At 32.1% G+C, this 144,179-nt stretch overlaps 4 protein-coding genes across 4 annotated transcripts; 1 reads left to right on the top strand and 3 right to left on the bottom strand.

Moving 5' to 3' along the window:
- The first annotated feature begins 26,447 nt into the window (after positions 1 to 26,447).
- Positions 26,448 to 27,596, top strand: LOC132714468 (complement C1q-like protein 4). The gene is made up of 2 exons (XM_060697366.1): positions 26,448 to 26,550; positions 27,002 to 27,596. Exons 1-2 carry the CDS (start codon positions 26,448 to 26,450, stop codon positions 27,412 to 27,414), a joined length of 516 nt encoding a protein of 171 aa, XP_060553349.1. The 3' UTR covers positions 27,415 to 27,596.
- A 24,132-nt stretch (positions 27,597 to 51,728) lies between these two features.
- Positions 51,729 to 93,527, bottom strand: LOC132714467 (uncharacterized). Its single transcript, XM_060697365.1, has 4 exons — positions 93,363 to 93,527; positions 79,886 to 80,047; positions 53,428 to 53,672; positions 51,729 to 52,191 (listed from the first exon to the last, which is right to left on the bottom strand). The coding sequence occupies exons 1-4, from the start codon at positions 93,525 to 93,527 to the stop codon at positions 52,047 to 52,049; spliced, it is 717 nt and encodes a 238-aa protein (XP_060553348.1). The 3' UTR covers positions 51,729 to 52,046.
- LOC132714456 (metabotropic glutamate receptor-like) lies at positions 93,303 to 105,996 on the bottom strand. Its single transcript, XM_060697346.1, has 3 exons — positions 105,792 to 105,996; positions 96,016 to 98,163; positions 93,303 to 93,998 (listed from the first exon to the last, which is right to left on the bottom strand). Exons 2-3 carry the CDS (start codon positions 98,155 to 98,157, stop codon positions 93,843 to 93,845), a joined length of 2,298 nt encoding a protein of 765 aa, XP_060553329.1. The 5' UTR covers positions 98,158 to 98,163; positions 105,792 to 105,996; the 3' UTR covers positions 93,303 to 93,842.
- Positions 105,997 to 130,878: 24,882 nt separating this feature from the next.
- Positions 130,879 to 132,132, bottom strand: LOC132714466 (uncharacterized). Its single transcript, XM_060697364.1, has one exon. It carries the CDS (start codon positions 132,130 to 132,132, stop codon positions 130,879 to 130,881), a length of 1,254 nt encoding a protein of 417 aa, XP_060553347.1.
- Between the last annotated feature and the right edge of the window lie 12,047 nt (positions 132,133 to 144,179).

Below are 144,179 nucleotides of genomic sequence, written 5' to 3'. Positions count from 1 at the left end.
ACAATATGTGATTATAGAAAATGTTGGATTGATACATGTTGATCAAAAGCATAGTAAATAAACAAAATCACGATACCCTGTCGTGTGAGCATATACATTGCAATGCGTACCAAGTCTTTTACAAGCAATTACAAGCAGTCAAGTGTATGTTACTTCTAATTGGAAGTCTATATAATGCATTTTAACTGGTACCTTTATTACGATATTAGGAAATAGAATTGTTTATAAAGAGTATTTCAAATAATCGGATTTTGTGTCGATGGAGGCTGCTGTTACTTTTTCTTCACTCATTCAAGTAAAGTCATGACTCAATTTAGGTATGTATTTAATATAGTGTTTTTGTAAAGTCTCTCTCTGTTTCATTCTTATGTAAACACAAACATTAAACCAATTTAAAAGAATAATTTATTCGATAACACATTTATTTGCTCAGGAACGCGTTTGATATATCAATGAAAACATAATTGGCTGATACTCTCGTGTCAGTCTATGGTAAGTGGAATATAAACATTCAAGATAAAATGGATGTGATTGTTGCTTACTATATGAGTAGTGATTCTAAAAAAATTTTACACTAAGCAAACTGATCTCGATAAATTTCATTCATCCCACAAACAAAGGAATGGTATAATAGAGGAGAAAAATATTCATTAATTTTTCATGTATGGCTTTCATATCTGATTTTGTTACTTCCTGATTTAGTACTTTTATGTTTTTTATATTGTTTGTCCAAAAATAGAAGAGGGTTTATTATTGTATTGAATGTGATGGAATTATACACATCGTTGAGCTTCATATGTTATGGAAACATGCGAATTCGACAATTATCTTTTGACACGAAAAAAGTTTCAAAAAGCATCAAGTCCGTTAATAGGTTAAAGCAAGTGTTACAAACATACACGTCCTTAGACCGAAAATAAAGGCTCCATAAAGATTTCTTCTATCATGTGTAGCAACGCTGATGTAAACCATGACTGTTTGGGGAATAACTTTTGTTGAAACACTTCTATAACTTCGACCATTTTCATTTATCAATATGGTTTACTTAATAGTATTTATCACAATCAGATCAATATTAAATGGTCATAGTTTGTGTTAACGAGCAATTTAACTTTTAAATTATTGTATACCATTTTTCTTAAGTCTTGCCTAAATGGTGCGTAGAGCTATGTTGGCTTTTATCTGGCATTAGTATTTGTACATTTTTGAAGCTTTGATAGGAGTACGATATTATATTGTTTATGATTAAGAGATGTTCAGAATATTTTGATTGATGATGAAGACAAAAATGTAAACATGTATTTGAGGCAGCCATGTATATAAAATATATCAACGTTGAGAAATTTGTTTCAGATCAGAGAGCCGGTTTTATATTTAAGTCTCAATAACGATGTTATACAATTGACGCATTTTTATGTCTTGACAAATACATTTAATCGCTTTTCAAAAAAAGAGTAACTCAAAGCATAATGGTAAGGCACATGTAACAAAACGAGGACATAACTTAATGGCTAGGGAACCGTTATCATTATAAATGGCTCTGGTTGTTTTATATCTTTCAATATAAAGATTGTATGATGTCTGGCAGTTAACACATGGTATTGATATAAAATAAGTAGAATTGGTAATAAAGCAATTCAGACAAAATAAATAAAGTATTCGCAAGTTTAAAAAGTGGGTTGCAGGTTCTTGCTTTATCAAGTAAAATCAAATAGTCACAGATTTTTCTTGCATTATTTACTTTTGCATCTTTTATTGCATGGTTATGAGATTATGCAAATCAGTCATTGATGAACATTGTTATTGTGGAAAATTGCGCTGAATAAGGACGGACTACCTTCCTTTGATAAACATTTTGAAAATAGAAAAATAACAAAGATGCCTGGAAAAGATGGACATTATGCTAACGGCAAATCTTCTCGATATTAATTTAAGTCAATATCAGAACATATTAAAATCCAACGTGAAAAGATCATTCTATTTACAAAATGTACTGTATTCCTTTTGTCCATATTATGATAAACTGATTATGCGATAATAAACTGGCATCGATGCATGTGTACTAACTCTGTCAATGTTCGTATTTCAAGGAAGATAATCGAAAACACACTCTCATAAAATATTATGGGCAATATTCTGATAGATGACGGGATAATCTTATAATACGAGAACAAAATTGCTATCATATACAAAACAGTTATATATACAAGTCATTCTAACGATAGCTGAATGGCTCCAATAATTCTTCTTTAAGTAGGAAGTTTGATGTAATCCATAAGTGTCAAGGGAATAAAGTTTGTCATTGCGCTTCTTTCACTTTCAGAAATATCACCTTAGGGACGCATTACGCATATTTAGTAAGAAAACAAGTAATGGCACTCAGTTGTCAAGCAATTTTTCAAGAGTGAACGCAATGCTCCTTGTAGCTTTGTATTTATGTGTATTTGGCATTTTTAAAACTTTAAAGGCATAATTGAGTTTTTCTCTCACTTGTATTACATTTTAGGTCTAAGTGTGTGGTGGATGTATAGAAACATAATATGGAGTCTAGACCGAAATATTGTAACGATGTTAAAATAATTCCTGTTCTGGTGTCAATTTATACAGAATATATTTTAGCACGATTCTGTAGGTAGCAATACTTTCGAATCCGTTCGAAGAACCAACAAGTACTTAGTAATTAGAGTTTAGTTTTTCCCCTTGAAAATAATGGCTAAACTCTGACGGGGTTTGAACCCACACGGCTAATAATCTAAAGATTACTAGCTCGGCGTGTTGACGTCACACTGTTCATGTACTATGAGAGGATAATCAAAAAAATAACTGGAATCAAAATGAGTGAGAAATGCAACAGAAACTGCTAAAATTTGCTGCCGGTAATTTGTTATCAACCTTTCAATAATTTGTGTTCTTTCAATATTCAGTTTACGGTACGATCTATGTTCGCACTAGTTGATGTCTTTTCAACTCGATTTAACCCACTACTTCATGAGCATTTTGTGAAAAATGACTGTTTTCATTGAAAAGTCTCCCGTTACAAGTTCAAATTGCTATAAAACTATAAAAACTGCTCCAATACTAATCAAACTCGGCACAAATATTGACTGGACAATTGCCTTTGTAATAACATGCTCAGGCGTAAATTTCCTGTTGCCATGGCAACGAGGGGACATCTCAAAATTGCCTAAATTCGCCATTTTGCGTTGATATTTTCCATCAAAATTGATTTCAATGTGATGCAACTTCTCAATGTATTGAGATAGAGTCAAATGCTTTTAAGCGTTGGTTACAGATATTACCTTATGATTAATCTGGGGTCATTTTTAGCCTCTCACAAGTCCAAAACCTTTTTGGAGATGAAAAAGGGGCCGAAAAAGTGGTCACTTTTTTACACAACATTTTTCAAACAAACACAAGTGTTAGGGGCCTAAATAAGGCTTTTTTACCATTTGAGACAACAAAAAAGGGGGATGACAAAGGCGTTAAAAGGCATGTATATCGCGTAATGGGTTAATAATATGTTTAGTTTTATTACGGATTGTTTTGTAAGTACACTTAAAACTCAAATGCGCCTCAGTTACCTTTTTAAATGATTTAACAGAAAATGTCATTTTTTCTCTCTCATGCAAGTCATATCGGAATGACTTAATTATAAATACGTAATACATTATACCCAGCAGAATTCTAAATAATTGTTAAAAGACGTCATAAAAGAGATAAAATACGTTTTAAAGAATTATGATGTGAACAAGCAATTGAGTTAGCCCAATAAAATAGTATACAGAAAAGTTCAATTGGCTTCGTATCACTAGGGAATCAAATTGTAAAACGTGTTATCTATAATGATTAATTTCCGTGACAGAAATACTTTGCTTGGTGTTATGTTTACCCAAGTAAGTGCACATGGGACCTGCTGTAAAAATGGCATACAGCGTCAATTTACAAACATAAACAACAAAAATACTTAGTGTTAAAAGTGAGCAACAGAGTTTGGTAAATAATGGGACCACTTTATAGATACAATTTAGGCTACCTTTGAAGAGGTTTCACAAAGTTCTTTTCTACATAGGGTTATGTATTTCTAGATTAATTCTTAAGCATTGTGTTTCATTACCATATGTTAGTCAATATGCCTGCTGTGTATTTAAATGATAATATAACATCACATCATAACAACAGTTTACGCCTTATACGTTCAAAATTACCCTATAGAAAGTTTATAAAGAACGAATAACTTTAGAAAATACCAACCACTTAAATGTATTATTGACATATATTAAGTTTTTGATTATTGAACCTGAAAAATCATGAGTAAAGTGTTACTAATACTAATTTTCTAACAGAAATATCATTAAAAAAATAATAAAACATGTGAAATGTTTGAACTATTCATAATCTAATTCAGCTGGATATCAGCAATCAAACAAAATGAGTTGCACTTTCGAGTACTGACTGAGGAAACTGCAACATTTTCAATTTTGCCGTTTTATTTGGACGTTCTTTAGGTATTCCGTTTTTCTCTTGTTTATTATGTCGAAGCAATTATTTTAAGCACGAACGCATAGGCTTGCATTTACCACTACCGTCCATGAAGAGTCTCAAGTAAACTGAGCCTGAAACATTTTCAATTTTACCGTGTAGGGCTTACTTTGGGGATTCTGTTTTTCTCCTTCTTTTCTATTATAAGTATACATTTTGCCACAAGGTTCCATAAATAAACCTTAATAAGTTCAAAGTCTACTCACTTTTCAGGTACATAATCATTTTTACAATATATCTCTTTATCCACACATAGACGGATATATGAAATGGCTATATAAGGACTAGAACTAAAGGTGTAAATCATATTTCAATATAACAGTGCCGATACATGTTTATGAACTATTTATATATTGAAATTTTGAGAGAAAACACGCATACAAGTAAGTACATTACAAGATAATATGGTAATTAAAATGTGTAAAACATAAGCTATTACTAGTATATTTTACATTTGCATGCGTAGGAATATAAATGTAGTCGTAATTAGGCATTTCGTGGTAAATGAATTACAAGAAAAGAACATATTACTATATTAGGAAACACTACGGAATGAAAATCTGGAGAGTAATTAAAGAAAGTAGTTCAACACTAACAATATATGTACATTGAACTAGATTGTTACATATATCTCTTATACGTTGAAAATACAACACTTTAAGAAATAATGTATCATAAACGACATGTCGACGTCTCCAAGATGATATTATATTTTTTTCTGACTTTATCAACAGATACGACTGCTACATGTCATTTTGCACTCCGAACTTTGCTACTGTGAATAGTCACTATTAAAACATGCTTTAAATGTAAGATCGAATTTTATGTTTAAATTGATGTATTTCTTTTAATGTCGTGTGGTGACTCCCAAGCTTAATTAATCAAGCAAGTATTCAATTAATCTAATGTACCCGATTCCAGACGATAATGCGTGTGTACAAAACAACAACAACAACAACAATAATAATAATAGTATAAAAGTGGAAATCTAAAAGGTATAAAATTGTAAAAAATGTAAAGTATATTAAACGATATTGTCAAACGCATGATACACTCTGTAAGGTCTACTAAATGTTAAAACAAATATTGATATTAATATGATTTAAAAAAGAAACGTTTCGATAACAGAAGATAACAAATAAAAAATCAAAAGGAATATCAAAAGAAATAGTGTCAGCCTATTTAAAATATTTTTATTCTTTATTTAGAAACATGTTCTTTAAGTCAGTTTGAAACATATTGAGCTATTGTCGTCTTGTTATATCAGTATATAAACCATTATATCTCAATGAAATATAGTGTACAAAAGACAATTTATTTGTTGTTGTTGTTGTGAAGTTTGGTTTTGATGCCGATTTTGACGCTATATCACTTCAGTCGGGAAATCTAACCGGCCTTCCTGGAAAATGAATGAGTAACTACAGATGACTTACTACTGATTTCTGAATCAGCAGTGAGAGACAAATAACTATAAGACACAATTCTCAAAATAAATTGCCACAGTCAAAATACTTCTCGCCCGAAGATCGAAGCAGTGACCACTGTTTTTTTCCAAAGCAAATGATTATCCTATTAAGCTAATGATCGCCCTGATATCCAGTAAACGACCACTGGTTTTTAAACTTCAAAGCCAGTGATTTTGGTATTGGGCCAAGCGGGTGGACTTAATTCTCTCGTGTATTTAAAGTTGTATTATGCCATGTTCAAGTGCTTAGTAACAATTGTGATGTATACAAACTGTATTGTATTTTATTCATCTTCGACATCATAAAACCAGAAAATAGCATAACACAGACATGTTTATGCCGAAGTAATATTTCACAAGCTCATGTATATAGTGTTAAAATGTTTTACAATTTATCATGTGTTCATATTTGTATAGAAAAACAATTCATCTAAATATGTCATAATGTGTGCATAACATGGCCATGTTTTATTTTTCTCTTATTCCTTACGTATCCTATTGAAAATCAAATCCTGTTTTGTATGTTTCTGTCAAATTATGTTTCACAAATGCCTCACGGCAGAAAAGTTGAGATAAATACAGCTTATTATAATTGTATATATTCCCTTTAGAGAATTCATTGCAATGTAAAAATAGCGAAAAAGTATTGTGGATACTATTGAACACATTTGGTCTTATTGCTCTTAAGCGTTGTTGTGTTATTTATTTCTGAAGCGATATCGTTAAGCGCTTCAAGTGTATGAACAGTTGTCAAAATATAGAGAATCCGTAAAATAAGTTTATATACTATGTCAATATAATCCGAACTAATATCAGACAAATATTTTAGAAAAGTAATCTTTCCTTAAGTAATGAAAACTTTTTTCATTATATATTTTTCCAAGTTCATTGGAAATAGAATTGTTTATATATGTATACTGCAAAAGAAGTATTTCAGGTCATCGGATGTTGTGTCGAGGGAGGCTGCAGTTGCTTTTTTCACTCATTCAAGTAAAGTCATGACTTAATTTAGGTATGTATTTAATAAAGTGTTTTTGTAAAGTCTCTCTCATTTTTATGTAAACACAACCATTAAACCAATTTAAAAGAATAATTGATTCGATAACACATTTATTTGCTCAGGAACGTGTTTGATATATCAATGAAAACATAATTGGCTGATACTCTCGTGTCAGTCTATGGTAAGTGGAATATAAACATTCAAGATAAAATGGATGTGATTGTTGCTTACTATATGAGTAGTGATTTTTAAAAAATGTTACACTAAGCAAACTGATCTCGATTCATTTAATCATCCTACAAACAAAGGAATGTTATAATAAAAGTAAAGAGAAGTACTCAAAATTTTTTCATGTATGGCTTTCATCTCTAATTTTGTTATTTCTTGATTTGGTACTTTTATAGTTTTTTATATTGTTGGTCCAAAATTAGAAGAGGATTTATTATTGTTTTGAATGTGATGGAATTATACACATCGCTGTTTTAATACAGAGCTGCATTTGTTATGGAAACATGCGAATTTGACAATTATCTTTTGACGCGAAAAAAAGTTTCAGAAAGCATCAATTCCGTTAATAGGTCAAAGCAAGTGTTACAAATATACACGTCCTTAGATCGAAAATAAAGGCTCCATAAAGATTTCTTCTATCATATGTAGCAACGTTGATGTAAACCATGACTGTTTTGGGAATAACTTTTGTTGAAACACTTCTATAACTTTCACTATTTTTATTTAGCAATCTATTTGGTATACTTTATAGTAATTAGGACAATCAAATCATTATAAAATTGTCATAGTTTGTGTTTACTAGCAATTTAACTTTATTGTATACTATTTTTCTTGCGTCTTGCCTGAATGGTGCATAAAGTTATGTTCGCTTTATCTGGCATTACTATTTGTACATTTTTGAAGCTATCATAGGAGGGGGATATTTTATTGTAAGAGATGTTCATAATATTTTTATTGATGATGAAGACATAAATGTAAACATGTATTTGAGGCAGCCATGTATATAAAATATATAAACGTTGAGAAATTTGTTTCAGATCAGAGAGCCGGTTCTTATATTTTAGTCTCAATAACGATGTTATACAATTAACGCATTTTTATGTCTTGACAAATACATTTAATCGCTTTTCAATAAATGAGTTACTCAAAGTATATTTTTAAGGCAAATGTAACAAAACGAGGACATAACTTAATGGCTAGGGAACCGTTATCATTATAAATGGCTCTGGTAGTTTTATATCTTTCAATATAAAGATTGTATAATGTCTGGCAGTAAACACATGTTATTGATATAAAATAAGTAGAATTGGTAATGAAGCCATTCAGACAAAATAAATAAAGTATTCGCAAGTTTAAAAATTGGGTTGCGGGTTCTTGCATAATCAAGTTAAATCAAATAGTCACAGATTTTGCTTGCATTTTTTACTTTTACATCTTTCATTGCATGGTTATGAGATAACATTCTTTTACAATGCAAATCAGTCATGTATGCATATTGTTATTGTGGAAAATTGCGCTGAATTAGGACCGATTACCTTCCCTTTTATAAAATCATTTTGAAAATAGAAAAATATAAAAGATGCCCGGAAAAGATGGACATTATGCTAACGGAAGATCTTCTCGATATTTCTTTATTTAAGTCAATATCAGAACATATAAAAATTCAACGTGAAAAGATTATTCTCTTTACTAAATGTACTGTATTTCTTTAGTCCATATTATGATAAACTGATTATGCTTAGCGATACTTTAACTGGCATCGATGCATGCATGCTAACTCTGTCAATGTTCGTATTTCAAAGAAGATAATCGCAAACACACTTTTATAATAAAATATAATTGGCAATAAACTGATAGATGACGGGATAATCTTATAATACGAGAAAAGAGAGAAAAATGCTATCATATACAAAACAGTTATAAATACAAGTCATTCTAACGATAGCTGAATGGCTCCAGTAACTCCTCTTTAAGTAGAAAGTTTGATGTAAACCATAAGTGTCAAGGGAGTGAAGTTTGTCATTGCGCTTCTTTTACTTCCAGAAATATCACCTTAGGGACGCATTACGCATATTTAGTAAGAAAACATAGGATAAAAAGTAATGGCACTCAGTTGTCAAGCAATTTTTCAAGAGGAAAGGCAACGCTCCTTATAGCTTTGTATTTATGTGTATTTGGCATTTTTATAACTTTAAATGCATTATTGAGTTATTTCTCTAACTTGTATTACATTTCAGGTTAAAGTATGTGGTGGATGTATAGAAACATAATATGGAGTCAAGACCGAAATATTGTAACGATGTGAAAATAATTCCTGTTCTGGTGTCAATTTATACAGAATATATTTTAGCACGATTGTGTTTGTAGCAATACTTTAAATCCGTTCGAAGAACCAACAAGTACTAAGTAGTTAGAGTAAAGTTTCTTCCCCTTGAAAATAATTGCTTAACTCTGACGGGGATTGAACCCACACGGCTAACAATCTAAAGCTTACTAGGCAGGCGTGTTACCGTCACACTGTTCATGAAATATGAGATGGTAATTAAAATATAACTGGAATCAAAATGAGTGAGAATTTCAACAGAAATTCAACAGAAACTGCTAAAGTTTCACTGCCGATAATTTGTAATCAACCTTTCAATAAGTTGTGTTATATCAATATTCAATTTACGGTACGATCTATGTACGCACTGGTTGATGTCTTTTAAATTTCAACTCGATTTAGATAATATGTTAAGTTTTATTACGGATGGTATGTAAGTACACCTAAAACTCACTAAATGCGCTTCGGTTACATTTTTTAATGATTTAACAGAAACAGTATTTTTTTCTCTCGTGCAAGGCATATCGAAATGACTTAATTATAAATACATAATACAAATTTACATTGTATCCAGTAGAACTTTAAACATTTGTGAATAAACCTCATGAGAGAGATAAAATACGTTTTAAATGTTAATTAAACACGAATGATGTGAACGAACATATGTTTGGCAATTGAGTAAGCCCAATAAAATAGTGTACAGAAAAGTTCAATTGGTTTCGTAACACTTGGGAATAAAAGTGTAAAACGTGTTATCTATAATGATTAATTTACGTGACAGAAATACTTTGCTTGGTGTTATGTTTACCCAAGTAAGTGCACATGGGAGCTGTAAAAAAGGCACACAACGTCAATTTACAAACACAAACAACAAAAAATACTTAGTGTTAATGGTGAGCAACAGAATATGGTAAATAATGGGGCCACTTTATAGATACAATTTAGGCTACCTTTGAAGAGGTTTCACAAAGTTGTCCGTCTGTTAGTCAATATGCTGCTATGTATTTAAATGATAATATAAGGTCACATCATGGCAATAGTCTTCGTCTTACGTTTAAAATTACTTTGAAGAAAGTTTATAAAGGAAGAATAACTTAAGAAATACCCACAACTTAAAAGCACTATAGACATATGTTACGTTTTGTTCGTTCAACCTAAAAAAAACATGAGTAAAGTGTTACAAGTACTGCTTTTCTAACAGAAATGTAATAAAAAAAATTAATTACAGCCTGCAGCAATTTCAATTTTGTCGTTTTCGTTTTGTTTGGACGTTCTTTAGGCATTCCGTTTTTCTCTAACTTATTATGTTTTTAGTTTATGTTTTTTTTTTACAATATATATTTCTCTACACATAGACATTTTAAAAGATATATGAAATAAACTATTCTTTGTTCTGATAAAAGGGACACAAATAATACAATATTTTTCTAATTTCTATACATTGTTGTCTCTCTTGCACGGTTATATGTATAGGTAAACGTATGCGACACTTTATCATAAAATATGATGTAACGAAAATCCTAGTGTTCGGGTATGCCTCTGTAAATGAAAATAAACAATTTTATATTAAATCAAAATTAAAAACAAATGTACATTTAGAGTCAAGTCTAGTGATTTCTTATTACCAGCACTCCCAAACATATTTTCGGTGCTTTATAATAGATTGCAGGTACATCTATATGTAAGTATAGGTTAGAGTGCATATTGGGTGTTCTTCGTAAATAAGAAAGCTAAAAAGGAGCGGAGCTTGCGAAGCGACTGTAGCTTTCTTATTTACGAAGAACATCCAATATGCACTCTAACCGGCTTAGTGCTCCGCCCATTTTTTCCGCCCAACACACTGCGTGATAGCCTAAATGTGTATAACCATATTTGGAAGAGGTAGCGGTACACATTTTCGGGTCACGTGTTTTGCATAGCTTATTCCCGTATTCTCAGACAATATCACGGTGCATATCCATATCGGTACCCTCTTTGCGAAATATTCTCAAACGGTACCCTCTTTGAACATACACAGGTCATTCTCTGCTAAAAACAAAACAATGCAGTAAAAATTCATTGTAATAAGGAAAGGAGGTATGACACGTAGAAAAGATGTATACCACGGAACACTAGAATGTTTTATTTATGTGCTGATTTGTCATGTGCCCGATTTTCATGTACTGCAACTTCACAATTAGCTACAAAAAGTCGACATATCTTGCCTCGCCCGTCACCTCGACATATCTTTCGGGCTGAAATGAACCTGTAGCTTGATTATATATGCATCATACATCTTTATTATGTTCATATACATATCATCTTCGGACAAATGGCAGTATATTGTCAAAAATAAATGTAAAATTAATAAAAGCACCCTACTTTCGGTTTTGCAGCGGCACGGGCTGTAACATTTACATAAAAAAGTAAGAAATATTACATACATACTTTGTTGGAATAAGTGAACTTTTTATTTGGAAATTATAAAATGATACTGGTTCCGTAAGTAATAAAACATTTTTAATGTTATTTTGCCTGTTTTCATTTCAATGAACCTCTTTTTTTAATTTTATGCCGTAGTGACGATATACATGTGCGTGTACGGAAAAAACATGATGCATAAATATTGATTAGTAGGAGTAAACTTCAAGATCTCTGCACATGCGTATAATTCACTTTAGCGCTCTTCGAAACTTAGCTCCGCCCACTTGCGTTTTATAATATAAAACGTCCAGTTTATATAAAATCTGTTCTATTAAGATTTGAAACCTGAAAATTTGAATAATCCTCGTCGGTGATTGGCTTAAAAAAATTGGCGAGAACTAAATATCATTTAGGTATATATTTATCTATGGATTGCAAAGATAAATTCCCGGTTAAACATATGCGTTATTTGTTTTAATAGTTGTTCTGCACACAGTATGTTTATTGGTCAAATATCTGGGAAAAAAAATAAGATCACTTCGAAGCATTAAAAACAGCAAATAACATTGAAAATTGCAAACACGGTTTGATTGAGTCTGTACATGAGGGATAATAAAAAAGAGCAACATCCCTCACACCCCTAGCACTGGTTAGAGCCGTAATCTATTCTCAACACTTGCTTCAGACGTGTTTTTCTCTCTCACACAGTTTTCATAAAATGTTAACTATGTTACAGAAATACTGGGGCATTTTATAACAAATAAAAGCTTCTGGATTTATTTATATGAAAAAATATAGTGTGTTTGGAATACTTTACGAAAAAGAATGCTTTAAACGACATCCATTTGGATATTACTTTGATATTTAGATAAATATGCAATATCATTTCGTGGACTTACCTGTAATGAGCACTTCTCTAAGATATAACAAGTGACTTAATCCCGTTATATCCCATATCATTGATTATTGATGATTATAACAAACACAATGATGGATATTAGGTAGGTACACATGTATAATATATAATATCGCCATTACCAAAAGCAAAAACACACACAAAAGACTTATCATTCCCAGGGGACAATAGGGAACAACCAGATTAAGTACACAAGTTGACTGACCATCGTCAATACGAGGGATCACTTTGTTTCCAGATATTTATACTTCCCAACAGCAGGTGGCAGCTGTAAAAAGTTGCCCCGTACTTTACTTCAGTGTTGTTATATTTTTCTGTTCCTTCGGGATCAGTGATACCAGCACTATTAAGTCTACTAGTGGGTCTTAAATATCCACACATCTACAGTTCCTTACCCCGCATCATACTTCCTCATACATGTATACATTTAAGAAAACGTCTGAATTTTTAGATATTTGTAAATAATTAAACTAGTTTCTTAGAACTTGATTTTCTTAATACAGGTAACCAATTATTAATGAATATGTATACAGAGTTTTAAGGCCTGAGGGCACTGTATTAATTGCGTTTCATTTGATTCTTAATGTAATTCAAAGTCAATTTTATATTTGTACATATTATCTTTTTACGTATGTTTTTATTGAAGTCTTATGGATACGTCTTATTTGAAAAACAATTGCAAACAAACAGGTCGAAGTTTCTAAATAGTACTATACTTCTTGTTATTGCAATAAAATTTCGATTATTACCTTTAATTGTAGTAAATTTGAAAAGATTTATTATTCATTTTTAGTTGACACAATTAAACTGAAAAACTAAAACTCTTCAACAATGCTGGTAAGATAAATTGGTAACCTTAGAGAACACCCAAAACTGAAAAAATAAAATATTCTGACCTTTCATTTCGGACATTTATATGATTTATAACGCACTTAATAGCAATTGTATTGCATCGTACTGTGAAGATTTATTATATCTAAATCTCCAAAATGACATGCAAAACGACAATTTGTTTGATTTATGGTATGGAAAGGTTCCATATTGGAAAAGAAAAAGTCGTTACGAAACGTTTATTTCCGACATTACTTTTCAACCTTATTATTTTCATATGAATAATTATATTTTCTTACACACCTCACGTAATTTATCTTATAAACAGACAAGACAATCGAACGCGTTCATATGGCATTAGAAAGGAATGCTTTAATGTGCGTTTAAAGTGTTTTTGTGATATTTTATAAAGAACTCGGGTGAGATGGATTTTTTTCTCCATTTTCAATTTGATTAAGTTTTCTTTAGAAAAGGACATCTGATCACACGACAAATACATTCTCGTTGATTAATTTCTAATATATCAAAGTTTAACATACTTTCAGGTTTGTTTTAATTGTACAACATTTTGGCTTAAAAATGAATACTAAAATGTTCGAAGCTATTTGAATTTAACAAATATATACTAGTTAAAATGATAAGAACCAAGATATATTGTTTGGTTATTAAGATGCAGAACTGCTGGCGTTTGTTGTTACAAAATGACTCGGCCTGATATGTTAAATTACAAATAAGTGGAACACACCTGAGAGACAGATGTTATAGTAACCACTATGTTAAGGTGGTGCTTGTATGTTTAATATAACTACAAGAGATATAAATGTAGGAAGATGTGACAGGTATAACTTTGTTTATATATATGAAACATTCGTAATGATATGTATTTTGAATGTCGCACGATTAAAATTATTTTATTACATGCTTTTCGGTAGTTTATAGAAATATATCAGTGATATAAAACTGATAATTTCACTGTTTTAACAGTGAAATTATCAATTTGATAATTTCACTGTTTTGAATTTTAGCCCCCTACGTTGTTTTAGTGAAATACCAGCGTGCACAGAACTGGGAACCAATTTAATGACATGACGTCGTAAATGATGTCACGTTGTATTATTATTTGGCGCGCTTTTCATTCAGTATTAGGTTTAATGTCTTTTTAAAACGTTTCTTTGCATATAATAAATCCCTTGTGAACACCAAAAGTTCATATTTCACTCGTGGCTGCGCCACTCGTGAAATATACCTTTTGGTGCTCACTCGGTGAAATATATTCCGATCTTACACTGAACTAAACAAATATCCTCTATATATCATTGTGAAAATAAAATGTCTAAATCTGTTTTAATTTGGATTTCTGGCATTATCAACATATAGAAAAAATAATTTGTTTAATTTTCCTTTCGTCTTCATAAGTTTTTATTATCCATACATTTGCAAAAAATGAAAAATTATAAAGATTATAAAGGGAAGGTGGTGGGTCTTAAATTCTTAAATCATGCAAAAGAATCATGGTTATTTGAAAGTGAAGTTTTTCTTTAATGATATTTATCAATGTGTTATGTTTCAAGTTGTTATGTTTTACACTTCTTCAGGTGTGATCCGAGAAAAATTAATGTGAAAAAAGAAGAATAACCCCAAAGTCATATAAAAAGAGTTACGGTTCTAAAACAGTGTGTTGTTGATTGGGATAAATACAACTCTGATATTCAAAGCGGATGTCTCCAATCATTTATGACGTTATAAAATATACCCTGGACTAAAATTAAGGATAAAAAAGATAGAAAGGACAATAAGTCCAAAATTATAAAAGAGAGTTCTAATTCTAAAGCACACCAATATGATATTTAACCACATATGAACAATTCTGTATAGAACAATTTGACAGTCGCCGGACGGACGGTAGGATGAAAAGACGGACGGACACACTGTCCGACGGACAACGCCAAAGTTTTATCCCTCCGTCAAAAATGTAATAAATACAGCTTTGAAATTTTAAACTGATCTACTTTGTAAGTTACACTTGGTTAAAATGAAGTATGTAAAATAGAAAGGGCAATAACTACATAATATTGCAAGAGAGAGTAATCCACTGCTTTTTGTCTAGTATAAAAATTTCCGAGTATATTACTATTTTACCTTTAGTTATGCCCAATACTCGTACAAATATAAAGTATGAACAATTGCAAAGGGCAATTACTACAATATTTTGCAAACCAATGTTTGCTCTCATTAAATGATCATATTCATAACTAAATGTTTTGACTATGACACAGTACTTTTTAAACAAATATTTTTCAACAATAAATTTTCTTTGCTTTTTTACCAAACATGAAGCCTTTAAAAGTAACAGATAATAATAATGATCATTTAAAGTAATTATTATTCACTTCAGATTTAAAGTTTATTTTTCAATGTCATCTAAATTACATGAATTTAATTCAATATATTCTTACTTTCGAGCAGTGAAGCTTATTCTGTCAATTGAATTTGCACAATAATCAGTAAAAGAAAATATCTCGTTTTAGATATATTATACTTGCATTATTTGTCTTGATGCTTGCTCGGTGTTTTTTCTCTATTATTTTCCATTAGTAACAGCTTATTATCTTGACACTTAGAAGGCATGAATTTACTACAGATGTCTGTTCAATTGAAGTTTCAACCAGTCATAGGGACATAAACAGATAATTATTTTAATTGAAACCTTGGCCCTTTATTTTTTTTTAGTTTCGGATTCAGAACTGTACAAATAGATGATAATTTAATTATTCGTTCGATTATATAAGCAAATTTCTTTCAAACTGTCAAATAATGTAGGGTGTAAGTGTCGCCCCTTCAAATTAATCCTACAAATCATCACCTCACAAAATATTTTACTCTTACAATAAATAATTATTTAGTTCAAAACTAAACATTAAGGACAATAAATAAGGAATGTCTAAATGTTTCACTGCTTAAGTAGTAAATGTCCATTACTAGTGGTGTGATTCAAAGAAGCATATTTTGTATTTGGCAAACAGTATTCATCCATAAAAGCGCTGGCTAACATTAATCATTTATAATATATAGTTTGAGGTTATTCACTTTCTTTGGCTATTTCATAACTAATATATTTTCTACAAAATAAGTTAATAACGTATGTTGCATTTCGCCAGGATGTCTTCTCGGTATTGTGTATTGTGATGAAATCTTCAATACTACTATGTTATACCATTTCTTTCATAAGTTAACTTTGGAAACGCATTTATTAACAATTATTTTGGTTATGTGTATCAGGACATCATACAAAACGTACTTTACTTTTATTTTGATTAGTTCATCGAATAGATATAAACCAGCATAGTTAAATTGAGACACTGACAGCATTATTTTGTTTGTACTTACTTTGTGTATTTTTTTTCTGTTACGGATGTGTTCAAATTAAAAGTTGTAACTTTTTTTTATTTCACTCATATTCAATAAATCGCAGAAAGAACAAATGTGTTAAAATGTTTATTTATGGAAATGAAAGTTAACGCCTCATAATACACGTCTGATAGAGGTTTCGTCTATATGCAAATGAGTATTGCTATTGATGGTATTTTTGAAAACTTCAGTAAAATTGTGATATTACTATCAACATTATTCATTTCAGGGTAATCGATTATATCTTATATTGACATTTAAAAAAAGGAAATTTTAGTTGTGGAAGAACATACATGAGTGTCATGAAGCATCATGCTTATACTAAAAGGATAATATCATCAAGTCAGAACACAAGTTCTATCAGAAGCATATGGACCAACATAACTTAAGGAGCATTGTTTAATTTTCTGATATTGATTTATTTTGCAAATTTGGCATGAAGAATAGCATTCATAGTTATAGATAATTCTTTCAGTTTCATTATAACAATGCAGAAAATGTTGAAGTATTTAAATTGTTTCTTGAAACTGTACTGGAGGCGTATTTCTCCATTTCTTATATATATGTCTTGGCTTAAGCAATCAGAGAAAAATGCTTATCCCGTTTTTAGGCCTATATCAGGCCATGAGTCTATCAACTTTTCTTAAAATTATCTCAAGCACTATAGCCATTCTATGGATTCTTTGGTGCGCTTCATTATAGCTTGATACTATATATTTATATAGTTTATAACAACGTCTTATAATGGTGAAAACACAAAATAATGTCGAGTATAATATATGTTTGCAGTGACAAGATATTTAAATAATTTTTATGAAGGATTCGTGAATGCTATTCAGCATAAAGAATAACAGACGCTTTTTCAGTAAACCATATTCAGATTTGATGGATTTTATTTTGCTTAGATTTTTTAAAGAAATTTTAAAATTATGTCTTTCAAGTGATGAGGACTAACAAAGTCATATTTTATAATATTTCACCCTTTGTTACTTTTGTTTGTGGCAAAATATCATGGGTCTTATGACTTATCTCTCTGACCTTTATAAACGATAACAAGTTTAACATTTAATTTTGTCCAATTATGTATAATTTATGCTATTTACATATTCTGTGTTCTTCGTATGACGACATTTAATATTGTTTTACATGCTCAAAAGTTCAGGTTCTGAGTTAAATAGAAAATAGTCCCTTCAAATGTATTATTGTTATAATCACATTTACCTTCAAAATAGCTTGAAGGTGTGTCGGATGTTAGAGTTTCTAGGAAAATCAGAAAAGCGTGAGCTATGTGATAGCGTCGATCTGGTAGCCCTAGGGATGCTTTGATCCCAACATGCTCAGAAATTTCCATATGGAATATAGTTTTAATAATCTGTTTTGGAAACATTGCAACAGATACAAATATAAACAGTCTCTGAGAAAATCACTGATAAAACACGAACAAATACATTGAATGCATTAGAATATATATTTTTTTACATTTGTACATGTATTGAATATAAATATGGATCGATGGGTGTATCCATTAGTCTTATAGCTACACAACTGTACAGACAGTGCAGTTACTCAAAGTCGCCAATTTTGTCTTATTCCTTCAATATTTTCATTAAGAACTCGTTTGCCAAATTTTGCTCAGAATAATCATAATATCATGTCACTCTTACTTTTATTGCCTTCATGCATACTTTCACAACATAGAATATATTTCTTGTAAATTGTTGCCATCGGTTTGAACAAATCTTAAGCATTCAGCTTAGAAAAGATTATTTTTTTAATTTGGTAGATAATCGTATATGTTATAATGAATAGCTTTGTCGAGCTGACCTATGTAATTGAGAGTTTATGGAATAGATTAGCAGAGTTGTTTGCCAAGAATCATATGATCTTAAGCATTCATGAATTTATATTATGGTAAGAATTAATATGCATGCAAAGCGTTTTTAAGATCAATCTATTGATTAATAGGAGATACGTATAATTTGAAAGATATACGCAAAACTTATAAGTTACCGTTAAATATGTAATTGATTAAATCATAGGCCAGGGTGATTTGTTTAAATTGTTTACACCCATGCCATTATCTTTTTCAATTAATCTAAATTCTGAGATAAACAGAAATTTGATTTATTTTCTCTGCAAAAAGAGTTTTTATAGCTTGTTGATTAATAGAAAATAAATGCTTGTACATTGCTTTTGTAATTATTGTCTGTTTAGACAAAAACACACAACATTTAATGCGTTATAGAATAATAAAAAAAAGGAAATTCCAGATATCCTTTATCCGGGGGTCGACCTAAAGGAACTTTTTCAGCAACGAATTTACTTGCAAAGAGAGATAGTAGAGAGAAGGGGAATAATTCCCCTATCTTTTAAAACTCAGACGAAACGCATTCAACCTGTCCGTTTTGCGGATAATATTCCTCTATCTTTTTGTATGGGTTTATTTTCTAAGGATAATGTTGGTAATCGTTGTTCGGAGATATATGATGAATATACATAGAAGAATATGTCTCTTACTTCATTGTTCGCAAACGGGCTAATACTGTTTAATAAAATGAATATACAAGATACTTTTTTTGTATTTTCTGATCGAAGATCAGGAAATACAAAGCTGACATTCAATCTCTGACACAGCGCTTCACGACAAACCTAACAACAAGTAGTTCTCAAAACAACTCAAAAAGAAAGAAATATTTTTATTTTGTTACGAGTATCCAACAAATTACAACGCATTCAAAGTTTAAAAGTAGCGTTGGTTTATAAAATTGTCAATAAATGCACAATCACAAATTACGCGGATGAATATGATCTTAATCAATGAAAATGCTATCTTAGCGATGTCGAATACCGAATTCTTTAGAGCGTATAATTACACAAATAAATCTGACTGTCGAGTAGTGAAATACATATCTCTCTGACTGTTTGGCGAGAAGATTTTCATCAATGTTAAACAACAGGTTTATCGTGAACAAAATATCTCGAAATCAATAAGGATTACAAACCCGAAATGCAATGGAAATTCTAAATTTAAAATTACTTGATTTTGTTCAGGCTTTGCGTATGACTTTCCCGTGGTACAGAGGTAACGCATTTGTTTAGTGTATGTATGAGAGGTCTGGGGTTCAAATCCCACTCGAGGCAACTATTTTTTTTTTTTAAGTGTCTTTGTTAAGGAAGTAGCCACGATATGCAAGGATAAAGTGTGACTGTCATAAAAAATGAACATAAATGATTTTTTGATGCAACTCTAGTCATGCAAAATTCCGTATGTATCAAACTCTGGTGCCCCGCAAGATGAATTATAGTACATAACAATAAACTTATACAGGAAAATACATACAGATATACAGTACGATTTAGATTGAAAAGATCAGAAAAGACCACAGAACTTGCAGCCCTTTGATTTCTCAAGATATCTTATGCGTTTGTATGATCATTGCTTATAGTTGTTATTTATGTAGAAAACAATGTTTTCACGATATATGATTTACCCCCGTCTTAAAAAAGATGATATGCTCAATAACAAAATGGAGGGGGATAAAATAACACAAAAATTATTTTGTTTTGGTGACAATTCGTTAGTTTATTTAACATAATTATTCCATCATACTTCATATTATTTTAATGATTATATGTAAAATATGAACAACAAAAAGGAAATAAAAATATTTTATTAAAAGTCTATTTATAACTGATACATAAGCTAGTACTAACTTTTTTCAATTTTATTTACAATAACACTCAGTTTGTATAGTTTACAAAAAAATAACATAATTATCATTGGTTTATACAAATTAATCCATTTAACGAAAATGTAATCATTATTTTGTTTACATTAATTTCACAGTTCATATCTATATAATAAACGCACAAATAATTTGTAATGATTTTTAAGATGAGTGTTTTTTCTTCTTCATGAAATATAAACAATGACACATTTAGAAGGAAAAAAACTAGGGGTAACATTTCTTAAACAGTCTAAGATCTGAAACAAACCAGTCATATTAAGATAATAAATAAAATAAAAGTTTGTAATATATTACCACAAAGGTTATCGCAGTAGTTCTAACCACTTTACAAAAAATAAGAAATTTCAAAAATAGATACCTGAGGAAAAATATTTTAAGAGGAGATATCTTTAAATATAGTAATATGATATTAATAACCAGTTTCAAGATATTTAATGAAATATTATGAATACTTCAGCTTTAATGCAATGAAAGATTGAATCTTACGACGTAATATCTATTTTCAGTGTTTTCTGCTTATTGATATACAATACATTGCTGAAACTATCCTAACAAATATAACTTTTATAGAAAGTTTGCGCAATAAAGAGCAAATTAGAGAAGCGAATGACGTCAGAAATTTAATTCAGCTTAATATTTCATCTTTGTTTCCAAGCTACCTACACAAAACATGCCTCAGAAATTTCGTTACATTTGCTTACTAGCTTTAAAATAAGATTTAGCTTTTAATAACAATCTGGAAATAAAGTGATCCCTCTGAAGCATTCATCACAACAAAATTATTAAGAGAAATGCAGACTCGGTTTGATTGAGTCTGTACATGAGGGATAATGAATAAGTGCAACATCCCTCACGCCCCCTAGCACCGTCTTGAGTGGTACTCAATTCTCAACACTTAATAGTGCTGGCATCAATGATCACGAAGGACCAGAAAAATATAACAACACTGAAGTGAAGTACGGGGCAACTTTTTACAGCTGCCACACAGCACTTGACACCTGCTGTTGTGAAGTATAAAAATCTGGAAATAAAGTGATCCCTCGGAAGCATTCATCACAACAAAATTATTAAGAGAATTGCAGACTCTGTTTGATTGAGTCTGTACATGAGGGATAATGAATAAGTGCAACATCCCTCAAGCCCCCTAGCACCGGCTTGAGCGGAACTCAATCCTCAACTTTTTACAGCTGCCACACAGCACTTGACACCTGCTGTTGTGAAGTATAAAAATCTGGAAATAAAGTGATCCCTCGGAAGCATTCATCACAACAAAATTATTAAGAGAATTGCAGACTCGGTTTGATTGAGTCTGTACATGAGGGATAATGAATAAGTGCAACATCCCTCACGCCCCCTAGCACCGTCTTGAGTGGTACTCAATTCTCAACACTTAATAGTGCTGGCATCAATGATCACGAAGGACCAGAAAAATATAACAACACTGAAGTGAAGTACGGGGCAACTTTTTACAGCTGCCACACAGCACTTGACACCTGCTGTTGTGAAGTATAAAAATCTGGAAATAAAGTGATCCCTCGGAAGCATTCATCACAACAAAATTATTAAGAGAATTGCAGACTCTGTTTGATTGAGTCTGTACATGAGGGATAATGAATAAGTGCAACATCCCTCAAGCCCCCTAGCACCGGCTTGAGCGGAACTCAATCCTCAACACTTTATAGTGTTGGCATCAATGATCCCGAAGGACCAGAAAAATATAACAACACTGAAGTGAAGTACGGGGCAACTTTTTACGGCTGCCACACGGCACTTGACACCTGCTGTTGTGAAGTACAAAATTCTGGAAACAAAGTGATCCCTCGGAAGCATTAATCACACAACAAAATAACATAAGAATTGCAGACTCGGGGTTTGATTGAGTCTGTACATGAGGGATAATGATTAATTGCAACATCCCTCACAGCCCCCTAGCACCGGCTTGAGCGGTACTCAATCTCTCAACACTTTATAGTGTTGGCATCAATGATCCCGAAGGACCAGAAAATATAACAACACTGAAGTGAAGTACGGGGCAACTTTTTACGGCTGCCACACGGCACTTGACACCTGCTGTTGTGAAGTACAAAATTCTGGAAACAAAGTGATCCCTCGGAAGCATTAATCACAACAAAATAACATAAGAAGTATATATTACTTTATATAAAGCATAGGTTGGCTTATGTAAAGCTTGGACTGGTTTTTGTTAAGCACATGTTGGCTTATGTAAAGCATACGTTGGCTTATGTGAAGCATACTATTACGTTGGCTTTTGTAAAATCAAAACGAGTATGCAAGTCTCATATAATATTATTGTCTTCATCTCTTCCAAGGGATCACCCTTTTTCCATATTTTTTTAAAGTTTTATTACTTGCAATTAAAATTAATAAAATTGATCTTTGTTATCATGTTATGAATGTTGGTAAAATATTAAACTTCTTGGTACAATCTACAATACATACATCTTCAAATTCAAAATTTTACTATTTCACGTTTAAATGTTGAATTCTGCTTAAGCCGGTGCTAGGGGGCGTGGACGGTAATTTGCACTTTCCAGTACCGTCCATGAACAGGCTCAATCAAACCGAGCCTGCAACATTTTCAATTTTGCCGTGTTGGGCTTTCTTTAGGGATTCTATATTTATCTATTTTATGATCACATCCGTGTTATTTGTGCCGTGTGGCGGCTGTAAAAAGTCTCCCCGTACATTTAATCAATGATGTTATATTTTCGATCCTTGAAGATCGTTCAGCACGACATTATTGTTGTGCTTGTGGTATTTTTAGTTTCAACTTTTCGGCATTTTCTATATGGGTGGTTCCAATATTCCTACTTGAATAATGTTGAATCACCCTAAGGATATGTTGCCTGCTTTTTAAATTTGTCTTTTGACGTCTTATCTGTGATACGCAGGCTTCATAACCTCTGATCCCCTTTCAAAATTCCATTTTATTTAGTTCCGCCCATTGTTTTCTCGTTTAGGGCACACGCTTTTTATTACTTGGGGACCATACGCCGCTTTTCATGGAACGGCACAGAAGTGTCACATTGAAGGTTCCATGATTACCGCCGTATGAACACATCTGCGGATGTTTCTAAATTCAAAATTTTACTATTTCACGTTTAAATGTTGAATTCTGCTTAAGCCGGTGCTAGGGGGCGTGGACGGTAATTTGCACTTTCCAGTACCGTCCATGAACAGGCTCAATCAAACCGAGCCTGCAACATTTTCAATTTTGCCGTGTTGGGCTTTCTTTAGGGATTCTATATTTATCTATTTTTTGACATTACGCCGCCTGTCAATCAAGCTGGCAGGAGTCTTACAGATAAGCCAATCGGCGATCGTTATCAGTTTCATGCTAAGATGTCTGAGAAGTCCGCCATTTTCCTTAGACAAGCTATGTGTATAAGACAATGGTGCAGCAGTATTTATATTGAAATTTTGATTTTTTTTGTCAATTTAAAGCTATTAAAACGGTATATCTAAGTTACAAAATATCCTCATATATTGACAGAGGGAGTCAGTTAGTTCATTTTTTACAAAAAATAAAATATCAGTAACTTTCTATATATGAAGATAATAAGTTATATAGCAGGTAGGAAAGTTAAAACTGGCAATACCACATTGCATTAAACAAGGAAAAAGTTTAAACAAATACTCTATTCCTTCCTTCATTACAATTATGTCTATTCATAATCACATAATATATTATAAGGTCTCAGAATATCCAGATGATACGACATTTTTGTTCGTTTATAACATATTGTCAATAAAATGCTGCAGTAGAAAAAAAATACTTGCAAATAAAATGAAAAAATATGCAATAAATATTTCAGGTGAAATTATCCTACCTAAATATTTCTATTAAAGCTCAATGAATTAAGATTAAAGATTAAATATTCAAATACATCTGCTTCAATAACATCATATCTGATCAAGGTTTTAATTCAAAGTTGAGGTATGGTATATGTGAAAAGTTATTTTGAAGTGAATAATATTGCGTTTTATCACGAAAATATCTAATGTACAAATAAACATATACATGTACAACAAAGTTACGCAAGGGCAATTTTCTCATTTAATTTTGACAATTTATGCGCAAATGCATTATATATATGTGATTTCGCACGTAAAACTTCAAAAACATTTGTCAATGTTACTGTTTCATTGATATAATTTTACTTTTATATGTTCCACTACATCAATTTTAGCTATCTTTGAATTTGTAAACTAAAATGATATTTTCTCAGTAACATCTTCATTGATGTCAGCAAGAAATATAACAAGAACTTTGCCAAACGTTTTATTCATCATTAATGCGTGAATGCAGTTATTTGTTACTTTTTTTAATACCATAATACATTGAACTATTCAATAAAAGCATTAAATTTTATATGTACCAAATGATATAAGGTTAATTCATTAGTCACTTAAGTGGCATGACAGTTTCGCGTAAACGTCGGTACCGTCTTTTGTCTAAGGTTCTGAATGACCGGGTCACGTGAATCAGTGGACGGAGCACTCTCTTCTCTGGCGTAATGTCAATTGCTGAGAGTATCATTTCTTACCTAAAAAAATTTTTCCTACTTTGCTAATTCACAGAATGATTTCATTTTGTGAGTGAGAACTCAACAATCAACAAATTACAACCAATAAACCCTGATCAATTAAGATCACCACAATTAAATTCAACCAACTTCAACAAATCAACAAAACTTTCTTCAAAACCACACGTACTCTTGTCAACAAAAAAATAAACGCTATACACTATCTGTGTGTCTCTCCTAAACTGATTAAAAATCTCTCCCAAAACTCGCATAATTTCTGTTTAAATGATTTTGACATTAACATGTATAGTTAACAAATAAAACATGGCCTTGAGGGCAATATGCAAGTTTACGGACTGATTGGTCAGACTGAGGAAGGTATATGGCCCGACGCGCAGCTGAGGGACATATACCTTCCGAGGTCTGACCAACCAGTCCGTAAACTTGCATTTTGCCCGAAAGGCCATGTTTTATTTGTTATATTATACCGAATCTAAGTCCTTTCACCCTTTTTGTTGCTGTCATTTTTACTATAATTTGCTGTCAAATAATAATTTATTTGTTCAGTGTGTGAAATATCTCAAACCCTAGTCGAATTTTTTATTATTATTGTCAAGCGATACAGCAAAAAAATCATGCTCTTCTTTTGTCATTCAATTTTTGTTAATCACATTAAACAGAAAAAAAACGAACTTTAAGATTTTCACAAACTGTATAAATAAAATTAAAAATTTATAATCAATTTAAAGACATAAAATTATCATGACTTTTGATCAACATGTAATAAAATTTATGTGAAACAAAACAATAAATTCAGTAAAAAGAATCATTTAACAACAAAATAAAATATTAGATCTCATTTGCATACGCCCTTCTATATTTAGTATGACGTCATCCAGTCCATATACGAATTATGGACCGCCCCCGGTCTGTATGCGGTTTATTGACCGGATGACGTCATATTAAATATAGAAGGGCGTATGCAAATGAGGTATAATATTGTTTAATATACGCACCGCACAGCTATAAAACAGTACTTTGAAATATGATAAACTTCAGTGTATAGCTGTAGGAAAACATAAACTCATTGTAAAATAAATATCTACAGTGAAACTGTACGATTATTCTGACAACTACTGTTTAATATTTTGATAGTATTTAGACTTTGACAACATGCAGATTAAAATTTATTCTTGTGTCGTCTTGATGTTGGTGACAACAACATCTTCACAGGCGGAATCACAATGTGTGTATACGATGGAAAATGTATTAGACAGAATAGCAAGACTAGGATCGAAGCTTGAAACTATAGAGAAAAGACTGGAGAAAATTGAATCTCGGCAAGACGCATTGAGCACGGGTACTTATTTTATTTCATTTTCTTTGTTAACGGGTGCACTTCTAATGAAGTTGTAACAAGAATATGTTTAATTAACAACTAATACTTTTACTTTCATATACATTTAGCAAGAGCGTTTAGATCAATGAGATGTTTAAATAATGACTTATACGGATTATTTAGAGGGATAGCATGCGCTGGTCTGAGTCTCTTGCTGTCAATACTAAGTTAAATCTTTTCTTTTAAGAAGAAAAGCATCAATCAAATCAAGACACTAATATTGAACTGACTTGCTTCACATCGAATCATGATATCCATGTTTTCGATTTATGTATACATCTACTTGCTATTGTTTTGGAGGAACCTTATCCTTAAAAATCAGAATATGAGAGAAATGGCCGGAAATGTATATTCATATTCTTATTGTATCACAAGAAAAATAACTTTTAATCAACATTTTTCAGACAGTCTTGATGCATTGAGGATACAAAGGTTGTTTTTCGAATCCAGCTGAGCAAGAACCTTGGTATTGTTGCCTCAGGCACAGTTATAAAATTCGATCAAGTTGACCTCAACCTAGGAAACGCATATAATAATATAAGCGGCTACTTCACGGCCCCTTATAAAGGGACATACATATTTTCAATGGTTCTCGGGAATCCAAGCGGAAAAGCAGGAGCTTTCTTCATGAGAAAGAATGGTGTTGGAATAGAATATGCTATAGCAGGCCATACAACTGGATGGAATATGGGTGGCGTTTCGACAGTTGCCTTCTTGGATGTAGGTGATCGTGTATGGGTTACTGGAGAAGGTCACGTGTCAGGGGCTTATGCTGTTTCGAGATATCACACTGGCTTTTCTGGCATGCTTGTCAACTCCTACTAAATGAAGTTCTTCGCAAATTATTTTAAGAAATAAAAAAGGAACATTCCGAAATTACACTAACTAGTTCATCTTAAATATTTTATCAAGATTTCATTGTTAATCGTGTACGGTGCTTGAACCAGTTCGTATACACATGCCATATATTGCAAAAAAAGAATAATAAACCATACTAGTAAGTAAAATTTAGACTTTGTATTGTATGTTACATTGTTTCGTAGTTGCTGTTGTTTTTTACAAGATACGCATACATATATAGCATTTCCTGATATATTACATAAATATATGTATGTATAGCATTTCCTGTGACACTGTATATATTGTATCAGCTTGACTTTTATAGACTGTCAATGATGTTTTATCGGATATTTTAATATGGCAATTTTATTCAAATTCAGGTTGACTGCTCCTAAAATAACCTGAAAGAGTAGAAACTCAATTTGAAGGGCTGATGACTTAAAAATCCCATTTTTTTCATCAATTTGTTTTAATCATAGTTCTCTTTAATCATGCAAAAATAAAGTCAATTTTAACTGAGGTCGCTTTCTATTGAATTATTTAGAAGCTCTCTTCCTAGATAATGATCTAAGAGAGACAAACTATGCCAAGCGTAAATGATAAGTTCAGTAAATGTTACTTCCCGTTGTCATGTAATATATAGTCAATGAAAAAGTAATTGCGTGACGATTGTTGCATGTGTGGCAGTTTAACTTCCGTCATTTCTTTTACAGAATATATTAATCGTTAAGTTTCTTAAGATAATATATTCGTATTAATGGTCTCGTGAGTGTATAGTTCCTGAGTTCATGAGTTCGTCCAGGATCCTACAAATGAAAGAATTAGACGTAATGTAATGCTAACTAGCGCCATGTTAAATAAAAATAATTAACAAAATATAGATCCAAACCAAGCAAAAAGATTTGTGTTTATTTGTGATGATGCTATCAGACGAAATTTACAACAGTTTATTAGAACTCATTTTAGTTGGAATTATGTTGGAAGCTATAAGCTTATTGATACACTGGACTCCGTTCCTTGAAGCAACCGGTACTAAGCAATGAATGTTAAGTTTTTTTGCACAAGGCAACGACGGCTTGTCCTTAACGTGGTTTGAACACGCGAGGCCAGCAATCCTTAGATTACTACTCCGACAAGATAATCACTCGGCTACTTGGCCACAACATTTAGGAAGCTGCTCTCTGTAAATAATGTTGTCTCAAGTACTTATTTCTTTTTGGAGATAATGTTTTATGGATGAATGGATAAAAAATATACAAGTAAATGATTCACAACTAATTAACAAGATTTGAAAAATAACGTTGTCATGGCTATTTATGATATGAATTAATCTATACGTGCCTATTTATCTTTCACTCTTTTTATACAGTTTTAAACAACTATCAAAAATATCATTTTTGGTGTCAAACATTTCAACGCTAAAAACTATTCTAAAGTATTTAAGTTATTTTATTAGAGATGTGTCAATATATTTAGTCATGTTTCAACATTCATTTGCACTGTATGACTTTGACAGTTCTTCTAACTTAATCATTGAAAAAGCCTAACCAATACGGGAATCTAACTTTTTAATTATTAAAGCCTTACAGGTTTATTACTTAGGGAATATCCTGTACTCAACTACAAGCATGATTATCGACTACACTGAACTATATTTTCGAAGATCTTACATGTGGCATTCATTCACATACTAAATCGTTTTTAATTTTTTTCTAACAAAAGCAACATTTCATTGAACTATATTTTGAAATGAATCCACTTATGAACGCCATTGTTTTTGATGTCATTACTTTCTCGTGAATAAACTTGTTATTTACAGAGTATACACAAATTCTTTCTAATGTGAAATATGTGTTTCGTTATGATTTAGTTATTGTTATTTTTATTATTTAATTATTTATTTCCATGGTAAAATCCCTCGGAAAATATTGTATGGTATCTCTTTTAGTAATTATCTAAAAACACATTGTAATTAATACCAGTCATTTACGATACCTCGAAACAACAAAACACAAATTACAAAGGTGAAAAGTCGAAATAGCGAATCCGCGATGGTGGAAGGTCGAACATACATCGAGATGACTAAAAGCCGTTAGTACGATCGTGAAAAGGTGGAAAATACGATGGTGAAAACACAAAATAATATCGAGTTTTCATCATCGTGGTTTCGTTATTCCGACTATATATGTTTGCAGTGACAAGATTTTTCAATAATTTTTATGAAGGATTCGTGAATGCTATTCAGCATAAAGAATAATAGACGCTTTTTCAGTTAACAATAGTCAGATTTGATGGATTTTATTTTGCTTAGATTGTTTTAAGAAATTCTGAAATTCTGTATGGCAATGCATGCAGACTAACAAAGTCGTATTTTATAATATTTCACTCTTTGTTACTTTTGTTTGCGGCAAAATATCATGGGTCTTATGACTTATCTCTCTGACCTTTATAAACGATAACAAGTTTAACATTTTATTTTGTCCAATTATGTATAATTTATGTTATTTACAAATTCTGTGTTCTTCGTATGACGACATTTAATATTGCGTTACATGCTCAATAGTTCAGGCTCTGAGTTAAATAGAAAATAGTCCCTTCAAATGTATTATTGTAATAATCATATTTAACTTCAAAATAGCTTGAAGGTGTGTCCGATGTTAGAGTTTTTAGGAAGTTCAGAAAAGCGTGAGCTATGGGATAGCGTCGATCTGGTAGCCCTAGGGATGCTTTGATCCCCACATGGTCAGAAATTTCCATATGGTATATAATTTTAATAATCGGTTTTGGAAACATTCCAACAGATACATAATGTAAACAGTCTCTGAAAAAATCACTGATAAAACACGAACAAATACATTGAATGCATTAAAAAATATATTTTTACATTTGTACATGTATTGAAGCAGTAGTCCAGTGGTAGGACGCGCGCTTAGGAATCGAGAGGTCCCGGGTTCGAACCCCACCAGGGGCACTGCTAATTTCATTGAGCAAGAAATTTACCTGCGATTGCTTCACTTCACCCAGGTGTAAATGGGTACCTGCGAGGGTGGTATAATTCCGTTGCGCCAAAGTGTCGGCTGCACTTAGCGGAGTTAAAAGACTCCCCAGGGAGATTGATAGATAGATACCAGTAGCCTGATGACCAGGGGTAATAGCTGTAAAGTCGGTGAACGTGCGTAAGCATGAAACTTAGACTATAAAATGCAATTACTTACTAAAAATTACTTATTGAATATAAATAAGGAACGGTGGGTGTATCCATTAGTCTTATAGTAAAACAACTGTACAGACAATGCAGTTTCTCAAAATCGAATAATTCCCCTATCTTTTAAACCTCAGACGAAACACATTCAACCTGTCCGTTTTGCGGATAATATTCCTCTATCTTTTTGTATGGGTTTATTTTCTAAGGATAATGTTGGTAATCATTGTTCGGAGATATATGATGAATATACATAGAAAAAATATGTCTCTTACTTTATTGTTCACAAGTTCACAAACGGGCTAATACTGTTTAATAAAATGAATATACAAGATACTTTTTTCTCTCTAGATTTCTTATGCGTTTGAATAATCGTTTCTTATAGTTGTTATTTATGTAGAAAACAATGTTTTCACGATGTATGATTTTCCTCGTCTTAATAAAGATGATATGCTCAATGACAAAATGTAGGGGGATCAAATAACACAAATATTTGTTTTTGTGACAATTCGTTAGTTTATTAAACATAATTATTCCATCATACTCTATAACATATTTATTCCATCATACTTCATATTGTTTTAATGATCATAATTATGTAGTAAATGAACAACAAAAAGGAAATAAAAATATTTTATTAAAAGTCTATTTATAACTGATACCAATACATAAGCTAGTACTTACTATTTTCAAATTTATTTACAATAACACTCAGTTTGTATAATTTACAAAAAACATAATCATTATTGCGAACACACTATCTGTTTATACAAAATAATCCATTTACCGACAATGTAATCATTATTTATTTAAATTACTTATCACCTTCATTAGAAAATCTAGCGCAAAAATGTAATATTTATACTGATAAAATGATAAATGATAATATTATCAACAACAACAATACCAATAATAATAATAAAACTTCACAGTTATCATTTGAGACTAAAATGTTCATGTCAGTAAAGATGTCTTTAGTCTGTTACTACATGACACCGTAACAAAGAAATATTTAGTTAGTTTTCATAAAAAAAACGAATGCAGGGTTTATTCCTTCGAATGTTGGCATGCATACACACGCACTGACAGTCAGATAAGGATAAAAATTGCAGCGTTCCTCTATCGGTCATACAAATGTCATAATCAAGGGGAATCACAGAACGAATGTGTATTACTGATGCATTAAGGTGTATAGCTGAAACAGCAACTTTGATGAACTACATCAAATTGTGGCCCTGACTTACTAAACTGTGGCCACGATTTATTATCTTGCGGCCTCAAGTCATCATTTATACTAACAATAAGTTGAAACTCAATATAAATTGTGGCCATATTTTAATCATTTGTGGCCAAAATGACAAGTAGTATAGCAAATGTCATCTCAATGCCACTGTAGGTACCTGTCTTCTTTTTAAAAATCAATAATCTGATACTTATTAACAAATAATAACAAATAATATAACGTATAACATTGCATCATTGCCAGTTATATTCAAAATCATTATTTCAAACACTAGTATTTTTACATGAAGATCATGTGAATTCATTCATATCGTTAGTATTTATTTGCTTTTTTTCAGACATCTAGAACGTACAGATGAATAATGTATGTTAGACAACAACCTGAAGGAACTTGATAAATCTTTGTTTAATTGTGCTGTGCACGATAAACTGTGCTTTACCAACGCTTAGAAATATACATATATAGTACATGCATGTTCTTACATTTCCTATTTATGCTTTCCTCTTTGCTGACACAAAACACCAAGTGTACAATTCCGTGAAGTTTATTCGTGTTTAATTATAGAGCCATTTACTTTGTCCTTCCTTTTGCTGAAACAAATGATATATGAGCCATGTTGAAAAAAACACTTTGATTTGAAAGTAATAAATGTTTCATAATCATTGTTTGTTTGTTTTGTTTTTTAAGGTGTATATAGTGCTGTTGATGATTAAGAGCTTCATGGCATTATTTCCGAATCTATACATGAAATACACGCATTAAAGCAGCATGTCTCCTGATCTAGAATCCTGCTAATGTGTATGGAAATTAAGACATTGTTTGACATAGTAACACTGTAGTAAAGTACGTATATGGTAATGCGACGAATCCAGTCTTTTATCAAGAGCCACCACAAGCGGGCACTGCGCTAGATTTTTTTCCTTTAACCAAAGATACTTAGTGTATAAGTGGTGAAGGTCATTTTAAGATCGAAGTCAATTTGAATTACTCATTAAAATAGTTTGGTCCTAAATGTTCTACAAATTTGATTAAAAAAAATATTTTTTTACCTTGACAGTCAATGTCAGTATATGGTTAATGTCATACTTTCAATATTCAACATGTTAATGTCTTAAGTGTTGTTTTGTTAAGATACATTTACCTACCAACAATAAATGACAGACCTTATTGGTCAATGTCATGCTTAAGTTTATCTTTAAAAGTAAGCTACTGGAATCACTGTCCTGATCTGTGAAAAGAATGATTAAACTATCATGTTTGTATATAATAAGTAATATAAAGGACATCAAAACACGAGGCTATCTAATTTTTACGAAAGAATGTGTGGGGGCGTAGCCCCCGAGTATAAATCAGATTGCCGAATGTTTTGATGTTCTTTCTAACATTAAAACACTTTATGTTCCCTGTTGTCACAATATAAAATTACATGTATATATATATATTGTACGAGCATCTGAATAAGACTTTTTGTAGTTATCTCTTCTCCTGTCAACCCCAGAAAAAAATAAAAATAGCCAAACAACGTGCATGCTCTAGACAGACAGTGAGTGCGGGTAACTATTACCTGCACTCCAGTTAACGCACTGTGCATTTATTGGTATTCGATTTAACTCTGACACGTTTTCTATAGTAAAGTCTCCAAACAATGAAACAATAAACAAAAAGACAATTGATGGGCCTGTTAACTTAGTCTCTGAAGGGCTGGACGTCTGAAGTGCATAGCTAACCATTTCTAATTTTATAATATGAAAGATAATCGTATTAAAGCGTTGGTTAGAACCAAGGACCATCGGATTGTCGGAAAGTCCTTCCGCTGATCTAACAACTCAAACCGCTTACAAAGTGTTTCACCCCTGGATCATGACATTGTTTTTATGTGATTATTTTTACCTATTTTTACATTTTTGTCACCAATAACAATATAAAAGTTAAGTGTTTTTACAATATTGTTTGTGGTAATATTTTGTGCAAGCAGAATACAAATGACAAAGTCATAGTGAGCAAAACAAAGGGCGAGATAACTGTGAGAATACAGAAGGCCATATCACTGCAAAAAGACAGAAGGCCAGAACACGCAAAAAAGCAGATTACGAAATGACTGCAGTAGACAGATGACGAGATCACCTCGAGAAGACAGAAAGTGTGTGATCACTGTGAAAATACAGAAAGCGAGAACACTGAAGACCGAAAGGACATGATGCAAGAAACGGCCACAGGACATCATAAAAGATCACTGCAAGAAAGCGGCATGCAATATTACTATGGAAATAGAGAAAAGGTTTAATCACTCTGACAAGACAAAAGGCGAGAACACTGCAAGACAGGAGACATGACAATTACAAGAAGACTTAAGGCAAAAACAGTGCAAGAAGAACAAGATATATCTCTTGGAGATAAGAGGGAAATTGCAATATTAATATTGGTATATTAGTCTTACATTACAAAATATCAACAATCCAAGAGATAATTTGATCGATTTAAAATATATTATCACCGTATTCTACCTTCATTACACACGAATTAACGTATGCCTCTTCATGTTTCAGAGCAGAGCCTTTTCATGAATTTGGCATCATTAACATATACTCTTGTATCTGATTGAAATTTGATGAACTTGCTATATCTTTAAAATATCCGAAGAGAACAAATTAATTGCAAACTGTTCAAATTTCATTTCGTCTAATATCATTGTCTTTTGTGGTTGTGGTGGTATTGCTAGTTTTTCACTCCGGATCACGGCAGTAAGCCACATGGAAGTTCAGCCACCGCACCGTCCCTCGGCAAACTGTCAAGCAGTTTACCAGTACTTTCGCAAGGAACTGTTAGGAACAAGCTTATTTGTAAATATATTTTGTGGTATCTGTAATATTGAAAGGTGAACTTTTTCAAAGATAAAAATATACAAAATAAATTGTAAAATATCATTTTAGAAAATGCTTAAAAGATTTCAATCGTTTAAACCACTTGAAATAAAATGCATTTATTTCCCACGTGACAGGCATTAAAATAGCTGCAAATCATATGAAGTTAATTTAATATGATTTCTTTATTTGTATAACTACGCAATAAGAAAAAAAAACACATCCTGTTGTTAAAACTTGATAAGATCGCGTAATTTTATTTTTATCCAATAAAAAATGTAAACCTGCTGAAGACTGGCTGGCGACAGACATAGACATCTATGAATCATTTTCATCAAACATTTACTACATCCGTTTCGTAACAAAAAACTTTACATATTACATATTTACAAATTTAAAAAGCAAACGTTTATCCTTGTAATTATCAAGTCATCTGTAATTTATTTATTCTTTTAAATGTAATAAGGAAGCAGGATGTTTCAATTAATCGATCTTCACGAAGTTATGTAGCAAACATAATGTTACACATGCTATATTTAAGGGCTCATTCATTCATTGATTAGAAAGGCATTTTTTATGGCATTTTTATCGAACACTTTAATGAGCTCATTGTATTTGTTCAAGTAAAATAAATGGTTTTGTATAGAACCATGTTAATTGTTAAGAACAACCTTGAAAGAACACCGTTAAAGTTGTTGCAGACTATGTTTGGTGGTGTTCTTTACACCTATATATGAGCCCTTGTGACCACAGGTCACACATGCCAAAAATATTTGGGCAAAGCTTTGTGCTGTTAAAAGCTTATTGCGACTTGGTTTATTTCAACACATACATGTATATAAGTTTTTCATTGTGGCTCCTGACTTGCTGTTATTGTTTATGCATAAACATGTATCTGTATGTTCCTCTGAAACTAAAATAGTATCCTCCTTATTTGAAAAGACCTGATAAATGACCGTCTAAAGCTGAGCAATATGCAAAGAAATGGTAAAATATTGTTCTTTGTTTAGCTTTAGAATGCACTGACAAAATTCGTTTTTCACATTTGCTGGAGGACCATTTGAAGTTATCACTTCTATGTTTGGCAATGAAATATTCACTGAAACACAAAAAGAAGAATTTGAACGGTATTTCTATTTACTCGTATAGCTATCATATTTTGACAAAAGATTATTTGAGTGTAATCCGTACCAGGTTTGGTAAAAATACCTCAGATGATTATTTCATAAGAAGAGGACATTAATAAGTAAATCTGTTTAAGCGAACAGTCTCGATAAACAATCACTAAAAAATCTACCGACCAAGCTTTGCGATGACCTACTCAATGATTTATGATTTAACAATATATTTTCTTTCTAGTGTTACCTTTGATGGCTCCTAAAACCGAATCGTACAATAAGGCAACTTGCAATGAGAGAGTCACAATGATACTTTACTTTAATAAAATTTGTACTAAATGTAAGGGGAAGTGTTATGTTGTAGCTGAACAACAGGTGCTGCAGCGTTTCCCTTGTACCAAAGTCACAGTGATTCGATGGGCAGAGCTACACGTCTGAATCAATATCGACACAATTGCCACGTGGTCAATGTTCCATGGCTTTGTCGATAGATGAAAACATCATCTTATTTTCGCTTTACGAAGAAACTACTACGTACAGGGCTGGACATGTCCGCATTATATCTTTTTTATTCATTTACAGCAATCTGGCAGCGAATTGTGATCATTCAATTTCATATTAAAAAAAATATCTTATACAAAACAAATTTTCTGTATTACATTTTATCAAAACAATACCGATAAAAAAACTTGTGATGGCGGTGATTTGTGGAGTGAATCTTAAGAGGTCTCACTGTTAAAGAGTTTATCCTGCAACATAAATAGAATTTTTGGTTCCAATGTGCAAATTATATGCAAACATAGCACTTCGGACCTCGGTTTTAGATGTACGTCCTCGTGTTTCTGCAATTCAACTTCAAATACGTGAAGTTAATATATCTGCAACTCCTTAATTCTTATTGCAATGATTTTTTTTTGAAATTTGTTCGACTATCTGGGGGCCCATCCCTTGAAATGCACATGTTCTCTCATATTATTATTTATCATGTTGATGTTTATGTTTGAGATCAGGAATCATGATTAGTATCACAACATTGAACGTAACTTTCCTTCCCTGAGCTTTATATTGAAATTATGATTCCAACGGAATAACAAACATAATAATTTTAAAGTATGGGAATGAATCAGTTGTGTTAGAGATTTTAATGTACCTTCTTTAGTATTGATTGATATGATATGTTTTATAAACAAAATACGGAAAAATATTGTTGGTTCGTTGTCGCATAAAAAGAAAATCGGCCAAAGTAAAACTGGTGATCTTGAGTATGTTATTTCTAAGTTTTCGATGCATATAAAATGTTAGAAATGCTCGCATAACATTGGCATAATACTTTCTTGTAGCTAAGAAAAGTATATCTGAGCAATTTCACTAGAAACGATTTTATACATTTTATTCTAGAACTATCCTTTGCATTTTCATATCATAATGGTACATTTCATTTAGAAAGTACAATGAGATTTCCGTATTCAGTTTGTAATATTAAAATGACCAATGAAAATTCTTCTTATATTTCAGTTCTTCCCTGTAAATTTTACAGGAAGACAAGCTAATTTTAGAAGGCCTTCGGCCGGAAATAGTATATGTCTCATCTACACATATTAGCATCATTAATATATTTATTCGTCTGTTTTTTATAGAAAAATAATATATGTATCATCTACACATATTAGCATCATTAAAGCTACATTAAATAAATATGTAAAAATATCTTGCCGTCGGCCTAAAAATCAAACATTCTACAGTTTCATTAACCTGTTTAACAGTATTGTTGTAAATCTCACCAAATATTGTTCATAAATTAGGATTTTAAACGGAAAAACTCACGGTAACACTAAAGTTCGTATACGAATTTTAACATGCAAATGAAGACTATAATCAGCTCGTGTATGCGCTACGTCACAGTTTTATAATTGCTATCCGGAACAAAGCAAATATTATATTTTCTTGTGAAAACACACTTTAACCGTTTTAGCTTCACGGTGCACTAAGCCTTGGGTTCAGTGAAAGTAATCATCTCGTAAAAAGATTAAATTTGCATGAAAAAAATCGTTACAATGCGGAAATATACCGTTAAATTAGGACTGCCACTTTTAGTAATGTTTGTTGATTTAATATTGATGTACGGATGATCCGAAGGCGGAGTTTCTCATGCAAACAGAAATTGTACTTCCTATTTCGCCAGAATGAGGTTACCACTTTGTATGCTAATAAAACTAATTTTGGTTGTCTGGACACCAAAATAAGACATGGGGTCGATATAAAACCCAATTTAGTAATGGAATGTCGCCGTTTAGTTTTTTATGAAAACTATTTAATGTAGCTTTAATGTTAATATTTGTCTATTTTTTATTTTCATTAATAATTATCAATTGTATAAGTACTACATGTAGTGTTTTTTGCCACGTGACAATGAAATGTATGTTGCTTCATGTAATAAAAAAAATGACTTATTGAATCTGTATATAAAATACTGAGATAAAACGTTTTCTTTTTGACTTTTTAATGATGCTTTACCTCCCAGGAACAACAGATAATTAAGTTAATTAAAGAGGTGGCAATAGAACCTCTTGCACAATTGTCTCGATAGTACATGTTTAGTTATCTCCTTTGATCCTTTGCAATAAAGGAAGTAACTAGAATACCTATATATACATAAAGAACAAATAATAGGGGTCCGTAATCTTAGAGTTTAAATGGGTGGATGGACACTCATTAAGTCGGACATAAAGTAAGATGGGCATATTTTAATTAGTGGCAACAACTCAATTTAACTATGATTTGCACGTGAAAGCACATATATAATATACCGTTGGAAAGATTATTAATTTTGCTAACAAACATATTATTTTCGCACGACTTGCAAGTGCAATGAAATTTTAGTATATTATAAAAAAAATATGCTGGTTGTAAACATGGCTGAGCTGCAATGTGATTTGAGAGAGGAGCAAAGAGCTTATTGCAAAATTTTTGGGTTATTGGGTAAATGCGCGTCAGCTTGATTTAGTTTATGGAGAAAATGTCTTTCCATATCGTACAATTGCCAGGTAGGAAAGATAGAGCTAATGTTAAGGTTGATCTTCGTCCCGGTCGGCCAATTTCCGCTACCTCTGAAAAAGACATCAGTACTATCAAAGCCATAGTTGATGACCGTGGAGGAGATAAATAACATATCGGGCCTTAGTGTGTGTCATATGTGTTTTCCATTACAGTTAAGGAAAGTGTCCGCCTGTTGGATCCCGCATTTTCTAATTTCTGGCCAGAAAAGGGAGCAGGTTGAAAAAGATCGGGACCCTAGACGCCTGAGAAAAATTGTCAAAGGGGATGAAACGTGGCTTTATTTTTTGAGCCCGACAATAAAATCAGTAACAAAATGTTGGTAGGTGAAAACAGCATTCGCCCAGTTGTGGCTCGACGTAGCAGGAGCGTTAAAAGTATGCTCTATGTTTTGACAGTGATGGACTAGTGGCCCGTGTCGCTGTGCCTGACAGGGGTAGTGTCACTGAATCATTTTACCATGATCATGTTCTCACTGTTCTCCATTACAAAGAACCCAAAGTCCGGGGTGCGCAGGATCAAATTACTCCATGATAATGCATCTATGCACCGGTCAACTTTGGTTCAAGCTTATTTATTGAGGTTTTGCTACATCCCGCTTATACGAGTAGTCCTGACCTCTCTCCTTTGTTTTTTGGTTAAATCCATGCATCAGATCTTGCCTTCGCGGCCACCGGTTCGAAACCCGTAGTGCAGTCGAAAAAGCTCTCTACCTGTGTATAAACAGTATACACAAAGAACAGTTCAAAAATACTTTTTCGGAATGGATTCCGGTGCTGGAAAAGTGTAAAGTCCATGGTGAATATTTTGAAGGACTCTATTTATAATTTTTCACAGGTATGACTTATTTATAAATACGAGCTGCTGTTGCTACTAAATACAATATGACCCTCATACTACACCAGGGTGTTTTTAAAAAGAAGCATGGGCGTGGTAAACCCAGTTGAAACGTTGCTGAGTAAATTCATACTGTTCAAATAATGAACCAATATTATCAATACTTAGAAGTACCAAAACTTATCTTAACATATAGAATTCATAATGCAGACGTTCCTGATTATTTAAGTAATATTTTTTCCAGAAAGAGTTCATAATACAACACCATACAATCTTAGAAAGATTTTGCAATTTTAAACAGACGAACTCATATATTTTCTTTGACTTTTGTGCCTTCGTCCGTGATGCTACGGAACAATTTTCAACCTGTATCTGATCTAATCTGTAGAAACTCTGTCATCTTTTAAATCTCTATTAATGAAATCAACCTTTCGATCTACAGACACTCCAAAATGGTACGAAAACTCTCTGTTTTACATTGCAGACTGAAAAATGCATGCAGCAACTTAAATTTCCACTTATTCTGCAATCATTTGTCACAGGATGCAAATTGTTCATGCAGTTATGTGATAGAAGATGTTAACCATTTTTTGTTTACTTGTCCGAAATATCGAAATGAGAGAATTGATCTTTTTAACGTATTAAGGCAATTTCACCTTTTAAATATCCAATAACCTTTAGTTGGTAACAAAGGGTTGTCTTTAGAAAATAATAATAAAATATTTTTGACCGTTCAGCATTTCATAAAAGTAAGCAAACGTTTTTTATTTTGAAATCAAACCAGCACAAGCTCAATAAATATTAATGTATTTTTCTTTCATTTTGCAAAACAACAGACAAGATTCTTTCTTTATTTTCTTCTTCTTTTATTTCCTTCTATATTTCATTTTCTCAAAATCTATTTGCATTTGGTTTGTTTCCTTATTATTTCAAAATAGCACACAGTCATGACTGAGGAATTATTTTCAGACGTCATCGTAAAAAAGATCCAAATGGCACGTGCACAAGAGTGATGCCATATAAGAAACTATCTACAAACGACTATTATTTCTGATGTTAGAATCTGGTTAACCAGTATTATCTTACCCAGTATTTTCTAACCTAGTAAACCAGTATTTTCTAGCCTGGTAAAGCTAGAGCATTAACAAAATACACTTCAGGCTTACTCAAACCATTTGAGAATAAAAATCAAAAATAGTGATCTTATGTTGTCTGTGGATGAATGAAAGAGTAAAGATGAAGCACTGTTAAAATTGTTATTTTTAGGGACCTAAATCTGTATTTATAAATTTTAGGTGTGGTTTTGATGCTATAGATTATTGTTACACTTAAGCATTTAATCAGTTTGTTTGTTTTATGGTCTTACAGATCGTTTTAAAAGCAATGTTTTCCTTGATTATATCTATGTTTAGGTATTTTGAAATAAAATGAAATGAAACAAAAATTGTTTTCAACATTTTGATTAAAAAAGAGATACATGTATCTGGCTATGTTTTGTTTTGCTAATGGTTAATACTTTTTAAACTTCCTTGATTTTATCTCATGTTTAGGTATAATGATAAAGAAAAAAAAAAGAAAAAAAGGTTAACCATCTTGATTACAATAGAGGTATTCGACTATGTTTTGTTTTCCTAATGGTAAATATCTTTTAAATTATTTAATAAAAGTAATCTTCATGTCAGACTTCATGCAAATATCTGTCAATTCAATACTGTACTTGATATTATTTTTATAACTTTTGATAAAGATAAAAACTAAATGACATTTCATGGCTTAAGATTACCCCTGGTTGTAACGACACTTTGGCCCAAGGGACTGTAATTGGCTTATACTGAAAATAAGCCAAGGTACGCCCCTGTCTCCCATACTAAAATCAATAAAACATTAATGAGACTGATTTCAATAAGACTGCAACAATTGTTACAATAATAAGCTTAACTCTATTAGGTTAAACTGAAAGAAAATAATACTAAAAACAAATGTTTTGTTGTATTCTTTTATTTTAGTCATACAGTATGCATAGTGTGTATCAAAAATCACAAACATGTACATAAACACAAATAATGAGTACAAAACAAGTAACTGTATGTGTAATGAATGGAACGTATCATTTCTGTAAGTAGTGAAAATGTCTTAATATTTGTATGGCAAATGTCTGAAATGTTTCAAACATAATTGTATGCATAATGGTATGGTAAATGTCTGAAATGTTTCACAAATAACTGTATGGTAAATGTCTGAAGGTCTGAAATTGTTCATAAATAATTGAATGGCAAATGTCTGGAATGTTTCATACATTCATAGTTAGTGTCTAGAGTGTTTCATTTATAAATATATGTTCAATGTCTGAAATATTTCATGCATAATTATATTGAAAATGTCTGGAATGTTTCTTAAATAACTGTAGGGTAAATGTCTGGAATGTTTCATGCATAATTATATGGCAAATATCTGGAATGTTTCATACATAACTGTAGGGTAAATGTCTGGAATGTTTCATACATAAATGTAGGGTAAATGTCTGGAATGTCCCATACATAACTGTATGGCAAATGTCTGGAATGTTTCATTCATACATTGTCTGGGTTTTTTTTCTTCAAAATAAACACCATAAACAGTTTCATAAATGTTACTATAAGCATTTCTTAACAAAAACAAATATAGAATAATTGTATACAATTAAGTCTATTAATAAGATTACTAGTAACTACTGAAAGTAGAATCTCAGAGTAGGTAAAGCTTAAATTCAATAGACTTATAAAACTGGGACCAAAAATATATCTTTGGTTCCAGTTATAAATAAAAGTGTGTCTCTATTCACAAGTAAAAAACAAGATATCTATAAAGGCAAAAGTGGTATCATATCAATTCACAGTCAATATATAAATAAACATGACACAGAAAGAATGGCTACAATAAATATTCTTTTAATCACCCCATTATGTTAATCAGTCTAGGGTTTCTTATAAAATGAAGAGCACTTGTTTTACATATATTACAGAAGAACAATTCAAATTTTTAATCAACATCAATTATCATGTCTTATAAAAGCTGAAGTATTGTTGCTATGATACATAAACCTTCATGAATAGAGTATAAAAGAGTAGGATTTGATTTTAAAACTTCCTAGGGGTCCATACTGTCAGTGCCTGAAAGGGTGGATGGACCCTGATGAAGCATAGAATACACACCTAAAAGCAACATAGGTTTTGTAAAAAATATATATATAAACAAAAATGTAAATTTCACCAATCATAACTGAGTTGTTTATTTAAATACTTTCATACAAAAATTAAAAGTTAAAATCATTCACAGTATAAATATTTTTTTATTAAAGCATATTTACTGATGTAAACATTTTACCTTGATAAAAGCACATTTTAGAATGGAACATCACATGACACGTTTAAAAGCACATTATTCTAAGCACATTGAAAAATAATCATTATTTAAAATCAAATTAAAAAAAGGGGTTTTCTTTTTATATAAAAAAAAATGCTTAAAATTGCTGATACAATAACAAATACATCATGTTTGCACCAAAAAATTCTTTTCCCAAAATCTAAAGCATTATGAATGGTGTATATAATACAATTATAACATGTATTCTAGTATACATTAACAAAAGGTCCACAACTTTTGAAAAAGTTTAAAAAATCTATGGTACTGATTATCTCCCTTTCAAAACAATTTGCTGAATTGTAATAATAATTCAAATCTTTGGTGATAAACTGTTGAATAATTATTTAAGATTAAGATTTAAGAAATTCGTATGTTTATAGTGTTGAAGCTTTTAAATAATATATCAAAATATATAATAATGGAGTATTTCATTGTAACATCACATAACTGTGTCAATATAAAAGATGAAGAAAATATGTAACGAAAAAATAAAAAGAAATTCAGACGTCTTCCAAATCTAACATTACAAACTAATATACCATAGTATTAATTCAAGCTGCCATAGGAAACAAACACATTATATTTAATACATTCTTAGAAAGGATTTTCATAAAACAATACCTATAATGGTTTGTTTGTTTGATTGGTTTATATGTCACACCAACACAGTAGAGGTCATATAGCAATGCTCCAGCTTTACTGGTGGAGGCAGACCTCAGATGCACTTCCGTGCATTATTTCAGGCACAAATGGTCACCTGAGTAGAACCACTTAAGTTCTGTAAGCTAGCTGGATAGCCTTATCACATTAAAGAATCTTAAGTCCCTGTCAGGATTTGAATCCACAACAGTGAGGGGCAAGTGGAAGACATTAACCACTCGGCCATAGATGTCCCTACATATAATGGTAATCAGTACTTGTTTTCAATACTTTTAAAAGAAGATATTTATATCATTTCAAAAATTACAAAAATAAAAACTGAGTATTATCAAAATGCAATTAATTGACAGAATAAAAAACAACAACACTTTACAAAAAGAAATTTTTTGATTTTTTCATTAAAAATAACTATAAAAATAATTCTGTAGAACTATATCAAACTGGAGAAGTAAGTACACATATTAAAACTTCATATTTTTAAAACTCAAGATGAGTAATTAATATCCAGCGTCACAACATTTGTAAGTTTTCAATACATGGGACTGACTCCCATTTTTTTTATTTATTCATACAGCAAAAATAATTAAAGGCTGTAACACAGTTACATGAGAATAATGTTTGAAGTATAACTGATCTGTCCTGAAAAATATACATCAGATAAAAAACAATTGCAAATCCATTCTTTGTTTTAACCAGCTGAAGTATTATTTAAAATGTGAAAATTATGGTTACATCTTATAGCTGTAAATGTAATGTTTTGTTACAGAATAATGCATTCAACAATCAAAATTTATTATCAGTACAAACATGATATCTTATCAAAAGACACAACAACACTAAATTGTAAAAGAAATAGCATCTAATGCCAGATTCTTAACAACACTTCTGGGATATCATAAAACCCCAGTTCAACTTAAAAAGTAACATAGTTATGTCATAAATCTAGTGTGTTTAAAGTCACTTGACTTAATCACATTTACCACTCTTTTATTCCTTTTTTTTTATTTCTAATGATTTATAATCCTGCATTGAAGTCACCTAAATTGTCAGGCATCAATTTAACATCTCTTTATTATCAGATGGAAGAAAAATTGACCAATCATATATGTTGTCTAACATAGTATCTTGAAGAATAAGCTACACCAATCAGCATCCTTGACACAAATATATAAAGCAAAACATACGGTTTAAAGATTAAAAGTTGTTTATGTACACGGCGATTACAAAATATCTGAACTTGACTTCAATGTTTAGCACATACATGAATTAACATATTATATCGACCGCCTCTGGGTGTTGGAATTTTTTTTTAGGACATCTGTTCCTTCTCCATCAGGGTCGATACGCAGCCACAATTATTGACAACTTATCGTACTGCTTGTAGCACTTTATTTTCAACGTTTACAATACACAGAAATTACTCTGCTGCCCGTTTAAAACATCCATCTCCTTTCATGAATGAAATGAAATTTGTAAAACAAGTGTTGATTGGCTCAAATATATATGTCTACCAATAACACAGCATCTTACAGCATTTTTTACAGCTGTGCCCGCATGTTCAGTTCTTGCAGCTGCACCAATCAATTCCTTGGGATTGGTAGAAGGTTGTTTACACTCTACCAAGAAATAATCCGTAACGATTTTATCCATGAACAAGAATATTTCTTTTTACAACATTATTCTTCATGTTAATGCCCTGTCTGTGATGATTTGCTATACACATTGGCAATCAACCAATAAGAGAAGTTCTTGCTGATCGACTAAATCAAAGCATTCCATGACAAATAAATATTCATTTGTTACACCTGTGTTGATTAGCTGAATAGTGTTACATGACAATGATAGCCAAATATCCATTTGTTACACCTGTGATGATTGGTTAAATTGAGTCACATGGCCATTCATCAAAGGCTGCTGACTGTCAACTGAAGCGACTAAGTTTGATGGAGATCTGACATCAGGAGCAAGATGAAAACTTGCTTCTTGTAAAACCTGCAATTTAAAACATACTTTAAGTAAGTGAAAAATAATTTTAAGTTTATATTAGCCAAGGATTGATGACAAAACAAGAGCGCCGCTAGGCGGAGCATTATATGCCCGAAAGTGTTTAGGATGAAGCATTTGTAAGACATAGGAATTAGCTGTTCATCCTATAAAATTTTACAGCTGTAGGTTGATTAATACTTTAGTTATTAATAATGACCTTAACCTTTGACCTTGTGACCCAAAAATCAATAGAAGTCTTCTACCTTATATGGACAATCATCCTAAGAAGTTTGAATATTGTGGGCCAATTGGAACTTTAATTATGCCCTAGAAACTGTTTTCAGTATTAAGGTAAAAGTGACTTTGACCTTTGACCTTGTGACCCCAAAATCAATAGGGGTCTTCTACCTAATATGGACAATCATCCTATGAAGTTTGAATAAAGTGGGCCAAATGGAACTTAAGTTATGCTCCGGAAACTGTTTTTGGTTTTAAGGTAATTGTGACCTTGACCTTTGACCCCAAAATCAATAGGGGTCTTTTGCCCAATATAGACAATCATCCTATGAAAATGTGGGCCAAATGGAACTAAAATTATGCTCCGGAAACTGTTGTCGGTTTTAAGGATATAGTGACCTTGACCCTTGACATTTTGACCTCAAAATCAATAGGGGTCTTCTAACCAATATGGACAATCATTCTATGAAGTTTGAACATTGTAGGGCAAATGGAACTTAAGTTATGCTCCGGAAACTGTTTTCAGTATCAAGGTAATAATGACCTTTGACCTTGTGACCCCAAAATCAATAGGGGTCTTCTACCCAATATGGACAATCATCCTATGAAGTTTGAACATTGTGGGCCAAATGGAACTTAAGTAACGCCGAAAACTGTTTTCAGTATCAAGGTAAAAGTGACCTTGACCTTTGACCTTGTGACCCAGAAATCAATAGGGGTCTTCTACCCAATATGGACAATCATCCTATGAAGTTTGAACATTGTGGGTCGAATGGAACTTCAGTTATGCTCCGGAAACTGTTTTCAGAATCAAGGTAATAGTGACCTTGACCTTTGACCTTGTGACCCCAAAATAAATAGGGGTCTTTTACCCAATATGGACAATCATCCTATGAAGTTTGAACACTGTGGGCCAAATGGAACTTAAGTTATGCTCCGGAAACCAAATTGCTAACGGACGGACGGACGTACGGACAGACGGACTGACAGACAGACAGACAGACGGACGCCAGGGGGTATAAGATAATATGCCCTTTCGGGCTTATAAAAACAAAAACAAACAAATTTTGTTTGACTAAGAATGTCCATGGAAGGAAATTAAACGTAGAATATCTCTCTTGCCCTTAGACCAGGCATACTTAGCATTCAATCTTTAACATTGCACAGAAAACAATGATCCCAAAGAACACACAAAATATCATTCTCTAGCCAGATTTTTCTGAAACACAACAAAAAAAGAGTTTTAAACTGTGACATTTACCTGCAACATCTACTAATGATACTATAAGTTGTGTATTTTTGTTTTAATAAACATCTCTTTTTTCTTTTTCTTTTTTCATTACAGCTCAAAGCTAAATTATGGGCCCATTGGTTCATTTCATATGATTGTTAAATACGACAGGTATTTAAATGGTTAAATATATGTTGTAACTGATATGAACGGAAGTTTCATACAAAACTGGCCAGTCAATTTATCAATATAATTGTCTGACCATTATATTGTACAATATTATCAACTTGTACCAAAATCCTCTACAGATGTACCAAAATCCTCTACAAATGTACCAACAAACACCCTTATCTCCACTAAGTCACCTCTTCTTCGGTTTATATACAAATGAACATTTCAACTTCCTAGAACGAGATTACAAATCTTTAAAATTGGCTACTTCAAACTAAACAAAGTAATCTTTATCTAGCCCTATTATGCCCTATAATCTATGTTACATGAATATATCACATCATATCTCAATAGTTTTATTTGTTTATTTTATTAATGTTTATAATAAAATTAACATGTATCCGTACAAACAATGTCAATAGAGTCAATTTCGCATGAATTAGGACTTCATATTTATCTCTTTTATTCACAATATCTGCTAGAAGGACTTTCTCAAAGACCCATTAAAGGGACTCCACTGAGGTTTTACAAACATTACCGGACTGGAAATAATTTTTCAAGATTAATGTTCCATTTGATGTAGGTCTCGACCTTTAAATTTTGTGGGAAATTTTCTATCATTCGCTCACTACTTTTTTTTCCAGAATTACTATTCTAATGGTGAATAATGACTCAAAATTAAATCGGACTAGCAATAGTACAAAAAATAGTAGTGTATTTGTTAATTATCTTTTGCATGTCTTTCTGTTTATCTTTTGAATGTCTTTCTGTTTTAAGTGCCCCAGCTGATCTATGTAAAAAAATTCAAATTGAATGATTTCAAATTTAATGTTTTTAGGCTTTTGGACCTTAGTGGAGTTCCTATAAGCTATAAAAAGGATTATTTAAAAAAAATTGCACATGAATATTCAAGTTTACTGCTTACACATTTCTCTTTTATTGCATATTCAGTTATGGAATTATAACAGTTTATCTTCTTTTTTTTTAAAAGATTATTTTCATTTAGCAGACTAAATCAAATGTTTCATTTTTTTCTCTGCCAATTTGAAAACAAAATGCAATTTGTACTATTAAATGCACCTTAAAAACTGATAAAAGTCGTCTGAAATGCCCTATAAAATGAATATGATGAAAAAGAAATAATCTGAATTGTTGAGACCTTGATAATATTCATGTCAGAACTAGTTAAGTCATTGAGTTTATGCATGATAACAATCCTAGCTTCAGATGAATATTTCTCTGTGACTTCTTAAAGGGACTCCACTGACACATTTTGACAAGACAGGACCGAAAATATTTTTCAAGATTCATGTTCCATTAAAATTTTGATGTAGGTCTTGATGAAAAACTTTAGTGCAAAATTTCAAATCATTTGCTCACTCCATTTTTTTCTGTTTCTCTTTTATTTTAATAGCACAAAAAAACCTTCAATTTTTAATTTATTTCTGAGTATATTTCTTAATTCTCTTTTGCATATCTTCCTGTTATATAATTAAAAGTGCCCCACTTGATCCATGTAAAAACTAGAAATGTGTCCATAGGACACAGGTGCCCCCACACGCCACTGTTCTATCAATCTTTTGACTCTAGGTCAAATATTTTTTAGACTACATGTGCCACAAGTTGATAACTAAAAATCTTTTACTAAGTAAAGGACAAGAACTTTACAAATACTGAATAAATTCGCAAGCCAACCCCAAGGTGCATAAGTACACATGCTGTTCAACATTCCTGTAAAGTTCCATGACTCGAGGTCAAATCCTTTTTGACTTACGTGCGACACAAATTGAAAATTACAAAAGTCAAGGGCAATAACTCTAAAAATACCGCATAAATCCACACGAAAATACCCAGGTGCACAACTGCACATGCTGATCAACATTCATGTTAAGTTTCATGACTCTAGGTCAAATACTTTTTGAGTTACGCGCGAAACAAAAGAGAACAGACGGACGGACAAGGCTAAATCTAAATGCCCGCCAATGAAGTGGGGGCACAAAAAATCAAATGTTACTATTTTTTATGCTTTAGGACCTCAGTGGAGTCCCTTTAACTATGTTTGAGTTAGTTTATAATCAAGCAGATTAAAGATACAACAATGCAGTTTTACCAATGAGTGACAGGATGATAATATCTGAGCCAAGTAAGTTATAACCTTAACAGATTTTTACCCAACTGATTTTCTGGGTCATGGACAGGCCCTGCTTTTGAAATTGTTGTGATCCATTATGTACTTTAGGAATTTTTAAGATTAAATGACTAAATAAGAGGGCCATAATAGCCCTGAGTCGCTCACCAGAAACAACTGCTTTTAAGAGTTGGAAATTATCCATTGTCAATATTTTCTGATATTTAATTTGAGCATAGAATATGTTTAAACAATAATTTGAACAAATGCCATGACCTGGGGCATTTAAGCTTTGGCTTAACCGGCTCCAATCAAATTAATATGAGCAAAATTGATAAAAAACTACCTGATAATGCTACAAAGTTTGGTGATCATCTATCAATTATTTCAGTAGGAAATGTTCAAAGGTTTTATATTTTTGGCTTTAGTGGCCCCTTAAAGGGGCCAATCAAATTAATATGAGAAAACTAGATAAAAAAACTACCCAAGAATGCTACAGACAAAGTTTGGTGATCATCAATCAATTAGTTCTGTAGAAATAGATCGTTAAAGATATTTCTATTTTTAGCTTTAGCTGCCCCTAAAATGGGCCAATCACATTAATATGAGCAAAGTTGATATCAGACTACCCAAGAATGCTACAGACAAAGTTTTGTGATCATCCATCCATTAGTTCTGTAGAAGAAGACATTTAAAGGTTTTTCTATTTTTAGCCCTAGAGACCCCTAAAAGAGACGAACCAAATAAATATGAGCAAATTTGATAAAAGACTACCCAAGAATGCTACAGACAAAGTTTGGTGATCATCCATCAATAAGTTCTCTGGATATAGATGTTTAAAGGTATTTCTATATAGCTTTAGTGGCCCCAAAAGGGGCCAATTTAATTAATATGAGCAAAAAGACTACCCAAGAATGTTACAGACAAAGTTTAGTGATCATCCATCCATTAGTTCTGTAGAAGAAGATGTCTAAATGTTTTTCTATTTTTAGCCCTAGAGACCCCTAAAAGGGGCCAATAAAATTAATATGAGCAAATTTGATTAAAGACTACCCAAGAATGCTACAGACAAAGTTTGGTGATCATCTCTAGATATAGATGTTTAAAGGTATTTCTATTTTTAGCTTTAGCGGCCTGTAAAAGGGGCCAATCAAATTAATATGAGCAAACTTGCAAAATATGCCGCTTTTCATGGAATGGCACTTACGTGTCACATTGAAGGTTCCATGACAACCGCCATATGTACACATCTGCGGATGTTTCAAAATTCCAAATTGTACCAGTTCATGTATAATGTTGAATTCTGCTTAAGCCGGTGCTAGGGGGCGTGGACGGTAACTTGCACTATCCAGTACCGTCCATGAACAGGCTCAATCAAACCGAGCCTGCAACATTGTCAATTTTGCCGTGTTGGGCTTTCTTTAGGGATTCTGTTTATCTCTATTTGATAAAAGACTTCCCAAGAATGCGGCAGACAAAGTTTGGTAATCATCCATCCATTAGTTCTGTAGAAGATGTTTAAAGGTTTTTTTCTATTTTAGCCATAGAGTTCCCGAAAAGGGGCGAATCAAATTAATAAGAGCAAACTTGATAAAATACTTCCCAAGAATGCTGCAGACAAAGTTTGGTGATCATCCATCCATTAGTTCTGTAGAAGATGTTTAAAGGTTTTTCTATTTTTAGCTCTAGAATTCCCGAAAAGGGGCGAATCAAATTAATATGAGCAAACTTGATAAAAGTCTAAGAATGCTACAGACAAAGTTTGGTGATCATCCATCCATTAGTTCTGTAGAAGAAGATGTTTAAAGGTTTTTCTATTTTTAGCTCTTTTGACCCCTAAAAGGGGTCAATTGAAATGACATGAGCAAATTCAAGTGTGACTGTCACAAGGATGCTACAGACCAAATTTGAAGTAAATCTGCCCAGCGGTTTCAGAGAAGAAGACGATTGTTGACGCATGATGACCGACGCCGAAGTATCCCCCTTTGATACGTATAGCTCAACCTGAGCCTCCAGCTCTGGTGAGCTAAATAAAGCAAGTAACATTATAAGAGTCTTGACACAGTGTATTTAAGGACAGTTCACTTTATTCTATATTGGCTGCAAAGGTGTGTCATTATTGCTAATAATTATCTTAACTGACAACAGTCAGGCAGTCAGGTAACTCAAGTTTGGGCTGCATCCTAGTAAATCATACCTACATAGTGACTTTCTGCCTTTAATAATATACACCTTACACCATATATGGCATAATAACATTATTAACACTTAAATTACATAGTATCAAGAAAGATAAGTCTTTGCCTTTTTGAAAAGGGGAAATAACTAATATAGCTTTGCTCAGTTTCAAAGGAAACGCTAAACAATTTCTTATATTGCTTAGCCTAGTCTCTATGAAATTGTGGAAACATATCTAACTTGTCCCAACTAATAAGGTTCACACATGACTGTGATTATGTTTTGGACAAGCACCAAAGAGAAGATAACTCATTTAACAATGCTGGTACTTACTTTTAAATGATCATCAGCATCTGCTAACGACTGGTCAATCCAGCCTATATTTTGTGACAACCTACACGCTTGTTTTGTGACCAGAACTAAATGACTAACTAAGAGAACTAATGCTGTACACCTGCAATAACAATATAATAACTCTTTTGATACATGTTTTTCGGTGGTTTATAGATATCATGGAGCTTTTATATATCAGTGAAATAAAAAACTGATATTTTCTCTGTTTGAAACAGTGAAATTATCAATTAAATATTTTTTACTGTTTTGAATTTAAGCCTGTTACCTTGTTTCAGTGAAATACCAGCGTACACAGTACTGGAGACCAAGTTACTGACGTGACGTTAATAATGACGTTAATAATGACGTCACTTTGTATTAACTAAACAAATATTCTCTTTGTATTTATTGTAGATCTCTTGTTACTGTAACATTAATTTCTGAACAGTATTGATAACCATGATTGATGATAATTTACTCATAACAATATATCCTCATATTTGTGAATTAATTGGTTAATTCCTATTAAATTATTTAAGGAGATGGCATAATAAACTCATAAAGTATTATTTTTAAGCACATGTTACCTAAACAATCATTAGTTCTTTATTGCACTTTACACTTACAATACTTATGCGACAGTCTATTGGTATAAACATATTTATTTAAGCTCGATTGCGAAACAAGTTATTACAACTTATATTAAGCACTTTCGAGTCTGCTTCCTTGAACCAACTAGTACTGGTGTCATATGAAGAAATAAGATCTCTGGTTAACGCCTGCCCTGCCCATAATACACCTGCTGATGTTCAACAATTTAATAACCTGTATTTTCTTTCAGAAAACTACCACTTACTTGGTAATTTCTGTAAACTCATATAATATTAAAAAAATAAAGTACTTTAAAACATCAAAAGAATAATGTATTAAGTTTGGTGTATTATATTTTCATGAATTAAAATATGATACTATTATTATCTTAGAAGCTAGGAAAACATACTATAAACTTAAAAAAAAGTTCTTAACATATTAAATGTTATGTAAATAATATTCAATACTGTACAGGAATACTAGTATTTTGTAAATCTGTGTTATTTATACATCCAAAACCAGAAACTGAAATTGGTACATGTACTATTCAGAAACCAGTCAAATTTCGGACATTGGTACTATCCAGAAACTGGTTTTATCCAGAAACTATTCATATCCAGCATATCCAGAGACGGGTTTTTATCCAAAAATGATCATATCGAAAAACTAGTCAAATTCAGGAACTGGTAAAATCTAGGAACTGGTACAAACAAGAAACGGGTACAGTCTTAATTAAAACTGAATATATCCAGATATTAGTACATACCTTGCTTCTAACAATCTAGGATCTAGAGGGGGATACATTGAATTCACAACTTCATCAACACGAGGGTTGATTTTCTTTGCTACTGAGACTATTTCTGTTAACATTTCTTCTGTACGTATCTTGTCAGTGTTGTTCATCGTCATGCCAACAAGACGCTCTGCAAGCTCATGACAAGTTTTTAAAATGGCAAAACATTGTGGAACTAATCCTCTGTAAAATATGAAAATAGCCAAATTTAAACCTTGCTAGGACTATCAGTATATAAAGATTATTTGCCTTGTATATATAACAGAAGTTGGTTGACCTAACTTTAAATTTTCATCTTGATATCCCTAAATTGAAATGGACCGCTCCAAAATTGGAGCTGGAAAATCAAATAAAGACATTCAACAGTTTTATTTACATATTCATCTAAACAGATGATATAAACGTTCTCTAAAACCTACTGTGCAGTAAGAAAACACTTGTACATACATGTGAAGCATATGTAATCAAATAAAAATTTGCATCTTTTGGCAAATAAAACCAAAACACGTTTTAATATTCGTAATAAATTGTCTGTTGAAGTCCACAAAATCCACTTCATGTTCAAAAATTGCAGCCATCTTTTCTTAGTTGAGTATTGATGTCACATAGTTATGTTAATTTTACAGCAGCTGCTGAAGAAAGGCCATAAATGATTCCCTGTCTGTTATTCAATGCAAAAAACTGAAGTAGGATAAACCAGGGACATCTTGTAAAGCAGCTGAATGACTTTCTCCAATTAAGATATGAAATGTATTGATCAATAAGAGGTTTGTATTCTAAGGTTACCAACATTAAGCAACAGTCTCACTTACATCCCGGCAGATCCCCGGTAGACGTCCGGGGTGATCCGGGAACGACCTGGAACAACCGGAGTACATCCGTAACTCTGCCGGCAACGTCCGGGATGATCCGGGATGATCCGGGAACATCTGGCATTCGACCCCAGATTGAATAAAATATTTAATATCGCCGGGGTGGTCCGGGATGATCCGGGAAGGTATAGCTTTGCCGGCTTCATCCTTAGCTCTGCCGGGAACAACCGGGGTTGTATCGGGGAAGCACTGTAGCGCTGCCGGCACAAACCGGGAAGATCCGGGGTATGATATAGCCGGTAGAGCTACGGTAGAGCCCCGGTAGAGCCCCGGTAGATGCCGACAGAGCCCCGTTAACTACAGGCAGAGCCCCGGAGGATAAAGGTAGAGCTATGGTTGATCCTGGTAGAGCCCCAGCAAAGCCCGGTTCATTTCAAAAGAATAACGACAATTTGCGATGATTGCACTTGTTTGTCCATTTCCCTTTTATCCAGTCTGGCATAAGGACTTTTCAGAAAATCATCATGAATAACTATTCTGGAACAATAGATATTATATTAAATAAAAATTATGTATCAATGTTATCATTTTCGGGACTTTTTATTCCCGGTCTGGGTCAACCGGGGCTCTTCCGGCGTCATCTGGGAACGACCGTGGAAGCACCGGCATGAACCGTAGCTTCAACTGGGCTCTGCCTGGATGATCCGGAGCGCATCCTGGGTGGTTAGTTGGGAACTATCGTAGTGCTGCCGGGGTAAGTGTGACTGCAACAATAATTTCACCCCGGACAACCTCCCTGCCAAATCTGAGGTTACTAAGCCAGTGCATTGCTATGTCATGTATTCTACATGCTTCAAATGTGAAAATGTTAAAATCAATACACTGCGGACAGGCATTCTAAAGCAATTGAGGGGAAAATCTTTTTTTAGTCAAGGTCCCTGTGACCTAAAAATCAATAGGGGTCACCTGATGGTCATGATCAACCTCCATGCCAAATATAAAGACTGTGGGTCAAAGGAATCTTAAGTTAATGGGCGGAATAATTTTTTGAAGTCAAAGTCCATGTGACCTTGACCTTTGACCCAGTGACCTTAAAATCAAAAGGGATCACCTACTCATCATGACTAACCTCCATGCCAAATATGAGAACTTTGGGTCAAAGGAATCTTAAGTTATTGGGCGGACAAGCTTTTGAAGTCAGTGTCCATGTGACCTTTACCTTTGACCAGGAGACCTCAAAAACAAAAGGGGTCATCTACTAATCATGACTAACCTCCATGCCAAATATGAAGACTGTGGGTCAAAGGAATCTTAAGTTATTGGGCGGACAAGCTTTTTGAAGTCAAGGCCCCTGTGACCTTGACCTTTGACCCGGTGACCTCAAAATCAATAAGGGTCATCTACTTATCATGACTAACCTCCGTGCCAAAAATAAAGACTGTGGGTCAAAGAAATCTTAAGTTATTGGGCGGACAAGCTTTTTGAAGTCAAGGCCCCTGTGACCTTTGACCCAAGTGACCTCAAAATCAATAGGGGTCATCTACTCATCATGACTAACCTCCATGCCAAATGCGAAGACTGTGGGTCATAGGTATCTTAAGTTATTAGGCGGACAAGCTTTTTGAAGTCAAGGCCCCTGTGACCTTGACCTTTGACCCAGTGACCTCAAAATCAATAGGGGTTTTCACTAACCCATCTTGGTTTTAATATTACATGTATCAGCAAAATAAAGGGCAAAGAAAATGTAAAAGCATAAATGTATTTCCCAGTTTAGAGCATTATGTTATTTGTGCCAACGAAGTGGTGACTGTAGTAAATGTATAGACATACAAGTTTTCGTTTCGGCAAAATATGTCTATACAAAGCTCCAGACCGCAGTCTATACAAAGCTCCCGTTGATTAATTGCAACCAGAAAACATATATCTTAAAAATTTTGTCTGTCGTTCTTAGAAATGCAGTTTTCTGTTTGTATTGGTTACAAGATTTAAAATATGATGATTTTAAGTGATGGACTTACGAGTGATTTTTAAATACTTTAATAAACTAATTTCATATCAAAATGTTCAAAAGTGTGTGAATCTACATACATAACATGAATTTATTACAACACATTTATTCTGAAATCATAATCTATTTAAAAACGCCCAGTGATGTACAATTACAACCAAATCCGAATCGATGTCACAGGTATTTACTTGTTATTTATTTCGGATTCTACAATAAATAATGATAAGTGTATATAATTAATGTACTGTTTACATTATATCTATAAATTAACTGAATTTAGGTGTACTTTTAGTTGATATATTGAAATAAACTTTATAAACAACTCCCAGCATTAAATTACCATTTGTTTACACGCTTAGTTTCTAAGCGTAGGTAAGACGTGCGCTTATTGATAATTATTAAACTGCAATTAAAATATATACACCATATAAAAGACACATGTTTGCACGTTAATATACTACAGCCAAACATGCCTCTATTTTGCTTGCATCGTGAGAAAATATTTCCTTCTTGCAATTTACATGCGTCCTCTTTCATATATGAGTGTAAATCACTCTTTTAAAGATCTTTTATCCAATAATTAAGAATTCACAACATGCACTAAAAAGCGAAAAAAGTAACTTTAACAGCAAAAATATGTTATAAAGGCCATTATGCACTAATCTTTAAATGGTAAATGCATTACGTGTTATTGAAAAGAAAACAAAAAATGAAGGCAATGGTGGGCCTCGATCGCTTACCTGAAAATTGATGCTAGTCAATGTCATATTTTTCCAAATTACTGTATTAAACTGTTGGCAAATATTTCTCATTTATGAAGTTTAAAAAGGAAAAGTACATGTTCTAGCATTTCATAAGAACACCATTAAAGTATTTTACTGTTGGTCGGTTAATTGGTTTTGGATCAATCATACCGAGTCTGCAATTTTCATGTAATTTTGCTGTTTTTAATGCTTCCGAGGAATCATTTTTTCCAGATATTTAAATTTTGTGATGCCCCAATCATTGGTTCATGATAATAGCTCATTTAATTTGTTTTCATTTTAAGTATACCGACTTCAAAAGGAGATTACCAATTAATTCAGTAAATCTTATAGAGGACCATGTAAACGTATAATACCTGGTCTTTTATGACCTTTTAGGATCTTTACAATCATGTGGGTAAAATACGTTCTATAATAGCCGAGGAGAGCAATACAGAGTCTATTGGAATTTCATCCTAACTTTGGCTACATGTTTATATTCAAAACAGACGCTGGAAAGATTGATTTTGATCGCCTTGGACAAACTCATTCACAAATTTTAGTAAGGCATATGCGCTCAAATGTTCATCAGTATGATACTGTAATGAAACAGATCTCTTCACATTCTTCCATACCACTTACATGTAGTTGCAGTACAACTCAAATGTTGGTTATGCCATACTTATAAACCATGCAACATGTGGTCCTTGCAAATATCTTGGATTCTTACCAAAATCTCTCGCTAGAAGCAAAACTTCACAGGGATACCGAGCCAACGATGTAGACTACACTTTCACAATGGCTGTATTTTCCAACCCTAACAATAAAGATCTAAATGGTTATTACAAGACTTGTTGCTGTACTTTATTAATGAGAAATTGGAGCGATATTGATATAAAAGCTTCAAAATATCTTCCACGCAATTACTTCTACCAGTTTGCGATGGCTGTGGTGGCTATGCTACAAACGGATGACATGCTTGGTGCAGCTTAGGTTTCCGTTTCATTAAATACGTCCATTTTCTATTTTACTGCATTTGTATTACTTTTTCAAAATGTCCCAAATTATAAGTCATGTGTTTGTCAAAGTACTTATTTATTTATCCATAATTTTACTTTAAATAAAAACGCTTGTACAAAATGTGTCAGATTGAATTGAATTATACCATTAATATTTTACGTAATTTAATCATTCTTGATATTTTGGGAATACGGGTAATAAATGATTTGTGTTTTTCTCTTTCATTTCAGAAACAAATATAGATATATTTGACGATTACCTGAAGTAATGTAATAAATCCTTCCAAAGATGTCCGTGATAATCTTCTTCTTATTTTTTATTTGACTTTATGTGTCCATGACCTCCTTCTGTTAGCACTATAGCATTATGAACTTTGAAACGTTTTATACCCGCCGTTTTACTGACACAAATTAAAGCCTTTGATTTGAAAATCTCATATCCATCGTTTATCACAAATAAAGTCCTATTAATTAAATCAACCACATTCTGAGTTTCACTTAATCATACAAAACAGAATATAGACTATGTATAAAGGGGTCGAAAAGTCAATGGAATTCAACATTTGAAGTAGAAAAAAATAAAATAAAATAACCAAACTCAGTTAAAACAGAATGTGGATATTTTAATTGTTGACCTGCAGCCCATTACTAATACATCAGTTTGTTGATCATTGAATAGTTGTGATAATTAGTTTTATTGCACAGGTTCTCCTTTCGATCTAAATGCATGTGTAAAAGTGAGCTAAAAATATCATTTATGAAAATATCTCACTATGCTTGAGGCTACGATATGTTTTTTTTTTATAATTTTGGAGACAATACAAGAAAGTGATATTGGCCTGTTTTTGCTGGGTTTAGAACTTGCTTTGTCCTTGTTGATCTTTCTTTCCGTTTTCTCAAACTTTGGGACTTGCTTGGGAAATACTAGCTGATTTTTCAATCCTTATGGACAATATCTATGTCAGAGAATCAAGGTAATCTGAAGCCAAAGTTCTTCCTTACAACGAACTTATAAATTAGTTTAATAGTAATAATAAGTTGAGGAGGTTCTCTGGGGTGGTCTTACTTGAAGAAATCTGATTCAAGAAAAAAAAGGATTCAGGGCGTGAGAAAACCGCTGGAACTGTTTTTATAGTGTATTTGCTTTATCAGAGGGGTTTTCGTAAACTTTAGCGGATAAACTTTAAGGTTTTGTTATGTTTAACAGAGCTGTAAGATATGCATTGTCTCTTTATCCAATCGAAAGAATTTAGGTTCCGGATTGTTTACTTGATTAGTTCAGTAGTTGAGCATAGTTTAAAAGACATTTCATGTGTGGTCAGGAAACTGGTTGTAAGAAAGGTTAAATCTGAATTCTGACATGTCCTGCTCTCTATCTTTTGCCCATCCCCCCTCCCCGCTTCTAATGCAGGATGATTTTTAGGTTGTCTCGGACCTTCTTGTTTTTATTTCAAATGCATGATGCACTATGTCAAGATCAATGAGAATTTTCCGATTTATTTAACATGTTTTAAATAAACTATAAAGTTTTATAGGTCTTTATGTTTTTAATGTATGATGGCATGACCATTGTTGAGATCAATATCTGGTATATTGAAGTCTATAAGCATGATACGTTTTAGAGATGGGTTTGACTGAATGTTAAGACTCATCCTTATATGGCGTTCAGTATACAAATTTTATATAAATTTTAAGTGCTTAAGTTGAAAATATATGTCTGTCAAAGAGGGTCGATTTTCATTACCCAAACATTCTTTTAGAAATTTCACACGGATTATTTGTCAGATTAAGACCTGATAAAGAATAACAATAAGCCAGTAAATCACGAAATCAAGATGGCGAAACACAGCTGGCCGAAATACCCCGGCAATGTGATGTTTTGTTTTTGTTTGTTTGTTTCATTTTACGCCTTTTCCCAACAGTATTTCAGTCATATAGGCGGGTAGTTTCCTAACCATCGTTCCTGGAGAGTTACACCAGTACTAGATTACCTTCCTCCGCGCTAAACTACCAAAGCATCTCCCGGGGATCGACCCCACGCCAGAGAGGTAACTGGATTGGAAGTCATCGACTCTAACCCCTCGACCACGGAGGCGGTGCAATGTGATGTAAAATTCCGTTACAACCCAAACATTCTAGATACCAAATAAGAGCTATCACTGAGTCGGGATTGTATTGATATTCCCACTAACACAAACAGTAAAGATCCTTCTTAAAAGCATTAATTTAAGATCTATATCAATACATAAACAATGTGTTGTAAGAGCGATAAATGGTCGTTTAATTATAAAACATTGAAGAATATTTACCTGTTACTATTGCAAAGAACGTGTGCAAATGTAGTATATTTAAACTATGGACAAATTATGAAAAAAAATGTCTTTGCTACCTTTATTGAGTCCAGCCTTGTGTTAATATAATAAAACTCTTTAAACCGTATAAGTACTTATTTCAGCGGGCTTAATATTCTGCGATTTTGGTTAAAATAAGGGGTTTTAAATTTCTGCGTATCTTATTTCTGCGGTTTCATCATTCTCGCATTGATGTTTTTTATTTCTGCGTTTTAATAAAGATATTTTTTAAAAAATTAACCGATACAAACACGCAACATTTCAAGATTTGTTGATGTAAAATGTACATTACTTCCGGTAAACATGCAAACGATTTATAATGTGTGTTCATCATAATCACCATGGATCGGTATATAAACGTTAATAAACAAAAACCAACAACGTGCAATGACAACAATTAATTGTAATACTGCATGTGTATAAATATGAAGTGTGAAAAATAAACTATGGCAATATCGCACGTAAACACAATATATTGTACAAATACAAAAGGGTATGTTTATTGCACCCGTCAAACTATAATAGTTTTATTTAAAAAAAATCAAGCTTAGGGTGAGCGAAAATCATACAAACATGACATTTTTTAAACAAAAAGTAAAGTAACTTTTTTGTTTTATGATACTTATATTAAAAACAGACAGTTTCGCAAAAATTTAGCTAGACTTGTTGGAGAGAAACACTTAAGGTATGACTCTATTCTCGGGTCAACCATTAAACATGACCACCGACAGTAGTTAAATTGATAAGACAAATCATAGAACAACGCCATGTAGTACTTTTAGTTAATGAAATACTTTGGTACAATACTAGATCAAAAATAAGGAAAGTCGGTAAGTTGTTCAAGGATATTTCAGAAATCGTATGATCTCTTGATATATAACTGATCAGTTCATTTAGTTTCACATTCTAGTCTCGTGATTGGTAACAGATGTTTTTTTTTCATAATTTGTTATAACTTAAAATTAATCTAATATAAGTTTATTTTACCTTTTCTACATTTTATGTGTCATTTTACAATCATACCATTTGTTATACATGTAGTTTATTTATAGATATGATATTTTTATACTGGTCTTACATTAAGCTGCAATTGGAACTTATATACATGAAAAACAAGAAAATATGACATCTGATTAATGTGTCTGAAAATACACTAAAATATTGTAACAGTTGTTCTGACAAATAATTGTCCCATAAGTGTGCAATTCAATCTCTTTAGTTCGACCAATCGTTGTCAAACACATACTGTGCGTTTGTTCTATCGCTTAGAAATAATGTGAACTAATATCATCACACATTGTTAAACTGAAGAATTTAGGAGGGCGAAATACTTGGAATTTATTTGCAGGGTTTTCAAGAAATAAAATTATTAAACGTTAGGGAGCTAGAAGATTGAACTTTATTTTACCTGAAACCTGTAGAATGTGAGTACCTTATTTCTAGTTATCTATTTTTTTATCAACTTATACGTTTATTCATCTTAGACACAGACTCAACAAAATTTCTTATTAACTTGCATATTATAAACTAAAATTTTGAAAGTTTATTTTTGTAAAATTTTTTCAACATGTAGCAACTTTAGATTTTAAACTACTGTTTCAAACGAATACCTGCTTTTAGGCTTTTATCGAGCGAATGATAATTCCGCGCAGATTAAACATTCTTTGTATATTTTAAGGATGACAACCACGTCTGATTTCTATTTAACGCTTAATAACATGTTACACTCCAATTTTAAAAGATAAAATAGAGAATAAAAATGCAGAAGAAAAAGTGTATAAACCGACGTTTCCTTAAAAGTTTCTGAACATTTACTTATTTTTCGATGTGAATAATATATAAAGCCATACACAAAAATGTTTTCCAGCCCGCTTAGTTCAATAGGAATACAGTCGAATCTGTACTTTAGGGACTGATGGTTCCATCCTCAGACGGTCTAGGCAAACTTTCTTGTATTTTGGGGTTTTTGTTTTAAATACTGTACTTGTATATCATTTAATTTACTTGAATAAAACATCTTCTTCTCTCCCCTTTCATGTGATGTGTTTGTTTGAAAAAGAAACACCTTTATTAATGTATTTGCGCAGCGTGGACAACCAATCAGTTTCACTTGTGCCATTTAAAATAGTAAGGTCAGTTGGAGCTGAACCCATTCTGAAAAATAGAGTTATTTAATGTCTGAAAGACGCAACAGATATACAGCCATCATATGTCATCATATACAGCCGCTTTTTGACATTGTGTTCTTTCATCTTATGCGGAACAGTATAAAATGGACACTCTGAATACCCTAAGTTATATCGGCCGTATCCGTAAAAACTCGGATAAGCACTTGTTGAATATGATTTGTCGGCCGCAAGGCTATTTGCCATCCTGTTCCCGGCACCTGCCGGACAAGTGATGTACTAGCAACGGCTGGAAGACAACTATTTGCATTTCTTATTCCGAAAGGCGTTTGAACTGCTGAACAAAAACGAGCATACTTTAGTTAATTAATTACATAACCGTGCAATAATAAGTTGTAGAATTGAATGCTTGGAATATTTAACATCGCGATATAAAAATTTATGTAGCAAAAAAAACTGAAAAATCATGAAAATGGCGGCTGTCTTCTAAGGGAGGTAATACATGTACCAATAAATAATGCCCCAACCCGGAACATCCGGCTTAACTGAACCTTAACATTACCCGGTACATATTTTACAAACTAAGTATATCTGCACACGCACAAGAGCATTCAGTGTGATAATATACCGCCATCATGGACGTCACACCTAATCAACGATGTAAAATCTTTAATAGCACTTATACACTAAGTAGGCAAGATAGAAACCAGAAAAACAGAATAGGTCATATGGAATATTCACCAGGAAATATAAATGTAAAAATGTCCTAGTTGGAGAACAGACTATCAAAAGTAGAAAATAAAGTTAACAATATAGAGAAATCATGCCAATGCCTCAGTGATGAACATGGCGAACGAAAAAATGAATCAACAAAAACAGAAATTTGATGTACAATGTACAAGAAAGCTGAATATAGTATTCAGACACATAAACAAGAGACGCATAAATGTAAGGAAGTGATACTAGACTTATAAGTATCTCTATTTAATAAGTATAAGTACACTATTATAAGTGTTTAGAATTGAGTACCACTCAAGCAGCAGCTAGGGGGCGTGAGGGATGATGCACGCATTCATTATCCCTCATGTACAGACTCAATCAAACCGAGTCTGCGATTCTCTTGTAATTTTGTTGTGATTAATGCTTCCGAGGGTCACTTTGTTTCCAGATTTTTATACTTCATAGTAGCAGGTGTCAAATGTTGCGTGGCAGCTGTAAAAAGTTGCCCCGTATTCACTTCAGTGTAATATTTTTTGTAATATTTTTCTGGTCCTTCGGGATCATTGATGCTACCACTAATAAGTGTTGAGAATTGAGTATCGCTCAAGCCGGTGCTAGGGGGCGTGAGGGATGTTGCACGCATTCATTATCCCTCATGTTCAGACTCAATCAAATCGAGTCTGCAATTTTCATGTAACTTAGATGTGATTAATGCTTCCGAGGGATCACTTTGTTTCCAGATTTTTATATTCCCGCTTTGAGAGTAAATCTCGCATTCTATGGAATCCAAAAAAATCACAAAAGATTTAGAACTAGATAGAAATTCGATTGAACATAGATGACACTACAAACATCACATTTGATCGTGCACATCGACTCGATGTAGGAAAGCAACGGAAAATACGTCCTATTGTGGTGTTTTCATAACTATTATTCAAGAGAAATGGTGCGCCTAAAGACTCTACAAAAATTAATAATCCCTAAAGAACAGTTGGGCTCCAGTTTACCCAAAAATACCGCGACGCACCTAATGCCTTCAAGTCATTGGTAGAGGTCGCTGAACAGAACAAACAGGCAGCACGCATCTCCGGAAATAAACTTTTTATCAAGTTGAACAGAAAAAAAGTCTGAAAATAAGTGTTGTTCGTTGATTGCAAGTTATGTGAACCACCGCTTACACGTTATTAGGAATGTCGTGGGAATTCGGACATAAGATTATTAGCATGGAATATTAATGATCTATGTAGAAAATTTTCAGATAATGAATTTTTAGAAATTATTTATCAATATGATACAGTTATTTTGTCGGAAACCTCTTTATATAAGCAAACGTGTTTAGATTTTGATGGATTAAGTTGTTTAAACAGGCAATATTGATATTTGTTAGAAAGAAAGATAGGGTTTGAAAAAAAAGCTCTATAGCAATGGGCAAATGTTTCTTATTAGTAGACTTAAAAAGCAAAATTTCAAATACAGTCGATTAATTTTGACAGATATATTGATAAGGATGATTAGTTATCTTGAGCGTATTCACATGCCTACAAGTGACTCTGAAGATAACGTGTTTGACGACTGATATAATTTTGGCAGTCTGCATCATACATGGGTTACGTATCGGTCGTCTGCATAAAGAGAGTTGGGAGGATTTGCATGTCATTCTCTTAGTAGACTATTTTTCTATTGAAACCAAAAGATATACGAGTATGTCATATAAAAACTTTGAAATGTCCAAACGAATTTTCTGATCACGCGAGCATATTTATACGCCCACAAAACACAATTTACGATCAATGATAGTAACCATAAAAAACACAATACTCGTATTATATGAGATACTTCTAATGTTGGTGATATTAAAAAAACAATAACAACAACAAATTATCATAAAGAGCCCCAATGAATTTTAAAATTTAACAGATATGATTAACTCTACAAATAATATTACCGCAAACAATATAAATATCCTCAATTGCCTTGGTTTTATGATGAGTGTTCTTGTGCAAGATTGACATTTTAAAGGAAATATAATATATTTTTACGAAGCAAACTATTTCACGACCAGAACACATTGAAGCAGAAACTTCAAACCAAACGCATTAATTAAATGAAATATAATACCGAAGAGAAACAAAAACTGTCGCAATTAAGTAAAACTAATTTTAAAGAATTTTTGTGAAAAATAATCAAAAACAACGTTGTCGCCTTATCTAAGAAGAAACCCTATAGAAATACAACGTACAATACATTCTAAATCAATTAAATATTAGACACAAATACTCTATTCTGGTAATTATACATTAATTGAAAAGAAAATGCTTTTTATAATGCCGCCAGCCGATTTTTAGCTACAAACCTGGAATCTCAGAGAAGGCATTCTTCAAAATAACCAGCCTGCGAATGAAAAACTGGCGTGAATCGTTGGCAACAACAACACATCCGTATTGACGATCATCGCATATCCCGAAAGGTAGCTAATTGCAGAGGAAACCAAGAAGACCAACCTGATGAGGATAAGAAAGCAAGTCGCCGAATACCAGAATATGATGAAGAAATTTGGAGAACAACATTAAAAGGACGAAGGAAAGACAATGGCGCACTTGTTTGTTTGCCTTGGAACAGTGTATTTGTCTAGTGAAATAGATTGGTTAGTATGCTGCTCTTTGGTGTGTAAATATGTCACAAGTTATTTTTTATAGTATACGAGTACATTTAAAGCCCTGTATGTAAATAGCAACGACGTAGTATTTAACTCCAGTCCGTTTTAGAATAGCACCAAGAAACGAACACTAATTCTGTCCCTCTTCGCCGGTACAAATGTACTAAAACAAAAACTAAGTTGTTTTCCCCCCTCTCAAGATAATTAATAGTTTTCACCTTTATAAACACTAAAAATGATATTGTATGTTGAAATAGTAAACCATTTCATGTATTTATTTACAAAGATATACCACTGTGTTCATGTACACTCATGCTATTTGTGTTGCTTAATGTAGATGTTTTGTTCTGTACTTGGGCAAACTATTGTTAGGTGTTACTTGATTTTAATAGATTATTTTTTTCGTATTTGAACTTATGAGCACATTCAAATCACCCGGATTAAAAGAAAACAAATACTTTGTTTTTCCTTGTACATTGTAACATGCCATTCTTTCTTCTAGAAATTGAAATTGATATGATAAATTTTATAAAACATGAAAGAAGAGACATACGACATTGTTTTTCTATAAAGTATACTTCATGGCTGATGATGTACTTGATTCTCATTTTTATAAAACAAACATCAATTTTGATTTTGTATTACTTATCTAGTTTTTAATCCTCTAATGATATATAGAACATTTGTTATGACATATTTTTTTCGAAGTGAAAAGTTAGATCCCAAAATGCGTTTAAACAAATCCGTAGAGATTTTGCACACAAAAAGTGATTATGCACTCCGGAATAAGCATTGAATGTCTACGTTAAAATGTGTATGAACCCATTTCGCATTAATTGATAGTTCGTGTCAATGAGATGAGATACTTATAACGTGTTTATGTATAAAAGTGAACATGATTTCCTGTGGGAGTTTGTTAACGTATACCTAAGTAATAAAAGGATATCATATTACGAATTAACCCTTTGATGTTACATTCTAGTGATTGATATGAAGTACAACTTGTAATATATTTCTTATACTAAAAGCAATATGTTGTCATATTTGTAAAGGCAAGATTAGATAATAAACATTAAACAATAGCATGACTTAAGCTGATGGACGATTGTAAGAAGCTTGTATGCTGTGTTATTTTTGATCAACTCAACGTGTTTGCTTATTATTTATTTATGTTTTTATTTATTTATATTTATTTTATATTTTAGTTAAATACATAGTTATATCACCAGAGCTTCATGGCATTGCTTTCGTTAATTAAACTATCAATCCTTCATCATAAGCTTATCAACAATTTATTTATCATATCAACAGAGCCATTAATGTCTTTTTAGCTCACCTGTCACAAAGTGACAGGGTGAGCTTTTGTGATCGCTTTTCGCCCGTCGTCCGTCCGTCGTCCGTCCGTCGTCCGTCCGTAAACTTTTGTTTTAAATGACATCTCCTCATAAACCACTGAGCCAATTTCATCCAAACTTCACAGGAATGTTCCTTTGGTGGTCACCTTTAAAAATTGTTCAAAGAATTTAATTCCATGCAGAACTCTGGTTGCCATGGCAACCGAAAGAAAAATCTTTAAATATCTTCTTTTAAACAACCCTAAGAGCTAGAGCTTAGATATTTGGCATGAAACATCTTCTAGTGAGTGTCTACCAAGTTTGTTCAAATAAAAGCCCTGGGGTCAAAATTGGCCCCGCCCCAGGGGGTCATTGATTTTCCCTATATGCATATAGTAAAAACTTAAAAAATCTTCTTTTAAAGAACCCAAAGAGCTAGAGCTAAGATATTTGGCATGAAACATCGTCTACTGAGTGTCTACCAAGTTTGTTCAAATAAAAGCCCTGAGACCAAAATTGGCCCCGCCCCGGGGGTCATTGATTTTCCCTATATGCATATAGTAAAAACTTAAAAAATCTTCTTTTAAAGAACCGTAAGAGCTAGAGCTTAGATATTTGGCATGAAACATCTTCTAGTGAATGTCTACCAAGCTTGTTCAAATAAAAGCCCTGGGGTCAAAATTGGCCCCGCCCCAGGGGGTCATTGATTTTCCCTATATGCATATAGTAAAAACTTAAAAAATCTTCTTTTAAAGAACCCAAAGAGCTAGAGCTAAGATATTAAGCATGAAACATCTTCTAGCGAGTGTCTACCAAGTTTGTTCAAATTAAAGCCCTGGGGTCAAAATTGACCCCGCCCCGGGGGGTCATTGATTTTCCCTATATGCATATAGTAAAAACTTAAAAATTCTTCTTTTAAAGAACCATAAGAGCTAGAGCTTCGATATTTGGCATGAAACGTCTTCTAGTGAATGTCTACCAAGTTTGTTCAAATAAAAGCCCTGGGGTCAAAATTGACCCCGCCCCAGGGGGTCATAGATTTTCCCTATATGCATATAGTAAAAACTTAAAAAATCTTCTTTTAAAGAACCCAAAGAGCTAGAGCTAAGCTATTTAGCATGAAACATCTTTTAATGAGTGTCTACCAAGTTTGTTCAAATAAAAGCCCTGGGGTCAAAATTGGCCCCGCCCCAAAAACTTAAAAAATCTTCTTTTAAAGAACTCAAAGAGCTAGAGCTAAGATATTTAGCATGAAACATGTTCTAATGGGTGTCTACCAAGTATGTTCAAATAAAAGCCCTGGGGTCAAAACTGGCCCCGCCCGGTGGGGTCATTGATTTTCCTTATATGTGTATAGCAAAAACTTAAAAATCTTCTTTGAAAAAACCCAAATAGCTAGAGTTTAGATATTAAGCATGAAACATCTTTAAGTAAATATCTACAAAGTTTGTTCAAATGAAAGCCCGGGGGTCAAAACTGGCCCTTCCCCAGGGGTGTCATTGTTTTTAACTATATGTGTATAGTAAAAACTTTAAAAATCTTCTTTTAAAAAACCCAATGAGCTAGAACTTAGATGTTTAGCATGAAACATCTTCTTATGGGTGTCTACCAAGTCTGTTCAAATAAACAAATAAAAGCCCTTGGGTAAAAATTGGGGTGGGGGCCTATATACAGGTGAGCGACCTCAGGGCCATCATGGCCCTCTTGTTTCTATGTGCATCCGTATATGTCCATGTAGCCTACATACTTTATACATTAACTTACCGAGATAAAAAGGCACTCCAAGGCATTTGAAAAATACTGTATTGCCTTGCAATTGATGCGTCTTCTTTCTTATCTATTTAACTTTATTTATGTGCTATTAAGACTAAAACGCTCCCTCCATATTTACGACAGTTATATGTTTTACATGTATCAAATGTTTTCCTACATTATGTCTAGATTTTTTAATTAATTATGAGATGAATTAATGCGACATAAAATAGTTTCAAGGATGGTGCTTCTAGTTAGTCTGTCGTTTAATGAGAGCATACAAGTAAATAAGAAAGCAATTATTAAGACACATCTTTTAAATTGCACAGTATCAGATTTAAATGTTTGCAAAATCAGATTTCTTAGAATAATGAGTGGCGTAATGTCATGCAATATTTTTGTTTTAATGGAATAGTCAGTAATAAGCTTAAAAAATTATAGAATCATAGAATATGAAAATAAATCGAAACAATTACACCACAATACGGTATTGTAAGTAAATTAAAGTGTGAAGTGAAAAGTGGAAATCTCATTCAAATCAGATAATCGTTTTCGCTCCGTTACTCATCGCCGTATAAAATAAACTATACCACTCCACTTAGTACCATTTTTTTAAACTTGACTACAAACACTTTTTATATTATTTACTATATTCCTTTTTAATCACGTTGATAGGTTATATACTTATATGAATTATACATGTATGTAGATGATGTACTTTGTACAAATATAAATAAAGTATATGTATGTCTGTCTGCCTGGTATAAGTGGAGCGACAGTTAGGATATGATGTTATGTGGTGGAGAAGCCTTAAGTTAAGTGATGCATATCATTTAATCGCTACAAATTCATCTTTTAAAAAGATTTTGCTCATGGAAAAATGTACTTGGCAAATATAATGTTTTCAGTATTGTAACAATTAACAAAAAGCACTACAATACAATTGAGTTTGAAAATTATTATTGATTAAATTTTATTTTAAATGGTATATACTGATAAATACTCTATAATACATTGATCAATGCAATTATTTATTTTGATAAAATATTTTAGATACAATACTAAAGATACAATATGGAAAGAACATTTCTTTGTTGCGCCGAGTCTTAATTGTTAGAACATCTTTTGTCTGAAATGCACTTGGTTTGCTAGATTTAACATCAGAAGGATCTATAAAAATATTACAAAATTTGTTGCTCAAGGCTTTAAGCAAAAATGAAAACTTAAAGATATACTATGCTCAAATTTGATATAAGAAAATAATTATAATTGCTACACAGTCTCTATATATCATCAAATAAACAGGTTTTGACTTTACACAGAGTAGATTTGTTCTGTTTAAAATTTCACACACTAGATTGGTCACAATATGAATATATGTAGTGTCGATTAAAACTGACAGTTTCTTTTAAAGATAGGAACAATTTACTTGTCCCGTAATAGAGAACGCAACTTATTCATAACCTCGGTTTCTTTTCAAAATTACATTTTGTTTACTTCCGCCATTATTTTTCGTTTAAGGCACACGCTTTCTTTTACTTCGTGACCATACGCCGCCTTTCATGGAATGGCACGATAGTGCCAAATTGAAGGTTCCATGATAACCGCCGTATGAACACATCTGCAGATGCTTCTGAATTCAAAATTTCACCATGTTCTTGTTTAAATGTTGAATTTTGTCTTAGCCGGTGCTAGCGGGCATGAGCGGTAATTTGCACTACAGTATCGTCCATGAACAGGCTCTGCAACATTTTCATTTTTGACGTTTTTGAGTTTCGATAGGGATTCTTATTTTCTCTATTTTTTAAACATAGTTCATCCGTTCTCTTATTCAAACTTGAAATATTCTGGAAGAATTTCATATCTTTGAATGCACTTCTGTGATTAAAGGATTTTACTTAAGGATATGAGTGTAGTAAATCTTTCACAAATGCCTATTAGCCAGGACTGTCAAAGTTGACCAGTTCATGTTTTTAGTCCTGGAAGGCTGACAGGAAAGAAATTTCTTAAAATGGCAGCCCTCTTAAACAATAATACGAAATTATAATTATACACACATTTTCATCTCATAATTATTTGCACAAACATAATTGTCAATTTTGGGTGACGTATTGTTTTTGCTTCGCCGTCTGTCTGTCCGTCCGTCCGCATTAAGCTTATCCGCCTACAAAGGTCAAACTACTTGTGGGATTTCAAGCAAACTTCACAGGAGTGATAAGTACCATCCCTAGTTGTGCACATCACAGGCAAGTTCCGCTTCTCTGCACAAGATTGCCGCCAGAGCCCAAAATAGAAAATCTTGTCCAGCCTTCACAGGTCTAACTACTGGTAGGATTTCAACCAAACTTTACAGGAGTGATCAGTACCATCCCTAGTTGTGCACATCACCGTCACGTTTCGCTTCGCAAAATATCTGCTAAAGCTAAAAATAATAAATCTTGTTCACAGTTCAAACTACTGGTGGGATTTCAACCAAACTGTACAGGAGTGATCAGTACCATATCACTGGCACGTTTCGCTTCGCTGCACAAAATAGCAACCAGAGCTAAAAATAGAAAAATCAAATACGGCCTTCACGTGAAGCCAAACAACTCGTGGGATTCAACCAAACTTTACAGTAGTGATCAGTACCATTCCTTGTTGTGCACATCTTCGACACGTTTCGCTTCACTGCAAAAAAAGAGCTAAAAATAGAAAAATCTTGTCCGGTCGTCACAGGTCAAACTACTGGTATGGGTTTCAACCAAACTTTACAGGAGTGATCAGTACCATCCCTAGTTGTGCAAAGTACCGGCACGTTCCGCTTCGCTGCACAAATTGGCCGTCAGAGCTATGAATAGAAAAATCTTGTTCGGCTTTCACAGGTCAAGCTACTGGTGGGATTTCAATGAAACTTCACATGCGTGACCATACATGGTTTTGGGAGACGCGTTTGTGACAAAAACCTTCTAGTTTAATGACATTTTCTACAGAAAATTATTATAGCCAATTAAAGCATACGATGACAACAAATATAATTGGAGAACTTAGTGCAAACAGTTGACTGCGTAACACACATCGCAAATTATCGGAATTAACATTTTGATTATTTTAATTGCTGGATGGCCTTCACATTAGTAAGCTCACCAGGTAAAAAATGCGTAGTTGACTTTACAATGTCAAAAGACATTAGCTTTTTCTTTAATAAACAAAGCAATTAGTGCTGCATTTATCTTTAAAAACATTTTCACTGTCATAAACGCTCAATATAACACGCCACTGTGTATTTTGTTTCCATTTTTGTTTTATAATATTGACATAATTGTGTTCGGGGTAAATGAGAATAAACAAATTATAGGCAATAGATATTCAAAAGGACCTGCTTGTTATTCTGGAAATATGGTCTTGTTTTACATATTGATCAGGAAATCAAAGATATAAATCATTTCCATAAATAACAATGTAGGGACTCTCGTGTCTCGCAGTATCGTTTGACATATATTGCTTAAAGGCTTAATATAGTATCTTCCTGAAGGAACACTTACAACGAAGCGTCTTATTCAACTGGCATTTGCAATTACAGGCAATTGCAGGCCAAAACAATCCCTTCTCAATTGTTTAAATGCTAGCACTTTAGTTATGTCTGACTTTTTGACTATAATAATGAGACAAATCATTTTAGCATGATAACATGGTTTTAAGGAACGGTCTTCTATTCAGTTTTCATTTTAATGAGACGTTACAGGTATATACGAGAGTATCTTTAGACAAGATGCACTTCTTAATTGCACAGTATCGATGTTACAAATTTAAATGTTGGTGAAAAAAATTCTAAAAATCATAAGAGGCCTAATAGCATACTATATTTTATGCATATTTTGTAACATGTTCCTTTTCATTAATAAGCATATTAAACAGTATAGGTTATCATATGAAATATGAAAGGGAATCCAAATTATTACACTACAAGACGTTAAGCTAAAGTATTTAAGGTGTAGTATTTCATATACAACAACATTTAAAATGTATTATTATGTTTTTGCTTATGCAAACATATACTTTGTTCTATGTAAGTTTATATGTTTTTTCCAGTAAAGAGACATTTAAACCAATACACTGCTTCAAGAATTTTAAGTACAAAACTGTTATAAATTTCGTGCGGCCCTTTAAATAATGTTACTTATTTAATGTCACAAAGCTATTAAATCAAAGTCGCCGAACATCAATTCTGAAAATCAGAAAAGCCACTAATTATCTATGACGTGAAGGAAAACACCGATAAAATAGATAATTGTCTAAAAACTATTAATTGGCTCTGTAATTTAGATTTTGTCTTTAATACTGTTCCCGGGAGAACATTAATTCTTCTATTCACGTATTAAGACCATCATCCCTTTTCCATCTATCTCAAATTTGTTAATTCTAGAAACATCTTTATATAGATACTAAATGACGCGACATCTACCTAATGAGGGTCCTTTAACAACACTTATAATACTCTTACATCAAACCTTAAGAAGACAAACGTATAAATCAGGTAATAACATGCTCCGAGATCGTGGTTGCATAACGGGATTGGCATGAAAACACATTAATATTGTAACTTTATACGATAATTTTACGTATAAAATAGAGAAAAAACAGAATCCCTAAAGAAAGTCCAACACAACAAAATTGAAAATGTTGCAGGCTCGGTTTGATTGAGCCTGTTCATGGACGGTATTGTAAAGTGCAAGTTACCGTCCACGCCCCCTAGCACCGGCTTAAGCAGAATTCAACATTCAACACGAAAATGGTGAAATTTTGAATTTAGAAACATCCGCAGATGTGTTCATACGGCGGTTATCATGGAACCTTCAATGTGACATAGTAGTGCCATTCCATGAAAAGCGGCGTATGGTCCCCAAGTAAAAGAAAGCTTTTGCCCTAAACGAGAAAACAATGGGCGGAACTAAATAAAATGGAATTTTGAAAGGGGATCTGAGGTTATGAAGCCTGCATATCACAGATAGGACGTCAAAAGACAACTATAAAAAGCAGGCAACATATCCTAAGGGTGATTATACAGTATTCAAGTAGGAATACTGGAACCACCCAAGTTGAAAATGGCCCAATAGAAGAAACTAAAAGTACCACATAACATGTATTCAAAACAATAATGTCGTGCTGAACGATCTTCAAGGATCGAAAATATAACATCATTGATTAAATGTACGGGGAGACTTTTTACAGCCGCCACACGGCACAAATAACACGGATGTGACAATAAAATAGAGAAAAAACAGAATCCCTAAAGAAAGTCCAACACAACAAAATTGAAAATGTTGCAGGCTCGGTTTGATTGAGCCTGTTCATGGACATAAGGCTGTATTTGTTTTGAGGCTAAAATAAGATAAACAAGATCAACAAGGAAAGGCGGCGTTCAATGAACGCAGCCCCAATTTGACCCAGCAACAAGAACCAGTGGCAAGGAGTCAGGCGGACCCCAAACAAAAACAGGACAGGCAAAGGCAGAGCACGGACAAGTTAATCACTAAATGATAAATAATTTGTAACTGATTAGGAATTCAAAGAAAACAAGTAAATGATTGACTATTGGCCCACACAGTCAAAGGAGAAGGGGACAGGAGAAGCTCATTTGATATTTCAGATATGAAATTAACACGACTATTATTATTTTTTACGTCAGATGTTCAAATTAAATGAGTGGATGTCTGAGTTAATCATATTTATGTTTTCCCTCAATTTGTTCAATCAAAACGACACAGAATATTACCCCAGTTGAAGGCAAAAGGCTTTGAATTGAAATGGTTATTTGTATTTATTTAATCTAGATATCCACTTTGAAATATATATGGATATGAATCATCAAAGTTCCTCAATCAACATATTTTTGTTGAGGTTACTAATGAAACAGCCGGTTGAACAGGGTGATGCTCCCCGAATAGGTTTTGGACACAGGAAGGTATACCTCTTGTAATGTCAGAGTTATGTCACAGATAAAGTTCAAAGTGTGAAAACAAGGTAGCGACCGAATGCGCGCGAAACGTCGTCACACTCATAACTGTATAATAGTTGTAAAATCCGACTTCAAATAACGAAGTTATGGGTCGGACACGATTTTGCTGCAATATCATGCTGTGACCTTGAACTTCAAGGTAGCGACCAAAATGTTGCGCGCGACACGTCGTCTGAATATGGTGATCCTTTATGTGAAATAGTTGTAAAATCCGACTTCAAATATCGAAGATATGGGCCTGACACAATTTGCTGCAAGGTTATGCTTTGACCTTGACCTTCAAGGTAGCAACCCAAATGTTGCGCGCGACACGTCGTCTGAATATGGTGATCCTTTCTGTGAAATAGTTGTAAAATCCGACTTCAAATAACGATGTTATAGGCCGGACACGATTTGCTGCAAGGTCATGCTGTGACCTTGACCTTCAAGGTAGCCACCCAAATCCTGCACGCAAACACCGTCGTCTCAATATGGTGATGATTTCTGTAAAATCCGACTTCTAAAATATATCCCAGTGAACTTAAATTGAAAAGAAAACTATATCTTCAGACGTTATTAGATATTTTTTAGATTTAAACATTTCTATCATTAACAATACTATAGTAACTAAAATCTACGATAAAAGAGAGGATTTTGATTTTAATACTGTTAACTATCCACATTTAGATGGAGATACATCATATGGGGTGTATATTTCTCAATTAATTAGATTTGCTCGGGCGTGCAGTCGTGTTGATGATTTTAATGAACGCAATTTATTTATTACTAACAAACGTGAAACTTCTTAAACAAGGTTATTGCTATTATAAATTGCGTAAATATTTTACAAAGTTTTTACCATCGTTATTCAGACTTAGTTTTTAAATTTAATGTAATTTAAAAACGTTTTTACGACTAGGTATTAGCAGGCCTGACTTCTATGGATTAACTCCCAGCAGTCATTATTATGCTGCTGACCGTTCCAAGGCGGCGCCCCACTGTGTTCCTCAGATGTATGTCTATGTTGTTTCATACTGTTTTGGTGACACTTTTGCTTGTGTCCCTTGTTGTTTTCTCGTCTACGGTAAGTATCTTCCCCATTGCCTCTAGTTTTTATTTCTTTGATTACCCCCCCCCCCTTCCCCCGGTCTCCTGTCCCCTTCCCCTTTGTGGGCCTATTATTATTTTCTTTGAATTCCTAATCAGTTACAAATTATTTATCATTTAATGATTAACGTGTCGTTGCCCTGTCCTTTTTATGTTTGGGGTCCACCTGGGCTCCTTGCCATTGGTTCTTGTTGCTGGGTCATATGGGGGTTGCGTTCATTGAACGCCGCCTTTCCTTGTTGATCTTGTTTTTCATATTTTACAAACTTCATAGGATCATGGGTCATAGTAATGTTTCTGCCGTCTTCACTAAAATTATCAAAAGGTTTATTAAAAGTGGTTATGGCCCAATTATTTTAAGGCATACCGCATGCTTGGTGTTCAACCCTTTTACAGTTGGACGTTACGCTTTCCTCTTTTAATTACAGCTGACGGACAAGTGGGATACTCTATGATGGACAGTTCTTAAAGCCCTTTGGGACTGAATTGTATTAATTTTCGTCTTCTGTCTTACTTCGTCGGGCCCTTGTAGGTGATTTTCTTGTTGCTCTGCCTTCCTTTAAGGCATCAAATACTTTGGTAAGGTCATTAGGCTGTACCTTTTTCTACATATTTACATAAGTTTGTATGTGTTTAATTTATTTCGTCTAATGTAACCATGGCCATTGTTAGAATTTCACTTGGTGGGGATTAATTTTATTTACCCTTTGATGTCATTCAGGAACATATTAGGGCTAAGAGTGAGGTTTGGCGCGCCTAAAACCGGTTTAAACTCCCCAGTGGTTTAACTACCACTGACCGTTCCAAGGCGGTACCCCTCTGTGTTCCTTCACGTGTTTTTCATGTCTGTATTGTTACTTGTTTTGGATGTGTACATGTTTTGTGGTGTCTGTCTTGTTGGATTGTCGTTGACGGTAGGTATTTTCTCAAGCCCCCTCTTACCTATTTTTAACCCCCTCTCCACCTTTTCACCCTTACAACCCTTATCCCTTTAATTCCCTTTTGGGCCCGTTTTAGTTGATACTATTTCACATTACATGTCCCACTCCTTTCACCCTTATGTCCACTCCAGGTTTTTGTTATCATGGAACCTTCAATGTGACAAAATAGTGCCATTCCATGAAAAAAGAATAAAGATCAACAAGACAAAGGCAACGAAGGGGCCGCTAAAGCTAAAAAATAGGGAAAAAAACTTTGATCATCATCTCCTACTGAAATAATTGATGGATGGTCACCAAACTTTGTAGCATTTTTGGGTAGTCTATAATCAAGTTTGCTCATATTAATTTGATTGGCCCCTTCAAGTGGCTACTAAAGCTTAAAATAGAAATACCTTTTAATGTCTATTTCTACAGAACTAATTGATGGATGATCACCAAACTTTGTCAGTAGCATTCTTAGTTAGTCTTTTATCACATTTGCTCATATTTATTTGATTGACCCCGTTTAAGCTTAATCTTAAATGCCCAAGGTCATGGCATTTCTTCAAATTTTTGTTAGACATTCCATGCTTGAATTTAATATTAGAAAATATTGAAAAAATAATGGACAAGCAGCTGTTTCTTGTGAGCGACTCAGGGCCATAATGGCCCTATTGTTTTGATATAGTTTTCAAATAGGCGTAATTCGCCATTTTTGTAATTAATTATCGCGACCAAAACAATGAAAAAAGCTATGTGCATGAAAACTAGAAGGTGAACATGTACTTTTTATTGTTTGCTGTGAGATAAATGTGTATATGTTTTTTATGAAATGCATTTATTTCAGGTGTGTGATTACAGACTAGTTGTTAGGTTTAGATTGTGACGCAGCCAGTTGTTTGCCTTCCGAGAAGCCTTGAAAACTGTATTTCCCCTTGAAATTTAGACATTGTAGACCACCATGTCTAAATTAGCAACGTGTGTCTAATTGATCATTAAAACGGCTACAACGTAGAAAATAAGTTATTTTAAGTGATATTACCATCGCAAATATCACAAAAATGAAGTTATCTATGCATACTGTGTACTGATGATTAAAAGTCGATGTCATGAACAGGGATGGGTACCATTTCTTTTAAAAGTAATTAATTTATTAAAAGTAAAATGGAAAGTTCCCAATTACATTATAATTACATGGATTTTCACATTGTTATTAATTAATTACAATTAAATATGAACAAAAAAATTAATTACAATTAATTATTTTCTAGTTAAACTGCTTTAATATGAAAAACAAAACATAGTTACAAAGCACACCAGATACAGAAAAATTTATTTTCACTTTGAAAATTTGAAATCAAACTCATCAGTCTGTTTTTTGTTCACAATGCCTTGTTACATTTAACAAACATTAGAGCTTCAAAGTTTTTGTCACTCGTTTAAGCTTAATCTTAAATGCCCAAGGTCATGGCATTTCTTCAAATTTTTGTAAGACATTCCATGCTTGAATTTAATATTAGAAAATATTGAAAAAATAATGGACAAGCAGCTGTTTCTTGTGAGCGACTCAGGGCCATAATGGCCCTATTGTTTTGATATAGTTTTCAAATAGGCGTAATTCGCCATTTTTGTAATTAATTATCGCGACCAAAACAATGAAAAAAGCTATGTGCATGAAAACTAGAAGGTGAACATGTACTTTTTATTGTTTGCTGTGAGATAAATGTCACAAAAATGAAGTTATCTATGCATACTGTGTACTGATGATTAAAAGTCGATGTCATGAACAGGGATGGGTACCATTTCTTTTAAAAGTAATTAATTAATTAAAAGTAAAATGGAAAGTTCCCAATTTCATTATAATTACATGGATTTTCACATTGTTATTAATTAATTACAATTAAATATGAACAAAAAAATTAATTACAATTAATTATTTTCTAGTTAAACTGCTTTAATATGAAAAACAAAACATAGTTACAAAGCACACCAGATACAGAAAAATTTATTTTCACTTTGAAAATTTGAAATCAAACTCATCAGTCTGTTTTTTGTTCACAATGCCTTGTTACATTTAACAAACATTAGAGATTCAAAGTTTTTGTCACTCGTATTACATCGATCAGGACGAAAAACTTTGCCTGCAATAAGAAACAGTCTCTCCACGAGTGTCGATGAGACTGGTAGAGCCAGATATTGAATTGCAAGCTTGGAAATTGTTGGCAGTCTAACATCATTTAATGACCAATATGTAAGAGGGTCAGACTCGAATTTTTCACAGTCTTCTGCTAGATATTTTCCAGCTCTGCGTTTATTCTAGAGGCATGTCTCTGGCGCTTAGGTGTCTGTGGAATGAAACTAAAGATGGAGGATTCTGTTCTTGGCTTTTTAGGTGGAGGAGAGACATTATCGGTAGAGTGTTCAAAAGAGTTAATATTTCCACGTAATTGTTCTATATATTCATTCTCTTCGTTCTCTTTCAATCACCACGTTAGCTTTAAAAACAGGCAAAGACAACGTTTACAGGACGCGGCCCCCCGACACACTCAAGTAGGACACCCAGAAGGCACCAAACAAAAACCTGGAGTGGACACAAGGGTGAAAGGATTGGGACATGTAATGTGAAATAATATAAACCTAGGATAAAGAATTGCTGCAAAGATATAGCCCTCACTCGTACTTCTTAAGTCTTCTCTCTGGGCAGCTTTTAATTCAACCATAATGTCCTTTCTTACTTCTGAACATTTTGCGTTAAGCAAACTTCTGAACATTTTGCGTTGAGCAATGAATTGGTTAAAAGTTTCCTAGTAGGTACTTTGTACTTGGGATCAAGTTTTTTCAGCTATCTTGAGGTTTACACTTTAAACTACTGAGAGCGATATCAGATCACCGGCGATAAAGGATACCAGGGCATCATTGATCATCAGTTGTATTGGATCTGTTGGAGAGTGGTTCTGTGATTCACTGTGTTCAGTCATATAGCCGTCACGTGAAGTCTGGCCTTTAACTGGGCCTTTAATTGGGCTTGCTGGATGCGTACTTTCAAGATAAACTTCACCATGTTTCTTCTGAAATTATACATAAAATCAACATTAAAACTGTTGTATTCTTGAGAATTGGTAATTATTTCAGTCAAAAGTCACTCGTTACAATCATCTTAAAGCTCTTGCAAAATGTATGAAAACTTTGATAATCCAATTATTTTATACAATTAAGTACTTAAATCGCTCAAAAGACAATTAGCATTACTAACCTTTAAATGAGAAACAAAGCTTGAAGTAACAGTTAAACTTCCTTCGTACTCTTAAGAGCAATGGATGCATTTTGCTTTTAAATTTCCTGTTAAATCCTTTGGAAGAATAAAATGTTTTAGTGCGGTGCGGGAGAATCATCCTGCCTGCTTTAATGAATGTAACAATATGGTGTTGAATCTATTTTGTAGAAAAAATTGCAAGATGAGTGAATTCTTTTGTGGGCCCTTGACTTCAGGCAAGTTTTAATCTTAACAATAGTCACCAACAAACACTTGCCAGTAAATACCTTAGGCTATATCAATCATGACAATACCCATGAAAAGCTACCTGTATTAAAATCATTGACAGTTGATCATCAATTGTCACTTCTTCGAAAATTATCTATATCAGACAATACAGGTAAAAACTATGCATTTTACCTAATTCAGATCAATGGTTAATGTGCACAGAATTAAGATTAATTGAATTTTATTGACAATTAAGGTGACAACAGACACTTTCCGTGGTACTCACATAAATGTCATTTAAACAAAGTTATTTTAGTAATAATTGTTATTTATTTAATCTTTGTGCATTAAATGTCGTTGATCATCATAAATAATAACATATTTGAAAAAAATTGCCTTTGTAAATGATTGATTTTGAATAAAAATCCTAAACTTTTAAATCGTCATATCAAAGTCATTTTTTATTTTTTTGTCATCAAACTTTTGGAAAATAACCATACTTATATTATCTGGGGAACCGTGTCTCAAATTTTTTCTATCGTTTCTCAAAAAAATATTACGTAACGTCAAACATTTTATGCGACTTTTTTCACCATACATATTACGTAATTAAAGATAATTAAGTCGCTGATTGAGCAAACAAAAATCCCTGACACAGTTCCCTCCGTAAATGAATTTCCTTTCATGTGCTTTAAACCGCATGTTAATTGCTTGATTATTAAAAAAGTTATGCCGATTCAAAGTTAGTCCGACCCGCATCAAACGAAGTGTCATAAATCGGCTGTTCTCTGTCGGACCCCTACGTTTCACGCTAAATAATTGCATAATGCACAAATATCGCACCAGAGAGGGTCACAAGTTGCGGTTACATACTCTAACAACATTTTATGACCCAGTGACATCTGACCAATTAAAAAGCTGCTGATTAATATCAGTTTATAGCCGAAAATTCTTCAATTCTTAACGTGATTTACTGTCCGTCTGGTATCTGTCGCACATGTCACGTGACTATCGGTAAAATTTGAGGCACTCAGTGGGGGGAAATGGACGCATTTGCGCACCGCTAGCGGGGTATTTAATTGTTTCCTTTTTGAAGTTTATTATTATTATCATCAGCATTATTATTGTATTATACCAGTGTCACTCTGCCTGTGTATTCGTGTATGAAATTCCGTTAAAATATAAAATAAATATAACAAAAAACTGTGCTTCTGACAGTCTTTTAAAGTCCATGGTAGATGTACAAATAAGAACGGGATATTATATATTTTTTCCACCAAATTGATAATGCTTCACATATTTTAATAGAAATAAAAGGTATTACTCGATCATTATGATCTGGCCTTCTTGACTTCTATTATGAATATCATCTATGCACGGCATAGAGATCCAGTTTCTACCGGGATAGACAATAAATTTCATACTTTGTAGTACTGTGTCCGATTTACTAGCGAACAATTTATTTTCACTGAGAATATATTTTAATATCTTTTTTTATTCATAGAGAAATAATCATCCTTAGACAATCTAAAATGGTTTAGAAATTTGTCAGGGACACCTTACCACAAGTCATATAGGCGTTCACATAAAAAATGTTGTCTGTTTTTGTTGTTGTTTTACTTGACATTGTTAGAAAACGAGGTTGAATGTAAAGTAAGCCCTTGAATCCGTACAAAAGTCTATCAACTCAATGTAATATCTATCAGATTAACGGGACAGACAAATTATTTTCACACATTATGGATATTTTAGCAACTACATATTTAATCAACCCCGTGGTCGTGCGATTTGCCGCTATGCTTAATTATTTATGTTTCATACATTGGCCGACAATTTCTTAATTTATAAAAAAGGCTAAATGTTGAGATATTCATAAAAGATGTACGGTAGTTGTACGATACATGTATTACGAGAAGTATGGACCAGTATGGACCTGTAATTCACGGATGTATGGAACTACCGATTTCCCTCATTGATGCCTCAACAGGGGGCGGAGCGTTATCGATAATTGACATGTTACGCGAATAGCAGATACAAATAGTATAGGTACCGTTTTAAAACGTTTAAAAACCCATTTTTTTGGACTAACTGCTTCCAAAATTAAATCACGAATGTGTTCAGAAAAGGTTGATAAATCTACTTAGCAAAATATCTCATTTTAGGTATTTTCAGTGATAATTGACTCCGTCACCTTAATGAAGAATTTCGCAAAGTAATTAAATAATTACAATTATAGTAATTGAGTTTTGGCCTAATTAACAAATAGTTTTAATTATATGATTTTTCATACTTAATTGTAATAATTTATTAATTAAATTATAAATGTAATTGTACCCATCCCTTGTCATGAAGTAGAGATGTTTTCTTTGATACTTTAGTAGTTTCCGATTACGGGGTTTATTTTCGAACGTAAAATGGGTATGGTCGTTACAATACCATGCTTATTTTCACGAAATCTGAAAATGTATCAAAAGGAAAATATTGTAGAATGAACAATAAAAGCAATTAACACATTTCAAATGGCACTGAAAATCCGCGTAAAGTATCAAAAAAGGTCAAAATATACAAAAAATAACCCTTACTGGGATAGTCACGCATCATAAATGGTAAAAAATACTGTTAAACCAGTTTTTGTTCGCACAAAAATGTAAATTATTACTTAAATCATTTAATTGAATCTTTTTAATTTTATTAAAATCTTAGTGCATTTTAAATCATTTACTTGCATCTTTTTAATTTTCTTAAAATCTTAGTGCATTTTTCTCAGGTTTGATAATCTCGAGGCATGCAGCTATAACGAATATTTGACAAGGTTTTGTAACATAAACAAAACATTAAGTGATTCTATGACAGGGTCGAATTTACGCCATACATCGATGATATTGTATATCTTATCATCTTTTATAACTAAATCTTTATTAAAGGCCCTTTTTATATCGGTTCCCTTTTCTATATGCTACGCAACACGTTGCAAAGGTGGGAACCCGCGTAGAAAAATAGTCCGTCACTTCCATAGATAGTACCGTATTCGTCACTAACATAATATGGATTTTTTCTGTTCGCTTTAGCGCTTCAAAATTTGCATGTATTGTCAGGAAAAAAATTATATTCCTATAGTATGAAGCCTATTTATGACAAAAACTAATTTGTACAAAATACCATCAGCAATATAAGTAGGAAACTCAATATTTTCATGTGTGTAATAAAGTTAAACTTGTTTAGATTTTATGCAGTATGCTTACGAAATCACACCCAATTGCAAACTTTGTTTCCTTACTGAATATAAGTACTCTATAAAGAGGTGGTTTTGCATTAGGGCATCTAATACCTTAGGTCAATTAAGGCGTGGAATGCAGTTGACATCTAATCCCGAAAAAAACTACTGAAGGAATTTGTAGTAATAAATTACTTGTGGCATCTTTTAGAGTGTAACTTATTTAATCTCACATAACCATTACACTATTACACCGAAGACGCCAACATCAATATATCGAATCTTAGATATTAGGAAAGCGACAAATTAACTTCGAAGTGGAGAAAAATACCGACAAAATGTTCATTGTCTAATAGCTTTTAATTAGCTTTTCGTTATTTGTACTCTTCCCTAGAGAATATTGATTCTTCTTCTCACGTTTTAATTCCATCATCTCCTTAACATTTTGTTCTAGAAACATCTTTATATAGATACTAAATGACGCGACTAATGAGAGTCCTTTAACAATCCTAACAATTCTCTTACATCAACTCTTAAGAAGACAAACGTATAAATCAGGTAATTACATGCTCTGAGATCGTGACTGCATAATGATAATGACGAGATTGACATGAAAACATGGTGATACTGTAACCCCATACCATACTTATTGTGTATAAAGGTGTATATTTGCAATTGGGAACTTATTATAGAGAATTCATTGATTACTCGGGTGATGTTTAAAATGACAAAATGTAAAGTACCTGAATTTACTCTATGATTGGCATAATGTCACTTTAATTATATTCTAAATCATTTCAATCCCGGTTCTTTTTCCCGTTGCCTTGAAATTGAAGTGTTTTTATAGAAACTTTATATATTAAAAAAGTTATGTTCCTTTTAAGAAAATATTTTAAGTTAATTACAAACTAGAGTATTAGAGGTTAGTGCAGAAAGTGTTAATAGTTTTGGACTGTGTAACAAATGAACATCTTTATACTTTACGACCTTCACCCCTGTAAGGCCGTCAGGTACAAAATACATACTTGTTATTGACTTTAAAATGTCATAGAATTAAAGCTTTTCTTTTATAAACAAAGCAATTTATTTTGCAATTATCATACCTTGTTACTGACGTAAACGTTATATGTCACTTATTACTGAATGTCTTCTATATTCTTGGCATAATTATATTCGGTGGAAAATGAAGTAATACTTAGAAATGCAGTCAAAAAATATCATAAGTCATGTTGTTTATGATGGAAATATGATATGTTTATGAATATAAATCAACAATTTACAAATAAAAATCAATTGCATAAATGTCAATGAAAACACGAAGGAACTCTTGTGTAATTTGTCTCTTGTTAAGTAAACCGTTTTAAAGAGTAATATCTACTATGCCGGGTCGCGCCAACTTGACAAAATAACAATTTCCTTTAAATATTTGTAAAATATTTGTTCAATATGTTTTAGCAGCCGTTTGCGCTAAATCACTTCTATAAATTTGATTGCCTTAAAAAGTAGTTGATAGCTTGCTTGCTGAAATGCTCTTTCCGGCAATAGATTTTCTTTGATTCGGCGTTCCGCTGTACGATGCCAGAGTTATTTTCGAAGTCTTTATTATGGTATATACACGGTGTTGAGGTCTGAAAAGGGAACCGTATAATAAGATGTAGGTAAATTAATCTTACAACAGATTGTATAATATTTGTTCCTTATATCATAATTAAGGCTATAGGAGAAAAAATCTTCTATTACGTCGTCGCTAGTTTAAAAGGTACAAAACAATCATAAGAAAGGCAGAAATTCGGAACAATTTGATAAAATTAGAGTAGATGCAATCCTCTTTATGAAATGATTTGCGGTTTTATTATTATCACAAAAGTAAATAGAGAAAAACAGAAAAAAAGAAAGCCAAACACGGCAAAATTGAAAATTTTGCAGGCTCGGTTTGAGTGAGCCTGTTCATGGACTGTAGTGGTAGTCACGTGCCCTAGCACCAGCTTAAGCAGAATTCAACATTTAACATTGACTGGTAAAATTTATATTTTTTAAACATTCGCAGATGTGTTCATAAGGCAGTGATCGCGGAAAAATCAATGTGGCACATTATTTAGTTCTTCAAAAATGCCTGTTTTCTATTTGATAGATTCCTAATTTGATTTTATTAACCAAAATATGTTACATTCGGTGTTGAACCAGACAAACAAGCAGACATATAAATTCAGAAAGTTGTTTGTCTTGCTGGTGTATTAAGGATTTTGTCTAATAGCATACTACAAAAGGTATTTCCTTCTTCGAGGTCGTAAAGAGATAATATTTTCGTGATTTCTTAAAAGCATTCCGTACAAGTTGTCATGTAACTTGACATTTATTGGGCTTTTATTATTACAATTCATACTATATTTTATGTGTGTTCATTACGTTATTCCAAAAAGAGTAAGTGGAGTTGGTAGGGGTCTAATGCGTTATATCGAGAATTATTGTAGTTTCAGTTTTCATGGGAACAATTAAAGTCAATGTTTTTGTTTGTTTATCTTCATACATATGGGAGGGGCATTTAGATTTACCCTTGTGCGTCCGTTTTCATGTTGTATAGCACGTAGCTCAAAAAATATTTGTCCTAGAGTCATGAAACTTTACAGGATAAGGGTCAGCATGTGTAGTTTTACATATGGGTGTTTGCGTGTGGATTTATTCAACATTTGTAGAGTTATTGCCCATACCTAAGTAACCATTTGCAATTTTAAACTTGTGTCGCACGTAGCTCAAAAAGTATTTTATCTAGGATGATGAAACTTTACATGAATGTTTATAAGTATTTAAAGCTGTGTTCTTGGTGTTTTCTTGTAGAATTATTCTGTTTTGTCATTGACATGTTTTGTTATTGTCATAGACTTAGTAAAAAAATTGAATTTGTGTCGTGCGTAGCTCAAAAAGTTCTTTCCTTGAGTCATGAGACTTAACAGGAATGTTGACCAGCATGTGTAGTTGAGCATCAGAGATTTCGGTTGTGAATTTATTTTGAATCTCTAGAGTGATTGCTCTTGAATTAGTAACAATTTGCAATTTTCAACATTTTTCGTGCGTAGCTCAAAAAGTATTTGACCTAGAGTCAGGGAAATGTTGATCGGCATGTGTAGTTTTGCACTTGGGGGTTTAAATGTAGATGTATTCAGTATTTGTAGAGTAATTGCCTTTGACTTAGTAAAACCCGTTCCAAAATGTTGGGTTATGTGTACATTGAGTGCTTGAGTTAGAATCATTCAATTTTACAGGAATGATGATTAACAACACAGTGACGCTGTGCAGCTAGGGTAATGTGTGTTTGGATTTTTTTTAAATTTTGATAAAGCTATTGCCCTTGACTTGTTCATGCATAGCTGAAAAAGTATTTGGTTTGTACTCCTGAAAGTTAACAAAAATGTTGTACTTATGCACCCTTTGGTTTGCTTGTGGATTTATTCAGTATTTGTGAAGTTTTTGTCCTTGACTTGGTAAAAGATTTTCAGTTTTCAACTTGTGTCGCGTGTGGCTCAAAAAATATTTGACCTAGAATAAGTAGATTGGCATCCTTGTCATATGGACACATTTAAAGCCAGTTATTGTATAACAATGTCATAGAAAATCCAATAAATCATTCAGATAAAACATATTTCTTTTGTACCATGACTAGAAAACATCTATGGTTAAAAACTGTAAGTCTAACAACAGCATTCTGTTGACGATAGATACATTGTATTATGTTCTATAATGATTAAATTTATATTATACTTTAGTAGAAGAATTCCCATAGGAGGAAATAAATAATGATAAGTGAAAATTGCAGGCTCGATTTTATTGATGCATGTTCATTAAACAGTGGAATCATCAATAACCATCAGTTGTTTAATGTCACATTAAAAAAATAAAATACTTGTTTGAAACTTTTTTTTCACAAATGAACAATTATTATACATCTTTGTATGAAGGACTAACAATTGAATCACATCCTTCCTTTATTAGGTATTGTATTAATATTTCATTTTCACCTAACCATTCACATTGTTTATGTGTATATCTAATGTCTAGTAAAACCCCTACAGCGTTTGATGGACAGAAGCTAATCGAATGTAATTATCTGATATTATGTTGTGTAAGTGATGGAAATACAAGACACACGTATCTTCAAGTTTGTTGAACTTTATGTGACTTTTAACTTATGGCTTCTTTGTTGTAATGCATTCAATTTCAACATTAAATGTGACGTTGTCTATTAGAATGCTTCACAGAAAAACAGATCTGAAGAATAATTACCGTTCAGTGGATACTCGCGTAGAGAGCACTATAACAAGACGACAATTTTGAGTGTAATAAATATTTTCATACCTGTTATCTATGTACAATAGAGGAAACAGAATCCGAAAAGAACGCCCAAAACGACAAAATTGAAATGTTACATTGAGCCTGTTCGTGGGCGGTAGTTACCTACAACGCCCGTTAGCACTAGCTTATTTAAAATTTAAATGTAATATTTGTATGTTTTTAAATTCTATCTTGACATTGTTATTGATTATGATCAATGATTGTATAAGGAAATACTCAAAAGTGTAATTATTTCTTTAAAAGATTAACTTTAAGGTACTAAATATTGACCTATAACCACATTCATTACAAGTTGTAAGTACTTATTTGATTTTTTTATAAAAAAATACTTGATCAAGCAAAAATTATTTCAGTTGAGGCAAACTTTCTTCTATCATTTGAAAACACGTTTTCATACTGTAACTTACCTGAAATAAGTGATCAGTTTTACTGTTCAGGGGCTGAGATTAATTTTTCCCATTGCTTGTTTGTTTAAGTTTGGTCTTAACAAATCACAAATGTTTTCATCATACCATATATGTGTTAATAACACTATATGTTTATCATATAACAAAAGAACGTTTTGAAAATATGACAATATGTTTTTCAATTATATAAATAATAAAGTACAGAAAAACTGAATAGAACGATTACAGTAACGGCATGTTCTTAACATTAATTATATCAGAAAAACAGTATCAATTTCAAGAAATCATATTTTTACAAATACTTCCGCACGCAAAGAGTCCACTTTTTGACATTCGCAATTTTTGTGATGCATAAACATTCACTTATATAGTATATTTCATAAGAAATTGACAGAAACAGACCTCTCACATGTTGCGAAACCTTTAACAGACGTTTCAAACATATACTTTCCAGTGCGTTTCATGTATCCCCATGTAGAACGATCTGTTTACAAATTAACTTAATTGTTCATATTTGGATTTATATAGCAGTGTTAAAAAGAAATAAAAGAACTTTTAATTACGGAATTCCGTTAGGTCCATCGTGGTTTCGCGCTGTCGCCCTGAGGGCGAAATCGCGAAAACACGATGCATTGACGCGAAAACACGATACAAGATCGCGAAAACACGATGCGAAAAATATCGCGTTTTTTAGCTATTGATATCGTGGTTTCGCGTTTTCGCCCTTGATCTCCCATCGTGTTTTCGCCTTCGCGGTCAGTAGGGAGAAAACACGATATTAATAGCGCAAAAACGCGATTTTTTTTTCGTATCGTGTTTTCGCGATTTTGTATCGTGTTTTCGCGTTTTCACCTTACTGACCTACTGAAGGCGAAAACACGATATTTTAATATATTTGTCTGAAAAAAGAAAGAAAATGATATGAACATACTCAAATGTGCAAAGGAAAGTGTAACATTATTAAATTTTAACATTTATACGATGTTTCGTGACGGCTAACAACTATACGCAATGTTATAATGCAACAAGCAAATTCAGCAAACTTACAAGGAAATGCAGTGAACAGTGTATTTTGGGCAACTTTGCTGGAAATGTACGAGACTAGCAATAAAGATATTGTTAATTAATTCATTTACAGCTATCTTATAGTCACCCGAATGCTAGTAGTGTCAACGACTTTCACTCGCAATATGTCCTGTGCATACGAATACGTTGCAAACAAACGAAATTGTAAACTTACTTTTTAACAGATTTCAATGAAACTTTCAGTGATAATTAGTAGACTATGCTTCAAAATGGTCCAAAATGGTCAATAGATTTTTGTTGTTACTTGTGACTAAATCAAACGCCAGAACAATTGTCTCCCAACAATCCTTTTATGACAGACGTTTACTCTACTTTTACCTACAAGGTGAAATTCAATAAATAGAGAGGTTACGCAGTTGCCTAAAATAACTCGAACTTCCTCCAATTCTCTAGTAAGTTTAAAGATCAAAAACCGTTCACACGACCTAGTTTTCTAGCAATGCTTTTTATTCGAAAGGTACCCAACAAAATCCACACGTATCTAACTCAGTTTTGTAAATATAGCGACGTGTCAAATCGATATTAACGTATTGTAGTTCTTGTGAATTTGATTTTTTTTCTTTCTTAACAGAATTCTGGACAGATGGAAAACAATTAAAATGCCAGAGCGCTTGACAAAATAAGAAATAAAGTGAAAAATTGCGATATAAAAACATCGTGTTTTTGCGGTTTCGCCTTCGCCCGACTGACTGCGAAGGTGAAAACACGACGGGAGATCGAGGGCGAAAAAGCGAAAACACGATATTAATAGCGCGATAACGCGATATTTTTCGCATCGTGTTTTCGCGATCTCTTATCGTGTTTTCGCTTTATCGCATCGTGTTTTCGCGTCAAGGTATCGCGATTTCGCCCTTAGGACAACACCGTGAAACCGCGCCGGCCCTAACGGAACACCGTATTCAATAGCTTCAGAACTGCAAAATTTTGTGTTAGTCTTATCGAAAACAAGCAACTTATTATCTCGTATACTTTTTGTAATTCGGAAATATATCTAATATAAATAACGTTGAAAAATCACATCATATGCTAGGAAATGTGTACTTAGGTTAATCATACACATCCAAGAGTAGTGAGTAGACAGGTAAATGTCAGAACAAGTTTACATTTTGCCATAAATTCTTTCAATTTTATAATTTGCTTCACATGAACAAGAAATAACTCGCGTATCCCGATTAAATTTCTGCAAATATCAATCGCAATTTACCTGTAACGTTCAATTTATGAAGAGTCCGACGGTTTTTATATTTTATGCAGATTCAAATTTGTTGGTAATCATTTTCTAATATCTACAGTTGGTTTATCAACATTATATCGGTCCATGTTCCGAAATTTATAGTCAATTCAGCTGAACTTGGCAATAAAAAATGATCACAATGTCACTTTAAACCTTTTATTATTACTGTTTTTGTTAAATTACAATTAATGTAAACGTTTGATATGCATTTATTTTTACCAAAAACAAAAAGGTTTTGAGAAATGAAAATAGTAGCAGTTAATGGGCCTTTAATTTAATGTCAAACGCATATAAAAGTTATATTATGTTATTCCAATTTTAAAGAAGTCAATTTACTTCTTGGAATTTACGATATTGTATTGTATGTTTTCCTAAAAGTATTAAATAATTATAACTAAGCGTGCTTTTTATGGCATCTTCACATTTTATAGTTTAATATTTAGACACATTTAAGATGAATTATATCAAATAATTCTTCAGGAAAAACGTGTTCTTTCAAATGTATTTTTTTTTCAATAAATAAAACATTAACATGTCCCCAATGGTTTCAAGTAGCATTATTGCTTTACCACGTGCACAGTCATGCGCTAAATTGAAAAACGTAATATAAATGCGTTCCGTGCATTAGTAAACTATTAGAAGATACAGAAACAAACCACATAAAGTATAATATAGAGACAAATATTATTTGAGCCGCGTCACAACAAAACCAACATAGTGCGTTTGCTGTTCACTTTCCAACTCTATTACAAGTAGAGAAACTGATAGCGAACAGCATGTATCCTGATCAGACTGCGCGAATGTGCAGGCTGGTCTGGATCCATGCTGGTCGCAAACGCATTATGTTGGTTTTATCGTGACGCGGCTCATTTCTTAATCTGATGTAGAGAGATAATACAATCTGACTAAATTCCGCTCCTAATTAACGCTACGCTATATGCAAGAAATGACGTAAGTAGACCTGAACTTTAGTCAGATTGTGAGATAATACCTTTTCTGCTAAGCTGCCCAGAGATTTTTTTCTTTATTAATTTCATAATTAATATTTGCTTTATTTATTATATTCTATAATTTATTTCTTTTTACTGAATGATTAATAGGTTGGGTACGTTGAATGGACGCCGCACTTCCTTGTAGGTCTTGTTATTGTGTTTTTCTTTCTTTCTTTTTTTCTCAGACTCATGCTATTCTTTTTGAAAAGTGACTAAGGAAATCTTTGACTTGATGTTTGTTCTGTGTAAATATTTTTTTTATTATTATATGGTTATTATTCCTCCAATGATTTCAGAGCTTGGCCTAGCATCGTAGGCCTTGTATGAAGGATTCAACTCAGAACTGAACTATCTGTATTCTCAACAATAGACAATTGAAAACTCTGTGTTGTTGAGCCTTTTAATGAGTGGTTTGGACAAAATAATTGTCAATCAATCCATATATGCGCAAATGAAAAAAATATGAATCTAATTCATTGACTCAAAGACATATGCATAGAGCGTGTGTATACACATTATCGGATATATTTAATGTGCTAATCGTATCGAGGCAGCTGCATGTCCTCAGGCTCTTTATCTCCCATTGCTAATGAAATTCTCTATGCAATACCCTTTAAAAAGGGATAGAAGTAGCATGATACTACATGTGGACTGTAATCTTTCTTTCGTTCAAGTTCTTTAGAGATTGCATTCTTTAATAAAGTAATAAGCTTGGTAATACTTCATTTTTTAAGGATAATTATTGTTCAAATACAAAGTAATTCCCCCTTAAATATTCATCTTACCTGAAGTTTATTTCTAATTAACTTTGGGATAATGATGATAGGAAAGATATGCATACCTCACTTAATTTCGAAGTGACGGAGTAAGGTTTCGGTATATCTCACACACAATAAAGGATTGTACCTTAAGTTCTAGTCAATATTTTTCTCAAGGGCAAATAAAATGGATAATATTAAAGTATTCATAGTTTAGACCAAATAATAGACTTCTGAAAAGATAATCAATATTGGATATTAATCAAAGCGCATTCACTCGTAAGATATCTATACAGCCTGTCCGTTTATACAATGTTCAATGACGCACCAGCAAACTGCAATTGCTAAAAAGGTAAAGCATATACTCAATACAATTTTTCATCGGTCGTGTTGATCAGTCGATCACACTTTTATCACGCTCGGGCCTTTTTTTGCAAAAGTCAAACCGGTATTAGAATTTTTTATATATTTCTTAGGATACACAATTGGTTAAAAAGTACGTTTCATATATGTATCATTTTCTGTATTCTAGAAAAATATCAATCAATTTATTCAGTCTTTTATTATTTACTTTAGATAACAATAATTTCAATACCTTTTTCTAGCAAACGTAAATTGTTGAAAGATAATGCTGTTTACATACAAAAATATAGAATCTCAATTTCTTTTAAATATTTAACAATGTTTCACTATGTGATTTATTACTGAGCTCTCAAATAGAATGCTGAAATGAAATACTTGTACATGGACAAGTAAAAAAGTGAACTTTTTCAATTCATGTTATTCGGCCAGATGAAACGAAGGTTTTTCAATTTCCGACTCCAACACATGCATGTCAAAAAGTGTTTGACAAGATCTGATCACGTCCGTTTTGGAAAGATCTGTCAGTTCTAAGAATGGCTGTGATCCGTTCGTAACTGGCAAAGTATTATCTGAGGTATCACGTGACATTAAATCAGTATGACTTGTCAATCCATTTGATATCCGCTTTTCTATACCGGAAACAGTCTCTCGAGCGGTTATTTCCATATCGAAGGAATGCTTCCGCTTAACAACGTGCTTTACAATTCTAAAGTCTTTGTAGTGGTGCTTAGCTGTAGAACAATTTTTTAGGCTCTTATATAAAGCATGTATTCTTGGAATAAAAAGACAAGTTATTGTGACGGACGCATTTAGTAATAATGGTACTGCAACGATTGTTGTTTTTGCCGCCGCTCTTGTCGTGGTGAAGTATGTCGGAACAAATGTTATCCATATCAGAAGAGTGGTATCAACACAAAATGCAATATAACGGGATTCCTTATAATTATCAGGTAGTTTTCTTGTTTTAAAAGCGTAAAATGTTCAGATAAGGACCAATATAAGATTGTACGATAATGATGAAAGTAGTCCGGCATGTGGCAGGTTATAAAATAGCTCAACAAATTTCTCCGTTCGTCTGGGCATATGAAGAGATACTTCTGGCGGTTTTAGACTTGTTGACATTATGACTATTGCAACCTAAAAAACAAATAACAAAATGAAAGAACAAATACATTATGAATTAATGAAAATACACAGACAACTTTTCAGAAGCAGTTCTCATACAATCAACATACTTGCTCTATTAATCATTTATCTTAAACTTAAGATTGTAAGATTTCAAGTCAAAGTAAACGTTTGCGTGATTGGCCTATAACTATGTCAATATGACCTTTACATATGTTGATAGACATTCCTTAAAGCAATTGTGTGAAAACATTATTTGATAACTTTCCATCAGTGATTGCAGTGAAGGTCTCTTATGAAAAAAATATATTTGAGATTTCCTCTCATCTGAAATCAGAAACATTTCGATTGTTCCATCAGGTTATATTCCGTGATAAGCTTACACCTTCCCAATAAACGATATACGTTGTAATACAAATGACATAACATCGAAGTTTAAATCAAATTGTAGCACCTACAAAACATATTTAAAACATTATAAATGACGCATTTGCGAAAACAAAAAAAATATTCTAGTATATAAAGTGGAGGTTATTTGGTTAAAACAGTTAACGTCATCAACAGCCTTCTTTTCTTTAAAATAAAATAGTTATATGTATCTGATTAATCAGCATGCATACGTTTTATTTGTAATTTCAAATATTTAAAAATAATAAAAACAAAAAATTAAATCAACTCTGATCGTGTTTATATTTGTCTACAGTTTTGTAATTGTTATACTCTTGCCCGTTATCTGAATTTATTGTAAACAATTCTAGAGATAAAATCGTCACTTTTCCACCTCTTATTTCGCCGTTAATTTAAATAATAGATCCATTATATAACAAGTTTGTTATTGCTCTGTTTTAAATCTAAAGTTTCAAATGTTGTGGAAATTAATTGTTTTTCTTAATAACAGAAACATATCTCCGAGAAAAAAAACGTTTTTAAATTTAGGTTTGACTAAATTCAACAACATTTTGTTTATAACTTTAAAGCGGAAAGGTCACATACACAAACAATCATATTGAATTTAGTAAAGCAGAAAGGTTAGAACTGACATTCAGACCGGAATTTAAAACATATACATAGATAGATAGGTTCGTACTTTTAAAGATATCCCTTCTAGAACAATCTGTTACGATAAATAAATCTGCTTAGAGAGATATAATGCAATTCGCAAATGATCATACTGCATGATATTAATCATTAACCATTACGTTTCGGGTACATTTAGTGTATTTACCGTTATCTTTAATTTATAACTGAATTAAAAGATCCAATACGTTTCCTTTAAATTAACCTCCAAATTATATGCCAGCTTTTCCACAGTTGACTAGAATTCTCTTTCTTTAAGTTCTTTTTAACATTTTTAGCATTGTTTTGTTGCACCCTTAGAAACCATTTCATATATTTAGAAACTAGATCTGGATTATATGTTATCAGTTGAAAAATTGCTACAACTCATAAACAATTGTTCATTGTAATGAAACAATATTCACGCGCGTATTGTTCGTATGCTTTCTCATGAGCACGCAGAACAGAAAAGTTTATGTATAGTAAATACAATGCTTTCGTGGAACGACATGATTACAATATATATTTATTAACACAGAATTGTCCAGTATATCGGACTTATTGTGCTGTTTGTAAATAAGACTATTGTGCAAGAAAGAAGAGCCTTACAAAGGTTAAGACAACATGAAATTATTTGTGTTCATCATCATTCATTGGAAATTTCATTTCTGTCAATATTTTTCCCTGTCGTAATGACGAGCAGTATTCAGTTACGGAGACAAATAGTGTGTGTCCACACCTACGTAGTTTTGGCGAAAGTTAATGATGCTTTGCAGTGTAAATAATATCATAAAACTATGGAGCGAAAGAAATTATTAATTATTGTTGATAAAGTAAGTGTCTTTACTTTTGATATTATATTTTTAACGTGTGTTTGAAATGTTCATGAATACACGTCTCAATAAATATCATCTTTGCAGTTAATTTACTACCTTAAAATATCACTAGTCAACAAAAATATATAATATATTACCTGAGTGAAGATAAGAGCAAAGGAAAAGAAAACTTGAGAGCTTGTACTGATAAAGCATGGTTTTCTCGTGGTTCTTCTCCCTGCATTGAAAATCCGGTAAATTCTATTTGTTTTCACTAGAAGAGGAGCATATATCAACGTATATGTCAGACTAAAACCAACATAATTTACATAACACTTCCATTCATTTGGACGTGAAAGAAAACTTGCAGCAAGACCGTATGTAAACAATGTTCCTAGCAAAATTATACTACTCAGTTCAATACTGAAACATTTGATAACGTGTTCTTCCCGGTATTTTACAAGAATAACAATAATCCAAAAGCAAGTCAATGCTCCAGCTATTGCGAAAGCACACAGACTTATTGACACGGCACTTTGCAGACCGAAGTATACGGGCTGAATCGGTAAACACTTTTGCCGCGTCTTGCTATCAGGCCAAAAGAGTTCTGGGCATATATCGCACCTTGTGGCGTTGGCAACAACTATTTCATTTAGTTTACATGTTACACAAACATGACAACATGTTTGTTTCTTAAAATAATAAATTGTCCCTACAGTATCTGAACAAGGCTTTGGACAAGAAGAAGATGGTAGGCTTGAAGTCGTCCAAAGCAAATCATTATCGTTTATTCGAAGTTCTTCGCCATCCATATCCCAAATTCCAACAGATCGAATTTCCGGAGGCCGATCAAAACTTTTGGCAAAACACTGATGTACTTCGTATTGCGTCATGATATCACCGTCTTTGTTAAATTTAAGTTCGCCTTGTATACCGTTAAAGTGAATATTTTTCAACTCTGTAAATATACCTTTACTTGATACACATTCAGCAACGCTTTTCTTACCAATCTTTGAAGGGTTGCAGTAAGATTTTACAACACTGTCTATTGCATATGCTAATGCATAAACACTGTCAATTAGGAAAGCGTCAACAAATGAAGAGCGTACTCTATCTTCTTTCTGTCTGAAGAAACATTTAGGTTTACGAACTGAAAATGATGAGTTGATATTATTGATGTTCATTGACTTTTTATGGAAAGTGTGTAGGTTTGCTAACCAAGGATTTTGGCTTATTTCATGTGAATCCTTAGACTTAAGATGTTTAAGATGATCTGTAAATCGTCGAGTACTTGCATTAAACGCGTGAGGGTGCATTGATATTGAACCAGGTAAATTGTCACAGAGATTTGGATGTTCTTCAAGAATCAAACTCAAACTATCAGTGCCAACCCATGTAAATCTGTTAACAAGGTTTGCAGCTTTAACTGCTTTACTTATAGATATTGCGTGCTCAATTTCAACAAATGCAACAACAACATGAGTGTCTTTGTGCGAGTCAAGTCTTTTCAGCGTATTATAAAAATCAATGTCTGTTGATCCGTCGGCTATTGCAATAGCATCCTCAATACAAACACCATTCTTCGTGGCTTGAAACGTGTTTTGAAGTTCTTTAACACCTGCTCCGCCATAATTACCCTCTGAAAAAACTATGGCTACATGACTCCATCCAAAATGTGTTAACAAACTTGCAATTGCCTTTACTTGATAGCGATCTGGTGGAACCATTCGAAAGAAATAAGGAAATCTTGTTTTGTCACTGAGTAAATCACTTGTTGCCGTATGGCTTATTTGAGGAAGGTGAAAAAGATTAAGTACATTTGCAATCACTATACTCAATTTGCTTGTGTATGTTCCAATTACCCCTATCACATCATAAAATGTTCTTTCCGAATTAGTTTGTGTACTTTTGTTTATCTCATCATTAATATATTTGTCAGAATGGTACCGAATTTCACGTGGCATGAACTGAATCGCCCGAGCTAGTGCTATTGATGGAGATTGACAATCATCTAGGACCACAAACCCAAGCGTAAGATTTGACAGAATATTAATATCATTGTTTATCTCCTTTACAGCATAACTCAATGCTTCAACATTTTGAACATTTCGACCGTCTTCTATACTGTCTGTACAGTTGAATAACGAATCAGAGGAGTGAATGGAAAGTATAACTCCAATATTGACGTCCCCTTCCTGTATCCATCGATAATCCTCTTTATAAACATCTTCTGGAAATGAGACCACCACAGCAGCCATTATACAATATGTTGCTAAGTTGACAAGGCACTTGTGTGTCATTTCTGCCTGTAATAAAAAACACACGAAAGTTGTCGATAATCAACCTATATCTGCGAATATAACTTGATATGGAAATAATCACTCTATGTGACTTGTTTACTTTGCGTCACTGGTAAGTATTAATAAAAGCTTAAATATGGTATCAATCAATATCTACTGAATTTAAATACAAAATATTTTACCATTTAGTAGATGGTTTTACAGACCATCCATGGTGGTTTTACAAACCATCCATATAATTATATATATATGTTTCTTGTTGGTAAGTGTGAGTTTCTAGATCCGATATTACATATTTACAAAACAGTAGCTAATTATTTGTTCTAGAACAAAATATTATTCGTCATATAAATGTTCAAACAAATCACTAAGAATATTTTCTTCCGAATAATGTTTCATAAAAATATACAAATAAAACATTTTTATTCATTTTTATTAATTTTTAAGATGCTTATAGAAATTGTGACCTTTGAAAACAAATTCATTCTGATTAATTTGACATGTGCAGTATTTAAATTGACATGGCACAAAGCTACGTTTAGTTTTTGCTGTTACTTCTTGAACTTAATATAACATGAGTCAATAATATGAGAATAAAATCGTGTCAGTGAAATTATTGAAAATTTTGAACAGATATAAATACATATAGATATTTAAAGATATACTTTGCTCATCTGTGACTTCAGAAATTTTTAACCTAGGAAAATCTCTCTGAATGTATTTAATTTATATAATACACTTATGTATTTTCAGAAACTGCATTCCCTATTACTGGTCAAGTTTCTTTAACAAAGACTCCTAGTATCAAGTATTCATACAGTGTTTACCTATAGCTCGTAGTGTTTAAAACGCAACGCGTCTTCTTCTCACAATATGTTCATTATACAGTTACAAATATAAGATTTGAGTTTAATATATCTTTAGAAAGAAAATCTGAAGTAACAATGATAAAATATAATAAGCAGATTTTGTAATTATAACGTACAAAAGACAAACTTAAAACAGCCACTTTCCTTCTTGATATTGACCTCCTAACTGAAACCATCTAGATATTGTATAGGAAATTCAAGATCGATGAAATATAATTAATGGTATTTAAATGCAGGGAAATCGACAATCATTATATAACATACCAATGTAAAAACTTTTTGTTAGTAGAAATGATGATAAAAGTATATTGAAAAGGATATACACGGGGGTTATTTGCGATTGTTATAAACAGTGGAGCCAAGCGAAGTCTATTTTTTGGTAATATATGCATTGTAGAACATGCAATAACTAAATGCATTTATATTTTTTTAGAATTAAAACGTTATAAATAAAAGTTTTGTTAATCTTAAGTTCTAATAGATCGAATAATTATGTTCAGGACGTCTCCTACAGTTTTCATTTTGACATAAGACATACTTAAAACTATTGGACTTATTTATTAAAAAGTTTGTTGATCTTAAAAAATAATTTAAAGAAAAGGAGAACATAAAATGGCCACTGTTTTTGTTTTTTTAAAGTTATCTGCCCTGCTTATTTAGGTTTGCTTATGAAATATCTGTTTCACTAGTAAATTACTGAAACACAAGAATTTTTACTTTAATTAAATTTGTGTTTTTTTGTTGTTGTTGTTTTTATCAAATTCTACTACAGATATTTCATGCATTTAGTAGAGATACTAAAAATACTGATTAAGGACCAAATTATGCAAAATATATGTAAATGTAAGAAATAAAGTTAACAAAATATGATAAACAATATCAACAAGGAAAGCCGGCGTTCAATGAACGCAAGCTTTCTTTTTTTCTTGAAAAGTATGTATAACGAATTTAAAGGAAGCCGGCTATGAATAGGCAAAATGATTTAGACTGCGCCTCCTTGATTGTGAATAGTTTTCCCATGAAATAAGCAAACAAAACAATCAAAGTAAAGGGCAAATACCTTCAGTCCATTAAAAATGTGCTAGTTCACAATAACTTAACTGTACTTAACATTTATTCAATTAAATGGCAAGTATTACATCTATAAAACCATATATCATATAGTGTCTTCATTTATACAATATACGATCAAAAACCCTTTTATACAAATAGTTCACAATTTGAATATTACATTTGAAACGCTAATACTAAGATAAGAGAAACGAATGTTTGTTCCATTCCACAATATCTATAGTTCAACCATATTAAATAACACTTTTGAATGTCAATTTGCCTTGGTTAGTGTTATTTGAGAATCGAGATTCGAGGTCATGGCACAGGATGACAAATTTTCTTTCAGGATAATTATGGTTCTCAACAAGGACGATTCGATAATTAAATGAAAGAAAAAAATCGAGATTAGCAAGCTCTAAATGCTTTGTAGGGCAAACATCTTTGAGTGTTACAATCAATGCGCCTTAAGAATTATTCTGATTGTTACCACAGATTAATACAAGAATAAATTAAGAAAAACATGTTGAAAATTACTGTCTGCACAAACGATCTGCTATTACTCTATTTTTTGAAGAGGAGAAAAAAATAAACCATTAAAATCTTGAATACATTCCAGTCAAACTAATAAAATGGTAGTTAGTTACCACAAAACGTTTTGTAGATATCCACATGTTTCAATAAATCGATGATTTCACTTGTTCACTTAATAAAGTACTACATGTAAGATTAAGGGGAAGTAACAAGAAAAATCAATTAAAGCTATTGATATAACAGAATCTAGTAAGGGAGGATCATGACTATAATAAGTAAAAGTGACAGTCAAGGCCGCCAACAAAAAATCTAAATACCAATATATTAGATATCAAAATCTCAGTTTGTACACATTTTAACTGAAACATAAACAAATCTAGTTCATATGTTATATTACTATCTGTCCGATCATATTTTTCTCATTAAAAAAAATAATGTTTTCCGTAATCACAATGTTAAAACTTTTTAAATCCATCTTCAATGATTCTTAATAAGGAAAAACAAACTTACATCTTTAGTTTATAAAAACGTTATTATACGAAAACTAAAAATAACATTTTTTCAACAAAATGAAGTGCAATGGTAGCCATTTAAAATGTTAATGAAGCGGTAATCCATGTAATTTCTTGATAGTCAACATTATCATTTTGGTGTTTCCAAGTATCCAGACAAAGGCTTAAAAGATTAAACGTTGTTGTGCAAAATTAATTTTGCAAAACAATACTTTTTTGAATTTTTATTAGATCGTCTCTTTTAGAACAAGTTCTGATAGTATTTTACATATTTATTGATGGGATAAAGCAAATATGTAACGAATGTTGTCAATATATATTGTGTCACATATGTACATGTATACTCATACTTTATCAATAATATACTAAAATGTTATAGATAAAAGCCTTATTGATATTATTAATGTACATCATGTCGGAAATGTTATAAAAATTTGCCGGAAAGATAATTACGTAGCGGTTATAATCACAATGCGCTCTTGTGTTTTTTGATAATTATGCTGGTTTGTCAGTCCTGTATCTCTCTCTAACAGCAGTCTACCGCAATGATCTGTATCCATGTGTTGATATAAGATTATCCAGTATAATAATTGAATACATGATTAAGTAAGAAAATGAAAGATAAACACGCGTGTAAATATAATAAAAAAATAATGTTACAGTAATTCGGGTTATTAACATCTTCATTTACATCACTGTCATTTTGTTTGTAGCGATCAATATTGTAAACTGTTTATGCCTTTTGAATAAAATCTTGAATCGTGAAAACATATCAACTCTTCAGTTGTGAAGCTGTTAAATTAGAGCGCTGTCAGACACATCATTATCTCATTAACACACTTTGCGAGTGTCATTTTTAAAAGGACATGGCCCACAGCATAAATCAATTCACCTTAAATTTGGTACTCATCTACCTAATCTATAATAGTTTAAACTTAAAGATTAAAGTTCTAGTTAATGTTACATGCATGCGAACTTCATTCAAGCTGGACGAAAATTTCTAAGTTATATCTAGAATAAAGAACACAATAGTCGATACGGTTTTCTATCAATGTTCTTTTTTCTTTAAAACTTTAACTATTGCTATTATTTGTTGAAGAGAAGATTTTCAATAGTCTAATATACATCGCTTTTAAATATTGTTCAGTCATGAATTTGAATTATAAAATTATACCAAACAAAACCTTTATATTTGTACACTTTTCAGTCATCGGAATAACATTTCAAGGTAACACACAATAACCTTTTTAAACAGTGTTGAATTATATCAATAATCAATTTTTTCATACTTTAATTGCACGGAAATTTCTGCTTATGTCATAATTGTAGTAAAATTCAACCGGGATGTATCTCTTTGATGTTGCTGTTATTGTTATTTATTCAATAAGTCAGTCACAAGCGAAAGCATGTGTCAGTTTAATTACATATTATTTTGTTCCTTTATCTTCGAATAATTTATGTAATTAATACAAATGCAACACCTGTCTTATGTAAAACATTTTGAATTTTAATATCTCCAAATCTTGATATACTCTAGTGAAAAAAAATACCGTGGCTATTAATAGAAAAAAGCATCCTTAAAATATGTAATTTCCTCAATATGTAAACTGAATTAAAAAAAAACAGACATCCCTTACTCTTCTTAGAAATGAATACCTTATACTTTGGTTAAAATGCAATATATTCCATTGATTTGTTGTCCACAGAAATAAAGTTAAAATGTAATTACCTGTCACTTGCAGATTTAATTCAATCTTCCGCGTAACTCTTTATACAATAGTATCACAGAATTTGTTCTCTATTTAAGAGCGTTTTGTTTACAAAATTTTGTTATCTTGTATAAATCCGCGAACCCAACTATACATTCCCAGCAGAATTTCCGCGTATTGATATTTCAAAGTACTTTAGGAAGCTGTGCACACAGCTGATAAAAAGTATAATACCGTTGTTCAACAACGTTACCTGATATATCATGTTATTTGCAAACCCGGAACAATATCGTCAATTTACAAAACGAGAATTATAACTGTATATATTTAGTTTTATTCATGTGAAATAGAACTTTATTATAAATTTGTTATTCGACGGAGAGCAGAGAGCATAACTTATAATCGTAATTCTTAGATTGCTGTGCCATGTAAGTATATTATAATCATTAATTATATAATTGATGTCTAATATCTTAAATGCACACGTGTTTGTAATTATGTTTCGAATATTATGAAAAAGATTTAAGAATTTACATAATACAGAAATTATCTCAGTCTCAATCTACTTATTTGGATACCAGTCTGTAACATAAAGAGATGTTGGTCGTAGCTGTCTATGGAATTCAATGGGAAGAAATTATCATAATTATAGAGGATTTTAATTGGTCATTATAAAACTCCAGACTGAAATCAGGGAATATCGTTTGCCACTCTAAAATAAGTTGAATAATATAAAAGAGGTTGTTTTCTTTCTTCAAACTAACTCTTTTATGAACTGAAATTAGATATTAAGGAGTTCCGGAAACACCATTTTTTTCTGCACGTGAAACAATGATGATTGAGAGTGTTAGTCCTCTACGCATTAAATATCTGATGACGCAATGCTTTGCGTTAAAAGCGTCCTGTAGGTCACAAGAGATTAGATCTTCTATTTTTAGTAATTGTAATGAATTATAATATTGGATATTGGAGGTTTGTTTTTCATGCTTCCCTTATCTAGCAGTTGACCATTTAAAACGGTTCTATCTGATTTTAGACGTAGTAATACGTTCTTATTCTTTAAAATAGCACTTTGAAATGCGTCAGTTATAACATTGCACATTAGTTTTTTATTTACCGAGCTAATCTTAGGCAAGCATTAAAACCCGGACACAAAACTTTCCTAAATAATGAAACAGGCATGCGTACATGTTTGGTATCTCCTTAAACCCGAAGAAATGACGACAAGAAAAAAAATCAGCGGTTGTCTTTTATATTTTGACAATGATTGTTTGTTTTGTGCAGTGACAAGTAATGGCTAAAATACAATTGTAAGTAGAAATTGGAAGTGTTCGCTTTAGCCACATCTAGAGTTCTTGCAAAAAGTGTTGTTTTCGGCCGAAGGCCGTCTAAAATCAGTATGACTTCCTAAAAACTTACAGGAAAGAATTGCATATAAGTAGAATTTTTTATTGGTCATTTTAAAATCTGAGAATTTCATTGACCATTCTAAAATAAGTAAATATATAAAGGATCTTTCTGACTTTCTTTTTCTTTGATTTGTCGATCACTTCATAAATTTGGTGTTAATTGGTTGATATCAAAACTAAATTCTTAATTTTAAGTGTTATAACGATTTTAGCAATATTACTTGCAAAACTGGTTGCGATAAAATAATATTGTTGCAGTTTGACTACAAACAATTTTGCAATAAAAAGAACATTTCATAATTACAATTGTCGTGTTTATATCACAATCGATGCATTTTAAGGTTAATATTCTAACACATGGGTGACTAATATATAGAAATGTACATGTATAAATCCGAGGAAATTATATTTATAAATTTTTGAAAAAGGTACGTCTTTAATCATACTGCTGAAATTTATTTACGAAAAACAAAATATGTTATTACTAAACAGAAACAAATTGAGTGTTATAAAACATAAACATCAATACAAGTCAGGTAAGCATACAGATAATTTATGAAAGGTCATATCTCAACAGTTTTATCTCATTGAAATAGTATAGATTTGCCAAAAAGTTCACTTATCTGTGCATGTATGTGTGTTTCTGTAAGAGTTAACAGCCAATAGTTTGAAGCCATGCCAAAAATTAAATGGAGTTTTAAATAGTCTGAATTCCCTTACTTAAGCGAATTCACTATTGTGATGATAAGAAATACATTTTATGCAACATTTAAGCATACCAAAATTAATGATTTTATTGTGTATTTACTACAGAATACAACAGTTTAACGAGAAATGTTCGAAACCTGAAGTGTTGGTTAACAGTTTATGAAAGTAACAATTTATGAGAAAGTAGGTATCACCTTTCAGGTGCCCAATTAACTTTTCAATAGTACTGAATGATATGTTCAGTGAAACGGAAGTATCAATTCTTCATATTTATAATAAACCTCCAGCTGAAATAAAGTATATGTGTGAATTATTTTGAGAGGCTATCATTCTAACATAAAATATAGTTGTTCATTTTAAAGTTGTTTTATATATTTCAAGGCCTAAAATAAATCAACGAATAATAGGTATATGTACATAGTGTATTAGCATAAAAAATAGATAGGAAACATAACATTCTTATACATGCGTTACAAAATATGAAAGTGCTGTATGAATTTCATTCTGAAAAATACAAAAAAAAAATAAAAAAATTAATGTAATAAATTTCGTTTCGTGAAAATATATCTGACTAGTGTGTGTTAAATAAGTACAAAATACGTCAAAATGAATGCACAACAATATTGACAAATCATAAATGGAAATTGAGCATGCGCATAAGCAGTTACCTCTGTAAAGATATTAATTATGGGCGTTTATGCCGTATAAATATAGTCAAATATTGCATTAAATGTTATAAATTGAAGATAAGATACAGATGTCTTAAAATTCTCTCAACTTTTTTATGTTAATAGACTGAATAAATTCTACTGATATGCGTTCAGTATAAAGAAACATATTTACCTGTCACTTTGGAATTATAACTATATTCCTTTATCTTTACTTGATCATATTATCCGTGCCCTAAGTTGTTTTGGTTTTTTTTTTGTTTTTTTAAACTATTAGTTTCGTCAAAAATTAACTGATTTTTTTATCTTGAACTGTTTCAATCTGTGTGTCTATCTAGAATGGTTTTCCAGCAGAATTCCCCGCTCATCGATATTTCATAGAACACTAAGAAGCTGGCATGCGGCTGATAACAAAACAACATTGTTACACAGATGTATTTATTTTGCTTTCAAAACAGAACAGTATGAACAACTTCAAAAACAATGTCTGATTATGGATTATATAAACGTATTTTTGAAGTAAGAATGCAAAATCAGTGCTAAAGAAAGCCATCTATATAGTTGAATTTAATTTGGAAATGGGCTTGCTTCTTCTGATATATGCACTATACAATACAATACTATAAATATTTGTTCTGGCATAAGCTTGGTTAAAATATAACATAAGTATTGGCTTGGCTAAGTGACGGAAATATTTTCATCCTAAAGAAAGACATTTATATAATGGAATTTGATTTGGAAATGGGCTTACTTCTACTGATATATGAACTATACAATAGCATTCTATAGATATATCTGATCTGGTATTAGCTTAGTTAAAATACAACACTATTCTTTGCTTTGATAAATAACTTGAATAGGTATCTATCCTTGAATTCTATGCAAATCCTTACAAAATCGTTAGTGAATTCTTTATTGCAGATTACAACGTGCATCTTCACAAATAAAATTAAAATGTAAAACGTATATAAAGACGAAAGACGAGTTGAACTTCAAATAACGAATACCAGAGAAATTTATACTAAAGCGTTTTTATTTATGAAACAAGAATTTCACTTTTTTAGTCTTCTTTAAACTTTATAAGAAATACATCCTTACAAAGTTCCTTCAATAAGATTAATTATAAGTTTAATCGGCCATTTTTGCTAAATCTCATTACACTGTAAATCATTTTAAATTTAATATACTTAACAACATTTGTGGTAAACTAATTACATGTATATATTATAAGCAAAATCAATTACCAGGACATTTTAACAGTTTTATTTTCTGTTAAGCTATGGATTTTGAATTAAATTCGTGCAATGTTGTATATGTTTTGACCTCATAGCAAATATATAATTGCTTTTTATCGCGGGCACGTGGGAAAAGTAGTAGATATTTTTAAATAGTAAAACAGTAGTCCTAACTATGAATGTTTTATCTGAGGATTAAAATGCCCTGATGAAAATAGGAGATATAAATTTCATTCTATTTGCAGCTGGATTTACATCGTTTTCTACCGTCTCCAGGAAGACAAAAATTTAAAGGAATGTATATAATTATAATGGAATACACTCAACGGTCACTTATCTTATCATAATAAAACCTAAACATCAAGATCAGCTGTGGAACAGATAAAGATCTGGTCTGAAATTTCAAGGCTAAGAAATTTATTTAGAAACTTATTACATCAGTCAAACTATTTCCTATACTTTCACTTGTAAACTATGAAATATAAAAGCTAAAAAAAAACAACAGAAATTCTGATTTCGTGAAATTTATTTACTTGTATAGAAATTAAAACCTTATTCAATTTATTTGTTAAACATTAAGGAACTGACATATAAATGTGAGACATATCATGTAATGAAATAACTTTTTTACAATGATTATCTGAAAGGCAATAGCCATTATGCAAATTCGTTCCTTCATAGTTGTAAACGTGTGTACTATTAAGATAATCAAACATATTCGGCATAAAACTTTGTAATACAAATACATATTTTATATTAACTAACTTTAAATTTTTGCAATACACACCTTTCTCTTGTTGATTTTAATCTGACGAAACAATAGTGTTTCCATGATAACATATGAACACATCGACCTTCAAATTCAAGATAAGACAAGAAAAACGCATTCCAATAGATAGGAATGCTGTTTATACTATGATAACAAAAATAACACGAAAAGTTTTGTTCCATGTAGTAGCAAACGCATTTTTGTTAACTGAGTTCATTGTATTCATAAAAGAACGTTGTTATGTCAGGATTAGAGACCGTCTGAGAGTAAGATGTAAGTTATAGGTAAATACTAGAAATGTGTCTTATAAACACATTTTCGGATGTTTCTAAATTCACAATTTCACCATTTTTATGTTCATTTTAAGCCCCTATTTTGGGGCGCGGACGGTAACTTGCGATTTTCAGTACAGTCCAAGAACAGGCTAAATCACAACGAGCCTGACACATTTTCGCTTGTGTAATTTTTGGCGTCCTTAAGGGATTCTGCTTTTCTCTATTTACATGTCCTAGTATGTCCCCACTTCATTTGCTTATGCACATTTTATGAAACTCAAGTCTTATTATTATTTTTATATCTGAGCGTAAATATGATAATAGAATTACAAGTGCTAAGGTATAATTGTCATGGTGGCTTTGAACTTTGATCTACTGGCCAGAAAGTCATGCTTCACCACAACAATAAATAAAAGAACCTGAGGCCACAGTGACTGTGAACTTTAACCTACTAACCTAATAATCATGGGCACGTCTGTTCAAGTCATTCGTCAATCAAGGAAGAGAAGTGAGGTACGAAAGTTCGGAATGACCCATCACCTTTATAAGTGGAGGCATTAAGCACACATACTATATTTATTTACAAACAAATAAAAAAAATGTCGTTTGTAAGACATTTTTACTCATAACTGCCTAACAATGTGATGATATTGTATTGTTTTTTAGCTTCCATTATCGCAATATTTATACGTTCTTTAAACAGAAGTCATTATCTTTTTTCTGCTGCTTTTTACGCCTCTTTTGGTAGATTTACATTTATCTAAACATAGCACGCACTCGAGAACGTCAGGAAAGGTAATTTAGAGTTTAATCTTTATAAATAGCAGCTTTGATATATATCCAGTAAAGATGCTGAACATCACTTTCTTTCTATTGTTCTTAACGAAACAGACCTTATAAACAACACACAAGTTCCTTGTAAATAAATATCAATGACCAATATCGTTTTCCGAAGAATAACTCATGACTTTTCCATAAAATTTCGGAGGAAAATCGGGTTAAGGGTACGATGTTAAAAAAATGTATAATGTAAGAAATACGGTTCATGTTGAAACAACAAGGAATTGTGGAACAAGAAGAACATAATATTTGATGTTTTACATTTACAACTTTAAATTTTATTATCAAACAAGAACCTGATAAGCCAACATACTAAGACATAATAAACGTTTAAATCAAAGTATTGACAATTATACATCTAGAAATAATGTAGATGTAATTGTAAGCACCCTTACAAAATACACATGAGTTCAAAGTCAAACAGTTGCAACACTAGAAAGGACTAAGCCGACTTATCCGACAGGTCCGTACTAAAACTTTTAACAAATGTCCTTCAACATTATTATATACACAAGCATCTGTTACTGGAAATGATTACGTTACTGATATTATTATTAATGAGAGCCGGTTAAAGTTATGATTTCTATTTAATAGTTGTAATTGTATCAAATGAAAACTAAACAAGATTGAAATCTTATTGCACTGAAGAAGAACATTTTATCCTTGTACTGTGTCTGAAGCTATATCTAAACTATTTCTTGAGAACTCAAACAAATCTATCACATTTAAGATAATGATATATGGGAGAAAAATCTCCTCACAATTTCCCGGATAATAGCTAAAAAACAGGTCATGACAAATGAAAGGTAATATGACAAAATACAATACCCTTCTCCACTTTCTGCGCATCTTGTTCCAAGTAAACTACCCTAATGGACAGATGCCTTGTTAATTAGAATATGTATCGAGTGTTTTCATAGAAATATATTCAACTCTAAGGTCAAGTAACTGGACAACAAGTAATAATATTTAGATTGAACTATTTCATATCATTTTCAAAACGCCGAACTTCAGTTTTAAATTGCAGAAAAGAAAATATGATATATATTTCTACCCTGTTTTTTTGTTTGTTTTTTTTTAATCTTTTTTTTTCTAGAAAAGATGAAAATGAAAAGAAATCACATAGCCTCATCTTATCAAGTTCAGCAACAGATAATTGATATTTTGTTTATTACTTAAGATTTTTAATAAACTTTAAAATATTTTTCTCAACTCACTGTTGACTTCTGATTAATTAAGCAAACTTAAACGATTACATCATAGTACATTGATTTAGAATTGTCGAATTGTAACACATTTTCATAATTCCTCTAAACTTGTCAAGTCAATTTTTTTCGATGAATAATCTAATAAGTAGTTTGGCATTTTTCTTATTATGATGAATTTCACTTTGAATTAATATATCTTTAATCAAACAATGCAAAATGTCCATTTCATTGGTTTGATATCAGCTTAGATTATGCTTAGAAAATACTTTAATCAAAACGATTATGTCATTATTATGACAACAATATCTATAACAAACAATTACGCTTTTCTTGATAAATGGAATGCATTACTAAATTTTCGAAATTTAAGAACATTAAATTTTCTAGTTTTGTTAAAAACTGGGAGCACAAGCAATACAAGGTTTACGTTAAACTAAGCAATTATCTACTTTTCAGTTTTTACCTTTTCAAATAAAAACTACTTTAAAGGAGAATTATCATAATCGTATGTCAATACTTAAGTCATTACTGATAACTTTAAGCTATTCTCTATTTAATGCCAGGAAGAGGCCTCGAGAAGTGTGATTGTTTTAGTTATACTATTTTCTAATAATTGAACAAACAAGAAGTGGCGCAATTGAAACTATTTAGAATTTTTTATGCTGCTGATAGCGTTAAAAGCCTACAGTCAAACCTTTTAACAAATTTCATCCGAGGGAGGGACTGAAAATGGTCTTTATAGACAAGAGGTCGTTAGTTGAAGGTTCTTCAATGAGACTTTGCGAAAAGTAACCTTAACTTACATGGTATCATTTATTCAGAGGTGGTCCTTAACGCAGTTTGGAGGAGAAAAAGCAAAACAATTAATTCCAAATGTATCAATCTTAGAGGCCTCAACAGACGGTAGGATTTTGAAGTACAACACCAATAAAAACTTAGATTTACAAGCAAATCTTAATGTGTGAAGGCTACTATTTGAATTCGAACAGCATAATACTAGATTTACAGGATAGGACATGTTCTATCTTTTAATTCTAGTTGTACAGACCTCCTACGATGACAAGTGACATATTTCCCAATTATCCCCTGATAATGCTATTTACGAATATAATTCCTGAACAATTAGGGCTAAAATGTAAACATAGTAGTAAGATGAAGTAAAAAGGAAGTTGAAAAACTCTTGGGGAGCCCAAATTACTCAGAGAATGATTATAGACTATTTTTGTTTAAATGGAGGAGTTTTCATCATTACTCATGCAGAGAAATTAATTTTTATACCGAAAGATCAGAATACAGAACAGACTTTAGGGTGCTAAGTTATCATGTTATTTATTCAAGAAAAATTCCTATATGCTCTCGCCATGGTATCCGCGGTCTACCTCTTAATCAATCTATACCAACAATTATATAACATTTACACATTTTTCAGTCATTAAAGTGAATAAATTCTGTAAGGGATCTATTAGGGTGGAATTATTTTGGATGGAAACCTGGTTATTCTTAAGGTCTGAATGCAAGTGTTGTATTTCTTTGAAAAGTGTACATCATATCTTTAATAAGTGTTGTTGTACAGCTAAATCCTACCATCTGTTGAGGCCGTTACTTTAGCTATCCTAGACCCTCTCAGTATATTGGTAAGTGTTGTCTGAGTAGGGTCTATCTCTTTTAATCAATCAGTGCTGGAATACGAGAAGCGATATATACCAGATCAGATATCTCGGTGAATGTATTCGCAAATAGCAAAATAAATGTCAATCCATTTCCAATCGATATAATCACAAAATTGTCAAATACTTTAAGTACCAAAAGCAATTAACATTAATTTCAGGGAATCCGCAGTTATATCAGATTCTGGTGTCAAGTGTTTTATACAGTTTTATCACAGAAATAGAAAGAGACATTAGTATGTCTTCACTTCATCTGTTTATGCACATTTTATTAAACTAAGTTATAAAATTTTTATCTTATTATTTTAATAAATATGATACTAGAATTACAAGTACTAAGGTATAACTGCCATGGTGGCCTTGACCTTTGATATTCAGGCCAGAAAGTCAAATGAGGTCATTAACTATTAATGATTCACCACAAAACAATACATTAAAGAACTTGAGGCAAAAGTGAGTGTGATTTTTAACCTACAGCCTCAAAATCAATGGATCGCCTGTTCAAGTTATTCGTCAATCAAGGAAGAGAAGTGAGGTATGAAAGTTTGGAATGACCCAATCACCTTTATAATTGGAGGCGTGATAACAGTGTAATTTCGAATTACAAACATATTGGGAAAAAATGTTGTTTTCTCTAAGGACATTTTACTCATAACTGCCTAACAATAATAAGCTTTGATTAGGCAATATTTATACGTTCTTTGTCATTTCTTGTAGAATATTTATATTTCATTTTTTATGATGCTTAGTTTTCAGAAAGAATCTCATAAATTTTTCCTGCAAGGTTGTCTTGTTTGGTTCTGAAAGGTTATGAGCATTTGGCAAAATAAAAGGAAAAGAACAACCTAGTTTACTATGGCGCTTCACATATTAAACTGGACGAAACAAATGTATAGAGTCATCAAAAACCGAGTTCAAACTAGATGTTTATTTGCAATTATGAAGGAAATCTCTATTGTATTGATGACGTGTGCAAATTTGCGTGCAGTGACATTCGTTTCATGCGATTCACGCCTCTTTTGGTAGATTTACATTCATCAAAACATAGCACGCACTCGAGAACGTCAGGAAAGGTAATTTAGAGTTTAATCTTTATAAATAGCAGCTTTGATATATATCCGGTAAAGACGCTGAACATCACTTTCTTTCTATTGTTCTTAACGAAACAGACTTTATAAACAACACACAAGTTCCTTGTAAATACCACATAAAAATTCAGTTTAAGGTATAATGTAAGAATGTATAATGTAAGAAACACGGCAAGATGTTGAAAAAACACGGAATTGTGGAAAACAAGGAGAACATTATTTATCATACTTTAAATTTTTACCATCAAACGAGAACCTGATAAGCCACGTACTAAGATATAATAAGCGTTTAAATCAAAGTATTGGCAAGAATACATGTAGAGATGGGGGTTGCGTTCATTGAACGCCGCATTTCCTTGTTGATCTTGTTTATCATATGTTATTATTAGCACCCTTGCACAGATACAAACGACTGCACTACAAAGAAGTAAGCCGACTTATTCGACAGGTCCGTACTAAAACTTTTAATAAATGTCTTTCAACATTATTATATACACAAGCGTCGGTTACTGTAAATGATTACTTTACAGATATTATTATTAATGAGAGCCTGTTAAAGTTATGATTTCAATTGAATAGATGTAATTATATCAAATGAAACCTAAACAAGATTGAATCCCGACTTCACTGATGAAGAACATTTTATCCTTGTACCGTGTCTGACGGTAGCTCTTCTAAAATATTGCTTAAGAACACAAACAATTCTATTACAATTAAAATAATGATATGGGAGAAAAATCTACTCACAATTTCCAGGATAATTGCTAAAAAAAACAGGACATGATTTATGAATGTAAAATGACAAAATACAATACCCTTCTCCTCTTTCTGCGCATCTGCCAACATCTAATTGTTCGTTTAATGTTCTTGAAAGGAAAAGAAATATGTTGCTCTATTGCAAAATGACATATATAAACTACTCTAATGGACAGATGCCTTGTTGATTAGAATATTTTTCGAGTGTTTTCAAAGCTATATGTTCAACTTTAAGGTCAATTTGTTGGAAAACAATTAACATAACTTGCATTGATCTATTTCATATCATTTTCAAAACGCCGAACTTCAATTTAGTATTTTGTAGAAAAGGAAATATGGTGTATATCTCTATTCTGTTTTTTCCAATAATTGTGATTACTGCTTTTATTGTTGTTGATTTTTTTGTCTAATTATTCAATTCATCGACAATCTATATATTTAAATTGACATCATGGCATTCTAAGATGTAAATATATTATTACTTCTGCATATTCACTGTTAATATACATATATTCTGTCATTGGGTTGTTGAAGGAAGTTTGAAATGTTATATTACATGTATGTAAGAGTATATCTGCCTTTACTTAATTATAGCACCCTTATCTATTTTACTTAAAAAATATTTGCCATACTTCATCGCAGACATTTAACTATCAACTGAAATAGTACCCACAGTCTTCAATTGTCACGGCCAGCATTAGATAATTGCCATGTGTGTATTTTGTGTGTTTATAACTAAATATTGTAAGTAAATAATATTCTTTTCTTCTTTTTCATCTACTGTTGTTTTTTTTTAATTAGTTAATCAGAAGTAAGACGCTCATTAGAGTACATTATGGTGCAAATATTGAGAATCTTCAAATTGTAACATATTTTGATAATGCCTCTGAGCTTGTGAAGTCAATTGTTCTGACGAATAATCTGATAAGTCTTTTGGCATTTATTTCTTATTTTTCAGTTTATTCGTTTTGTATGTTTGTAATATTTGGATAAGTCTCGTTGTAAAACATGTGTTTATATTTAGGATAACTTGTTGAAAGTGATGTCTGTCTAGGAATTCTTCTGTACATAGGTACTGAACAAGACTATATTTCACAATAAAGTTTGAAATCGTTTCCATCAAACCAACATAATACTTGCTGACATGATAAATATCACTTTGAATTGATATATCTTTTCACAAACAATGCAAACGTCCATTTCACTTGTTTGATGAAAGTATAATGTTTAAAAAAGACTTCAATCAAAAAGATTTTGTCATAATTATGACAACAAAAATACAAAACAACAAATACGTTTTTATTTTTCTTGTTAAACTAAATGCATTTCTTTAATTGTCGAAAGAACATTATTTTTTTGTAAGAACTGGGAGTACAATCAATTTAATATTTTTCTTTCGCGTAAAACAAAACAGTATGTATGGGTGGTCAGAAAGCGACGTCGAGAATACTTCAGTTCTATTTTAATAATCGAGAAAACACAAAATGGTGAAACTATTTAAAAATAAAAATTGTGTTGCTGATCGCGTGAGCGGTGTACATTTAAACTTGTAACAGGAGAGACTGAGCATGCTTCTTTATAGACAAGTTCTTTTTTCGTTAGATTTCTTATTTCTGTTTTATTCAATCAATGTAGAGTTGGCAAAAAGTAACCTGTACATACATGTTGATCTTTAGTCAGAGGTGGGCTTTAACACAGGTCTGACTATAGTTTTCAGAAATCAAAGCAAATAATTTAATTCCAAATCTATCAATCTTACTTTAGCTTTATGAGACTCTCAGTTTATTGATAACTGTTGTCTGTCTTGTACGGGATTACCGAACTATATCAATCAATGCTAACATACGAGAAGCGTTATATACTTATCAGATAAATCGGTGAATGTATTCGCAAATAAAAATATTAATGTCGATCCCATTTCAATCAATATAATAACAAAGTTGTCAGATACTTTAAGTAACAAAAAGCCATACAAATATCGAGCAATTACCAAAAGCAATTAACAGTAATTTCTTTTATCAGGGAATCCGCAGTTTTATCAGAGTGTAGTGACAAGTCTTTTATACACAATGTCATCAAAGAGGTAAAAAGGTCTATTTGAAGATGTTTATACGAAAACCAACACTAGTTCTGTATACAAAAACAATGACAACCCAACCGCTGATTGTTTTAGATTCTAATAGTATTTTATTGCTCGTCGATGTTATCCATAACATGTACAATATCTAGCTTTTGTTCAGTTTTGATTTTCGTTACAATAACAGGGGGGGGGGGGATATTGTACTATTTACAAAGTAATACAGCCTTTTAACAAAAGAATATATTGTTAGAGATATGCGAGAAATATTTTCAATAATTGTTTGAAATCGTGTAGTAGCGTTTTTACGAAAATGTATCGAAATACTTGATAATGATTAGAACATATTAATGGTTTAATTATTTTCCCTTTATTTTAGTTTTTTATTCTCTATTCTTGTTTTACTTGCTCCTCGCTGTTGTGAGCACGAATCCCATCAGGGCCTTTGTATTTTGCCAATTGAGAAAGCTGGCTAACTAACGGAAAGTCAGTGGTTCTACCCTGGTGCCCGCCCGTGCCTGAAATAACGCACGTAATGCATAATTAAGGTCTTCCTTCAACAGTAAAGCTAGAAAGCCGCAATATGACCTTTTAATATCAAACAAATATAAGTTTGTTTCCTTTTACCAAAACTGCCCATGTTAACGGTAGCGTTCACATAAATGTCGTAGATACATGTAGGATATTAATGTGTCAAGTTGTCTTGTAACACTTGTTACATTTCCATCATTTAATGTTCTTTCTGGATAAAGATTATTGGTAATATAAATATTAAAACTGATAAACTGCTATAACACTATTTGAACTTGAATCATTTTTTATGATGAATAATAATATAGTTGAATTAAGAAAAGCAGCTGGTCTAGCGTGCTTAATTGTGAATTTGATTTTAAGTATTTGCAACAGATAACAGTTTAACAAGACGTAATATACAAATACTTTATCATTTATATTAAATTTGGGGTCATGCTTTGACATTAAATGTATGGAAGCATACAAAATCATCACCGTCAGTACTACTTGAAAATTGCATTTATTTTTATTTTTTGAGTATGAGACTATACATAGATTTAGAGTGTTGCACAATATATTTCGCAGTATGAATCAAAACTACTTTGTTATGTACGTAACTGAGAAATCAGTATAAATGTGTTTTAAGTTAGAAAGACTGTATATCAAATAAGGTATAATATAATCCCCGAACATAAAATATATTATTTTCTTTCCTTCTACCAAATGTATTTTATATTTAACAACAAATGCAGCTTATCGTTCATATATCTTATATATTTTCATTTTGAATTTAAAGTCAAACTAAGGGAAAAATAATATATTACTATAACATTTGCAAAAGATATCATATATTTGGGTTACAAACACGAAACAAACCATTACATACCGCATCGTAAGATATAAAATATTGGTTGATTTAAAATTAATAAATGATAAAACCGGTGATCGAAGGCGCTGATATATTCATAAATCATAATTATATTAAATCATAAGTAATAATAAAAATGTTTAATAGGAATACATGTAATTTCTGTTGCTAATGTAAGTTCTCCTGATATATGATTTACTTTCCACAAACGAGTCATTTTGTAACTTATTATAATTGTTATGACTTATCTCAGTCAATTTATGTCAATATATTTACAGTGCTTCTAAGTAAGATTTTTTTTAAATCCTACAAAATGCATATGAAACACAAGCAATTAGCAGAAAACTCGGATAAGGACCTAGAACACAATAGCAAAAATACACCGAACGGAAACGGTATTCGGTCTCATCAACAGATAGTAATTTAATGCTAGGAGATTTGAAGACTTGATTCATATCTGTTCAATATAACGAGTAAACGTCCATCTAAATTAAGTAAATGTGAAGATATAACAGAAAACAGTACATTTTTAATATACTAATTATTATGGTGGTAGAAACTAAATGACCAAAATGTCTTCCTGTTGGCACTTATTCGGATTTGTTTTACATCATTTGTAGCAATTACGAGACACTTTTCACGGTTTTATTTTCTTTTAAGCTAGGGATCTTAAATTAAATTCCGTCAATGTAGTAGTAACTTTGTTGTCATAGGAAATATAAAATTAATTTTAAACAGGGACACGTGGGAACTTAAGTAAATATTTAAAACTGTAAATGTATAATAGTAGTCCCAACTATAAAAGATTTGAATCTTAATACACCAAATGTACCTTATTTATAGATTAAAATGCCTAAATGAAAATATGATATCTAAATTTCATTCTATTCGCAGCTGGATTTATATCTCTTTTCTATCGCCTCTAGAAAGACAGCAATTGAGAAGGATGTATACAATTGTTATGGAATTACTAAACGGTCACTTATCTACTCATGATTCAACTAAACATCAAGTTCAGCTGTTGAACAAACAAATATTCGGTCTGAAATTTCAAGGCTAATAAAAGAGAAAATAGGAATCCCTAAAGAAAGTCCAAAACGGCAAAATTGAAAAGTATTTATAAATGATATACAATGCTCATCTTTTTGTAAAATATTTTTATCTTAGAAATGCATTGAAATCCATGAAATTCTTACTTAATATGCTTAATTTGAATAAAACAAGGAATAAACTATGTGTGGGAAGCTGCATTCCCTTTTACGGTTAAGTAAAATTGGTATTTTCTTTAAAAAAAATGCCAGTTCTTTTAATAACAATGTACATGTATATTCATATGGTGACCACATATAGTGTGTAGAGTTCAAAGCATATCATATCTACCTTAAATGAATTCCAAACATGTTTATTTTATACATACAAAGAGACTGTGTAGCAATTATTACTATTTTTAAAAATCAAATTTGAGCATAGTATATCTTTAAGAAACTAAGTATCACAATCGAAACTATTTCCTATACTCTCAATTACAGGTAGAAACAAACAGAAATTTTGATTTCGTGAAATTTATTTACTTGTATAGCAAACAAAAATTTCAGCCTTATTCAGTTTCATTAACTTTTAGGAATGGATATGTAAACGTGAGACATATTATGTAATGCAATCGTTTTACAATGTTTCTCTGAAAGGCAATAGCCATGATTTAAACTAGTTCTTAGGTGGAATCAAATAACTGTCGGTGAATACGTAGCTATGACCATTATTGTTTACAAATATAGAGAAAACGTGTGTACTTTTAGAATTATTTAGAGACTTTTGGGATAAAACTCCCCAATGAAACAGATATTTTATGTTTACTATCTTTATATGTTTTAACACAATACCTTTTTCTTGTTGATTTTCATCTGACGAAGCAACAGTATTTCCACGATAACATATGAACACTTGACTTTCAAATTTATGATAAGACTAAATAAACGCATTCTGCTAGGTAGAATACATAATGTGATTTCAAAAACGCTTTGTTCGATTTTGTAAGAAAATGTATTTTTGTTTACTGATTTTATTTTACTCCTAGAAGAAGGTGTAATTTCAGGATTACTGGCCGTCAGTTAGCAATGACCCCATCACCATTATAAGTCGAGGCATGATTACAATGTAATTTTTAATTAAGTATACATATTAACAAACATATCGAAAATATTGTCGTTTTGTAGAACATTTTTCTAATAACTTTCTAACAATGCGATGGTATTGTCTTATTCAGCTTTCATATGTCGTTTTATATGTTCTTTTGCCAAAAATCATTATCTTTGTCTGCTGCTTTTGTTTGTTGTTATTTCGTAGAGAATATTTATATTTCTTTTTTATGATGATTAGTTTTCAGAAACTCATAAATGTTTTCTGCAACTTTGTATTGTTATAAACGATCTGAAAGGATATGAGCATTTGGCAACATTGAAGGAATTAAAAAGAAACAATCTAGTTTACTATTGCGCTAAATTGAACTGCACGAAACAAAAATTTAGAGACATCAATACCGAGTTCAAGCTAGATTTTATTTGCAATTATGGAGAAAATCTCTATTGTATTGATGACGTGTGCAAATTTGCAAGCAGTGACTTTCGTTTCATGAGATTTACGCCTCTGTTGCTAGATTTACATTTATCAAAACATAGCACGCACTCGAGAACGTCAGGAAAGGTAATTTAGAGTTTAATCTTTATAAAAAGCAGCTTTGATATATATCCAGGAAACATGCGGAACATCACTTTCTTTCTATTACTCTTAACGAAACAGACTTTATAAAGACAGACACGTCCCATGTAAATAAATATCAATGACCAATATCGTTTTCCGAAGAACAACTCATGGCTTTCCATAAAGTTTCAGAGGAAAATCGGGTTAAGGGTACGATGTTAGAAAAAAATGTATAATGTAAGAAATACGGTTACATGTTGAAACAACAAGGAATTGTGGAACAAGAAGAACATAATATTTGACGTTTTACTTTTACAAGTTTAAAGTTTATTATCAAACAAGAACCTGATAAGCCAACATACTAAGACATAATAAACGTTTAAATCAAAGTATTGACAAAAATACATCTAGATATAATGTAGATGTAATTGTAAGCAGCCTTACAAAATACACATCAGTTCAAAGTCAAACAGTTACAACACTATAGTCTGTCCCATTGAAAATAGAAATGAACTTTTGTCTGGTATGAATTAACAAAACGAGATTGAATGAAAATTAAACTATTTTTGTAAACTAAAAAAAAGTCACCCTCGAGATTTTTCAGGATTTTACTCTAAAATGTCTACTTTTCTTGTGAAAGCAAATTTTGATTTTCCTATGGAAAATCTCTGTTGTTTATTTTCCGTAGCCATTGCCGAAGTACTCTTCATTTGAAGATGAACGGGAGATAGCACATGTCATGTTTCCAAAATATACATGAGGTTCTCGGGGTCGTTTCATAATTATTTTACAAAGCTGGATCTACAAGATGTAACAGTTTAGTTGCAAGGCATGATGTTAAACTTTAAAAAAAAAGAAAAATAAGCAACAAGAATACCGAGTCACATGAACTGCACTTACTTTTAAGCTGAATAAAATCCCTATGAAATTCGAAATAGATCTTTATAAACGTAACAACAAATTCGCATTCTGAAGATTCCTTCTGCCAGTTTCTATCCAGTTCCGTAGATCTTCAAAACTCATAAATGTCATGACCCCTACACTAATGATGATCCAGATTTTTTTTAAACTGTTAATCCGTCTCATTATTAACACATTGTTCAATTTGTGGAGTTATCTGGGTTAGCAATTGAAATATGTACATGAAACATATCATAATTCAGTATGTTCCAAATCCATAATTCAAGAACGGCCCATCAATTTTAGTTGTCAACATCACAATGTTTATAACTCTTGAAAATGGATTCCTGACGAAAAAACTTTATTACGTCAACAACAATTTACGAAATGTATGACGTAACAAAAATGCCTCGCGCTTTTTATGGATGATTCCGGGTGCGGCATTGACAGAGGGCGGTAAGGCATGTGTAACCTCATACATATAATTTTAAGCCTTGAGATAAATTTGTCTTGATGGTATTTAAGATAATTTTTGTATACCCAGATTTTGCAACTTAACTGTTAAAATTACACCTTCAATTCATATATTGACAATAAAACTTTTGATAACATTTGAATAATTTTAAACAGACTTAACAATTTGACAGTAACGTTACAATACTTCTTCCATTAATTCACATATAACCTTCGTTTTTATTAAATATGCTTTTAAACTATTTTATATATTTCTCAGAAATGATTTCCCTACATATCATCTCGTTATTCAGGACGTCAGTAAATCCTACTCTTTAAGCTATAAAATATACAATACGCGGTATTTTTCTCCCGCAAAAAATATGCTATTGTTTTTTTTTCACTGAATATTTTCAAATTTTAGGAAGGCTAAAATTATTGAGGACGTCGCTCGGTGTTTCTTTCATATTAACATAATGATGATATGTAACACTTTGAATCTACAAAAAAAAGAAAGAAAGAAAAACACTTATTGTCGCTTATTGAATGCTCCAATTCAAACATATTCTTAATAATATCAAATAACTGCCGATATTTCTGGACATTTTGTTAAATTGTGGGACGGAAAGTTAAATCTGTATTTACGAGTTAAAGTGCATAGGTCTGCGTTTGATTTCTCAAACTAGAAAGCATGATATTTACATTTTCCTCGAACGCGAGTTTTTTTTATAGTGAATCAGTTCTCCTTTTTATATATTTCTGTCAGATTTGCATGATAATGTAGTATTTGTTGGCGATTTCTTGTGAAAGTTGAAACCTACGGAAAGTTTAAGCGCACGAACACCGCACCCGAAATAAGAAGGGTAACATATTTTTGTATCCCATCGAACCTGGTCAATTTAATTAATTTTGAATAGACGTGATACATGCTAATGGACAGAATTCAGACAACTACAGAATTATGTAAATTAAACAATAATTAGCTAAGAACCATTTTTATAGTCTTCTAGCTAGTGTTTCCGTTCCCATACGACGCGTTGCTGTATTCAAGATACGCGCTTGATTGAAAAAGCTATCTAATCAAATCACTTCCTTTAAAATAATACAAAATACGGCAGTGTATTATGGTTATAATATAAATCTTTGTGTGTTAGAATTTATATTTAGCGGTTACTGATGTTTTCACTTCAAAGATTTTGATTATTTTAAATAATGGTTTGCTAGTAAAATTGCCTTTTTGACACCAACTTTGTTATCATTTTTCATTTTAATGATAACATTTTGCTATTGATTAGTAAGTTAAACAGAATAATCAAATTTTTATAATTACCGAGTATATTTCATGCTAATTGTGAGACGAACCCTTAATGACGTCTATATGGTTATTGCACTGAAGAAGAACATTTCATCCTTGTACTGTGTCTGAAGCTACATCTTCCTAAAATAATGCTTAAGAACTCAAAAAAATCTATCACAATTAAGATAATGATCTGAATATATGGGAGAAAAATCTCCTCACAATTTCCAGGATAATAGCTAAAAATGACGGGACATGACAAATGAATTAAAATGAGAAAATACAATACCTTTCTTCCCTCTCAGCGCATCTGCCAATATCTAATTGTTCTTTTAATGTTCTTGAAAGGAAAATAAATATATTGCATTATTGCAAAATGACAGATATAAACATCTTTAATGGACAAATGCTTTGTTGATTAGAATATTTATCGAGTGTTTTCATTGAAATGTATTCAACTCTAATGACAAGTTTTTGGAAAACAATTAACATAATTTGCATTGATCTATGTCATATCATTTTCAAAACGCCGACCTTAAATTTAATATTTTGAAGAAAAGAAAATATAGTGTATATCTCTACCCTGTTTTTTCCGGAAATTGTTTTTACTGCTTTTATTGTTGTTGATTGTTTTAATTGTCATTATTCAGTTCATCGTTAATGTATATATTTGAATTGACATCATGGCATTCTAAGATGTAGTCAGACTAGTACTTCTGCATATACACGGCTAATATACATATATTCTGTCGTTGGGATGTTTTAGAAAGACTGAAATGTTATATTACATGTATGCAAGTGTAAATTTGCCTTTACTGAAGTATAACACCATTATCCTTTTTTACTTAAAAAAATAATTGCCATACTTCATCAAAGACAAATATTGTTATTGCAATTACAATACAATTTATCCATCAACTGAAATAGCGTTCATAGTTTTCTATTGTCAAGGCCAGCATAAGATGAGTGCCATGTGTGTATTTTGTGTGTTTACAACTAAATAGTGTAAAGAAATAATATGTTTTTTTCTTCTTTTTCTTCTAAACTTACTGTTAACTTTTTAATTAGTTAAACAGAAGTAAGACGCTCATCAGAGTAAATTATGGTGCAAATATTGAGACTTTTCAAATTGTAACATATTTTAATAATGCCTCTGTACTTGTCAAGTCAATTGATTTGACGAACAATCTATAAGTCTTTGGCATTTATTTCTTAGTTTTCAGTTAATTTATTGTGTATGTTGGTAATATATGGATAAGTCTCGTTGTAAAACATGTGTTTATTAGTACATATTTAGGATAACTTCTTAAAAGCAATGTCTTTTTAGACATTCTTCTGTACATAGATACTGAACAGGACTATAATTCACAATAAAGTTTAAATACGTTTTGATCAAACCAATATAATACTTGCTTACTTGATATAAATCACTTTGAATTGATATATCTTTTCACAGACAATGCAAAATGTCCATTTCTCTAGTTTGATGTAAGTATAATGCATAAAAAATATTTTAATCAAAACGATTATGTCATTATTTTAACAACAAAATCCATAATAACAAATAAGTTTTTATTCTTCTCGTTAAACTAAATGCATTTCTTTAATTGTCGAAATTCAAAAATATGTTGTTTTTTGGGGAAAAAACTGGGAGCACAATCGAGTTAATGTTTTGGTTTCGCGTAAAACAAAACAGTATGGATGGTCAGGAAGCGACATCGAGAATACTTCAGTTCTTTTTCTAATAATTAGGAAAACACAAAAATGGTGAAATTATTTTAAATTGTGTTGCTGATCGCGAGAACGGTGTACAGTTAAACCTGTTTGCACGGTATATCTAAGGGAGAGACTGAGCCTAATTTTTTATAGACCAGAGGTCTTTATTCGTTAGGTTTCTTATTACTGTTCTATTCAATAAATGTAGAGTTGCCGAAAAGTACAATCTACATACATGGTGATCTTTAGTCAGAGGTGGTATTTAATACAGGTGTGACTTTAGTTTTCAGACACCAGAGCAAATAATTGAATTCCAAACCTATCAATCTAACTTAAGCTAATGAGACTCTCTCAGTTTATTTATACTGTTGTGTGTCTTGTCAGGATTTAGCTCACTTTAAGTACCGAACTATATCAATCAGTTGTAGCATACGAGAAGCGATATATACTTATCAGATAACTCGGTGAATGTATTCGCTAATAGCAAAATAAATGTTAATCCCATTTCAATCAATAAAATCACAAAGTTGTCCAATACTTTAAGTAACAAAAAGCCATACAAATGGTGAGCAATTTCGAAAGCAATTAACACTAATTTCTTTTGGCAGGGAATCCGCAGTTTTATCAGATTCAAGCGTTTGATACACAGTGTCATCACACATGTATATATATATATCTATTTCAAGATGTTTATACAAAGAACAACACACATGTTCTGTAAACAATAACAACGACAACCCAACCGCTGAATGTCTTAGATTAAGATTATATTTTATGGTATTACCTTGAATCTGTTCAATATCTAAATTTTGTTGGTTTAAGTCTTTTATTAAAATAATTGGGGAAGAATGTTGAATTATGTACAAAGTAATACAGCCTTTTTATTAAGGAATGAATAGTTAAAGTAATTACATAAATAAATAGAGTAACTGATTAAAAGCGTGTAGTAGATTACAGCGTTTTAATGAAAATTTATCGAAATGCTTGATAATGAGTGGAAAATATTAAAAGTTTAATTATTCTTCCTTTATCTTAGTTTTTTTTTCTTATCTTTTATGTCTAGCTCCTCGCTGTTGTGTGCACGAATCCTGTCAGAGGCTTTAGTGTTTTGTTAAATAAGGAAGCTTTCTAGCTTGCCAGTTAAATGAAGGTGGTCAGGGGTTCTACTCGGGAGTCCGCCAGTGCCTGGAATAATGCACGAACGATGCACTTTAGGTCATTCGCCACCAGTAAAGCTTGACAGTCTCAATATGACCTTTTAAAATCAAACAAACAAATATAAGTTTGTTACCGTTAACCAAAACTGCCCATGTTAACAGTAGCGTTAGCATAAATGTCGTAGTTACATGTAGGATATTAATGTGTCATGTTGTCTTTGCTTTGTTGTCTTGTTACATTTCCATCCTATAACATTTTTTCCTGATAATGATTATTAGTCATGAAAATATCAAAACTGATTTGGTGCTATAATGAATCAATTTTTATGATGATTAATAACGTTGTTGAAAAATAAGCAGCTGCTTTTGCAAGCTTAATTTCCAGCATTTGTAACAGATAACAGTTTAACAAGACGTAATATACAAATATTCTATATTTACATATAATAGATTAAACGTAAGGTCATGTTTTGGCATAAAATGTATGTACGATATAAGATCTTCACCGATGTTCTTCTTGAACATTGCATTTATTTTTATTTTTGGTGAATGAGACTTTATTAAGATTCCGGGTATTTTACGGTATATATCGCGGTATGAATTATTTTTAATGAACATTACTTTGAAATCAGTATAAATATGATTCAAGTCAGAAAGGCTCGTGTATAGCAAATAAGGTATTATATTAACCCCGAACCATCAATTATATTACTTACCTTTCCTCGACCAGGAGCCATTAACAAATATATCTTATATATAATAACCTATGCAGCTTATCTTTCACATGTCTTACATATTTCCATTTTGAATTTTAAGTCAAAAGAAGGGAAAATAATATATTACTATTACATTTGTAAAATACATTACATATTTGGATTACAGAACATGGAACAAACTATGACAATTGAAAGTCGCCCCGTACTTTATCATAAGATACAACATATTTTGGTTGATTTTAGAAAAATAAATGATACTGACCGGTGATCGAAAAGCAAAGACGGTGTTATATATTCCTAAATATCAATTATATTAACTCATAATTATTAATAAAAATGTTTTTACTGGCTTATCGTATTGCAATAATTGCTGTTGTTCCTGATATATGATATACTTTCCATTTGTAACTTATTATAATCTCAATCAATTTAGGTCATTTTTTACAATGCTTCTAAGTTTTAAATTTTTTTTTAAAGTTTTTAAATCCTATAAAACGCATATGAAACACAAACAATTACAAGAAAACTTCGGATGAGAACCTTGAACACAATGCATAGATTCCTGACTTATCAAATTTTTATTATTAGATTAGTGGATATAATAACAAGTTCACCACAACCTATTTGTTAACAACAGAGTGTGGTTAAATCTATTGTTATTCAAATAAATGGTCAGAGTAAGGATCTATTAGTAGTAAGAATACACAGAACGAAAACGGTATTTCGGTCTACTCAAAGCTAAAATAACTGTGCACGTGAACAAATAGTAATTTAATGCTTGGAGTTGAAGACTAGATTTATATCAACATAGCTAATTAATAGAAGTAACAGTAAACAGTTCATTTCTTATATACTTACTATTATGGCTTTACAAAATGTCTACTTGTTGGCACTTATTCGGATTTGGTTCACAGCATTTACTGTTAACTAAATATATTTCAAACAATAGCAATTACGAGAACCTTTTAAAATTTAAAGTTTTTCTGTTAAGCTAGGGATCTTAAATTGCATTCGTGCAATGTTGTTTTAACTTTGTTGTCATAGGAAATATAAAATTATTTTTTAACAGGGACACGTGGGAAATTAAGTTGATATCTAAAACTGTAAACGTAAAATAGTAGTCTCAACTATAAAAGTTTTTAAATTTAATACCTTATTTATGGATTAAAATGCCTTGATGAAAAACTAATATCAAAATTTTATTCTTTTCGCAGCTGGATTTATAACTGTTTTCTATCGCCCCCAGAAAACACAACAATTGAGAAGGATGTATACAATTATAATGGAATAAACTCAACAGTTACTTACCTACTCATGACTCAACCTAAACATCAAGTTCACCTGTTGAACAAACAAGTATTAGGTCTGGAATTTCAGGGCTAAGAAAAGAGAAAATAGGAATCCGTAAAGAAAGTCCAATACGGCAAAATTGAAGAAACTAAGTATCACAATCGAAACTATTTCCTATACTCTCAATTAGAGGTAGAAACAACAGAAATTCTCATTTAGTGAAATTAATTTACTTGTATAGCAAACATAAACATTACAGTCTTATTCAGTTTCGTTAACATTAAGGAATGGATATGTAAACATGAGACATATCATGTAATGAAATATATTTTCACAATAATTTTCTCTGAAAAGAAATTACCAGGACGCAAACTATATCCCTGCTTGGATCAAATAACTATCGGTGAATACGAAGCTATGACCGCAATTGTTTAAAAATACAGAGAAGACGTGTGTACTATTAAAATCACTTAGACACTTTCGGGATAAAACTCTGCAATTCATGATAAGACAAGAAAAACGCATTCCGCTAGAAAGGACTGCTGTTTATACTGTGATCACAAAAACGTTTTGTTTGATTTTGTAAGAAAATTTATTTTTGTTTACTGATTTTATTATACCCCTAGACGAACGGTGTAATTCTAGGATTATTGGCCGTCAGGGTCAGGAATTAGGATGTAAATTTTAGGTGAAATACTAGAAATTTGTATTTTATAAACACATCTACAGATGTTCCTAAATTCAAAATTTCACCGTAATGATTCTCGTGTTTATAAGTTGTTGCATTCTGTTTAAGACGGTGCTTGTAATTTGCACATTCAAGTTCCGTCCATTAACAGGCTCGATCATACAGAGCCTTCATTTTCAATTTTGTCGTTTTGGGTGTCCTTTAGCTATTTCTTGTTTCTCCATTTAAAGACACTAGTATGTCCCCATTTTATTTGCTTTCACAATGACATATTTACAAACTTCTGCACATTTTATGATACTCAAATTTGCATGCAGTGACACTCGTTTCATGAGATTGACGCTTTTGTTCGTAGGTATACATTTATCAAAACATAGCATGCACTCTATAATGTAAGGAAAGGTAATTTAGAGTTAAATCTTTATAAAAAGCAGCTTGGATATACATATCCAGTGAACAGACTGAACATCACTTTCTTTCCATAATTCTTAACGAAACAGACTTCCAGTACCGTCCATGAACAGGCTCAATCAAACCGAGCCTGCAACATTTTCAATTGTGTCGTGTTGGGCTTTCTTTAGGGATTCTGTATTTCTCTATTTTATAAACAACACAAGTTCCATGAAAATACAATATCAACGACCAATGCCGTTTCCAGAAGAATAACACTAATCACTTTTACAAAAATTCGGAAGAAAAATCCAGTTCAAGGTTAAATGTAAAAAAGCGGTAATACGTTGAAACAACAAGGAATTGTGGAACAAGAAGAACATTATATATGATGTTTAACTTTAGAAGATTTGAATTTTTACCGTCAAACAAAAACCCGATGAGACATAATAATTTACAGTTTAAATCAAACTGAAATACTGCATTTAATTAATTATTTAAATCAATAGATATGCTGCAATTGTAAGCACTCTTACAAAATACACATGCAAAAGCGATTCCTTTGAATCATTAAATACAGCAAAATTCTATGAAAATTGCAGACTCGGGTTTGTCTGAGTCTGTACACGACGGGGAGAGAAAATCGCTAATGTTGTAAGAATAGATAGTATTATTATTGAGAGCCTGTTAAAGTTATGATTTTAATTAAAAAAATTTAATTATATCAAAGGAATCTAAACAAGATTAAATTCTAATTACATTGAAGAACATTTTATCCTAGTACCGTGTCTGACACAACCTCTCTTAAAACATTACTCAAGAACTCAACCAAATCTATCATAATTAAGATAATGATCTGAATGTATGGAAAAAAAGTCTCCTCACAATTTCCAAGATAATAGATAAAAATATAGGACATGACTAATGAATGTAAAATGACAAAATACAATACCCTTCTCCCCTTTCTGCGCATCTGCCAAGATCTAATTGTTCATTTAATGTTCCTGAAAGGAAAAAGAAATATGTTGCTCTATTGCAAAATGATTGATATAAACGTCTCTAATGGACAGATGCCTTATTGGTTAGAATATTCATCGAGTGTTTTCATAGAAATATATTCATCTCTAAGGTCAAACAGTTGGAAAACAATTAATATAATTTAGATTGATCTATTTCATTTTGTTTCAAAACGCCGAACTTAATAATAATAAGATAATGCTTAGAAAATACTTTAATAGAAACGATGATGTAATTATTATGACAACAAATTCTATTACAACTATTTACGTTTGTCTTGATAAATGGAATGCATTACGTTATTGTCTAAATTTTTAGAACATTAAATTTTGTATTATTGTTAAAAACTTTGAGTTTATGTTAACCTTATCAATTGACTTCTTTTGCAGTTTTAATTTTTATAAATTAAAAATATTATTAAGTGGAATTGAATTAATTGTATCAACATTTCGGTAATTACTGATAAGTCTTAATGTACACCCTTTCTAGCTCTTTGACGGGGGTTTTTGTAACTTTTTAACTACAAAGTAATACAGCCTTTTAACAAACGACGAAAAAGTTAAAGAAATGAGAGAAATATTTTAACTATCTGTTTTAAATCGAATAGGACATTATGGCGTTTTTACGAATTTGTATAGGAATATTTGATAATGATTTGAACACATTAATGGTTTAATTATTTTTCCTTCATTTCAGTTTGTTCTCCTTGTTTTACTTGATCCTTGCCGTTGTGAGCACGAATAGCATCAGGAGCTTTGTATTTTATCAAGTGGGGAAGCTAGCTTACTAACTCAAAAAAAACAGGGGTCCTTCTCAGGTGCCCGCCAGTGCCTGAAATAACGCACGAAAAGGGCATTTGAAGTCTTCCTCGACCAGTAAACTTTAGCTTGAATGTCACTATATGAGATTTTAAAATCAAACAAACAAATAAAAGTTTGTTTCTTGTAACCGAGCTGTCAATGTTAACTGTAACGTAATTGCATAAATAACTTAGATACATGTAGGATATTAATGTGTCAAGTTGTCTTGCCACACGTGTTACATTTCCATCCTTTAATGTTCTTTCTGGATAAAGATTATTGGTAATATAAATATCAAAACTGGTTAACTGCTATAACACTATTTGAACTTAAATCAATTTTTATGATGATTAATAACATAGCTGAAATTAAAAAAAAACAGCTGCTCTAGTGTGCTTAATCATGAATTTGAACCAGACAGCAGTTTAACAAGACGTAATATACAAATATCTTATATTTTATATCAAACGTATGTAAGCATATTAAGTCATCGCCGGCAGTTTTTGAAAATTTCATTGATTTTCATCTTTGGGGTATGAGACTATATATATTGATTTCGAGTATTTCAATATTTATATTGTAGTATGAATTAAAACTATTCTTTTAATCTAAATTACTATGAAATCAATATAAATGTTTTATTAGGTTAGTGTGGGGTATAGATATAAGCTTCGCGTTGTGTCTTGTTTCTATCTTTTTAATATCTCAATAATATATACAAGTAAAGCGGTAGTGACGTTGGTATATACGTTGACGTCATCTTGATTCCCGCCGTCAATACGTCGTTGTTGTTCCCGCCTACACATAGCGTACGTCTTCCCGACATTCTCCCGGCCACGAAATGATTACGATGTAAAAATGATTTCTAATGGGTACAGTTTCACAATAGATCTCGAAGTGACAAGTCCATTACTCGTGCGTAAAATTGCTGCTCGTGTGAGGCCATCATTACCGTAAATTAACTGCTGGATTACGCCTAGTTTCCACTGCGTTCTTGGTGATTCATCATAAATCTGTACAACGTCGCCAACCTGAACTGTCTGAGTGTTGTTTCCTGTTGTTTTGTGGTACTGACGCAGTGACGTAAGATATTCGTGACGCCATCGTAAACGATAATGACTGATAAGTTGTGCCTGCATTCTTGCCCTTTTTGTTACGTCAGACATTGTAACATTCTGTGGTTCTGGTGTATTGCCATCATATGGAAGGGATGTAATACGACGTCCATAAAGCAGGTGCGCCGGTGTTAATGGGTCCGGGTCTCCTATATCGGAAGTGACGTAAGTAAGCGGTCTGTCGTTCATTATACCCTCAATCTCTGTTACTATTGTCTGGAGGCTCTCGTAACTAATAAATGAACGACCTAAAACTTTCTTGATGGTGGTTTTTGTTAGTCCAATAAGTCGCTCCCACCAACCGCCAAACCATGGTGCTCGCTTAGGTATGAATCTCCATTCAGTACCATGGCTGTGTAGAGCGTCATTAACTGCCGTTGATCTCATGAGTTGTTGAATGGTATTTGCTGCTGCATTGAATGTTGTTGCGTTGTCTGATATCATTATATGGGGTAGGGATTTTCGACTTGTAAATCTTCTAAACGCTTGGATGAAAGTTTCTTCTGATAAATCTGGTACCAGCTCGAGATGGACAGCTCTTGTTGAAGCGCACGTAAATAGACAAATATAAGCCTTATGCTCAATTCTAGAATTGCTTCGTACATACAGTGCTCCCGAGAAATCAACCCCGGTGACTGTAAATGGAGATGTATCTTGTACTCTAATTTTTGGTAGGGGTGGTGGATCTGGTGCTGTATATGCTTTGCCAGTTAACATTCGAATTGAACGCATTTCCGGAGAAGGCTTTGTATATACTGACGGATAGATGATATCCAGTATCTCTGTCGTAAATGTGTGATTAATGCACTTGCGCCTGTGTGAAGTTGGTTCTCCTGTGCGTCTAAAACTACTAACCGTGTGAAAGGATGTTTTCAATAATGTCTCAATAATATATACAAGTAAAGCGGTAGTGACGTTGGTATATACGTTGACGTCATCTTGATTCCCGCCGTCAATACGTCGTTGTTGTTCCCGCCTACACATAGCGTACGTCTTCCCGACAGTTAGAAAGACTTATGCATAATAAATACGATATTATATTAACTCTGAATGTCCAAAGGCATAAACGAATGTATTTCCGTTTTAAAAACATACGCAATTTATCGTCCATAATCTTGCATATTTTCATTATGAATTTAAAGACAAAAATAATATATTACTACAACATTTGTTAAATACATCATATATTTAGACTGCAATTTTGCAGATCTGAACAGGAAACAAAATAGGACATTTGAACGTCGCCCCGCACTTCATCATAAGATCCTTTGGTTGTTTTTTTAAATAATTAATGATAAAACCAGTGATCGAAATGCAAAGGCGGTGTAAAGTTCATGAATATCTATAACATCAACTCGTAAGTATTAATACGAAGATGTTTCTCTCAAAATCTCTTCATAAGCGCTCAATATAAGCTCCCGTGGATGCTATGATCGACTCACATCTTTTCAGAAAATGCCAAACTCCCGTTGCTAGGCAACCATTGTTGATGTCCCTAACGACCGCGTTCACGGCGACATTTAGTTCATATTAATCGTCATATTGGACACCTCGTTATAATGTTTTAGCTGAGTTATCCTATAGCACTATTGCTGTTGCTCTTACTAGATCTCCTAACCAGCACAATATGATTATTTTTTCACAAACGAATATTTTGTAAATTACTATATTTGTTTTAATATGACTTCTCTCTGTCAATTTAGGTCAATTTATTTTCAGTAAGTATCTAAATCCTACAAATAAATGACAAGCAATTACCAGAAAAAAATGTCTCATTGTGATTCCTTTTTTATTTAGGAAGCCTTAAGAATTCCATAATACTGCTAATGATTAACATATAATATCATTTTTTGCTGTTAAGGACGTGGATATAACGGATCTAAAAATATGTAAGACAAAGGAAATACATATATACTTTGTAACGGTAATTAAGTACTCAGAAGTGCGAAAATACTTAATAATGAATGGTTTCTATTTTGATTGGTTTTCTCCGTTAAAAGTGATCAATTCTGGAAAAAAAAACATGCAAAAAACTTAAGATATATGAACAATGAAAATAAAAGTTCTAAATTTAGCACAATTAGTAATGTAATGTAACACATACAGTGTCTTGAACATTTAAATTATATAAATTTATTTGATTTTATAAGACTTAACGTGTAAGCTATATCTTTACTACATAAGTCTTAAAAATAGTGTTCTGATCATAAAAAGAATAACTACTCCAAAATGTCTGCATCAAGGAAATTTCGTAGGAAATTTCGTTATAGAATGTTCTGATTTGTTTACGAAAAATATTCATGTGCATATTTTATACATATTTATTTCAGATGATTGTGTTAAAAGCTATAAGCTTATTGAAACACTCTTGAATCCGTCCCTGGAACCAATGAATGTAAAGTTTCTTGCTAAAGGAAACAACCGCTTGCCCCTGACCCATGACAGGGTTTGAACCCACACAGTCAGTAATGCTTAGATTACTCGGCCACACCGCCACTTCATGTGTGTTAAGACACAGAAGCATTATCCGTTATAACTCTTTCGAGAATCTAACAAATGACTATGGAAACAACATATTTTTATTGTTGTTAACGTTAAAAATTTTAACATTCATAAAGATGCTTCATTTGATATAGCCGTATACCATATTAGTCAATACAAGGAACACTGTTCAACAAGAAAAGAACTACAGTAACGTAAGTATTAGACAGTATTTAGTTACAACTTAATGTGTTTAATCAATTGGTAAATGATAATAACTTATTAAATGTAATTAAACGTTTTGAATAATAAACAAATCAAAATATAAGAGAAAGAAAGATGTTGCACGAAAATATATTTAAATACAAACGTTTCCTTATTTGAGGCATGGTTTACTTGTAATAAAAATACAATTTTTGATTTAATTTTGTACTCAAACGAATGTTTTAAAAGCGTAATTTAGCAAATAATATCAATCTTGTTCGTACTCATAATTTGTTTATTTATTTCATAAATGTTTTTATAAAATACTTACAAATGAAATATTGAGAAATACTGATGAAATAAAAAGCATACTTTCATCTTCCGTATTTTCACTGCAAAAAATATTTTCCGATACAGTGAAACATATTTTTCCGTATTTTTCACTAGTGTCTTGTCGGACAATACACAAAACTTATTTATTAAGGGAAAGTCTTTCAAATCAAAGGTCAGAAAAGAAAATCTATTAATACGGGATTTTTTTTTATCTCATGGAAGAAAAATTATCATATTTCACTTGTGGCTACAGCTTCTCGTGAAATATTTATTTTCATACCACTCAATAAAAATTAATCCCATATTTATAGAAAACACTTGAATATTCTCTATTTGTTCATGTGTATTTATCAAATATGCCACGGCGCGGGAGTTAATTAAAGCCTTTAATAACGAAAATACACACGTGTTATATTCACTTCGTTATTGAGACGAATGATAACTTTATTCCTTTATTCACATGTACTGTCAACAAAATAAACAATCATGGTAGGAAGCCTGCCACCATCGACGGCGATCGAGCTGTCACAAAAACCTGATAGAAAAACTAATCATTAATTCCAAATCAGATCATACCATATGCCTATATGAAACTACACGACATCCTTATGCATTCCCAAGGATAGAATTTTAGCCTCTTGCCTGTTCAATCAAATCTTTAGTTAACACTGAGTATGCCCATATTTTTCTACCTATATTTTGCATTAATCAAGTAAGGGTGTCTCAAGTTTGAGTATAATTTTGTCAAAATATAATTATTTATCATTGAAGTTTTACATAAAACGATAGACTGTTTTTTAGATTATGCTTAGTTTACAAGTTCAATAATTACACAATTAAAATAAAATTATTATAACACAAAAAGTTGCACTATACTTTATTTTCATTTACCTTTTACTCCATAACTCACTGACGTTCGATTATTATTAAAGGGGTCAAGTACGACTTCTCATTAATATTGCGAGATAGAAAATATCTTACATACGTGTTTTTTCATATTGAATACATGAGCTTAAATATTTAGAGGATATTTGTTTCTTTGTGTGTAAGATGTAATTTTATTTCATCGAGTGAAGTTTAAAAACAGTATTCTCACTTGTGCTTCACCACTCGTGAGAATACTGTTTTTTAAAGCTCACTCGATGAAATAAAATTCAAAAGATGAAAATAAATGCAATTTTCAAAACCTGTCGGCGATGACCTAATATGCTTTGTAACACCGCAAAACGTCCGTACCGCAAAACGTACGCGTGTGGACGTTTTGCGGCGCATATCGTACACAGGTGGACGTTTTGCGGTGCATATCGTATTTGGTACGTTTTGCGGCGAGAGGGTGCCTTTGCGTCGCATATCGTCCATATTTTGTGTATTAAGATACATTCATTATAAACGTTACTTTTATTGGTTCTGTCACTTTCATATTTTTCAGGTAAGGATATGATGAAATAAACATTAAAGTGCAATATTTTTGTGTTCCTACATAATTCTGACTTTTTTATTTAAAAAAAAAAATATGCTTAAGCCAAGGATGTTTTTCGAATAGATTTTTTTATGGAATGGAATCAAGCAGCAGCAGCAGCAGCAGCAGCAGCAGATATATAAAAACGGTGATATTGAAATAAATGTAATCTTATAGATATACAGAAAAGGACGGCTATACGGACGGACGAACCGGGGATTTGAGGGAGTGAATGACAAAAATATTAAAATTAAGCTTTGCTTTTGACAATAGCTTTTCATATAATTGCATCAAGAAGTGGGGAATGATTTTGAGTGTTCTTGTTAACTATGGAGGTTTGGTTCTACCGTTCATTTTTACGGGGGATGGAGGCTTTTGACAGCGTAGTCATATTTGAGCGAGAGAGCTATATTGTTATGGAGATAGGGCCTTTAAGTCGCCTAGTCATAATTGAGCAAGAGAGTTTTGTCGGGGAAGGGGTGGGGATGGGGTGCTTTTAGTCTCCTAGTCATATTTAAGAGAGAGAGAGAGAGAGAGAGAGAGAGGGGGGGGGGGAGAGAGAGAGAGAGAGAGAGAGAGAGGGGGAGAGAGAGAGAGAGAGAGAGCTTTTGTCGAGGAAGGGTGATTTTAGTCGCCTTGTCATATCTGAGTTAGAGAGCTATTGATGTAATGGCGTAAAACCTGGCAATAACCCACAAAACATCTTAAATTTTTTAACTGCGTAATTGCTTTTTTTTTTAAAGAAAACGTTCAGTATCAGGTATACGAACTAACGTGCGGCTTTTATAAAATCACATCACCCTTAAAGATCAAGAAATGATGAAAATTACGTAGCAAACGTTGTCTAACAATCTACACAAAATAAACAGTAATCGGTGAAAAATAAACAGTAATCGGTGAAAAATAAACAGTAATCGGTGAAAAATAAACCCTTATAGTACGATGATGAAAACGCGACAGTACGATACTACGATGATGAAAACGCGATAAACTATCGTGTTTTCACCATCGTACTGTCGCGTTTTCACCATCGTAGTTTCGTGATTTCGTGTTTTCATCATCGTGCTGTCGTGTTTTCATCATCGTACTATCGCGTTTTTACCATCGTACTATCGCGTTTTCATCATCGTACTTTCATCATCGTACTATCGCGTTTTCATCATCGTACTGTCGTGTTTTCATCATCGTACTATCGCATTTTCATCATCGTACTATCGCGTTTTCACCATCGTAGATTCGTGATTTCGTGTTTTCACCATAGTACTATCGACTATCGCGTTTCAGATAAACACATTCATAGGCAATGGCCCTAACGGCATTCCGGAATGCCGTTTTGGCCATCGCGTATGAATGGTTTGATCTGAAACGCGATAGTCGATAGTACGATGGTGAAAACGCGAAATCACGAAACTACGATGGTGAAAACGCGACAGTACGATGGTGAAAACACGATAGTTTATCGCGTTTTCATCATCGTAGTATCGTACTGTCGCGTTTTCATCATCGTACTATCGCGTTTTCATCATCGTGCTTTCGCGATTTCACCATCGTAGTTTCGTGATTTCGCGTTTTCACCATCGTACTATCGACTATCGCGTTTTAGATCAACACATTCATAGGCGATGGCCCTAACGGCATTCCGTAGATAATAACTGGTCAAAATTAACGAAAATTATATAAACTTTAAATTGTGGACGTTATGCGGCATGGCCATGCCTTTTTGCCGCAAAATGTACGTCAGAAAAATGAAGACGATATGCGTCGCAAAACGTCAATATACGTACGTTTTGCGGTACGGACGTTTTGCGGTGTTACAATGCTTACAAAATATAAGATATTTGTTAAACTTATGTTGGTTGCAAATGCCCCAATCAAAACGCTAGAGCAGCTGCCTTTTATTACAACTATATTGTCGATCGTCATCAAACTTGTTTCATAATCAAATATTATTATAGTAGTTTATCAGTTTTGATATTTATATTATCAATAATCTTTATCCGGAAAGAACATAAAGGGGGGAAATTTTACACGTGTGGCAAGACAAATTGACACATTAATATCTCACATGTATCTACGATATTTATGATACATCTACACTAGTGTCGTTACCATTATCATTGGCAGTTTCGGTTAAAGGAAACAGACATATTTGTTTGTTTGATTGTAAAAGCTCATATTGCGACTTTCAAGCTAAAGTTTACTGGTCTAGGAAGCCTTCAAATGCCCTTTTCTTGCGTTATTTCAGGCACTGGCGGGCACCTTAGAAGAACACCTGACTTTCCGTAGCTAGTTAGTTAGTAAGCTAGCTTCCTCACATAACAAAATACAAAACCCCTGATGTGATTCGTGCTCACAACAGCAAGGAGCAAGTAAAACTAGGATAAAGAAAATAAAACTAAACTAAAGGAAAAATAATCAACCATTAATATGTTCTTATCATTATAAAATATTTTGAGACATTTCGTAAAAAAGCTGTGTTACTTTGTACATAGTACAACACTTCTCCTCTGATATTGAAGAAAACAAGCAAACTCCACAAAATTTAGATATTACAACATTTTGGATAAAATCGACGAGTTATTTTTTCACCATCTGTAAGAGTAAAACAATACAATACGAACAACAACAACAATACGGTAAATACAATCTGAATCTAAGACATTTAGCGATTGGGTTGTCGTTTTCATTGGGTTTTTTTTTTTTTTGGGGGGGGGGGGGTTTACGTCACATCGACACAGTATAGGTCATATCGCGACGTTCCAGCTTTACTGGTGGAGGAAGACCTCAGGTGCCCTTCCGTGCATTTTTTCAGGCACGAACGGGCACCTGAGTAGAACCCCCCGAACTTCCTAAGCAAACCAAATAGTTTCCCCTAAACATGAAAAAAACCCAAAGCCCCTGTGGGGAAAACGAACCCAAAAGCGGGGGGGGGGCAAGGGGTTTAAAAGTCAACGACCTTAACCATGGGCCAGGAGCCCCTCTTTTTTCATTTTTTAAAAACCCTTTTTGTGTTGTTTTCCGTATAAACATCTTCAAATAGATTGTTTCTACTTCTGTGATGACACTGATAAAACTGTGGATTTCCTGATAAACATATTTAAAGTTAATTGCTTTTGGTAAATGATCGCTATTTGTTTAGCTTTTTGTTACTTAAAGTATTTGACAACTTTGTGATTATATCGATTGAAATGGGATTGACATTAATTTTGCTATTAGCGAATACATTCACCGAGTTATCTGATAAGTATATATCGCTTCTTGTACGCTAGCACTGATTTATATTGTTTGGTTTTTAAAAAGACATAGACCCTTGCTCAGACAACACTTACCAATATACTGAGAGTGTATCAGACAGCTAAAGTAAGATTGATACATTTGGAATTAAATTATTTGCTTTTTCTCCTCATATCTACAGTCAGGCCTGTGTTACAGACTACCTCTGAATAAAGATTACCATGTTAGTAAAGGTTACTTTTCTCCAATTTTGCATTGATTGAAGAGAACTAGGAAGCCTCTAAATAAAGACCTCTTGTCTATAAAGACCATTTTCAGTCTTTCCCTTAGATAAACTTTGTTAACAGGCTTGACTGTAGTCTTTTAACACCATCAGTTACATGAAAAATTCTAAAAAGTTGTGTTTATTCAACTATTAGAAAAATAACTAAAACAAGCACACTTTTTGAGGCTTCTTCCTGGCATTAAATAGAGTATAGCTTAAAGTTAACAGTACGGGTTCGTGGACGGTAGTTTGCACTTGACAGTACCGTCAATGAACAGGCTCAAACAAACCGAGCCTGCAACATTTTCAATTTTGCTGTGTTGGGCTTTCTTTAGGGATTCTTATTTCTCTATATTTTAATTATTGACATACGATAATAATAATTCTCCTTTAACATAGTTTTTATTTGTAAAGGTCAAAACTGAAAAGTAGTTTATTGATATGGTTAACGTAAACTTTCCATTGCTTATGCTCCCAGTGTTTAACAAATAAAACAAAATATAATGTTCTTAAATTTCGACAAATTAGTAACGCCTTCCATTAATCAAAAAAAAAACAAAACATAATTGTTTGCTATAGATTTTGTTGTCCTTATTATGACATAATCGTTTTGATAAAAGTATTTTCTAAGCATCATACTGATATAAAATTTTTTTTTTTGGGAAAATTTAAAGAAAAAAAAAATTAACTAATAAAATTTGTTATTAATACCCCCAAAATTTAAACTTTTAAGGGCCCTGAATTTTTTGGGTTTTTTGAACAATTGAAAATAAAAGATTTAAAAAAATTAAAAAAATTTTTTTATTCCAAAAATTTTAAAATTTTTGGTTAAATTTGTTTTTTAAATGCAAAAAAAAATATTTGTCTGTGATTTTTTTAAATGGTAATTATTAAAAAAAAAAAAAAGCATAAGGGTGTCCTAATTAAGTAAAGGCAGATCTACACTTGTATACGTGTCATATATGCTTGAAGATTAACAAATAAAACATCGCGGGACAGAATATAGATATATTGACCTTAAATATGCAAACCTGATTTAATGCTTACATCTCAGAATGCCATGGTGTCAAATCAGATATTCTAGAATATATACATTGTCGATGAATTGAATAATGAGACAAAACAGATATCAACAACAATAACAGCATAGATATATACATACACTGTATTTTCTTTTCTGCACAATGTATAATTGAAGTTCGGCGTTTTGAAAATAATATGTAATAGATCAATGCAAATTAAAATTATAAAATTGTCATTTTACATTCATTAGTCATGCCCTGTTTTTTAGCTATTATCCCGGAAATTGTGAGGAAATTTTTCTACCATAAATTTAGATCATTATCTTAATTGTGATTGATTTGTTTGAGTTCTTAAGCAATGTTTTAAGAGAAGTAGAGTTAGACACGGTACTAGGATAAAATGTTCTTCCTCAGTGTAGTTATGATTCAATCTTGCTTGGATGTCATTTGATAATAACAACTATTAAATTGAAATTATAACTGTAACCGACTCTCATTAGTAATAATATTTGTAACCTAAACATGTCAAGAATCAGACGCTAGTGTATATAATAATGTAGAAAGACATTTGTTAAAAGTAGTAAAGTCGGCTTAATTAAGTGTTGAGAATTGAGTACTAGTCAAGCCGGGGATAGCAGGCGTGAGGGATGTTGCACGTATTCATTATCTCTCATGTACAGACTCAATCAAACCGAGTCTACAATTCTCTTGTAATTTTGTTGTAATTAATGCTTCCGAGGGATCACTTTGATTTCAGATTTTTATACTTCACAACAGCAGGTGTCAAGTGCTGTGTCGCAGCTGTAAAATCCATTTTTCTGGTCCTTCGGGATCATTGATGCCAGCACTATTAAGTGTTGAGAATTGAGTACCGCTCTTGATGCCAGCACTATTAAGTGTTGAGAATTGAGTAACGCTCAAGCCGGTGCTAGGGGGCGTGTTGGATGTTGCACGTATTCGTTATCTCTCATGTACAGACTCAATCAAACCGAGTCTGCAATTCTCTTGTAATTTTGTTGTGATTAATATTCTGATTCTGTTTCCAGATTTTTTAGTTCTTTGTAGTGCAGTCTTTGTACCCGTTTGACTTTGAACTCATGTGTATTTTGTAAAGGTGCTTACTATTACATCTACATGCAGTATTGCCAATACTTTGATTTAAAACGTTTATTATGTCTTGGTACGTTGGCTTATCAGGTTTTTGTTTGATGGTAAATAATGAAACTTGTAAAAGTTAAACATCATAATTAATGATATTCTTTTACCACAATTCATTGTTGTTTCAACATCTTACCATATTTCTAACATTTTACATTTCTTACATCGTACCTTTATCCCGATTTTCTTCCGAAATGTAATGGAAAAGTCATAAGAATTATTCTTCTGGAAACGATATTGGTCATTTATTTGTCATTTACAGGGGTCGTGTGTGCTGTTAATAAAGTCTGTTTTGTTAGGAATAATAGAGAGAAAGTGATGTTCAGCATGTTTACTGGATATATATCAAAGCTGCTAATTATACAGATTAAACTCTAAATTACCTTTTCTGACGGTCTCGAGTGCGTGCTTTGTTTTGATAAATGTAAATCAAGAAACAGTGAAACGAATGTCACTGGTTGCATATTTGCACACGTCATCAATACAATAGAGATTTCCTCCATAATTGCAAATCAAATCTAGCTTGAACTTGGTATTGATGTCTTCGTCCAGTTCAGTTTGTGAAGCGACATAGTAAACTAGATTGTTTCTTTTTAATTCCTTCAATGTTGCCAAATGCTAATATCCTTTTAGATATTTTTTACAATAAAACGTTGCAGCAAAGATTTATGAGTTTCTGTCTTAAAATTAATCTTCATAAAATAAGTAAAAATATTCCCCACGAAATAACAACAAAAAAGCAGCAGAAAATAATGATGACTTTTGTTGAAAGAACGCATAGATATTGCATAATGAAAGCTTAAATACAAAACAATACAATCACATTGTTAGACAGCAATGAGTAAAACAAGTCCTACAAAACGACAGTATATTTTCGATACGTTTGTAAATATGTTTCGAAATTACACTGTTATCATTCCTACACTTATAAACGCGATGGGGTCATTCCGAGCTTTCGTACCTAACATGATTTTCTAGATTGATCAATTACTTGAACCGGAATAAAGCCGTGGTTTATGTTTCTTAGTATGCATAATGCCCATTGCAAGTAGATGATCCCTCTTGACTTTGAGGTTGGTAGGTTAAATCGCTAAAAGCTTGCCCGACGAAAAACTAAGAAACGTTTTTCCTCAAGTCCTTTTTCTTGTTGTGGTGGAACATGAACAAAAAATGACCCCATTTGATTTTCAATTCAGAAGATCAAAAATCAAGGCCACCGCGACAGTGTTAACTTAGTTTTTGCAATAAAACTATTATACTTGTATAAATAAAGAGATAATACTTGAGTTTCAAAAATGTGCATTTAGCATGTTCATGGACGGTACTGGAAAGTGCAAGTTACCTTCCACGCCCCCTATAACACGCACCGGCTTAAACATAATGCATCATTTAAACCCGAAAATGGTGCAATTTTGAATTTAGAACCATCCGCAGATATGTTTATGTACATTTCACTTCCTGACTGCTACATTACATCGTTCATCAAGGAGTAAACTGAAATAAGTTTACAAAAATATATTTTTTTAATTAATAGAACAAATCTTTCGCTTTTTTTGTTACCACTGTATAAACCGCTACCTTATCTAGCGTTTTTCTTGTCTTATCGTGAATATGACGGTTGATGTGTTCATGTGTTATCGCGGAAACACTTGTTTTGTCAGATGAAAATCAACACGGACACTGTTTTGCAAACTTTTGAATGTATTAAAAATAAAAAGAATAATTAAAACATAATTTTTAACAGTACACACATTCTTTTTTCAGTATTGTCATAGTTATTTTATTTATCAACCAAAGAACTAGTAAACATCATTCCTTTTGTTTGTCAGAGAAAATCATCAAAAATACGTTAACATTTCAACGTTTTTCTGTGCACAATATCTCACTATCATTTCTCATTTCCTATCAAATTTAATAAGGTTTCAATTTTTTTTTGTGTCAGCTATACAAGCAAATAAATTTCACGAAATCAGAATTGTTTATTTTCATCTATGACATTTTATAAGTTACGAATGAGAGTATAGGAAATAGTTCGATTGTGGTACTAAGTTTCATAATAAACTTCTTAGCCTTGGAATTTCAGACCTAAGCTTTTCTTTGTTCAACAGCTGAACTTGATGTTTAGATTTAATCCTGAGTAGATAAGTGACCGTTGAGTATATTCCATAATAATTGAATACATCCTTCTCAATTGTTGTCGTTTTGGAGACTTTAACATTTAAAAATGATAATGTGTGAGTTACTTATACCAGAAAAAACATCCATATTAAAACATAAATTTCGTATTCAATTTCTTTTCAATGGATGTATGGAGGGTTGAAGGAATGAGGAAAGAATTAGCCAACATTTTGAATGCGACCGAGAAATGTATAATTTTACTCTGTAGATGAAAACGTTTATGTCAAATATGATTATTTTAGATTGATTTTTCAAGCAAGTTCAGACAACTTACTAGTACATTATTTATTTTCTCGTCAGCCTGCTACTTGAACAAAGTTTTGTCATATTAGGAAATAAGGTTGGACCCGAGTAAAGCTCGAACCTACTCGATTAAGGCATAATATAAGGCAACCGCTTGCAGACACAAACTGTCTCCTAAGAAAAAGGCGTGTCCTTCGTATAGGATCTTGACTAAAAACAATTGTTTAGAAGTTCAAGGTTAATTGTATATAATGCTCGCAGATGTTACATAAGTTATTTGAAATAATTCACACGTTCATACAAATATATGCAAGATATGCAGTAATTCTTGCAGCACTGAAATTTATTGTTTTATTAACAGCGGCATTAAAAAATCTCTGAATTGTCTTGATAACAAATTGTAAGTCACTTATTAAACATTGAGGAATTGAAATTTAATTGATAAACCAGCACG

This window comes from Ruditapes philippinarum, unplaced genomic scaffold (assembly GCF_026571515.1).
Source record: "Ruditapes philippinarum isolate M1 unplaced genomic scaffold, ASM2657151v2 ctg12_1_1_1_1, whole genome shotgun sequence".
Classification (NCBI taxonomy): domain Eukaryota; kingdom Metazoa; phylum Mollusca; class Bivalvia; order Venerida; family Veneridae; genus Ruditapes; species Ruditapes philippinarum.
Note: the sequence above shows the minus strand (reverse complement) of the source record. Positions and strands in the feature narration are given on the sequence as shown.

Excerpts from the sequence above, each read along its gene's own strand:
- LOC132714468 (XM_060697366.1), top strand. The coding sequence starts at position 26,448 with ATGGAAAATGTATTAGACAGAATAGCAAGACTAGGATCGAAGCTTGAA. Across the intron at positions 26,551-27,001 it reads GCAAGACGCATTGAGCACGG|GATGCATTGAGGATACAAAG; the intron begins GTACTTATTTTA and ends TCAGACAGTCTT.
- LOC132714467 (XM_060697365.1), bottom strand. The coding sequence starts at position 93,527 with ATGGAAATAACCGCTCGAGAGACTGTTTCCGGTATAGAAAAGCGGATA. Across the intron at positions 53,673-79,885 it reads TGATGATCAATGATGCCCTG|CAAGGTTTAAATTTGGCTAT; the intron begins GTATCCTTTATC and ends TGATAGTCCTAG. Across the intron at positions 52,192-53,427 it reads CCTAGATTGTTAGAAGCAAG|GTGTACAGCATTAGTTCTCT; the intron begins GTATGTACTAAT and ends TTGTTATTGCAG.
- LOC132714456 (XM_060697346.1), bottom strand. The coding sequence starts at position 98,157 with ATGACACACAAGTGCCTTGTCAACTTAGCAACATATTGTATAATGGCT. Across the intron at positions 93,999-96,015 it reads TTGCTCTTATCTTCACTCAG|GTTGCAATAGTCATAATGTC; the intron begins GTAATATATTAT and ends TTTGTTTTTTAG.
- LOC132714466 (XM_060697364.1), bottom strand. The coding sequence starts at position 132,132 with ATGTGTAGGCGGGAACAACAACGACGTATTGACGGCGGGAATCAAGAT.